Genomic DNA, 144,179 nt, shown 5'->3' on the forward strand with positions numbered 1-144,179 from the left:
AGCAGCAACGCGCAATGGAGTGAATACAAAGACTGGCGCAGTCATCTGAAATTGTATTCCGAGACATTCACACAAAATTGATCGGATAGGAAATATTGTGTCCGTGTCTTGTTAAAATTTAAACATCCTATCAATCATTGATGTTTGTTAATGTATGCAGAAAATCGATCAGTGTTAATGATTATTAATAGCTGAACTGAGCGCAACAGTGTGATTATTAAAGTCGTCGGGGATTAATGTGAAATGTAGGACTGAACGGGGTTCCTGAGATTGGAGACAAGTGGAAGAGAGTTACAGCAAGTCGCCACACTAGCCCCCTGCAATCTTAATCCGAGAATGATTATTAAATCGCGAAACTACTTTAATGGGAATGAAAACGTTATCTTGTGAAACTTTTGAATTGGTGCTTTTAGCATTTTACCAACAATTAATTCCAGCGGATTGTAGCGACCGGGTTTAAAACGATGTAAAAGACTATGCGGCTCTGATTGCATCAGAAAGATTCCGATCGTGCCAGTCCCAGCTGTTTGTACGTATATTTCCTTTAGTCTGTGTTCCCGACACTTTTTGTCCTTTTTCAAATAGTTATCTACTTCCCTTTTTAAACGCTACCATGGCTGTTGCTCACTCCACTCCTGCAGGCAGGGTACTGCATGTCCTAACAATCGCTCCTGTCGAGAAAAATATCCTAACGTCTCCCTCGTCATTGCGGCAAATGATTGTTAAATGTATGTCCTCTCTTTACCGACTGACTGATTAGTGACAATAGTTTTTTTTAATTCGCTGTAACGAAATGGCTCAAAATTCTGAACACTTCCTGCAGATCACACCATAAGCTTCGGTGAAAAGAGCTTCTCCCGTCTCCTCACCTAGCTAGAACCTCGCAGCAGAGGTAACATCTTTATCAATTACCCCTGTACCCTTTCCAAGTCTTTAACACCCGCCCTAGAGTCGGGTGCCCTTTGTGCCTGGCTCTTTCTTAAACACCATTGGATGCTGATTAACAAGTTCTGTATAAACAATCTTGACCTAAACTGATTTAGTATACCAAGAATAAGGTTTTACGGGCGTCCATAATGTTACAAATTTTAGGCGACCGCTTGATGAGTGCTTTGTAAACCAAATAAACAAATTAATTGCTATAATCATATACACTCGGACACTTATATATTTCTCCCGGGGATGTACGACCAAAATCGAAAAACTGGTATTTGACATATCCTAAGTTGCACGCTGCCAATAATTTACTTACTGCTCAGATTCAGCTTGGTTCCTTTCCCGAAAGTGAATCTATCGCCGGACCACACAGCGCAGTAATAATCGGCGGCGTCCTCGGACAACGGGTTAGTGATGGTTAAATGCATCTTGTTACTCGATGAGTCCACAGACGCGCTGAATCGATCTGGAATTCCAGAACCTCTAGTGGACCCTTCGTACCAAACAAACACAGGGGCACTGCCGGGTTTCTGCCAGTACCAGCTCGTGTACCAGCTACCTATGTTGCCTCCCGATAGGGTACAGGTTATCTTGACGGTTCTCCCCGGGGAGGTTGAGATGGATGCGATCTGAGTCAGGACAGGATCCGCGTTTGTACCTGGTGAAATAACAAGTAATTCAACAGTCGAACGTTCTGGAAATCTGAATATTGAGAGTCGTTCAACACAACCACAAAAAAATCAGATAAATATAAAAAGCAGCGATATTAATGGTAAAGTCCTGTACTTACTGTGGAGAAAGATCGTCAGTGCGGCGAGAAACCGAACCCATTCCATCATGATGAAGGTTGTGGCAACGGTCAGAAGTAAAATTATTTCTGAGGCTCTTTCTCAGCCTCTCCTTAAGACGTTTCAAACATCGCAACGTCATTGAATATGCAAATATTCGGTCACGTCACTTAGCCTATCGGATCATAGCTCCTGTGCTGACTGACAGTCGCACAATCCAATCATTTGAAAAAAATGAGAAATAACGAGTTAAAGCCATAGAATAGAACATGGGAATAATAGAATATTGCAAACTAAAAGATGTGGGAAAACAGGGAGGAGCGATTAAGTCACTTTAGGCTTGGGGTTTTGGAGCAAGACGATTGTAATAAAGCGGAAAGGCCGAGGGCAGTGAAGGGTTCGACTTCTCAGAAATAGAGCCAGATAGATAGAGCGATATACAGAGAGAGAGATTGGATAGAGAGTTAAACATTGTGAGAAAAACATGGATGATTTACCGGAGTTTTGTCAATTGTTCTGAGAGTTCTATTTATGCTCACATGAGAAAGTGAGGTGCAGAATGGCGGTGTATGGAAGGAGTAAAGCTGACTGAATCAAATGAAACATTTGTTTGTTTCCACTTGTGATAGATATACAAAACTGCTTTGCGTGTAAGGGTGCGCGATGTCATTGTTAAACCATTGAACTGAATTCCATTGCTTCCTACTTGAATGCAAGAGTTAATTCTTAAAAATGGCCATACTTTAAATGTCTTAGCTTTATTTCACAGCACGATTTCACTATATGTGTCTTTCAAGGATTGGGAGAAGTAACTTTCTCACTGTCGAGTTGAAAGGCACAGAATAGAGCAAGATGTAAAGATTTAATCATCACAATGGTAGAGCACTGAGGGTTGGGGGGGTCAGATAATGTCTCATAAGTACACTTCTGCGACTCTTTGAAAACTTAGGCCTAAATTATCCGATTTTAGGCTGTTCCCTATCCTCGCTAGTGAAGAAGAGACAATCATTTAAATTTCATAAGTCAATGGACAATACTTGATTAGAATATTCTGTAAAACTACTCAAGCATATAATCTTCCATATTTCCTATTTTTAGCACACATTTATTGGTGTAACATGGCTTCATGATGAGTTAATCCCTGTTATGCAATTGAAAATCATTGGCCCCACTGGTGGTCTGGAGAGCGGATGATAGTGTATAATATACTGGCTTAATAGATTAGCGTATTATGGAATGGTTAGCATAGAAGACTACAGGAAAGAAGGAAATGTAGAAACCTCAGGATTACATTGGGTGTGATTCAGCAGGAGGATTAGAACATCCGTCATGAAATGATGAAAATTACTTCAGAAGTCAGCACTAATATCTGTCTATTATAAATTGATTCTCTGAGATGGAGCCTAACACATGGTTTAGATTAGTTTGTTGGATTCTGTAGGCCAAGCTAATCAGCAGGACGTGTCATTGAAAGGCAATTGAGGAAGTACCAAATGGTTTATGTGAAGAATTATGGCTGGTTTGGAAACAAGTTGCCTGATTTAACTTATTATTATTCTGGTGATGATGTGATTTAAGAACCGCAAAATTGCATTTTCTGTGCTGCTCAGAAATGAAAAGAATTTCGCAGTCCAGTGAGTATTAGGTATATGTGGTGCAGCATTTTCACCTACTGGCGTAGCAGCAAATGGTATACAAGAGTTAAATGACAGTATACTTAGAATTAGTGGCACAGGCCGCCTGTTTTACACTTCTCTTGATAGCAAGTTCTATTAAAGGCCATGGAACTGAATCTCACGGCAGTTTGTTCATTTGAAATCAGTTAATTAAAATTAAACTATAATAAAAAGCTAGAACCAATAGTGGTGACCTTGATGCTATGTCACAAAATTTCAACTGGTTCACTAATATCCTTTACGAAAGGAAAACTGCCGTCTGGCCTATAAGTGACTGCAGACCAAAGGTCTGTGGTTGACCCTTAATTGAAATCTGAAATGGCTCAGCAATGCACTGAGTTGCATAACATCGCTACAAATGTGTAAAGAATAAAACCGGACTGGCCACCCAGCATCGGATTCGGACACGACTAAGCTACACGCAGCCCATTCGACACTGCTAAGTCCTCCTCACTAAAATCCCCAAATTGAGACCGATGTCCGACCGACTAGTCAAACAACAGTCTGATACAGTCATAATCACAGAATCGTAACTTTCAGCCAATTCGGCCCAACAAATCTATGCCTTGTGCATACTCCACACGAGCGTCATATCACTCTAATTACCGCTTCCCACCCTGCCTCCATACCTCCATACTCACTTCTTCCTCATGAATGCAACAAACCTCCCATTAAATGTATCAGTGCAATGTTATTCAACCATTCCACGTGGAAGCGAAACCCACATTCTTACTACGATCTGCTGAAATAAATTCCTCCCAATAGAAACATAACAACAAGAATAGGTCATTCAGCCGCTCCAGCCTGTTCCAGTATTTAATTAGATCAAAGCTGTTCTGTTCCTCAACTCCATTTACCCGCCTTTGTTCCATATCCCCTGATAACCTTACCTAATAATATCCTATCCAGCTCAGTCTTGAAAGTTTGTATTGACCCAGAATCCACAACATTTGCGGAGTGAGTTCCATCTTTCTACTCCTTTTTTGTAAATAAGTGCTTCCTGACTTCATTCTTAAATAACCTAGCTGTAATCTAAAGATTGTGCCCTCTTGTTTTCTATTCCTCGTGAGAGAAATTGTTTCTTTGTATCTATCTATCGAATCCATTAAACATTTTCAGTAACTACATTACATTACCTTCAACCTTCTAAAGTCAAGGGAATACAAGCCAAGTTTATGCAACCTGTCCTCGCAGTTTAATATTTTGAGGTCTGATAAGAGCATAAGAACATAAGAAATAGGAAAAGGAGTGGGCCATACAGCCCTTCGAGCCTGCTCCGCCATTCAATAAGATCATGGCTGATCTGATCATGGACTCAGCTCCACTTCCCCGCCCGCTCCCCATAACCCATTATCGTTTTAAGAAACTAACTTGAATAAAGACTCAGCCTTTGATTTGGGAGTAACATGCATTACCCGATTATAACTAACTGAACACAACAATTGATGCAATTATTGCACACGACAATATTCAGGACTGCCCTTTGTGATTTAAAAAAAATTGAGAAACTGAAACTATAAAATCACTGAATCATACAGCACAGGAGGAAATAACTATCCAATTAGTCCCACTCCTTTGCTCTTGCACTACAGCCCTGCGAATGTCTCCTTTTCAAGTATTCATCCACTTCCCCAAGTCACTATTGAATCCGCTTCCACCACCCTTTTAGGCAGTGCATTCCAGATCATAAAAAATTTCTCAGCACCGCCCCCCCCCCTCCACTGGATTCTTGTTAATTATCTTAAATCTGTCCCCTCTGAATAAGTGCAATCACAATCTTCCCATGTTAAAATTCCACACTTGACCACACAGATTTTATACCATAATTATTCACAACTTTTGCAAGTGAGTAGCAACATGTTAACTTCTTCCTTCCAAGAGGAAGACCTGACATACACAGGCTGGACAAATTCATCTTATTTCATCTGGCCGTGGCTAGTTATATGATGCTTGGCCAGTTATTTAAATTGGAAACATATAATCATATTAGTTTTATGATTTAAACAGTTTGTAAAATACAATTGTGTTCATAAAAACAGCCTAATTTTCTTTAAAATAGTGGGTATTCAAGTTATATGATTCAAGTTCATGCTTGCAATTCCCATTAAGTAATCATGCCTCTCACTGAGTTAGTACGAGGGGCTGTCAACAGAAAGCAAGGTGTTTTCTTGCAAACACAAAAACTCCTCACTTCCCACCCCAAGTCATTCTAGTGAATCTGGGCTGAACCCCTTCCAAGGACAGTAGAAATTTTCTGATATTCGGTGCACTGTACTCCAGATGGGGCCTGCCCAATGATTTGTAAAATTGATACATTTCTTTCTCAGTTTTGAATTCCAAAAAGGTAAAAAGGTGAACATTCAATTCGATTTTTTGGTTACTTTTTTGTCCGAGCTTTTAATGATTTGTGCACCTGGACACCTAAATCTATTGCTCCGCCACAGCTCCTAATCTCTCAGCATTAAGAAAATATTCTGATTGGTCTTTCTCAGGTCGAAAATGGAAACCCTAACACTTTCCGAAATTTCTGTCATAGTTTTAAAAATTCACTTCATCTAGCAATGTAATTTCTTTCTCCCCACCTCAAAACTTACTGTGCCTCCCAGCTTAGCGTTATCTGCAAACTTGTATATAGAACTCTACATTGCTCCAAGCAGTCATTAATTTACATGATGTAAAACTAAGACCCCATTACAGATCCCAGAGAAACGTCATTTTTCACAGGCCACCAATCGGAGAACAATCTCTTTAGCCATACTCGCTGTCTCTTACCTCAGAAATAATTGCCAACCCATTTATCCAAATAAATTATATTAATGCGTACAGAATTCCAAATTTAACACTACCTTTTCTATTTTTCCACTCTATTCTTCTAGAAATGAAACCGAGTACTATGTATGCAGTCTTTATGATCTTAACTACTTCCGTTACTTCCGTTACTACTCTAAGCGAATTATGTATCTGTATCCTCAAATCAAGCTGAACAAAGAAGATCGTGCACTAAATGGATACCGAGTTTGTGATTAGTGTGAAGGAGAATTTTAAAAATCCGACTGTTATCTGGCTGCTTTCAGTCAAAGACGTCGGCGAAGTTGTAGGTACATGGTTTGAGCTGCTGATAACACCTGCTTCAAAATAACGATTATTGCTCAATGATTAAAGTAATCGAATGGTTTTGGAAACAAATAATTGCCGGAAACTGTACCACGATATCCAAAAGGAAGAATCACCGAGTTGACCTGAGTTTGTGCAACCAGCTGATTTAGATTAACTTATTTATAAATCTACTCATGGGAACGTGGTTCAGCTCCTTCCCCATACAGACAAAATTCAGAGAGCTACATTAAAAAAATGTATTGCAAGATTTATTTCACGGAATGTCAAACTAGAGTCACCCATCGCGCCTGTATCCCACTGACATCACTGACTTTACATATAATGAATAGAATGTCACAAAGCATAAAAATTCACCAAATGCGAAAATTTAGAAACTGCTATGAATTGGCATAGAGTTATCGGACAGAAACAAATAACGGCACTGGAGCTAATATAAGTGTAATTTTATTACAACGCGGTATTTGCAAGGTTACACTGAAGCGTTGATCAGCTCAGTATGAATACGCTATAAGATTCAGCCAGCGGGTTCCAGCGGACAAACTGTACATCTGTTGTTTTAACTGGAAATGAATCACTTAAAATCAAACATGTAATGTCCAAACACGGAATTTATTTGAAAAAAAAACTTTACCAATAATGTAAATAAATCGATGCGTAAAGTTCTTGAATCAGGTACAACTGGATCTCGCGAAGCTTGCTTGAAGCGGGTTTGCTTGAGTCGCATGTTTAACCACACAGGAGTAAAGCTCGTGTGAGTTCCACACTGAGGCTGGCAGAGTCAGATAACTGTTCACACTGAACTGCTCACGTCTCCTGCTGGATCAGACTAGTCTCAAAACAATTCTCTCTCACACTGCCATCTAAAGTCCACTCAATCGCCATAGCGCCCGGCTTAAAGCCATTCACTAGACACAGCAGGGTCGCCGTGTTCTTTGCTGAGATTTGATCCGATGACGGCGAAAGACGGACACCGAGGGGCCCTGCAGACCTGCAAAGTAAAAACAAATGGAAAAAGATCCATTTTTCATTAACAGAAAATGTCTGAATCCATGTGTGACTATGTTCAATTTTTTTTTAAATTGGGCGTCACTTTACACATGTATAAGGATTAATGGAGAACTTCAACTATCCTAATATAGACTGGGACCGAATTAGTGTAAAAAGCAGAGAAGGGGACAATGTTTTGAAGTTAGTTCAGGAGAACTTTCTTGAACAGTTTGTTTCCCGCCCGACAAGGGAGGCGGCATTGCTGGATCTGGTTCTGGGGATTTAGGTAGGTCAAGTGGAGCAAGTGTCAGTAGGTGAATATAAGGACATAAGAACATAAGAACTAGGAGCAGGAGTAGGCCATACAGCCCTTCGAGCTTGCTCCGTCATTTCATACGATCATGGCTGATCCGATCATGGACTCAGGTCCACTCTCTGCCCGCTCCTCATAACCGCTTAATCACTTATTGGTTAAGAAACTGTCTATCTCTGTCTTAAAATTATTCAATGTCCCGGCTTCCACAGCTCTCTGAGGCAACGAATTCCACATGTTTAACACACCTCAGAGAGAAGAAATTCCTCTTCATCTCAGTTTTAAATGGGCGGCCCCTTATTCTAAGATTATACCCCCTCGTTCTAGTCTCCCCTATCAGTGGAAACATCCTCTCTGCATCCAACTTGTCAAGCCCCCTCATAATCTTATACATTTCAATAATATCACCTCTCATTCTTCTGAATTCCAATGAGTAGAGGCCGAAACTCCTCAATTTTTCCTCATAAGTCAAACCCTCATCTCCAGAATCAACCTAGTGAACCTTCTCTGAACTGCTTACAAAGCAGGTTTATCCATATATAAATATAGAAACTGTAAAGTCCTGTCCCTGCAGTACAGATTCACACGAGGCACATACTGAAGTCAAGGTCACTCAGGACCTGCACCTTTATTACATGGCTCTCGAATGCCACACTTGCCTGAGACCTATCCTTATATGCCTGTCTGGGACAGGTATCCAGTGTTTCCTGCAAGTGCACCCCTGGTGGTAAGGTAAGCTTGTGGTTACAGGTCATCTCCAGTTACATGTATAGCATGGTAAGATACAGTTATGTACAGTAGTGTGAGATACATGACAGAAACCAAAACTGCACGCAGTATTCCAGGTGTGGCCTCACCAATACCTTATAAAACGATAGCAAGACTTCACTGCTTTTATTCCATTGGCCTTCATGATCACTTGCTGTACCTGCATACTAACCCTTTGTGTTTCATGCACGCTGTACTGCAGTACTTTGCAATTTTTCTCCATTTAAATAATAACTTGCTCTTTGATTTTTTTTCTGTCTAAGTGCATGACCTCACACTTTCCATCATTATACTACATCTGCTAAATTTTTGCCCATTCACTTAGCCTGTCTATGGCCTTTTACTGCTGTTTTGTGTCCCCCTCACACATTGGTGTTCCTCCCATCTTTGTATCATCAGCAAACTTGGCTACGTTGCACTTAGTCCTTTCTTCCAAGTCATTAATATAGATTGGAAATAGTTGGGGTCCCAGCACTGATCCCTGCGGCACCACAATAGTTATTGATTGGCAAACCGAGAATGAAGCATTTATCCCGACTCTCTGTTTTCTGTTAGTTAGCCAATCCTCTATCCATGCTAATATATTACCCCAACCATGTGAACTTTTAACTTATGCTGTAACGTTTTATGTGGCACCTTGTCATATTCTTCTGGAAGTCCAAATAAACCACATCCACTGGTTCCCCTTTATCCACCCTGTTCGTTACATCCTCAAAGAATTCCAGTAAATTTGTCGAACATGCCTTCCCCTTCATAAATCCATGCTGACTGCCTGACCGAATTATGCTTTGACAAATGTCCTGCTACTGCTTCTTTATTAATGGACTCCAACATTTTCCCAACCACTGATGTTAGGCGAACTGGTCTATTGTTTGCTGCTTTTTGTCTGCCTCCTTTTTTGAATAGTGGCGTTACATTTGCAGTTTTACAATCTGCTGGGACCTCCCCAGAATCCAGGGAATTTTGGTAAATTACAACCAATGCAGCCACTATTCCTGCCGCTACTTCTCTAAGACGCTAGGATGCAAGCCATCAGATCCAGGGGATTTATCTTCCTTTAGCTCCATTATCTTACTGAGTACCACCTCCTTAGTGATTGTGATTGTGTTAAGTTCCTCCTCCAACCCCCCCCCCCCACCCCCCATAGCCCCTTGACTATCTACGGTTGGGATATTATTTGTGTCCTCTAGCCTAAAGAGCGATACAAAATATTTGTTCAGAATTTCTGCCATTTCCATGTTCCCCATTATTAATTCCCCGGTCTCGTCCTCTAAGGGAGCAATATTTACTTTAGCCACTCTTTTCCTTTTTGTATACCTATAGAAACGCTAGCTATCTGTTTTTATATTTTGTGTTAGTTTACTTTCATAGTCTATCTTCTCTTAGGGAACAGTGATCATAGTATCATAAGGTTTAAAATTAGCAATCTAAAATATATTTCTAACAAATAATTTAAATATCTTTAACCAATATTTCACAGCACGTTTGCTCTAGAGACTTGAGCGCAAATATATAGGCTGATAGTTCAGAGCAGTACTGAGGGTGTGCTCCACTGTCGGAGGTAGTTTCTTTTGGATGAGACGTTAAGCTGAAGCACTGTCTGCTTTCTTAAGTAGAAATAAACGATCCCATAACAGTTTTTCAAAGAAGAGCAGGGGAATTGTTCCTGGTGATCTAGCCAATATTTATTTCTCAATAAATTATCACAAAAACATATTATCTGGTTACTGTCATATTGCTGTTTGTGGAAGCTTGCTGTGCGCAATTTAGCTGCTGCATTTCCTACATTACAACAGCGAACATTTCAAAATGTTTCATTGGCTGTAAATCGCTTTGGGATGATGTGAGGTCGCGAAAGGTGCTATATAAATGCAAATCATTCTTTTTTGAAGCATTGAATGAAGTAACATTTTCATTGTCGAGTTGTAGGGCGCAGAAGACAAAAAGATATAAAGATTTAATCATCACAGTGGGAGAGCACTGAGAGTTGTAGGTTCAGATAACGTCTCATAAGTATATGTCTGCTACTCTTTGAATAAATAGGCCTAAATCATCCCGATTTTCGGGTATTCTGTACCCATCCCACTGAAGAAGAGGCAATAATTGAGAAATTTCATAAGTCAATTAACAGTATTTGATGCAAATATTCTATAAAACTACTCCAGGAAACAATTCTCTATATTTCCGGTTAAAAACGCACAATTTTGGCGTGAAGTGTCTTGGCGATGAGGTAATCCCTGCTATGCAAGTGAAAAACAAAGGAGGAAATGCACAACCAGTAGGGTTGCATTGGGCGTGATTCGGCAGAAGGCTTAGAACATTATAAAAATGTGAAAAACACTTCAGAAATCAGTACTAATGTCAATCTGTTATAAATTTATTCTCTGAGATGGAGCTGAACTCATCGTTTAGATTAGTTCGTTACGATTCTTTAGGCTAAGCTGATCAGCCGGAGGAGTCAGTTAAAGTCAATTGAGAAAGCATTTACGTAAAGAATTATAGCTAGTTTGGAAACAAGTTGCTTTGTTTAAATTGTTATTATTCTGGTAACGGTGTGACCTTGATAACCAACACATTGCTTTGTCTGAACTGATTAGAAATGTCTTTCACAGTCCAGTGAGTATGAGGCATATGTGGTGCAACATTGTCACCTACTGGCGTAGTAGCATACGGCACAGAAAAACAAAGTAACAGCAGATTTGAATAAATGCGCAAGCGCCTTTTATACGCATTGCTTGGTATTCAGTTCTACTGAAGACAATTGAGCTGAATATTAAGCAAGTTGACATTTAAATTCAGTTCATTAAAAACATTTGGAATAAAAGCTAATATCAGAAATGGTGACCATGAAGCTATTGGATCGTCATAAATAAACAACTGGTTCTCAAACGTCATTTACAGAGGGAAACCTGCCGTCCTTATCAGTTCTGGACTATGTATGACTCTAGACCCATAGCAATGCATTTTTATTTGTCCCTGAGATGTGAGCGTCGCTGGCAAGGCCAGCATTTATTGCCCATCCCTAATTGCCCTTGAGAAGGTAACGGTGAGCTGCCTTCTTGAACCTCTGCAGTCCGTGTGGTGAAGGTACTCCCATAGTGGTGTTAGAGAGGGAGTTCCAGGATTTTGACCCAGCATTTATGAAGGAAGGGTGATTTATTCCCAAATCAGGATGGTATGTGACTTGGAGGGGAACTTGGAGTTGATGTTGTTCCCAGGCGCCTTCTGCTCTTGTCCTTCTAGGTGGTAGAGGTCGTGGGTTTGGGAAGTGCCTTGGCGAGTTGCTGCAGTGTATCTTGTAAATGGTACACACTCTAGCCACGGTGCACTGATCATGGAGGGAATAAATGTTTACCATTGTGGATGGGGTGCCAATCAAGCGGGTTGCTTTGTGCTGTAGGGCATTGAGCTTCATGGGTGTTGTTGGAGCTGCACTCAGCCAGGCAAGTGGAGAATATTCCATCACACTTCTGACATGCGGCTTGTAGATGTTGAAAGGCTTTGTGGAGTCAAGGAGGCGATACACTCGCCGCAAAATCTGTCCAGCATCTGTCCTTCTATTGTAGAACACAGTATTTATGTGATTGTTCCAATTAAGTTACTGTTCAATTGTGACGCCCAGGATGTTGATGTTGGGAGATTCGGCGCTGCTAGTGACATTGAATGTCAATGGGCAGTAGTTAGAAGCTCTCTTATTGGAGAATGTAATTGCCTGGCATTTGTGTGGCACGAATGTTACTTGCCATGTATCAGCCCAAATCTGAATGTCATCTAAGTCTTGCTGCAGTCGGGCATAAATTGCTTCATTATCTGAGGAGTTGCGAATAGAACTGAACACTTTGTAATGATAAGTGAACATCCCACTTCTGACCTTACGATGCAAGAAAGTTCATTGATGAAGCAACTGAATGTGGTTGGGCTTAGGAATCTGCACTGATTAATTCCTGCCGTGATGTTATGGGGCTGAGTAGATTAGATTCCAACAACCATAATCATCTTCCTTTGTGCTAGGTATGACTCCAGCCAGGTGAAAGTATTTCCCCTGATTCTCATTCACTTCAATTTTACTCCGGGTTTTGTAAATCTTTCCACTCTTGTTCATGTTTAAAAGTTAAAGTTAAAGTAAAATGTTTACAGAGAAATTGAAGCAATAAACAATTCCACATAGATATTTTTTAGAACTGCAAAAGATGTTACATCTTCTATAAATGTATTTTATTTATCTTTAACAGTTAACGGTTTAAATTTCTTGTAATAAATAGCATTTGAATTTGAATTGATCAATGTCCGGGCATTGCAGCCTCAGGAGTCGACGAGTTGCGTGAAAGTCAGCTCCACAAGCGTTGTCTGACAGACCTGCCCTGCTGGGCAGTTGTCTCCTGTAGAGGTTCATCCCTCTGCTTGGGTCCCCATGGCAAAATATCTTATCTCTCCATCGGCTCGTCTACAAGGCTATTGAGATCGAGATCTTCTGCCAATGCAAAGTTCTGCAGACTGCAGAAAATCAGCACAATCCTATCAGCCTATCCTTCTATTCCTTTCTCGCTCATGTGCGTATCCAGCTTCCCTTTAATTGCATCTGTGCTTTTTATCTCAATTGCTCCTTGAGGGAGCGTGTTTCATATTCATACCACTCTGGAGAAAGGAATAGAAGGATAGGCTGATAGGGTTAAATGGCGCAGGGTGGGAGGAGGCTCAAGTGAAGTTATGTTTCAAGTTTCCGCTCAAATTCATTTGCATAATCAGAACCCATCATCATAGGCAGTTTCTTCTGAATTCCTTATTGGATATATTAGTGGCTCTTATATTTATAACCTCCAGTTTTGGACTCTCGCACAAACAGAAAAGATTTTATTTGTGTCTATCCTGTCAAACTCTTTCATTAACTTAAAGACATCCAGCAGCTCACCTATTAGTCTTATTTTATCCTAGAGAAAAGAGCCTCAGCCTATTCAGTCTTTCCTGATATGTATATTCTCTTAATTCTGATGTCATCAATATGAATATTTTTGTACCTTCGCCAATGCCATTCTATGCTTTTTATACTATGGGGATCATAAATGTCCACAGTACTCAAAGTGTGGTATAATCAAAGAGAATAAAAATACTGTGGATGCTGGAAATCTGAAATAATAATAGAAAATGCTGGAAATACTGAGCATGTCAGGCAGCATATGTGGAGTGGGAAACAGGGTTCTTATTTCAAGTCGATGAAACACTCATCAGAGCTGGAAAAAAGTTAGAGCACGTTTTAAGCAAGTGCAGAGGCAGGGAAAGGGGGAGGGGAGGAAAGAACAAAAAAGAAGGACTGTAATAAGATGGAATACGGATAATTAAATGACAAATGGAATGATGATTCAAGGCGAAAAGGAGTGGTTATGGGACAATAAAATAAACAAAAGATGGGTCTAGAGGAGCTGAAAATAAAAATAGCAAAATCATTACCAACAACTGCTGTCCGAAAAAGTGGGAGCAATGGTTATGACCTGAAATAGGTGAACTCAACATTGATGACGGAAAGCTGTAAATTACTTAATCATAAAACGAGGTCTAACCAAGATTCGATACAAGTTTAACAAAACTTCTCGTCTTTTCAATTCTATCCTTCTAGAAATGAAACCAAGTGCTTGTTTCCATTTATGCCTCATTAACCCGTGTCAATTATTTGAATGGTTTGTGTATATGTACCCCTAGATACCTTTGCTGCTCTACCACATTCAGACTATTATTATCCAAGCATTATGTAGCCATCTTTATTCTTCCTTCCAAAATACACCACCTCACAGTTATCTCTGATAAAATTCATTTGCAAATTACACACCCATTCTGTAAGTCTTCATGTATTTTGCAACATTCTTCCTTTGTATTAACTATATCTCCCAATTTGGTGTTTCAGCCACAAATTTTGAAATTGTCCTTCCGATTCCTCGGTCCAAATCGTTAATGTAAAATTGTGAACAACAATGGTCGGAGCAACAAACCCTTTGGACATCACTTCCCACCTTTTGCCAGACTGATTAACTACCCTAAACCCTCACTGTCTGTTTTCTGTTTTGTAGCCAGCTTGCTAACCATTCTGCGAAATATACCCTGACTTCACAGGCTCTGACCTTAAATATGAGTCCATTTTGCAGTACCTTATCGAGGACCTTTTGTAAATCCAAAATATTGGATCCACTGAATTTATATTGTTTACTCTTTCTGTTACTTCTTCAACGAATCCATTGGGCCATCAATTGCGGCATCTCAGGGAGAGTACAATTGGTGTACATACGATGTGTGTACGCACCCAAAGAGGGCTCAAAAGTGATGACTCTTGGCATGTGAAGTGCTAACACTGAGAATTGGAATTTGCAATCTGTGAGAATTTTGACCGATCGCCGCAACCCAGAAGACGGCCACTTGCGGGCCGAGATTTCAGCTATTTGCCCAACTCCTGCCCAGTAAATGTCCTTCAAACTCTTATGCCTGGAAAAAGCAGGTGTATAACGTACTTTTAACGTACTCCGAAAGTTGAAGTTCCAATTATTATGAATGAGAACCCCCACCAAACAACCAAAACACGAATAAAAAACAGCCTAACATCTGTAGTTAGGAAAATGTTGGAGTCCAATATTAAAGGAGCAGTAGCAGGACACTTGGAAAAGCAAAATTAGGTCAGGTAGATTCAGCATGGTGTTATGAAGGGCAAGTCATGTTTGACAAATTTTCTGGAATTCTTTGTGGATGTAACGAACAGGGTGGATTAAGGGAAACCAGCGGATGTGGTGTATTTGGACTTTTAGAAAGCATGTGACAAGGTGCCACATAAAAAGTTATGCAAAAGATAAAAGTTTACGGGGTTGGGGAAAATATATGAGCATGGATAGATGATTGGTTAACTAATAGAAAACAGAGAGTCGGGAAAAATGGTTCATTCTCGGGTTGGCAATCAATAACTAGTGGGGTGCCGCAGGGATCAGAGCTGGGAGCCCAACTATTTGCAATCTATATGAATGACCTGGAAGAAGGGACCGAGTGAAACGTAGCCAAGTTTTCTGACGATACAAAGATGGGAGGGAGCTCAATGTGCGAGGAGGACACAAAAAATCTGCAAAAGGACATAGACAGGCTAATTCAGTGGCAAAAATTTGGCAGATGGCTTATAATGTAGGAAAGTGTGAGGTCATGCACTTAGGCAGAAAAAAAAATCAAAGAGCAAGTTATATTTAAATGGAGAAAGATTGCAAAGTGCTGCAGTACAGCGGGACCTGGGGGTACTTGTGTATGAAACACAAAAGGATAGTATGCAGGTACAGCAAATGATCAGGAAAGCCAATGGAATCTTGGCATTTATTGCAAAGGGGATGGAGTCTAAAAGCAGGGAAGTCTTGCTACGGTTATACAGGGTATTGGTGAGGCCACACCTGGAATAATGCATACAGTTTTGATTTCCATATTTACAAAAGGATATACTTGCTTTGGAGACAGTTCAGAGAAGGTTCACTAGGTTGATTCCGGAGATGATCAGTTTGATTTATGAGAAAAGATTGAGTAGGTTGGGCCTCTACTCATTGGAATTCAGAAGAATGAGAGGTGATCTTATCAAAACGTATAAGCTTATGAGGGGGCTTGACAAGGTGGATGCAGAGAGGATGTTTCCACTGATGGGGAGACAGAACTAGCGGGCATAATCTTCGAATAAGGAGCCACCCATTTAAAACTGAGATGAGGAGAAATGTCTTCTCTCAGAGGGTTGTAAATCTGTGGAATTCGCAGCCTCAGAGAGCTGTGGAAGCTGGGTCATTGAATAAATTTAAGACAGAGATAGATAGATTCTCAAACGATAAGGGGATAAGGGGTTACGGGGAGCGGGCAGGGAAATGGAGCTCAATCAATGATCAGAACAGCCATGATCGTATTAAATGGCGGAGCAGGCTCTCGGGGCCATATGACCTACTCCTGCTCCTATTTCTTATGTTCTTATGTTCTTATGTACTTAACATATACACCACATATATAAGATTCATTTAAATTAAATATATTAATATCTTATAAAAAAATATATTTTCTCTATTTTTTAAAATGCTTTTAAAATTATGCCTTAAAATAAACTTACCATAGTTGGGAGGGTTTTTAACAATAAAATATGTTTTCATAACTTTTATTTTAATATGTTTTTGTGTGTTTTAAAGCACTCGCACCTGTGAAAGAAGGCTATGTACCTGCTTTTATCAGGTGCAAGATTTTGAGGACATCTGCTGGGCAAGATATGCGTACATAAGGCAACCTTGCCCTTGGAAATGTCCGTGCTCCTATTCTTGCTACGATCTGTGAAGCTCCAGCTTGACAGGTTGGAAAAGCTGATTTTCAGCACATATGCATTGGGCACAGAAAGCCAGCTTTTCCGATGCTTTCCCCGGTCCGTAAAAACTTCGTATGGTCCGGGATGTCAGAATTTCTGGCCCATTAATATGTGTTTTTTAAATGTTATTTATTATATTTCTGCATGTTTTTAAACTCATGCGTGTAAAAGGAGGCTATATGTCTGCTTTTTTCAGGCACAAGAATTTTGAGGGCCTTTGCTGTGCAATATTTGGGCAAATTCCGCAATCTCGCCCTTGCAAATGTCCTCACACCCGATATGCGGACAGAACGGAAAAGTCGCTTTTAACTGCATGCGCATTGTGCGCTGAAAACCAGCTTTTGTGGTGTCTTCCTGGGACTGTAGACACTCAGTACGGACCCGGGGGAGACCAGGATTAAAACCTGTCCATTAAGGTAACTTTGGTTATAACTCTATTATAACCTATTTAAAAAAAAATGAAAGAATCATTTATTTTCTAAAATATTTAATTATATTCAATTTAATTTAATTTTTATATGTGTGGTCTTTCTTTTATTTATTATGTTGTCTTTCTGTAATTTAGGGGGTATTCTCTTTGATAGTAATGGGAGCACGTACAAACGGAGCTCCCATTATTATGAATGAGATTAATCCACGTTCATTGGTGATCCAGTCCCACGTGATGTCAGGTTGCGCTTACGATCCTGGGATTTGGATGCTGGGATGCTGGACTACGAATCTCGGCCTGCCTCAGACTGTAAGCATACATTCCTCCCTGATCACCAGGTTCTTTCGGATTATTATTAAATCCGCTTCCACTACACTTGCAGGTGATGCCTTCCAGATCACGATAACTAGCAGGGTAAAAAAAATCACCTCACCTCCCCCCCACTCCCGCTATTGTTTACCAATTATCTTGAATCTGTGACAGTCTGCTTACCGGCCCTCAAGCCAGTGGAAGCAGGTTTTGATTCCTACTCTATCAAATCCCTCATAATTTTGAACAGCTCTAATAAATCTTCCCTTAACCTTCTTTGCTCTAAGGAGAAACATCCCAGCATCCCTATTCTCTCCGCATAACTATATTATCCAACGTCTGGTAGCATTCTCGTAAATCTCTTTTACAACGCCTTGATATCCTTTCGAAAGTGTGGTGCCCAGAATTCGATACAGTACACTAGCTGAGGTCCAACCAGTCTTTTATAAAGGCGTGCCATCGTTTCTTTGCTTTTGCATCCTAAGCCTATATGTATATACTTGTTCAACAGCTTTAGCAACTTTCCTTACCACCTTCACAGATTTTTGAATTCGAACCCCCTTGTCTCATTGTTCCTGCACCCTTTAAAATTGTACCATTTCGTTTATACTGTCTCTCCTCATTTTATTCCCAACATGTATCACTTCATACTTCTCTGCATTAAATTTCATCTGTCATGAGTCTGTCTATATCCTCCTAACATCTGCTACTATCCTCTGCATTTTTTATTACGTTTCCATGCTATGTGTGCTTCCACAAATGTAACTGGCCAAAAACTGCAGTTGGAGCATAATCATTTATACTGTACTTTGGAATCAGGCCCTGTGACTGTTTCCAAAAGACATCAACTTTCTTTACGTAATTGCTGGGCAGTTGGTGGGCAAACAGCCCAACTCTGCACCAGCAATTAAATGTCAGAGCGGATGGGCTCTCAACGCATGCAAGTGCATGTGCAAATCTTGAACTTACAGTGGATTTCAAAGGCAGTTTGAAGGTGTACTCTGAGAGGACGTCTTCATATCCAGGAAATTTCACATCAATCGACAAAGCTTAAATCGTCGTGGACGATAGCATCTAACCTATTTTTTTTTGTAGTACAATACCTTACCCTTTCGTTGGCTAAATAGAATATCGATACAACAGAACAATGTCCAACATTACAGCTTACACACTTGCATCCCATGTGAATGGAATCGATGAACGAAGGGAAGCTCTTTGAATTCTATTCTAAAAAGTACAACCGGTTCAATTGCGCGAGATACCTGGAAATGGAATTGAATAACTGCCTTCTTAGTGTAAAAACAGATGCTCTAAACAGAGCGAGATCTCAAAATACCGAAAGTAATAACGTGTAATAACATTATTAACGCTCTAGCACATAACAAACAACTGCTAATAGATAGAGGTCCAGCAATATATCTGTGACTAATTACATAGAATGTACAGCACAGAAACAGGCGATTCGGCCCAAGCAGTCCATGCCGGCGTTTCTGCTCACCTCGAGCCTCCTCCCATCCGTCTTCACCTTATTTTACAGCGTAACACTCTATTCCCTAATCCCTTATATGCTTATGTAGCTTCCCCTTAAATGCGTCTGTATTTTCGTTGGTCCTTAAAAAGGTATGAAAAATTATGAGATGGTGTTTTCGACAAGGGTATCGGGCATCAACGTGCTAGATTCTATACCTATGTTCACCATTTTCTTTCCTGAAGATATTGGTACTGCGGTAAGGAGTCTGCATGACCATGTGCTTGATACCACTAATGTTCTTCACACTGCAGATTCCAGGCAGTGAAGAAATGTGCACGGCACTTTTAATAGAGTTACCTCGTTTCCGTGCAAAAGATTTATAAATTAATTGTGCCAGCCAACCGAGTGGTTTGTATCTTGTATGGTGATATTGTGAGCTTCAAGTTGGGCAATTTTTCATATATCTCTTGTTGCTGCTTGAAATGACCCAGGAGTATAATAACGTATGGCGTACCTTTGATGTAACCGTCACTGTCCTGGGCCAGTTTCTACGAATAGTGTTGCAAAGTTCCTTTGTGGCCTCTTTAGGGAATAATAAACGTCACATGCAACATTCTTGTAACATACTCAGCAATGATTGTTTTGGCCTCTATACTGGACTAGGTATTTTTAGCTGGTCGTAGGGGAAAGTACAATATATTTTATGCCTCAATAGAGGATGGAATTTATCATAATTGCACTGTATAACATTACATCTCACAGCTGTATCAATGTTTCAATGTATTGACACGTTCGGGCTATGGTTGAAATGTATTCGTAATTAAAAATAGTTTAATGAGTTGTACAAGATAAAATAATAGAATAATGCTCCAGGACAGTGAATATTTGTGCATGTGTGTGTGGGGATGAGTGTGCGGGCACTGTGTGATGTAGTGTGTGTGTGCGGAGGCGGGGGGGGGGGGGGAGGGGTGCGCATCGTATGTGTGCGTGTATAAGATGGAAGTGGGCAATGGTGTGCATGGGGGGTGTATGTGTGTGAGGAGAGCGTGTCGGGGCGATGTGTGTGCACAGTGTTTGTGTGTGTGTGGTGTGTGTGGGAGTGGTGGTGTGTGTGAGTGTGGCGGGGGGGGGGGGGGTGCGGGGGGGAGTGGGGGAGTGGACAAAGTGTGTGGGTGACGGGATGTCGATTTAACCCATCTGTCCTAAGTATCGAACAGTATCTTGCCTGTACAGTGAAAAGGTGAGCAGATGAAATATACAACACTTGCTATATGAGTAAGAAATGTTATCGCGATCTGCTGTGGAAATGTTTGGCTAATGAAAGAGTTTTGGAGAACTTCTTGTTCTTTTTCCTACATTAGAGAAAGAGCAGTGGCGTAAAGGGTGCAATGAAATGCCGATCTCGGTTAACTGCCCTAAACAGCAATGACTTACTTTAGCATCATAGAAACATAGAAAACATAGAAAATAGGTGCAGGAGTAGGCCATTCGGCCCTTCGAACCTGCACCGCCATTCAATGAGTTCATGGCTGAACATGCAACTTCAGTACCCGATTCCTGCTTTCTCGCCATACCCCTTGATCCCCCTAGTAGTAAGGACTACATCTAACTCCTTTTTGAATATATTTAGTGAATTGGCCTCAACAACTTTCTGTGGTAGAGAATTCCACAGGTTCACCACTCTCTGGGTGAAAAAGTTTCTCCTCATCTCGGTCCTAAATGACTTGCCCCTTATCCTTAGACTGTGACCCCTGGTTCTGGACTTCCCCAACATTATGAACATTCTTCCTGCATCTAACCTGTCTAAACCCGTCAGAATTTTAAACATTTCTATGAGATCCCCTCTCATTCTTCTGATCTCGTGAATACAAGCCCAGTTGATCCAGTCTTTCTTGATAGGTCAGTCCTGCCATCCCGCAAATCAGTGTGGTGAACCTTCGCTGCTCTCCCTCAATAACAAGAATGTCTTTCCTCAAGTTAGGAGACCAGAACTGTACACAATACTTCAGGTGTGGCCTCACCAAGGCCCTGTACAACTGTAGTAACACCTCCCTGCCCCTGTACTCAAATCCCCTCTCTATGAAGGCTAACATGCCATTTGCTTTCTTAACCACCCGCTGTACCTGCATGCCAACCTTCAATGACTGATGTACCATGACACCCAGGTCTCGTTGCACCTCCCCTTTTCCTAATCTGTCACCATTCAGATAATAGCCTGTCTCTCTGTTTTTATCACCAAAGTGCATAACCTCACATTTATCCACATTATACTTTATCTGCCATGGATTTGCCCATTCACCTAACCTATCCAAGTCATTCTGCAGCCTCATAGCATCCTCCTCGCAGCTCACACTGCCACCCAACTTAGTGTCATCCACAAATTTGGAGATACTACATTTAATTCCCTCGTCTAAATCATTAATGTACAATGTAAGCAGCTGGGCCCCCAGCACAGAAACCTACGGTCCCCCACTAGTCACTGCCTGCCATTCTGAAAAGTACCCATTTACTCCTACTCTTTGCTTCCTGTCTGCCAGCCAGTTCTCAATCCACGTCAGCACACTACCCCCAATCCCATGTGCTTTAACTTTGCACATTAATCTCTTGGGTGGGACCTTGTCGAAAGCCTTCTGATAGTTCAAATACACCACATCAACTGGTTCTCCCTTGTCCACGCTACTGGAAACATCCTCAAAAAATTCCATAAGATCTGTCAAGCATGATTTCCCTTTCACAAATCCATGATGACTTGGACCTATCATGTCACCTCTTTCCAAATGCGCTGCTATGATATCCTTAATAATTGATTCCATCATTTTAGCCACTACCGATGTCAGGCTGGCCGGTCTATAATTTGCTATTTTCTCTCTCCCTCCTTTTTTAAAAAGTGGTGTTACATTGGCTACCCTCCACTCCATAGGAACTGATGCAGAATCTATGGAATGTTGGAAAATGACTCGCAATGCATCCGCTATTTCATAGGCCACCTCATTAAGTACTCTGGGATGCAGACCTTCAGGACCTGGGGATTTATCGGCCTTCAATCCCATCAATTTTCCCAACACAATTTCACAACTAATAAGGATTTCCCTCAGTTCCTCCTTCTTACTAGACCCTCTGATGCCTTTTATATCCGGAAGGTTGTTTGTGTCCTCCTTAGTGAATATCGAACCAAAGTACTTGTTCAATTGGCCTGCCATTTCTTTGTTCCCCGTTATGACTTCCCCTAATTCTGATTGCAGGGGACCTACGTTTGTCTTTACTAACGTTTTTCTCTTTAAATATCTATCGAAGCTTTTGCAGTCCGTTTTAATGTTCCCTGCAAGCTTCTTGTACTCTATTTTCCCTGCCCTAATCAAAATCTTTTTCCTCCTCTGCTGAGTTCTAAATTTCTCCCAGTCCCCGGGTTCGCTGCTATTTCTGACCAATTTGTATCCCACTTCCTTGGTTTTAATACTATCCCTGATTTCCCTTGATAGCCACGGTTGAGCCATCTTCCCTTTTTTATTTTTACGCCAGACAGGGATGTACAATTGTTGTAGTTCATCCATGCGGTCTCTAAATGCCTGCCATTCCACTGTCAACCCCTTAAGTATCATTCGCTAATCTATCCTAGCCAATTCACGTCTCATACCTTCAAAGTTACCATTCTTTAAATTCAGGACCATGGTCTCTGAATTAACTGTTTCATTCTCCATCCTAATGTAGAATTCCACCATATTATGGTCACTCTTCCCCAAGGGTCCTCGCACAACGAGATTGCTAATTAATCCTCTCTCATTGCACAATACCCAGTCTAAGATGGCCTCCCCCCTAGTTGGTTCCTCGACATATTGGTCTAGAAAACCATCCCTTATGCAGTCCAGGAAATCCTCCTCCACCGTATTGCTTCCAGTTTGGTTAGCCCAATCTATATACATATTAAAGTCACCCATGATAACTGCTGCACCTTTATTGCATGCACCCCTGATTTCCTGTTTGATGCCCTCCCCAACATCACTACTACTGTTTGTGCCCAATGTAAGCGAAATCTGTTGGCTCACCTAGTTCACGCTCTTCTGTGCAATGAAGCAAGTTAATCCTCAATGCACCTCCAGAATATGTATCAGTTCGTGTTCCCAGACCATCGCCTGCCAGGAGCGCGGCTACTACAATCTCCACTCTGGGCCATTCGATAGGTCTCTATAGTGAGCATTAATATTAATGCAATACTTTCGCTAAAAAAAACACTCACCTTTAAAACTTAAAAAAAGCTGCAGCGTTTAAAGCTGCTTTCGGAGAACTAGTTTACGGAATATTAACAACTATTATTTATTGACCTTTTTGGATTTTTAAAGATGAGTTCTTCCTGGTCGATGAATGTTAAAAATGGAATCGAAATCATTAAGACATGTTTTCATAGAAGAATACGGAGATATGGGATATGGCACACTTTGTTCGCAGCCTCCAGTTGTCTTAGTGCAGTGGGTGAATCACTGCAGCTTGATATATCTTTCGATTGAATAAAGACGCATTGGGTCAAATTGCACTGTGTACTTTTGCTATATCTACCTTTCAGGTTTGTCTGAAATTAATTTGGTCGTCATTTTAACAGGTTTTAAATAGTGTTATGTCTCTGTTAAATAGCAGCCAATGGAATTTCACATGAACTCATTCAATGTCCTCATGCTAAGATGGACAACGTAATTTTATCTCAACTGTTTCCGCATGTCGGGATGGGGTCGAGTATTTTTTTTAAATTGGCTGAAATTCACTTTATGCAAAGATTAATCAGATCAATTCCAAGGATCCAATAAACGGTTGGGACGTGACATAAAGTTGCATACATATTAAATTCGACGTAATATCCCCTTTGTAATGTGCTCTTAAGGAACTTTGCAAGGTGTCGGATCATTAGGTTCGTGCAGGGAAATATTTTGTTCTGACCTTGATTTTTAAAAAACTACAAAATGAATGAGTGGTTTCGTGTTCTCGACACCCTCATGCTCTGTTTGCATAAGTACAGGGCTGTAAAGATATTCAATATTCCCGCTCTTTGTATTACGCTGATCGGGGGCCGTACTTGAGATTCACCGGTCTGAATTACAATTATTTTCCGCGCTTTATTGAGGGTCATTGATCTGCAACTTTTTATTTCTCCAGGTACTCAGTCAGCGTCTCAACTTCACTGGGAAAAAACGTTAAAATCACTTTCACCCTGTCCGGAGACAGCATGTGTAGCTATTACACAAGTTGGTACAGGGAGAAACCCTGCAGTGCCCCTGCCTTTGTTTGGAGCGACTATGATTCGAGTAGAGGTGCGGGTATTCCTGATCGATTTACTGGATCCAGAGACATGTCGAGCAACGTCATGCATTTAACCATCAGCAATTTACAATCCGGGGATGACGCTGGTTATTACTCTGGTGCCTGGGATGGTAAATTCACTTCCGGGAAAGGAACTAAACTGAGTTTGGCCAATAAATAAATGTTTCGCTATGTACGTCTGGGATTCCTGAAGTGCGACTTTTCAATTGTTGGCTTAATCCGGTTGTGGGAAAACTGCTTTTGAACTTATATTTATAATTCTCCGAATCTCTCTTTGTGTTTAGAGGGAGAGGTATTTCTATTCTGATTGCCAAATTCTCATGAAACTGTCGCACAACAATTACAATGTTATGGAAGACGTTCCAAAATCCGAATCATTATTTTTGAGTGGGTAGAATTGAGCTTGCACCAGTTTAATTATAATTTATTGGTGATTTGAAACATATTTGTAAAGCATTGGTCAATCTGCATGAGAGGTTATTTAAAAATGTCTCGGTACTTTTGACTGACTTACAATGTCCTCGCGTGGTGATTAATGACTCGCTAGAGCTAAAAAATATATATATTGTGAAATATTTTCTACTTCCCCGACACGGTGCCATTAAAGATTCCGCACCAGAGAATTGGAGCCTGTGTCGTTAGTGCATTTCATCTTAAACATCAATTCACAATTTCATCAGTATGTAACGAAGAACTATAAATAATAGTGATGTTAGAAATGTTAATATAAATTACAAATTTGAAGACGTTGATGTTCTTTTTGACAGGCATATTAAGGTTATCAGAGATAAAATGAGATTGGAGATTTGTTGCCTTTGGAAAAACATTGTAAATGGAGGCAGCCATATCCTGTCTTGTATAATTCTACGTTTTAAGGAAACAGGGAAATATTAGCTGAAGAGAGATTAGCGTAATCAGGTCAAATGATGCGTTCTGGGTGACTATGATCTCCTGGATCTGGCTTGATCACTTTCAAGAGTTCCAGAGAATTTGCCCAATCATTTCCCGGAATTGGGCACGTATTTATCGCTGTTTTGGCTCCTCAGAACATGACAGTACGGGAAGGTGCATGAGTGGATATTCTCAGCCTGAAACTCCTTTTTGATCTATCCCTTTGTATATTTGTAGCTTTGTAAAACCATCAATGTTTCATCCCGCACCGATATTATAACAACTGACAGATTCATTACAGTCGAATTCGATTCATTTTGTATGAATAGAACCGCGGGATGGGCATTCGTAAAAAAGTATAACCGTGCAGTTAATCCGAGAGGCTCAAACCACATTGTTCTTGGAATATTTAGCTACATGCCGTAGAAAGTCGCTGCGCTGTGTTATAAATGGTTCCATTCAACTTGAATCTAGTGCAAGTTCAATTTCAAAAACAATTTTAAAAGAGCAGGATATTTTACTTTTAAGCTATTTAGACATCTGGTGGTTGGTTTGTCTCTGTTCGTTACTTTCTCATGTGTGGAGCAAAACGTTTTAGACTTAAACCCCCTTTCCCGCCCTCACATCAGAATATAGTAACCGGGTAACAGGTTATGCCTGTTCCACCATTCTATTGGATCATGGCTGATATGTACCTCAACTCCATTTATCCGCCTTTGCTCCATATACATTGATACCCTGAGCCCACAAAAATCTATCGATCTCAGTTTACCCAACAGCAACAACCTCTTTGTGGCAGGGAGTTTCAGACTTCCACCACCCTTTGTCTAAAAGACTGCTTCCTGACTTCACGACTTTATGCCACGGCCCAAGCTTTAAGACCTTGCCTTATTGTTCTGGATCCGCCCACCAGAGGAAATAGTGATATGGAGGGAGTGCGTCACTGAAGGAAATGCCTTCCTTTGGATGACGCCATAAAGAGGAGCTCCACATTCCTGTTCAAGTGGACGTTCACGATCCCATTCCATTATGCGAGGAAAAGCAGAAAATCACAGTCCATACCCCAGCTCTGCCTCAATCATTGCCTTAAAAGAAACGGTTTTGTGTTTGTAGCTTCTTGCTTTGTTTAAGTTTACTATCACCGCGCTGTAAAGTAATATATGTGAGAATTGATGTGCTGCTATATAATGCCCCTCGTTATTATTTTTATATTAACATAAACAAGTAGAAGCAGCTGAGCTTTCTTCAACAGGTGGTTTCACGTCTAACTCCGCAGCTAAAATCGACAAACTTGCTAGCGATTACATCAAATAGCTAGGCAAGTGTGACTCTGCCAGTGTGCAATAGTAGTCCCAGCATTCACATGATAACCGACTGAAAAGGCTGGACAGCTTGGGGCTCTGAATCATTGGAAATGCTGGGCGGTGACCTAATAGAGGTACTTAAATTGATGAAAGGGTTTGATAGTGTAGATGTAGGAAAGATGTTTCCACTTGAGGGGTAGTCCAAAACCAGGGATCGAAAATAGTAGATACTCAAAAATAAATGCAATAATGAATTCAGGAGAAACGTATTTGCCCGCAGAGTGGTTAGAATGTGGAAGTTGCTAGCAGAGGGAGCAGTTGAAGAGAAATTCTTATATGGCTTTAAGGGGAAACTAGCTAAGCACGTGCGTACGAAATGGATAGAATGATATGCAGCTAGGGATCGATGAAGTACGATGGGAGGCGGATCGTGTGGAGAATTAACACCGGCATAGACCAGTGGGGCGGAATGGCCTTTTTCTGTGCTGTAAATTCGATGTAGTTCCATGTAAAAATACGAGTTTGGCGCCGTTGAGCGTTATTAAATTTGCATCGTAACATTCTTAATAGGTTTGGCCTACACATTAAAAGACAATTAAAAGAAAGAAAAACTATAATCTTCAGAATTAATCCAAAAAAGCGTCTAGTACCTATAAGGTAAGAACAAGGGACACAAAGACACTAGTTGAAATGGAGTAACAACTACAACTCAGTTCAGCTATTCCTGTTTGCTAACCTGTATAAATATGAATGATCAGCAACAACGTTCAGTCTGAGCGCTGCAAACTGTCATGAACAACATCGTCTGTATGTCCCAAATATAAATTCTACTTCTGAGTTTATAGATGTATATTACTTACCTGCAGTCTTAGTCCGCACTGAAAAATCAATAAACATCTGTCAATGTATTACTTACTCATGCATCTTAGAATCTTTTAGAATATTGATAGAACAGTTTTGGCAACCTGTAACAAGACGCAAGCAGTGGATATTTGTCCAGTGATTCCGGGACTGATCACCCCTGAGCCAATCCCAACGTGTATTAGAGATAATTCTGGAAAACAAATTGAAGTTGGCATTAACAACAAAATATAGAGGTAATGGAGAACTTAGCAGAATATATACACAAATACAGCGCCAGCCACGCTGGTGGCCTTCTTCCACTAGCGTACGTGAAGTATAATGTGGATAAATGTGAGGTTATCCACTTTGGTGGTAAAAACAGAGAGACAGACTATTATCTGAATGGTGACAGATTAGGAAAAGGGGAGGTGCAAAGAGACCTGGGTGTCATGGTACATCAGTCATTGAAGGTTGGCATGCAGGTGCAGCAGGCGGTTAAGAAAGCAAATGGCATGTTGGCCTTCATAGCAAGGGGATTTGAGTACAGGGGCAGGGAGGTGTTGCTACAGTTGTACAGGGCATTGGTGAGGCCACACCTGGAGTATTGTGTACAGTTTTGGTCTCCTAACCTGAGGAAGGACATTCTTGCTATTGAGGGAGTGCAGCGAAGGTTCACCAGACTGATTCCCGGGATGGCGGGACTGACCTATCAAGAAAGACTGGATCAACTGGGCTTGTATTCACTGGAGTTCAGAAGAATGAGAGGGGACCTCATAGAAACATATAAAATTCTGACGGGGTTAGACAGGTTAGATGCAGGAAGAATGTTCCCAATGTTGGGGAAGTCCAGAACCAGGGGTCACAGTCTAAGGATAAGGGGTAAGCCATTTAGGACCGAGATGCGGAGGAACTTCTTCACCCAGAGAGTGGTGAACCTGTGGAATTCTCTACCACAGAAAGTTGTTGAGGCCAATTCACTAAATATATTCAAAAAGGAGTTAGATGAGGTCCTTACTGCTAGGGGGATCAAGGGGTATGGCGAGAAAGCAGGAATGGGGTACTGAAGTTGAATGTTCAGCCATGAACTCATTGAATGGCGGTGCAGGCTAGAAGGGCCGAATGGCCTACTCCTGCACCTATTTTCTATGTTTCTATGTTTCTATGTGATGGGGAACACCGACTCCCTGCGCGAATTTATTCATGTGGTAGAGAAATAGTGCCCGAAAGCAATATAAAAACAAAACCAAAGCAGCGATGGGCCAAGTTTTGATTGCCGTTACTAAGGAAGTTGAAATTTAGAATAAGAATCGAAGAACTAGTATAAAAGAATAAAGGGTGAGCAGCAAGGATTATGTGTAACCTGTCAAGAACTAATAACGCAACTAGAATAGTGTTCAAAACAATGTAGTAAATTAAAGGAAATTGTGCAGGAGGAGGATGAATATCACCAGGGGTTAAAGTGAGTCCGAGGCTGTGATGCAGTTAGATAAAGATGTATCGGCTCTGTACATCTAATGTAACAGAAGAATTGTGAGACAAAATAATTCAATTAAAATCCACAAACCTGTTACCCAGACCTCCACAAGGCCCAGGCTTGGTTGAAGATTCTGATTAATGGGTGATTACATTGACAATAATGTGGTGGTACATAAACCATATCCCTGAGCTAGCAAACAAGGTGGCATAACAGGAGCTCCAATGCAAGCCTGAGAATGGGCATCACTTACACCTAATTGAGAACGTAAATCAGTAGAAAACTGGGGTAAGTAGTCAATATCATAGATTAAATTTTGAGTTGAGTTAATAAGGATAATTAAAGGAGAAGAGGATATCCCTTTCCTACCGTTGACAGGGGCTACATCGGGATCTTTGCTTGTTTGCGTGTACTGCTTTGTTTTAAATTTCCCTGTGAAACTGCAGACTGTAGAACTATGCCCGTGATGGCACCGTCCACTTTTCACAGTGATTCTCTAAAATCTAAACTCTTCATCAAAATTGGTATAAATATTTAAAGCCTGCAAGAGCTGTTTTCTCCTTTATTGATAAATTGAATGGAAAGGCAGGGAAACAATCCAGTGGGGCGAATATAAATTATATTTTACAGCCAAGGTCATAACTACTGCTACCTGTAAGAGGAGTTATATTGAGCAGACTGACGAGCATCATATTAATTTAGATCGCAGTAATTTTAGAAGGGATTAAAGGAATTAAGTTAGTCTCAGAGCACAAAGGAAGAGATTAGCACAAAAGTGTGGAAAGATGCATTGTCTGGATTTAGGTTAGGTGTATAAAATAATCACAGGCTTTCTCTGTAATGAATATCTATAAGCGATAATGAAGTGAAGGGAATTAGGGCAGACTGTCAGAGAGCCAAAAAAACGGCAGCGATACGAGTAGGCATGTGGAACTTCTGAGGTACAAATTACACTGCATATTGCTATGATATTTTAACAGATTGTAACACAAACGCGGTTAAGTAATAACATTATGAGTAAAGCACAATGTTGGTCCTATAACCCTCCTATTTCTCATATACATGCTGCCCCTCCTCGACAGCATCAAAAAACACAATATCAAGTTCCACATGCATGCTGATGATACCCAATTGTACCTCACCACCTTTTCTCTCAATCACTCCACTGCCTCTGTGCTGTCAGACATCCAGTTTTATCTGACAGAAATATCGTCCAATTAACAAGCTTAGGCTATTAAACCTGTACCCATAAGTTAACCCATTTAGCTGCAGTATATATCTGGTGAATCCTCGCTGCACTCTGCAATGCACGAATATCATTCTTGATGTGCGGTGCCCAGAACTGACACAGTACTCTAGATTGGGGCTAAATAGATCTCTGTACAGCTGTAACGTAATTTCTACACATTACCATTCCAGCTCTCTTGCGACAAAGACCAACAATCCATTAGCCATTTAAATTATTTTTGTAGCTTGAAATAATTTCTGTACTTGCACCCCTAAATCTCTGTGCATCCACAATTCCTAGCTTCTTGCATTTAGAAAATACTCTTTCTTAGTTACAAAGTGGATGATCTCACGCTTTCCTGCATTGATCTGCATAGAGGCCCACATATTCCAGGGAAGCAAGGTTTGTGCGCGTCCCTGGGATGACGTGGGCCGGCCCAACAAATTGAAGTGGAGGTATTCTCATTCATACTTGTGGTGATTTCATATGTCTGCAATCATCATAAATATGAATGGGAATACTGCCCAAAACACACAACCACTTAAAATATTTTTTTTGAAAATCATCACATGTTTAAAATTAATCCAAATTGAATTCATTATTTAAAACAAAAATTAAATGTTTTGAATTTTTGTTAATATAATTTAAAGGGTCTAAAAATAAACTTACCCTGATTTAATAGCTTTTAAACATTTAACTTATTGACAAAAATGTGATTTAATGTCCATTAAAAGTCTTACGTAGATAAAGGCAGGCCTGCTTTTACCAGTTAAGAGAATTTGAAAGGCAGTCCCTGGGCAGGAGTTGGGCAAATAGCCCACCTATACATCCACGGAGGCCCTTTATTTTCGGATGCATAGAAACATAGAAACATAGAAAATAGGTGCAGGAGCAGGCCATTCAGCCCTTCTAGCCTGCACCGCCATTCAATGAGTTCATGGCTGAACATGAAACTTCAGTACCCGCTTCCTGCTTTCTCGCCATAACCCTTGATCCCCCGAGTAGTAAGGACTTCATCTAACTCCCTTTTGAATATATTTAGTGAATTGGCCTCAACTACTTTCTGTGGTAGAGAATTCCACAGGTTCACCACTCTCTGGGTGAAGAAGATTCTCCTCATCTCGGTCCTAAATGGCTTACCCCTTATCCTCAGACTGTGACACCTGGTTCTGGACTTCCCCAACATTGGGAACATTCTTCCTGCATCTAACCTGTCTAAACCCGTCAGAATTTTAAACGTTTCCATGAGGTCCCCTCTCATTCTTCTGAACTCCAGTAAATATAAGCCCAGTTGATCCAGTCTTTCTTGCTAGGTCAGTCCCGCCATCCCGGGAATCAGTTTGGTGAATCTTCGCTGCACTCCCTCAATAGCAAGAATGTCCTTCCTCAAGTTAGGAGACCAGAATTGTACACAATACTCCAGGTGTGGCCTCATCAAGGTCCTGTACAACTGTAGCAACACCTCCCTGCCCCTGTATTCAAATCCCCTCGCTATGAAGGCCAACATGCCATTTGCTTTCTTAACCGCCTGCTGTACCTGCATGCTAACCTTCAATGACTGATGTACCATGACACCCAGGTCTCGTTGCACCTTCCCTTTTCCTAATCTGTCACCATTCAGATAATAGTCTGTCTCTCTGTTTTTACCACCAAAGTGGATAACCTCACATTTATCCACATTATACTTCATCCGCCATGCATTTGCCCACTCACCTAACCTATCCAAGTCACTCTGCAGCCTAATAGCATCCTCCTCGCAGCTCACACTGCCACTCAACTTAGTGTCATCCGCAAATTTGGAGATACTGCATTTAATCCCCTCGTCTAAATCATTAATGTACAATGTAAACAGCTGGGGCCCCAGCACAGAACCTTGCGGCACTCCACTAGTCACTGCCTGCCATTCTGAAAAGTACCCGTTTACTCCTACTCTTTGCTTCCTGTCTGACAACCAGTTCTCAATCCACGTCAGCACACTACCACCAATCCCATGTGCTTTAACTTTGCACATTAATCTCTTGTGTGGGACCTTGTCGAAAGCCTTCTGAAAGTCCAAATATACCACATCAACTGGTTCTCCTTTGTCCACTTTACTGGAAGCATCCTCAAAAAATTCCAGAAGATTTGTCAAGCATGATTTCCCTTTCACAAATCCATGCTGACTTGGACCTATCATGTCACCATTTTCCAGATGCACTGCTATGACATCCTTAATAATTGATTCCATCATTTTACCCACTACTGAGGTCAGGCTGACCGGTCTATAATTCCCTGTTTTCTCTCTCCCTCCTTTTTTAAAAAGTGGGGTTACATTGGCTACCCTCCACTCCATAGGAACTGATCCAGAGTCAATGGAATGTTGGAAAATGACTGTCAATGCATCCGCTATTTCCAAGGCCACCTCTGTCATGAGGATTCTTGACAGAATGCAAGTTCCGGGTTGCTGCGCAAGCGCTTATCATGTGTACACCCTGAACTTGTGGGGGCCCCTATAGGGGTGCGTGCGCACCTCATGCATGCCTGTAGGGGCAGTGATTTCAGGGCCAATATCCTTTTGCAACTTTCTGCCATCATCTATATTGGCCTTGACTTTGTCGTCCATGTGAGGCCATGCTCTCAGAGTACGCCATGATAGCGCCTTTGAAATTGGCCAAAAGTTCGGAATTTCTGCTTGGGCATGTGCTAATTTACGAACTTGCGATCTGTCAAATTCCATCTCCACGTTGGTTTCGCTGTACATTGCACATCCGGGTTGAACTCAACGTCCTGACAAAAAGTAAGGTTAATTGCCCACCTAATTACCCTTGAAGATTTTATGGTTGGTGCAAACAGGTGCATGAGCCATTTAACACAGTGCAAGAGGAGAATGGATGCAAACATTGTATAGGTATTCATTACCTTGAAGGTAATTTAACAATGCCTTCTCAGTTTAGCGCGCCTGTTTGGTCAAAACCCATTAGAATAAGCATTAGGATGCAATGCTGACACTGAATGATCTTACCCCCGGCAAGTTCGCTTTTCATTCATTTAATCTTTTATCGATTTGTTAAAACGGAAATGTTTTCCACTGTCCAAATGCGGTACGTTATTTTACAAGTGAACACTACACAAAACACTGAGAGCATCAACAGCCAGAAACAATAGTAATCTCCTCTGTCTCCTGATAAGAGTTAGGAAGTGACAGAAACACCGCCCACGTGATTCCAGGTACGCCACGACGCTGCACACAACTGCAAAACAATGCAGGTTCGCGGAGGGCGTTTGCATCAGGTAAGTGCAGATTTCTTATGGATGCCAGCGGCATATTTTCTAGCTACTTTGCCAAACGCAAATCCAGGGCCATTATTTGAGTTACCACCAAGCTAAGTTTCGTCAACAGATTTACATATTGCTTCTATTGCATCCAAGTCATTTCCTCATATAGTGAAAAGCTGCAGCTGCAGCGTAGATACCTAGCAGATAAAACTCGCCTCATTCTGACAATTTAAGTACATACCATTTATCCCTACTCTCTTTCTCCTACCCCCTAACCAATTCCCTATCAAAGCCAATAGGTTGCTTCCAATTCAAGTCGCTTTCATTTTTGTTAACCTTCTCCTACGCGGAACATTGTCAAATCACTCCTCTACTCGCTGATCTAACTTAGCTGCTGGTTCACCAAGCCTCGATATTAAAAATCTCATCCCCATATTCAAATCCCTCCAATATCTCTCCTTTCCCTATCTATGTAAACGCCTCAAGCCAGATAAACCTCTGCTAATTCTGAACTCCTTCAACTCTGGGTTCTTGTGCATCTCCCACTTCCTTCACCCCACCAGTGGAGGTCGTGCCTTCAGACGTCTAGTCCTTAAACTCTGGAATTACCACCGCAAACCTCTTTGTGATTCCACCTCTCTCTTCTCCTTTAACACACTGCTTACAAAATACCTCTTTGACTAAGTGTTTGGCTACTTGTCCTAATGCCATTAGCTCAGTGTCAATTGTTGTCTGTTTGCACCCCTGTGAAGCTCCTCGGTCGATTACCTAGATTAAAGGTGCTAAATAAATGTTTGTTCTTGTTGTTGTTGTTGTTGATGTTATTATGTAGATAACAAGAACAAAAATAAAAGTAGCTGTGACCCCCTGAGCAAAAATTACTCAAAGCCGTATCCATTCGAAGCAACATTCACTTACCCTGACTCAATGTTATCTGTCCTAAAATAACTTTGTATCCATGCTGCTACATTATACCATAACCTTTGTGTCGAGGTGGAAGATGTTGGTAAGGTTCTTAATGAATACTTTGCTTCTGTTTTCAAAACGGGATGAGGCAATGCAGATACTGATAGCGAGGAGGGGTGTGATATTCTGGATGAAATAAACATAGTGAGAGAGGAATTATTAAGGGGCTTAGCAGCTTTGAAAGTAGATAATTCCCCTGGCATGGATGAAATGCATTCCAGGCTGCTGAGGAACTAGCAGAGGCCCTGACCATCATTTTCCAGTCCTCTTTGGATTTGAGCATGTTGCCGGATGATTTGAGGACTGCTAATGTAGTACCGTTGTTTAAGAGAGAAAGCGATAGGCTGAGTAATTACAGGCCTGTCAGCCTAACATTAGTGGTGGGAAAATTATTGGAAAAGATACTGAAAGACAGGATAAATCTATCTTTGGAAAGGAGCAAGAATTAATTAGGGACAGTCAGCACGGATTTGGTAAGGGATGATCGTGTTTGACTAATTGAATTTTTTTGAGGAGCTAACCAAGAGGGTCGATTAGGGCAGCACGTACGATGTAGTGTATATTTACTTTAGCAAAGCTTTCGATAAGGTCCCACATGGTAGACTGATCACGAAAGTTAAAGCCCATGGGATCCAGGGCAAAGTGGCAAGTTGGATCCAAAATTGGCTTAGAGGTAGGAAGCAAAGGGTAATGGTTGATGGATGTTTTTGTGACTGGAAGGATGTTTCCAGTGGGGTTCCGCAGAGCTCAGTGCTGGGTCCCTTGCTTTTTGTGATATATATAAATGATTTACATTTGAATAAAGGGAGTATGATTAAGAAGTTTGCAGACGACACTAAAATTGGCTGTGGTTGATAATGAAGAGGAAAGTCATGGGCTGCAAGAAGATATCAATCTACTGGTCAGGTGGGCAGAGCAGTGGCAAATTTAATTCAGAGAAGTGCGAGGTAATGCACTATGGGAGGGCTAATAATGAAAGGGTATACACATGAAACGATAGGCCAGTTAATAGTGTAGATGAACAAAGCGACCTTGGAGTGCTTGTCCATAGATCACTGAAAGTAGCAGGCTAGGTGAATAAAGTGGTTTAGAAGGCATACGGAATGCATGCCTTTATTGGCTGAGGCATTAAATATAATAGAAGGGAGATTATGCTTAAGTTGTATAATACTTTGCTAGACCACAGCTGGAGTACTGCTTGCAGTTCTCTTCGCCGTATTATCCGAAGGAGTTGATACTGGGATGCTGCCTGGAATGGAAAATCTTAGTTATGAGGATAGATTGGATAGGCTGGGTTTGTTCACATTAGAACAGAGAAGATTCAGAGGAGACCACATTGAGGTGTACAAAATATTGAGGGGATAGCAAGGGCCTATTTCCATTGGTGGAGGTGTCGATAACGAGGGGGCATAGTTTTAATGTGGTTGGTGGAAAGTTTAGAGGGAATTTGAAGGGGGGAGGTGATTCTTTATGCAGAGTGTTGTGGCACTCACTGCTTGGAAGAGTGGTGGATGCAGAAACCCTCACCACATTTAAGAGATGGTTGGATGGGCATTTAATGTGCCGTAACCTGCATGTTTACGGTCCTAGAGCTGGTAATTGGGATTAGACTGGATAACCTCTTGTTGGCCGGTGCAGATATGATGGTAAGTTCTGCAGGGAATCGAATATGGCCAGGATGATCTCCTGATCTAGTTTCAATCACCTGGATCGGTCGGAGAGGAATTTTTCCAGATCCTTTTCCCCAAATTGGCCTGAGTTTTCAGTTGTTTTTTTTCCTCTCCCATGGTATCACATGGCTCCTCTTGGGTGGAGTGTAGAATGTTTTCAATTTTAGGGGTGTTGCAGCTGTGTGGGGCGGACTGGTCGGGCTGGGTGCTCTTTACCTTTCCGCCACTGTTCATTGTTCATAGGTTTATATGTAACCTAAAGGGCTGCTGACCGAGGGCCGTGCAGCTCCTTTTCGGCAGGCATGGACACGATGGGCCGAAAGGGCCTCCTTCTGCACTGTAAATTTCTAAGCTTCTATGTTTCTATGTTTCAATGAATGATTGAATCAAGTAAGCTTGATAACTTAAATGGTCCTGGGTGAAATGGAACAGCACACAACAGGTAGAGCATGTTACTGTTACAATCCTTTGGTAAAGAGACTTTCACTATATCCACTGCTGCCAGGTGCAGAGGGGCCAGGTGTTTTCTACGTGTGGTGCTCGATTAATATGTCTGTAAATAAATCTAGTTAGTTAATCCAAGTTTCCGCTTTTGGTTGATATCTAATATAAGATCACCATGCGGAAAGTGTGGTGAGAAGATTGAAAAAGTGAACAACTCATTAAAATCCCCTAAAATTACACCATACTGCCGACAGCGAGCTGTGACAGGCATTCATTCTGCACAACGATAAATAAAAATATAAGCCAAAGACAGCTTTATCAAATATACTTCGACAACACTAGACTGAGATCTAAAGGCATTATGCTTCCAATCTTTTATAATATGTGTTATTAGTTAATTACAATAATGCAGACAGTATAAATGGGGTGTGAAATTTACGTTGTGAGTACAAGGGAGCCTCATTAATAGTTATCTTTACAGAACCTCAAATTTGAAACTGTACAGGGAAGACATATCAAGGAGAACCAGTCAATCATATTGAGCCGCTGATTTACATGAAAGTTGAAGTATTCTATTATAATTACACATGATTCAGGAACTTTAAGTTCTTATGCGAATAACATTCCATGATTCCTGTGAAAACCACAATGCAGCTTTCTAATTGTTCATATGATTCAACGGTCATCACCTATCTCCGCCCCTGCCTCAGCTCAGCTCATCTGCTGCTGAAACTCTCATCCATGTCTTTGTCACCTCAACTAGCGACTATCCCAAAACTCTCCTTGCACTCTGCATAAACCTGGGCACATTCAAAACTCTAATGCCCCTATGATAACTCCCGTTGAACCATCACCACCATGCTCACTGACCTACATTGGGTTTTGGTCCAGCAATGCCTCGATTTTAAAATTCTCAGCCTTGTTTTCAAATCCCTCCATGGCCGCACCCCTCCATATCTCGCTAAACGCCTCCAGCCCAGAACCTTTTGAGATCTCTGCACTCCTCGAAATATGGACTCTTGAGCATCCGCGATTTTAATCGCTCCATCTTTGGATACGTACCTTCAGCTGCCCTGAATTTCCCTCCCTGAAAATCTCCGCCTCTCTAACTCTCTCTCCTTCGTTAAGATACTCTTTAAAACTACCTCTTTCACCAAGTTTTTGGTCACCTGCCCTAATATCTCCTTAAGTGGCTGGGTATTATCTTTTTTTAAAAATGCTCCTATGAAGCACCTTGGGCCATTGTACTACTTTAAAAGTGTGATATATATACAAGCTTGGCCTAGCAATTCGGTGCTTTAGTGCTGGCCATTAAGACATTTGAAGGATAAATGGCAGAAGCCGCCATTTTGGACGGGTCGGCAGCGCTGCAGAAGCTTGTGCTCGGCTGCAGATATGTAGATTAGGCTGATCGTGACAAAACATAGAAACACAGAAAATAGATGCAGGAGTAGGCCATTCGGCCCTTCGAGCCTGCACCACCATTCAATAAGGTCATGGCTGATCATTTCCTCAGTACCCCCTTTCCTGCTTTCTCTGCATACTCCTATATCCATTTAGCCATAAGGGCCATATCTAACTCCCTCTTGAATATATCCAATAAACTGGCATCAACAACTCCCTGTGGTAGGGAATTCCACAGGTTAACAACTCTCTGAATGAAGAAGTTTCCCCTCATCTCAGTCCTAAATGGTCTACCCCTTATCCTAAGACTGTGTCCTCTGGCTCTGGACTTATGCAACATCGGGAACATTCTTCCCGCATCTAAGCTGTCCAGTCCCGTCAGAATCTTATAAGTTTCTATGAGATCCCCTCTCATCCTTCTAAACTCCAGTGTATAAAGGCCCAGTTGATCCAGTCTCTCCTCATATGTCAATCCCACCATCCCGGGAATCAGTCTGGTGAACCTGTGCTGCACTCCCTCAATAGCAAGAACGTCCTTCCTCAGATTAGAAGACCAAAACTGAACACAATATTGCAACTGCAGTAAGACCTCCCTGTTCCTTTACTCAAATTACCTAGCTATGAAGGCCAACATACAAATTGCCTTCTTCACCGCCTGCTGTACCTGAATGCCAACTTTCAATGCCAGATAAACCATGACACCCAGGTCTCGTTGCACCTCCCCTTTTCCTAATCTGCCGTCATTCAGATAATATTCTGCCTTCGTATTTTGGCCCCCAAAGTGGATAACCTCACATTTATCCACATTATACTGCATCTGCCATGCATTGGCCCACTCACGTAACCTCTCCAAATCATCCTGCAGCCTTTTAGCGTCCTCCTCACAGCTCTCACCGCCACCCAGTTTAGTGTCATCTGCAAACTTGGAGATATTGCACTCAATTCCTTCATCTAAATAATTAATGCATATTGTAAAGATCTGGGGTCCCAGCACTGAGCCATGCGGCACCCTACTCGTCACTGCCTGCCATTCTGAAAAGGACCCGTTTATCCCGACTCTCTGCTTCCTGTCTGCCAACCAGTTCTCTATCCACGTCAGTAAATCACCCCAAATACGATGTGCTTTGATTTTTCACACCAATCTCTTGTGTGAGACCTTGTTAAAAACCTTTTGAAAGTCCAAATATACCACATCCACTGGTTCTCCCTTGTCCATTCTACTAGTTACACCCTCAAAAAATTCCAGAAGATTTGTCAAGCATGATTTCCCTTTCATAAATCCATGCTGACTTGGACCAATCCTGTCACTGCTTTCCAAATGCGCTGCTATTTCATCTTTAATAATTGATGCCAACATATTCCCCACTACTGATGTCAGGCTAACCGATCTATAATTACCCGTTTTCCCTCTGCCTCCTTTTTAAACAGTGGCGTTACATTAGCTACCCTTCAGTCCATAGGAACTGATCCAGAGTCGATAGACTGTTGGAAAATGATCACCAATGCATCTACTATTTCTATGGCCTTAAGTACTCTGGATGCAGACTATCAGGCACCGGGATTTATTGGCCTGCAATCCCATCAATTTCCCCAATACAATTTCTTGCTTTATAAGGATATCCTTCAGTTCCTCCTTCTCACTAGACCCTCGGTCCCCTAGTATTTCCAGAAGGTTATTTTTTATTTTCCTTCGTGAAAACAGAACCAAAGTATTTGTTTAACTGGTCCGCCATTTCTTTGTTCCCCATTATAAATTCACCTGAATCTGACTGCAAGGGACCTACCATTCTTTTCACTAATCTTTTTCTCTTCACACATCTATAGAAGTTTTTGCAGTCAGTTTTTATGTTCCCAGAAAGCTTCCTCGCATACTCTATTTTCCTCCTCCTAATTAAGCCCTTTGTCCGCCTCTGCTGTATTACAAAATTCTCCTAGTCCTCAGGTTTGCAGCTTTTTCTGGCCAATTTATATGCCTCTTCCTTGGATTTAACACTATCCTTAATTTCCCTTGTTAGCCACGGTTGAGCCACCTTCCCCGTTTTATTTTTACTCCAGGCAGCGATGTACACTTGTTGACGTTCATCATGTGATCTTTAAATGCTTGCCATTGCCTATCCACCGTCAACCCTTTAAGTATCCCTCGCCCGTCTATTCCAGCCAATTCAGGTCTCATACCATCGAAGTTACCTTTCCCCAAGTTCAGGACCCTAGTCTCTGAATTTACTGTGCAACTCTCCATCTTAATAAAGAATTCTACCATTTTATGGTCACTCTTCCCCAAGGGGCCTCGCAAAACAAGATTGTTAATTAGTCCTTTCTCATTACACATCACCCAGTCTAGAATGGCCAGCCCCCTAGTTGGTTCCTCGACATATTGATCTCGACAACCATCCCTAATACAATGCAGGAAATCCTGCTCCACCACATTGCTACCAGTTTGATTAGCCCAGTCAATATGTACATTGAAATCGCCCATGATAACTGCTGTACCTTTATTGCACGGATCCCTAATTGCTTGTTTGATGCTATCCCCAGTGAGTGACGACAGTGAGTGTGCGACGCACACTTGTTGCCTGATCTGCGGTTTGTACGGTCACCACTCCACTTAGCGGCGTGTGCAAATCACAACCAAACGATCAAGCGTTCAGCAGCAGGAAGGAAGCTCAAGCAACGGTAGTTAAAAGGGTTATCATCAAGTTGCAGATGGCATGGTTTTTCAGTTTCACTGGCTCTGTGTAACTTTCTGCAAATCTTGTAGTTTTTTTTAACTTGTTTCAAGTTGCAGAGGTGAAAGGAAATGTTGGTGCTAGTGGAGAACGCCTTCATTCTTATTTAAAGGCTACTGCTCATGCCAACTTCTCACCAAGGAGATGGTCACAGAACTCTGCCAGCATCTGCAACAAGATCTGCTGATTTAGTGCACGGCAGCTACGCCGTCTTCCATTAGCTCTCAAGTCACCGTGGCCCTCAGTGTTTTCCCCAGCGGAACTTTCCATCTGCAGCAGGAGACATAGCTTACATCTCCCATTACACCATACATCACTGCATCCAGGCTGCCACAGAGGCTCTTTATACCAGGGGCAGGGATTACGTTGTCTTCTCTCTGAACAGGGAGAATGAGGAGTAACGGACAGGTGGCTTTGAACAGACAATAGGTTGCACAAGCAACAGTTCTGCTACCTCTGCTGCAGGAGGGGTCAAAAGTAAAAATCATGGTTTAAAAACTAGGATTAAAACACTCTACCTAAATGCACACAGCATTCGAAATAACGTAAATGAGTTGACGGCACAAATCATTACAAATGGGTATGATTTGGTGGCCATTACAGAAACATGGTTGCAGGGTGGCCAAGACTGGGAATTAAACATACAGGGGTATCTGACGATTCGGAAAGATAGACAAGAAGGGAAAGGAGGTGGGGTAGCTCTGTTAATAAAGGATGATATCAGGGCAGTTGTGAGGGACGATATTGGCTCTTATGAACAAAATGTTGAATCATTGTGGGTGGAGATTAGAGATAGTAAGGGGAAAAGGTCACTGGTGGGCGTAGTTTATAGGCCCCCAAATAATAACTTCATGGTGGGGCGGGCAATAATCAAGGGAATAATGGAGGCATGAGAAAAAGGAACGGCAGTAGTCATAGGGGATTTTAACCTACATATCGATTGGTCAACTCAAATCGCACGGGGTAGCCTGGAGGAGGAATTCATAGAATGCATACGGGATTGTTTCTTAGAACAGTATGTTACAGAACCTACAAGGGAGCAAGCTATCTTAGATCTGGTCCTGTGTAATGAGACAGGAAAAATAAACGATTTCCTCGTAAAAGATCCTCTCGGAATGAGTGATCACAGTATGGTTGAATTTGTAATACAGATTGAGGGTGAGGAAGTTGTGTCAGAAACGAGCATACTATGCTTAAACAAAGGGGACTACAGTGGGATGAGGGCAGAGTTGGCTGAAGTAGACTGGAAACACAGACTAAACGGTGGCACAATTGAGGAACAGTGGAGGACTTTTAAGGAGCTCTTTCATGGTGCGCAACAAAAATATATTCCAGTGAAAAAGAAAGGCCGTAAGAGAAGGGATAACCAGCCGTGGATAACCAAGGAAATAAAGGAGAGTATCAAATCAAAGACCAATGGTGGCCAAGGTTAGTGGGAAGCTCGCGGATTGGCAACATTTTCAACAACAGCAAAGAATGACTAAAAAAGCAATAAAGAAAGGAAAGATAGATTTCGAAGGTAAACTTGCGCAAAACATAAAAATAGATAGTAAAAACTTTTACAGATATGTAAAACGGAAAAGAGTGACTAAAGTAAATGTTGGTCCCTTAGAAGATGAGAAGGGGGATTTAATAATGGGAAATGTGGAAATGGCTGAGCCCTTAAACAATTATTTTGCTTCGGTCTTCACAGTGGAAGACACAAAAACCATGCCAAAAATTGCTGGTCACGGGAATGTGGGAATGGAGGACCTTGAGACAATCACTATCATTAGGGGGGGTAGTGCTGGACAGGCTAATGGGACTCAAGGTGGACAAGTCCCCTGGTCCTGATGAAATGCATCCCAGAGTATTAAAAGAGATGGCGGAAGTTATAGCAGATGCATTCGTTATAATCTACCAAACTTCTCTGGACTCTGGGGAGGTACCAGCGGATTGGAAAGCAGCTAATGTAACGCCTCTGTTTAAAAAAGGGGGCAGACAAAAGGCAGGTAACTATAGGCCGGTTAGTTTAACATCTGTAGTGGGGAAAATGCTTGAAACTATCATTAAGGAAGAAATAGCGGGACATCTAGATATGAATAGTGCAATCATGCAGACGCAGCATGGATTCATGAAGGGGAAATCATGTTTAACTAATTTACTAGAATTCTTTGAGGATATAACGAGCATGGTGGATAGAGCTGCATCGATGGATTTGCTTGGCAGATTGAGTAAGTTTATGTCAAGACTATTATCCTTAAAATATATTCATATAGAGCTTGTAAATCAGCAGCCAGTGATGGTTAAGTGATAGCTAGGCACAAATGGCGACCAACCTAATGTATTTGACGGGGTACAAACGCCATTTATAACGATGTTACCACTGCTGTGAGGTTTTAGCTATGAGAGGAGACGGGGTAAGCTCCATTCACCAAATGCTTACAAGGGACTGTGAGGATAGGGAGTGTCCTACCTGTAAGAGTGGAGCGAGCAGAATCCATGGTAGCGGCTAAAAAGGGAAGAAGATAAGCGTTTCAAAAAGGACAGAATATATCCGAGAAATAGCATACGTCGAATGCGCTTTCAAAGAGCTGGGGCGGGCGCGATCCGCTTCCTAGTCTTTCAGATTGGTTTATACACGACCCCTATTTCCACGCCGGCATTAATTGTTGGCAAAAGGCTAAATTCACAAATTCAAAAGTTTCATACGATACTTTTTAAATTCCCACTAAAGCAATTTCGTGATTAATAAGCATTCCTGGATTGAGACTGCAGATGGGTAGTTTGGAGACATGCTATGAGATCCCCTCTCATTCTTCTGAACTCCAGTGAATACAAGCCCAGTTTGATCCAGTCTTTCTTGATATGTCAGTCCTGCCATCCCGGGAATCAGTCTGGTGAACCTTCGCTGCACTCCCTCAATAGCAAGAATGTCCTTCCTCAAATTAGGAGACCAAAACTGTACACAATACTCCAGGTGTGGCCTCAGCAAAGCCCTGTACAACTGTAGTAACACCTCCCTGCCCCTGTTCTCAAATCCCCTCGCTATGAAGGCCAACATGCCATTTGCTTTCTTAACCGCCTGCTGTACCTGCATGCCAACCTTCAATGACTGATGTACCATGACACCCAGGTCTCGTTGCACCTCCCCTTTTCCTAATCTGTTACCATTCTGATAATAGTCTGTCTCTATGTTTTTAACCACCAAAGTGGATAACCTCACATTTATCCACATTATACTTCATCTGCCATGCATTTGCCAACTCACCTAACCTATCCAAGTCACTCTGCAGCCTCATAGCATCCTCCTCGCAGCTCACACTGCCACCCAACTTAGTGTCATCCGCAAATTTGGAGATACTACATTTAATCCCCTCGACTAAATCATTAATGTACAATGTAAACAGCTAGGGCCCCAGCAGAGAACCTTGCGGCACCCCACTAGTCACTGCCTGCCATTCCGAAAAGTCCCCATTTACTCCTACTCTTTGCTTCCTGTCTGACAACCGGTTCTCAATCCACGTCAGCACACTACCCCCAATCCCATGTGCTTTAACTTTGCACATTAATCTCTTGTGTGGGACCTTGTCAAAAGCCTTCTGAAAGTCCAAATACACCACATCAACTGGTTCTCCCTTGTCCACTCTACTGGAAACATCCTCAAAACATTTCAGAAGATTTGTCAAGCATGATTTCCCTTTCACAAATCCATACTGACTTGGACCTATCATGTCACCTCTTTCCAAATGCGCTGCTATGACATCCTTAATAATTGATTCCATCATTTTACCCACTACAGATGTCAGGCTGACCGGTCTATAATTCCCTGTTTTCTCTCTCCCTCCTTTTTTAAAAAAGTGGGGTTACATTGGCTACCCCTCCACTCGATAGGAACTGATCCAGAGTCTATGGAATGTTGGAAAATGACTGTCAATGCATCCGCTATTTCCAAGGCCACCTCCTTAAGTTCTCTGGGATGCAGTCCATCAGGCCCTGGGGATTTATCGGCCTTCAATCCCATCAATTTCCCCAACACAATTTCCCGACTAATAAGGATTTCCCTCAGTTCCTCCTTTCAACATCATTCTTTCTGCCCAATGTAAACGAAGCCTGTTGGCTCACCTAGTTCACGCTCTTTTGTCCAATGAAGCAAGTTAATCCTCAATGCGCCTTAACATTATGTCTCAGTTCGTGCTCCCAGACCATCGCCTGCGGGAGCGCGGCTAGTACAATCTATCCTTTGTGTGATTCTAAAATATCTATATTGAGCGATAATATTGATGCAATTCTATCTCTCTAAAATAACACTCTCGTTTAAAACAGGTAATAAAAAAACTACAGTGTTTAAAGCTATTTTGGGAGAACTAATTTATAGAATATTAACAAGTATTCTTTATTGATCTTATTTGAAAAAAAAATGAGTTCTTCGTGGGCAATGAATGTTAAAAATGAAATCCGATTCTCTAAGGCTTGTGTTCATAGAAGAATACGGAGCTATGCGATATGCCACACTCTCTCCATTCGCAGCCTCCAGTTGTCTTAGTGAATGGTTGAATCACTATAGGTTGATTCTCTTTCAATTGAACAATGATGCATTGGGACAAATTGCACTGTGTAGTTTTGCTACATCTACATTTCAGGTTTGCATGAAATTCATTGCGTCGTCATTTTAACAGATTTTAAATAGTGCAATGTCTCTGCTAAATAGCAGCCAATGAATATTTCACATGAACTCATTCAGGTCCCCTTCTCTTCTTAGGCATGCTGAGATTTCATCTCAACTATTTCTGCATGTCGCGATCGGGTCAAGTAATTGACAAAAATATATCAGCTAAAATTTACTTCATGCAAACATTAATCAGACTGATTCCAAGGATCCAATAAACGGTCGCGACGTGACAGAAATTTGCATAAATATTAAATGGGACGTGATATCCTCCTGTGTAAATGCACTTAAGGAGGTTTAGAAGGTGCAGGATCATTAGGTTCGTGCAGGGAAATATTTTGTTCTGACTTTGATTTTTAAAAATCTGCAAAATGAGTGTGGCTTCCAGTTCTCGCTGCCTTGATGCTCTGTATTCTTCTCTGTAATTCTTCAATATTCCTGCTCTTTGCATTACGCTGATCGGGTGCCGTACTTAAGCTTCACCGATCTGAATTGCAATTATTTTTCGCGATTTATTTCCGAGGCACTTAACCGTAACTTTTTATTTCACCAGGTACAAACGCCGGTACTGTGCTGACTCAGCCGCTGTCCATCCCAATTTCACTGGGAAAAACCGTCAAAGTCACTTGCACCCTGTCCGGATGCAGCATGGGCAACTATTACACAGAAACCCGGTAGTGCCCCTGCCTATGTTTGGAATGATTATTTCTCGAGCAGTGGTGCGGGGATTCCTCATCGATTCACTGGATCTAGGGACACCTCGAGCAACGTCATGCATTTAACCATCAGCAACTTACAATCCGGGGATGCCGTCGATTACTTCTGTGGTGCCTGGGATAACAATGGTGGTGGGCTCACTTTCGGGAAAGGAACTAAACTGAATCTGGGCAGAAAGTACAGTTTTTGATATGTACATCTGGCTTCTTGAAGTACAACTTTTCAATTGCTGGGTTAATCCGGTTGTAGTGAAAATGCTTTTCAACACAGATTTATAATTCACCGAATCTCTCTTGGTGTTTCTATTCTGTTTGCTGATGGAACTTTCGCACAACAATACAGTGTTATAGATGACATTCTAGCATCTTCCGAATAATTATTTTTGGGTCGGTGGAATTGAGCTTGCGTCAGTGTAATGAACATTTCTTGGTGATTTGAAACATATTCGTAAAGCATTGGTCAAGCTGCATAGGACGGCATTTAAAAATATCTGCACACTTGTGACTGAGTGTCATTATCCCAGCGCGGTGATTAATGACTCGACTCACGTAGAGCTAAAAAGAAAACTATAACGCTAAATATTTTCTAATTCCCCGACACGGTGCCATTAAAGATTCAGAATCAGAGAGTTGGAGCGTGTGTCGTCAGTGAGACATTCTCAGTATTTTATTTCTTGTTAAATATTAATTCACAATGTCACTCGTATGTAATGAATAACTATAAATCAAATTGATTGGGATCGAAATTTTAATATAAGTTGCAGATTTGAAGAAGTTGATATTATATTTTTACAGGCATATTGAGGTTACCAGAGATAAAATGGGATTAGAGGTTTGTTGCCTTTGGAAAGACATTATGAATGGAGACGGTCATGTCCTCTCTAGTTTAGTTCTATGTTCTCAAGGAAACTCGAAAATATTGGCTGAAGAGTGATAGCTTAATTAGGTCAAATGATGCATCATGGGTGACTATGATATCTTGGATCTTGCTTGATCACCTTCAAGCGTTCCAGAGAAATTTCGCAGAGCTTTCCCGGAACTGCGCACATGCTTTTCCCAGAAGACGACAGCACGGAAGGGTGCATGATTGGATGTCCTCGGCAACTAAGAGCCTGAAACACCTTCCCATGTTTCTATTCGTGTATTTGTAGCATTGTAATAAACTTTAGTGTTTGATCCCGTGCCAATATTATGCCCACTGATAGACTCATTACTTTCGAATCCAATTCATTTTGTATGAATAGAATCGCGGGCCAGGATTCGAGTTATTATTTCATTCTGTCGGTAAAATGGTATAACTCTGCAGTTAATCCGTGACACTCAATCGACATTTTGATTATAATATTTAGCTACATGCCGTAGAAAAGGTACTGCATTAAATCTGGTGTAAGTTAAATTTCAAAAATAATACAATAGGAAATGATACTGTCAAACTACTCTGGCGGTTGATTTGTCTGAGTTTGTAACTTTCTCACGTCTGGATCAGAACGTTTTAGATTTAAGCCTCTTTTTCAGGCGTCACATCAGAATATACGAACAGCAGAGCACTATGGAGCCCCTTGAGCTACCATTCTATTGGATCATGGCTGATATGTAGGCCCATTCAATTTAGCCGTCTTTGCTCCCAATCTCTTGATACCCTTAGCCTACAAAAAATCTATCATAGTCTTGAAAATCTCAATTCACCCAAGAGCCACAACCTTTTTGGAGCAGGAAATTTCAGATTGCCACCACCCTTTGTGTGAAAGAGTGTTTCCTGATTTCACTCCTTAATGCCCTAGCTCTAATTTTAAGACCTTGCCTTCTTGTTCTGGATTCGCCCAACCGAGGCAATAGTAGTATGGAAGGAATGCGGATTTGAAGGAAATGCTTTCCTTTAGATGACGCCACAAAGAGGAATCCCACATTCCTGTTCAAGTGGACGTCCATCATCCCACTTCATTATTCGAGCAGCAGCAGAAAATCACAACCCCAGCCCCCGCCTCAATCATTGCCTTAAAAGAGAGGGATTTCTGTCTGTAGCTTCTTGCTTTGTTTAAATTTACTATCACTGAGCTTCAAGTAATATATGTGAAAACGGATGCGGTGCTATATAATGGCCCTCGCTTTCTGCAGCAGATGGTTCCACGCCTGACTAGGCAGCTAAAAGCGGAAAAACTGCGTAGCGATGACGTCATACAGCTACTCAAGCGTAACTCTGCCAGGGGCAATAGTTATCCCAGCATTCTCATTATAACCGACTGAAAAGACTGAACAGACTGCGGCTCTGAATCATTGAAGATGCTGGGCGGTGACCTAATAGAGGTGTTTTAATTCTTGAAAGGGTTTGATAGTGTAGACTTAGGAAATATGTTTCCACTTGAGAGTTAATCCAAAACCTGGGATACTAGATAGTCACTAATAAATCCAAGAATGTATTCATGAGAAACTTCTTTGCCGTGAGAGTGGTTAGAATGTGCATCTTGCTACTACCGGGACCAGTTGAGTCGAAATACTGAAATGGCTTTAAGGAGAAACGAGATAAGTACATGCGTATCAAATGGATAGAAGGACATGCATCTCAGGTTAGATGATGTAGGGTGGGAGGAGGATCGTGTGGAGCATGAAAGGCATAGACCAGTTGGGCCGAGTGGAATGTGTTTGTGCTGTAAATTCTATGTAATTCCATGTAAAAGTACAAGGTTGGCCCCGTTCAGCGTTATTAAACTTGCACGGTAATATTCTTAATAAGATTGGGCTACAAATTAAAATAAAATTTAACGAAAGAAAAACTATAACCTTCAGGTTGAATCCAAATAAGAGCGAACAGTCTTCCAGTTTTATTTTCTTCTAGAGGCACGAGCCCTCGGTTTCTCTGCAATTCGTTATATAGTTTTCTAGATCAAGTAATTTGTTAAAGAACATTTTTAATCTCCCATTTTTACACTCTTAAGCTTGTACAGTGGTACCAAATTTAAAACTTTGAAAAATGAAACGTTGAATTTTGACTTTTTACATCCAATTCAGAGTGGTCTTCACGGGTTGTTTCTACTTTTCCGTTCAGATCCGCGCGCCCCCTTGGTGACCGTCCTTCCGCCTTCATCGGATCAAATCGCAGCAAAGAACACGGCGACCTTGGTATGTTTGGTGAACGGCTTTAACCCGGAAGCTGTGGAGATTGAGTGGACTGTAGATGGCAGTGTAAGAGGGAATGGTGTTGAGACCAGTCAGATGCAGCAGCAGACGGACAACACGTTCAGTGTGAGCAGTTATCTGACTCTGCCAGCCTCAGACTGGAACTCACACGAGCTTTACTCTTGTGTGGTTAAACACGAGACTCAGGCAAACCCGCTTGAAACAAGCATTGCGAGATCCAGCTGTATCTGATTCGATAATCTAATGCATTCGTCTAATATACCATCAGTAAACTTTCTTTGATCAAAGTTCGAATTTTAAGGATATGTTTGTTTTACTTCAATTGTTATATTTCAAGTTATAAAAATAAATATGCAGTTTGTTTGTTTAATTCCACCAGGTGTAACCCAAGAGTGTGCTGACTGTGCAGTCATCATAGCTTTATTGTCTCATTGCAGTGTAATAAAATTATTGTTCCACTGTTCAAATGAATTTATTCATTTCTTGCTTCAATTCTCTCCGAATTTATGACCGTTTTAAAACGTCCAAATTTCGAGGTTCCACTCTTTGAAAACTTTTTCAGATTAACATAAAACCTCCGGTAGAAATAAGGATTTTACAGAACGGATATGTGACGGTCGAAATATAATAACCTGTAAAATGCTAATTTGTGTTTGTATGTTGATTGACCTGCATTTCGTGTGTGTGTGTTTTTAATATTCTCCCAATTTCTGAATGACGTCACTGTAAAACTACATAAGTAGCAAATAACGTTGTATCATACCCGAAGGAAAATATCAATCTTAATCAGGCCCGAGTAGAATGGGAATATAACCTGAATTGAAAAGAGAACTTCGAGAATCATATAATGATGCCTCACAGAAGGAGACCATTCAACCCATCGCGTTTCTGCCGGCTCTTTGAAAGATCTTATCCAAATAGCGCCACTAACCTGCACTTGCCGCATAGCCCTGTAATTCTATCCGCTTCAAGTATTTACATGCCATCTCTGAATTCATGCTCCACGTAGTTAAAGCACGGATCTCTTGATAAAAACATCCACATGTTAAAGTTTAATTTGCATCGTATTGAACCTGACGCATAAGAACACGAACTGTATAAATAACCCTTTTGAAAAAAGGCTTCGTGATCCAAAGGTATCGCTGTGGAATGTTGGGAGGTGCTCATAGATAAATGCTAAATTAGGTAACCTGACATGATCAGAATAAAATACGGCAGGATGCCTTGAGAATTACTAATGTTATTATAGGACAAACTCGATAAGGGATAATGGAAAATTAGCTCATCGCAGCCATGTATGAAAGCAGGCTTATGAGATCTTGAGCTGAAAGAAACTGGAACCGTCTGGTACATATACGGTTAGAACAAGAGACACAAAAGACAATAGTTGAGATGGAGTTCCACGGGCGGAACTACTGCAACTCAGTTCAGCTATTCCTGTTTGATAATCTGTATAAATATGAATGATCAGCAATAACTCTCTGAGCGCTGCAAACTACCTTGAACAGCATCGTCTGTATGTCACAAGTATACTTGCTACTTCTGAGTATACAGACGTATATTACTTCCCTGTAGTCTTAGTCCGCACTGAAATATCAATAAACAGCTATCAATGTATCACTTACTCATGCGCCTTAGAATATGTTAATTACTATTGATAGAACAGTGTTGGCAACCTGTAACAGGACGCAAGCAGTGGATATTTGTCCAGCGATTCCGGGACTAATGACCCCTGAGCCAACCCAAATATGTATTGGAGAGAATTCGATAACAGCCATTGAAATTGGCGTTAATAGCGAAATGTAGACGTAATAGAGAACTTAGCTGAATATGCATACTAATACAGCTCCAGCCATGCTGTTGGTCATCTTACACTAGCGATCTTGATGGGGAACACCTGAGCGAGTTGGTTCATGTGCCAAAGAAATAGCTCTTTAGTACCCGATAGCCTTATCAGCATAACACCAAAGCACGTTTTATTTGCCTTTAATAAGGCCGTAGAAGTTTAGAATAAGAAATGAAGAACTAGTATGAAAAAATAAAGGGCGAACAGCAAGTAGCGTATGTAACCTGTCAAGAACTAACAGCGCAACTAGAATAATGTGCAAATCATTGTAATAAATTGAAGGAAATTGTGCAGGAGAAGGATGAATAAGAGCAGAGGTTAAAGTGAGCCATTAAATATTAGACCTAGGCAGTGATGCAGTTAGGTAAAGATGCCTCGGCTATTCACATTGAGTATAATGAAAGAATTGTGAGACAAAATGCCCTCAAGTCTGTTACCCAGATCTCCACAAGGCCCAGGCTTGCTTGAAGACTCTGACCAATGGGCGATTACGTTGATACATTGTGGAGGTACGTACATAACCCACATTCCTGAGCTAGTAAACAAGGTGGCAAAACATGAGCTCCAATGCAAGCCTGAGAAGAAGCATCGTTTACAGCCAAATGAGAATTTAAATCAGTAGAAAACTGTGGTATGTAGTCAATATCACAGATTGAAAGTTGAGACGAGAGAATAAGGATAATAAAGGAGAAGAGGATATCCCTTTCTACCGTTGACACCTAAATCTTTTCTTGTTTCACTGTACTATTTTGTTTTAAATTTCTCTGTGAAAGTGCCGTCTGTAGAATTATATCCGGGGTGGCTCCGTCAACGTTTCACAGTGCTTCAGTAAATTGCTAATCCTTTGTAGACCTTACCTTAGTTACCATTAAAATTAGTGCAAATATTTAAAGCCGACAAGAGCTATTTTTCTTCAATTAGTAAATTGAATGGGAAGGCAACGGAACAATCCACGTGGGGTGAACATAAAATATATTTTAATGCCAAAGTCATAACGACTGCTACATGTAAGAGGAGTTATAGTGAGCAGAATAGCCAGCATCATATTAATTTAGATCACAGCAGTTTTAGAAGGGTTTAATGGAATTGAATTAGTCTCCAAGCATAAAGGGACACCGTGATTAGCACCAAAATGTGGAAAGATGCATTGTCTGGGATTAGGTTGCATGTATAATGAATGATAGGCCTTCTCTGAAATAAATATCTTGAAGAGATAAGGAAGTGAAGGGGATTAGGGAAGAATGTCAGAGAGCAAAAAAAGGCAATGATAAGAGTATGCATGTGGAACATGTGAGTTGGAAATTACATTGCATATTGCATTGATGTATTAACAGATTATAACAGGAACGAGTTTAAGTAATAACATTATGCATAAAGCATTCAGTCCTATAACCCTCCTATTTCTCATGTGCATGCTGAGCCTCCTCGACGTCCAGAAGACACAACATCAAGTTCCACATGTATGCTGAAGAACCTAGTTGTAACTCACCACCACCTCTCTCAAACCCGCCACTGCCTCAGTGCTGTCAGGCATCCAGTCTTGACTGACAGAAATATCTTCCAATTAACAAGTATAGTCTGTTAAACGTATCCTCATAATTTAACCCTTTTAGCCCCAGTGTCATCCTGGTGAATCTTTGCTGCACTCTGTGCAAGGCCGATACATCATTCTTGAGGTGCGAGGCCCAGAACTGAACACATTAATCTAGATTGGGTCTAACCAGAGCTCTGTATAGCTGTAACCTAGCATCTACATATTTCCATTCCAGCCCTCTTGCGACAAAGACCAACAATCCATTGACCATTGAAATTATTTTTTGTAGCTTTAAGCAATTTCTGAACTTGGACCCCTAAATCTCTCTGCTCATCCACAGTTTCTAGCTTCTTGCCATTTAGAAAATACTCTTTCCTAGTTGCAAGGTGACTGACCTCGCACTTTCCTACATTGAACTCCACCTGCCACAGTGTTGCCCGCTCATTTAATCTTTCAATGTCCCAGAAATTGCGTTTGGTGGCTTACAGTGGACGGATGACTCAGACTTAAATAATTCATTTGAATCTATCTCCCGGTCTGGGAGATTCAGAGATTGTGGTCCTGGGCCTCTAAGTGAAAGCATGCGTAGAGGCCCATGTATTCCAGAGATGCAAATGCTTTGTACGCATCCCTGGGATGACGTCGGCTGGCCCAACCAATCTAAGTAGGGTTATTCCCATTCATACTTGTGGTGATTCCGTATGTCCAGAATCACCACAATTATGAATGGGAATACCACGCAAAACACACAATGCTTAAAATATATATTTTTTAAACTCGCATATTTAAAATCAATCTAAATGGAATTTAATATTTTAAAGCGTCTAAAAATAAACACCTTATTTAATAGCCTATAAATATTAGAATTATTGAAAAAAAATGTGTTTTGCTGTCCTTTGAAAGTTTTACGCCGATAAAAACAAGCCTTCCGTCCAGTTTTATCAGTCGTATGAATTGCAGCGGCAGTTGCTGTGCAGTAGTTGTGCAAATAGCCCAAATCTACGTCTGCGGAGGACATTTATATTTGGATGCGTGTGATCTGTCATGATGATTCTTGACAGATCGCAAGTTCCGAGTTGAGGTGCAAGCGCTTATCGTACCAAAACCCGGAACTTGCAGAACCTCAATGGGCGCATGCGCGACTCGTACGAAACCATAGGGTGCGTTAATTCAGGGCGATTGCATTTTTGCAACTTTCTGCCCTCATTTATATTGGCCGTGAGTTTGTGGTCCATATGAAGCCGTGCTCCCAGAGTACGCCATCATTGCGCCTTTGAAATTGATCGGAAGTTGGTGATTTCTGCTTGTGTATGCGCTAAATTACGAACTTGTGATCTGTCCAGTTCCAAATCCACAGCGGCTTTCCTGTATGTTTCACCCCATTTAAATCGACGTCCTGCCAAAAAGTAGGGCTAATTGCCCACCTACTACGCATTAATTACGCTGGAAGATTTTATGGTTGGTGCAAACAGCTACATGAGCCAATTAGCATAGCGCAAGAGGAAGGCGGATGCGAAAATAGCATAGGTATTCATTAACTTGAAATTATATTAACAATGACTTCTCAGTTTAGCTCGCCTGTTTGGTCAAAATCCGTTATAATAAGCAGTAAGATGCAATGCTGACACTGAACTCACCCACGGCAAGTTCGCTTATCATTCATTTAATCTTTTATCGATATTTTAAAACTGAACCGTTTTCCACTGTACTAATGCTATACGTATTTTACAAGTGAACGCTACACAAAAAACTGCGAACATCTACAACCTGAAACAATAGAGATCTCCACTGTGTCCTGATTGGCTAAGAGTCAGGAAGTGAAAGAATCGCCGCCCCACGTGATCCCAGATACACTTAAGCGATCAGTAGACCACCATGCTGCGAAACAATGCAGGTTCTCGGAGAGGATTCACATCAGGTAAGCGCATATTTCCTATGGATGTCAGTGGCATACTCTGTGACTACATCAATGGCCGCAAACTCATGGCCATTACTTGATTTGCCAACTCACTAATACTTACATATAAAGCTCTATTACTTCATCCAAGTCATTTATACATGTAGTGAAAAGCTGCCGCTGCAGTACAGATACCTGGAAGAAACAACTCGTCTCATTATGCCAAATTAAATACATACCATTTATCGGTATTCTCTGTGTCCTACCTCCTAACGAAATCCCTATCAAAGCCAATACGTTGCTTCCAATTCCATTCGCTCTCATTTTTATTAACTGTCTCTAACACGGAACCTTGTCAAATCACCGATGTACTCGCCAACGTAATTTAGCTGCTGGTCCACCAATGTATCGATATTTTAAATCTCATCCTCACGTTCAAATCCCTCCATGGTCTCGCCCTTTCTTATATATGTAACATCCTAAAACCAGATAAACCACTGTTAATGCTGTGCTCCTCCAACTTTGGGCTCTTGTGCATCTCCCATCCCTTCAGCCCACCAGTGGAGGTTGTGCCTTCAGACGTCTGGACCCTAAGCTATGGAATTATCTTCGCAAATTAATTTGTGTTTGCACCTCTGTCTCTTCCTTTAACACGTTGGTTACAAACTACCTCTTTGACTAAATGTTTGCCTACTTGCCCTAATGTCTCCTTCTTTGGCTCGGTGTCAATTATTTTCTGTTTGCGCTCCTGTGAAGCTGCTTGCGTCGTTTTCCTACATTATAGGTGCTAAGTAAATGTAAGTTCTTGTTATTGTTGATGTTATTATATAGATATCGAGAACAAAAATAAAAGTAGCAGTGACCCCATGATTAACAATCACTCAAAGCCGCCTCCATTCGAAGCAACATGCACTTACTGTGATTCTTTGTTTTCTGTCTTCAAATAAATTTCTCTTATACCATATGCCTAAATTGGCTAACACTCCTTCTGGAAATCTATGCCCGCTACATCCATTGAATTTCTTTTACTTCTATAATCTATTGAATGGATCCATATTTTAGATGTGGGAATATTGCATTTCAAGCCTGTGACATGCCCATTATTCATTGCAAAAGAGCAGTTAAGTATAATGCTGATAGGTTTTAGTATCACAGGTGAGTCCTGAAGTCGATTTGAGGGGACGAATCGACAGTGATGCAATAAAAATGTTTTGAAGAAGGGAGAACTAATGTAATGAATTACATCCTATTGCCATAGAGATAGATAGAGGCAGAATAAACCTTCTGCCTAAAAATATAGATAATTAATGATGTACCATATACATTTAGAGCTGGGTCTGGGTCCTCTGGGATATAACTAACTGCTACCTGGTTCTTGCATGTTAAGCTTCCAGAAAGTGGTATTTGTATTCGACTATCACGCAATATTAATATGGTAATTATGACACGAAGGTTTCATCTGGGATGTGTGAACAATACTGTACCATGTATCATTCAAGTTGCCGATCAGAGCAAACATTCAACCATTAATATGAAGTTCTCGTGTCTCACCAGAATTCATAGCATTCCAGGTAGTTCAAAGGCTACTGGACTATTTATGCTTTAGTCCAAGGAGACTATCGGAAGAGAATGACTGAACCAAGTAAGCATGATAACTTAAATGGTCCTGGGTGAAATGGAACTGCACACAACTGCTAGAGTATGTTACAGACTGTTGGTAAAGAGACTTCCACTATATCCACTGCTGCCAGGAGCAGAAGTGCCAAGGGTTCCCTATGTGTGGTACTTGCTTAAATCTGTAAATAAATCTAGTTAGTTAATCCAGGTTTCAGCTTCTGGTTTATATCTAATATAAGACATGGAAAATGTGGTGAGAAGGTTGAAAGAGTGAACAATTCATTAAAATCCCCTAAAATTACACCATACTTGGGGCAGCAAACTGTGACAAGCATTTGTTCCGCACAAAGGTAAATAAAAATATACTGGAAAGTCGGCTTCATAAAATATACTTCGACAACACTAAGCTGAGAGATCCAAAGGCATCATGCTTCCAATCTTTACTAATATCTTTTATTTGTTAATTATAATAACGCAGATAATATAAATGAGATGTGAAATTTATGTCGTGAGCACAAGGGAGTCTCATTAATATTTATCTTTACAGAACCTCAAGTTTCAAACTATACGGGGGAAGATATATCAAGTAGAGTCATTCAATCACATTGAGTCGCTGGTTTACGTGAAAGATTAAGTGAAATTCTATTATAATGCCATATGATTCAGGAACTTTAACCTGTTATGCGAAAAACTATTCAGCGATTCCTGTGAAAACTACAATACTGCTGTCCAGTTGTTCATATATTTAAACGTTCATTGCCTATCTCCGCAACTGCCTCAGCTCATCTGCTGCTGAAACTCTCATCCATATCTTTGTTACCTCAACATTCGATTGTCCCAAAGCTCTCCTTGCACTCTCCGTAAACATGGGTTCATTCAAAACTCTGCTGCCGTATCATAGCTTGCATTAGCCTGTTCAATCATCACCCCTGTGCTCGCTGATCTACATTGGGCCTTTGTCCAGCAATGCCTAGATTTTAAAATGTTCACCGTTGTTTTCAAATCCCCCTATGGCCTCACCCCTCCATATCTCTCTAAGCTCCTCCAGCCTTAAAGATCTCAGCACTTTTCGAAATCTGGCCTATTGAGCATCCCCGATTTTAATCGCTCCGTCTTTGGTTTCCTGACTTCAGCTGCCCAGGCGTACAGTCCTGAATTTTGCCGCCTGAAAATCTCCGCCTCTCTACCTCTCCTTCTTTAAGATACGCCATAAACCTACCTTTTTCACCAAGTTTTTATACACCTGTTCTAATATTTCCTTATGTGGCAGATTGTTACATTTTGTTTGACAACGCTCCTGTGAAGCACTTTTGGACATTTACTACATTAAAAGCGTGATATATATAGAAACTTGGCCGAGAAATTCGGGGATTAAGCGGTGGCCGTTAAGGCAGTTTGAAGGAACAATTTGGGCAGGTCGGCAGCGCTGCAGATGGGTGCACTCGGCTGCTGATGTATAGATTAGGCTGATCGTAGCGATGGTGAATGTGCAACGCTCAGTTGATGCCCGATCTGCCGTTTCCACTGTCACCACTCCACTTACCGGTGTGTGTAAATCACAACCAGATAACCAAGCATTCAGCAGCAGGAAGGGGGCTCCAGCAGCGGCATTGAAATGGATCTTCATCAACATCTTGCACATGACACATTTTTCAGTCTAACTGGCTCCGTGTAAATTTCTGCAATTATTGTAGCTTCCTCAACTTGCTTCAAGTTCCTCAAGTGACAGAAAATGTTGGTGCTCGTGTAGTACACCTTCATTCTCATTTAAAGGCTTCTGTTCATACCACTTGCTCGCCAAGGACATGGTCACAGAAATCTGACATCTTATGCAACCAGACGTGCTGACTTATTGCATGGCGGCCACGGCTCACCCAATGGCTCTGAAGGTCACAGTGGCACTCAGCTTTTTTTTGTAAGCGGAGCTTTTCAGTCTGCAACAGGAGACATAGCTAACATCTCCCATTACACCATACATCACTGCATCCGGGAGGTCACAGAGGTTCTCTGCACCAGGGGCAGGATTACTTTGTCTTCTCTCTGACTGGAGAGAATCAGGAGGAGCGGGCATGTGGCTTTGCGCACAGCATCGGGGTGCAGAAGCAACAGTCCTGCTGCCTTGACCGCTCAGGTGGAGCTTGCCATTGCTCGGCAGAGCGGCTGTCCCATTTCGTGGTGTTCTCATCATCATAGGCAGTCCCTCGAAATCGAGATGGATTTGCTTCTACTCTAAAAATGAGTTCTCAGGTGACTGTATAGTCCAATACAGGAATTACAGTCTCTGTCACAGGTGGGACAAACAACCTTTGAAGGAAAGGGTGGGTGGGGAGTATGATTTGCTGCACGCTCCTTCTGCTGTCCTAACTTGGTTCTGCATGATCTCGCCGACGAGACTCGAGTTGCTCAGCCCCTTCCCTGGGTGGTCCACTTAGGGCGGTCTTGGGCCAGGGATTCCCAGGTGCCAATGGAGATGTTGGACTTTATCAAGGAGGCTTTGACGGTGTCCTTGAAACGTTTCCGCTGCCCAGTTGAGGCTCGCTTGCCATGTAGGAGTTCCGAGTACAGCGCTTGCTTTGGGAGTCTCGTGTCAGGCATGCGGACGATATGGCCCAGCTGGTCGAGTGTGGTCTGTCCTTCGATGCTGGGGATGTTGGCCTGATCGAGAACACTGACGTTGGTGCGTCTATCCTCCCAGTGGATTTGTAACATCTTGCAGAGGCAGTGCTGGTGGTACTTCTCCAGCACTGTGAGGAGGTGTTCTAGTGCACGTTTCACAACATGCCCAGGTGAGTGCACAGCCCTTGCCATCATGGATAGCGGGACCACCTCAGGAAGGAGGGGAGGAAGAGGATGACGAGGTCGAGCTGGAAGTGAAGCGGCAGGCAGGCAGCAGTCTCAGTGGGGGGAGACTAAAGATGGCCTTGCCGGCCAACCTCAATCTCGGCATCGGCGTCAGCAGTCTCGGCTGGCTGGTTGACACGCAGTGGCAAGGGCAATGGCAGAGTGGCAGTGATAGGACTAGGAATGCTGTCATCCTGAAAGAGGTTGGAGCTTCTTGTTCCAGAGATCCATAGCCACTCCGCCGGGGTAGCGCCTCAGAGGGGTTTAAACAGCGTAGATATAGAGAATCTGTGCCTATTGGTCTTAATACTAGTCATCAAATGTTGTGCAAGTACTCGCCATTTAACTCTGTCAACTGTTTGCTGTGAACTAGAAGGCACCGACTCTCGCCCCTCGTGTTAGTTCTGGTCTAAGGATTTTCACGAATTGGAACTGAATGGAAACACATCAATTATTGAAGGTTTGGAAAATGAATGCCTGTGCTTACTGACACATACTTTATTAGACATAACCACGAAAATATTTAACATTTTTGTCACGCCAGGTTAGTATTAGTGCTGGAGTAATAAATCACTGGTTATGCCTCAGATGAAGTATTCTCTCCAATTCTAGACAACACATTTTAGGGCTGATGTCAAGGCATTGGAGAGCTTGTAGCGGAAATTGATCAGAAAGATACGAGAGATGAGGGACTTTAGATATATGGAAAGATAAGAGAAGGTGAGATAGATCTCCTTAGAGCAGAAATATTTATGGGGATAATTATCATCATATTAGGCAGTCCCTCGGAATCGAGGAAGACTTGCTTCCACTTTAAAAATGAGTTCTTAGGTGACTGAGCAGTCCAATACGAGAACCACAGTCCCTGTCACAGGTGGGACAGACAGTCGTTGAGGGAAAGTGTGGGTGGGACTGCTTTGCCGCTCTTTCCACTGCCTGCGCTTGCTTTCTGCATGCTCTCGGCAGGTATTCTCGAGCGGATACTTACTCCAGGTGTTCAAAACTTTGAAGGCTTTTGATAGAATAAATAAAGAGAAAACGTTTCCAGTTTACATAGGAAACTATTATGAACTGGAATTCACTACCTGAAAGGAAGATCGAAGCAGATTCAATAATAACTTTCAAAAGTGAACTGGAAAAATACATGAAAAGGAAAAATGTATCGGACTGTGGGGAAGGAGCAAGTGAGTGGAACAGGTTGAATATTTCTTTCAAAGATCAATCATTGAATCATTCAGCTCGAAGGGACGAAGGGCCTCGTTCTGTGCTGTATGATTCTACGATTCTACGATCCTATGACTCCATGGAAAAAGACATATTGTATCAAAGAACGTGAGCAAATCTAATATACATATCCTGGAATCAGGAACCCGTAAGATTAACACAGGATATCCAAGAGCCGACATTTTTTCGTCTTTAAACTGATGTGTATTGCCATTTGTTCCCGGGATAAGGACAACAATGATTGGGCCAAATTTGTTGCTCATCAGTACATGGTCCGAAAAATTGCTGGAGAGCCTTCAGCTTGAAGCTCTGCAATTGTAATAATGGTGTTCCCCTGCTGGTATTCGTTAGCACATGTCAGACGATTGACCCAGTGACAACGAAAGAGCTGCGATATATTTAAAGTTCTATGGTGTATGGTTTGGAGGTCTATGGTGTATGGTTTGGAGGTACCTGGACGTGATGGTGTTTGCACAACATTGTTGTTTTGTTCCTCTCGGAGTACAAGTGGCAGATATGGAATGTGCTATCAAATTAGTTGTGGTAACTTGCTGCAGTTCATTCGGAAGCTCTTACATATTGCTGTTACAGTGCATCAATGATGAGGCATGTATTCGGTTCAATGGCAGGAGCCCAGATTGAGCGAACTGTTTACTTTTAATTGATGTTGAAGTATTCGAGTGTTGTTGGGCCTTCACCCATCCAGACGAGTAATGAAGATTTATCCCGTTGTTCATTTTGCTCCAGAAATAGTCCATAGGGTTTCTGGAGCAATGAGGTTTGCCACTCGTCACAGAAAACCGAGCCTTTATCCTTCTCTTGTAGCTTCGGACTTACTGAGCTCTGTGATTGCACTCTCTGATGTTCCAATTGAAGCTTGTTACGGTTGTGTATTATACACATTTTGTAACGCTTGGGCTCAGTATGAATGACACGCTCGTCTGTGAACCATTCTCCTCTTGGAAACAGAGTGCGTCTGTATCTGCCTAATATTAAATCTGCTCCCGGATTGGACAGAAAACACGATTACTATGGTTGACTTCTTTTATAGCCTTGTTCCATTGCTCAGTTATTTGTAAACACCATTTGCAGTTGAACTAAATTTGCACCTCAGTGAGACTGCTGGTCAGAGAAGGTATATCTCCTTCGATGTGATTCCGTCGGCAACAATTCGAAACCATATTATTCACTGTTCCAGTTCAGATGGAGAATGCAGCTAATTCAATTAAAATAACATCTAATGCAAGCATTATCCAGTTATCATAGGTGGAGAGTGAATAAATGTCTTCAACCAGTAATTCGGACTGGGGCAAAGTCTCAAGATTCGTGTTTCAACACTTGCGTTTATTATTTATTCGTTCCAAGGATGTGGGCATCACTGGCAAGGTCAGCATTTATTGCTCGTCACTAATTGCAATAAGAAGGTGGCAGTTAGCGGCATTTTTTGAACTGCTACAATCCGTGTGGTGAAGTTACTCCCACAGTGCTGTTAAACAGGGATTTCCATGATATTGGCACAGCGATGATGAAGGAATGGCAATATATTTCCAACTCAGAATGGTGTGTTGTTTGGAGGGGAATGGTAGGCGATGGTGTTCCAATTTGGCTGCTGCCCTTCTCCTTCTAGGTGGGTTTGGGAGGTGTTGCCGAAGAATCATTGGTGAGTTGCTGCAGTGCAAATTAAATATGATACACACTGCAGCCACGATGCACCGCGGGTGGAGTGATCGCATGTTTAATGTGGTGAATGGGGTGCCAGTCAAGCGGGTTGCATTATCCTGCAAGTTGTCGAGTTTCTTCAGTGTTGTTGGAGCTGCACTCTACCAGGCAAGTGGAAAGTATTCCATCACACTTCTGACTTGTGGCTTGTAGATGGTTCAAAGGCTTTGGGGAGTCAGGAGGTGAGACACTCGCCAATGAATGCCCAGTTTATGACCCGCTGTTTTTGCCACTCTATTTATGTGGCTGGTCCAGTTAGTCTTCTGATCAATGGTAAAACCTAGGATGTTGATGGTGGGGTTGCAACGATGGTAATTCCGTTGAATGTGTTGGGCTTTTGGAGATAGTCTTTGCCTGGCACTTGTGCTGCGTGAATGTTTCTTGCCACATATCAGCCCAAAGCCTGGATGGCATCCAGGTATTGCTGCACACTGGTATTGACTGATATATTAACTAAGGAGGAGTGAATGGAACTATACACTGCAATCATCAGCGAACATCGCCGCTTCTGACCTTAGGATGGAGACAAGGTCATTGATGAAACAGCTGAAATGGTTGAGCCTAGGAAACGGCCCTGAAAAACGACTGCAGCGATGTCCTGGGGCTGAGATAATTGACCTTAGACCTTTGGTTTAAGATGGTTGCAAACGCTTCAGCCTTGTCTTTTGCACACACATTGAGAATGTGGATATTCATGAATCCTCCTCCTCTCGTTATTTTTTTTAACAGTGCAACACCGTGGGACCAGCAGACAATCGGAGCAGAGATAAAGCAGCACCATCTGACCTGAAGACAAGAAGTAAAAAGAACCAAAATCAAAGTATCATGTCACAGCAAAGAAGGTAAGTGATCGGTTGGTGAGTTCTCTCTTTTCTGGGGCATTGGTTTGAATTAAGAGCTGGGACTAAAAACAAAACTTGAAACTTAATGTAGTAAATACATTAGGATGGCAGGGCGGATGAGTTTCTGCTGTTGCATGTGGAAGCTGGTTGAACCCATTGAGGTCCACAGCGACCACATCTGCAGCAAGTGTCTGCAGCACGATGAACTTCGGATCCATGATGATGAGCTGGCATCTGAGCTGCGGACACTGCGACACATCAGGGAGGGAGGAGAGTTACCTGGATGCTCTGCTCCAGGAGGTAGTAACACCCCTTAGATTAATTAATTAAAATTTGGTCCGTGGTCAGGGATAGGAGGGTGTGACTACATGTGAGGTACGTATGGGTATCCAGGAGGTATTGATGGAGGAGCCCCACCTCCTGGTATGGAGATCCAGGAGGTATTGATGGAAGAGTCAACAGGTTCGAGGCTCTTACTCCATGTGTGGACGAAAGCTGCAGGGAGGATGAGCAAACTGACCACAGCACCGTGGTACAGGGGGCAAATCAAGTGGGGGAGTGAAAAGAAATGTTGTAGTGGTAGGGGACAGCATCATTAGGGGTATACATAAAGTTCTCTGCAGCCGATAGCATTTGTCCCGAAGGCTGTGTTGCCTGCACGGTACCAGAGTTAAGGATATCTCGTCTGGGCTGCAGAAGAACTTGGAGTGGGAGCGGGTAGATCCGGTTGTAGTGGTCCACGTGGGCACCAACGAAATAGAGAGGGCAAACAAAGAAGTTCTGCTGAAGGATTTTGAGCAGCTAGGAGCCAAATTAAAAAACAGAACCACAAAGATAATAATCTCTGGAATACTACCTGTGCTACGAGCAAATTTGCATGGATATAAAATATCGGAGAATTAAACACGTGGCTCAAAGAATGATGTGGGAGAAATGGGTTTTGGTTCATGGGACACTGGCAGCAGTATTTGGATAAGAGCGAGTTGTTGCGTTGGGATGGGCTACACTTAGATCATGCCGGGACTCGGGTCCTGACGAATCAAATAGCTAGGGCTGTAGAGAGGGCTTTAAACTAAATAATGGAGGTGGGGGGCGGGGGGAGGGGGGGGGGGGGGTTCGGCTGAACAGAATTTTAAGAAGTGAAAGAACAAGGAGAAGGCAATAGAGCAGGGTATCACTGGGGGAAATGAAAACCAGAATGTGACAGGAAGGGACACCATGTATAAACATGAAAGTGCATCAGAAAGTGGGGTCAAAGCAGGAAAAAGTGCTGACAAAAACAAATTTAAAAGCTCTTTATCTAAATGCATACAGCATTCGTAACAATAGAGATGAGTTGACGACACAAAAACTTGTAAATGTGTATGATCTGAAAGCCATTACAGAGTCGTGGCTGCAAGGTGACCAAATGGGAACGAAATATTCAGGGGGATTTGTCAATTTGGAAGGACAGACAGTAAGTAAAAGGAGGTGGAGTAGCTCTGTTAGTAAAGGATGAGATCAGTGTGATAGTGTGAAAACAACATATAGGCTCAAAAGAGCAAGATGTTGAATCAGTTTGGGTGGAGATAAGGAATAGTAAGGGGAAAACGTCATTGGTGGGCATAGTCTATAGGCCCCCTAAAAGTAGCTACACTTTTGGACGTAGTATAAATCAAGAAATAATGGAGGCTTGTAAAAAAACAACGGCAATAATCATTGACGATTTTACCCTTCATATTGATTGGACAAACCAAATTGGCCAGGATAGCCTAGAGGAAGAGTTCATAGAGTGCATCTGGGATAATTACCTTGAATAATATGTTGCAGAACCAACCAGGGAGCAGGCTACCTTAGATCAAGTCCTGTGTAATGAGACAGGATTAATAAACGACCTCCTAGTAAACGGCCCTCTGGGAATGAGTGAGGGTGAAAAAGTTGGATCTCAAACTGTCCTACGCTTAAATAATGGAGACGACAAATGTATGAAGGCAGAGTTGACAAAGTGGACTAGGAAAATAGAATAAAGTGTGGGACAGTTGATGAGCAGTGGTGGATATTTAAGGAGATGTTTCATAACTCTCGTCAAAAATATATTTCAATAAGAAGGAAGGACTGTAAGAGAAGAGATAACCATCGGTGGCTAACGAAGGAAATAAGGGGTGGTATCAAATTGAAAACAATGCCATACAAAGTAGGCAAAACTAGTGGGAGACCAGAAGATTGGGAAACTTTTAAAAGCCAAAAAAGAACGACCAAAGATATAATGAAGAAAGGAAGATAGATTATGAAAGTAAACTAGCACGAAATATAAAATCAGATAGTTAGAGGGTTTCTACAGGTATTAAAAAAGGAAAAGAGTGGCTAAAGTAAATGTCATCCCTTAGAGGTTGAGACTGGGAAATTAATAATCGTGAACAGGGAAATGTTAGAGACTTTGAATAAATAATTTGTATTCATGGTACAAGACACTAAAACATCCCAATAGTGGATAATCAAGGAGCTATAGGGAGGGAGAAACTTAAAACAATCACGGTCACTAACGAAGTAGTACTTGGCAAAATAATGGGACGAAAGGAGAAGTCCTCTGGACCTGATGGCTTGCATCCTAGGTCCGTATAAGAAGTGACTGCAGAGATAGTGGATGCGTTAGTTGTAATTTATCAAAATGCCTTGGATTCTGGGGAAATCCCAGTGGATTGGAAAACAGCAAATGTAGCACCCCTGTTTTAAAAAGAGGCAGACAGAAAACAGGAAACTACAGACTAGTTAGCCTAACATCTGTAGATGTGGAAAATGCTGGAGTCCATTATTAAGGAAGCAGTAGCAGGGCATTTGGAAAAGCATGTTTCAATCATGCAGAGTCAGCGGGGTTTTATGAAAGGGAAATCATATTTGACAAATTTGCTGGAATTCTTTGAGGATGTAATGTGCAGGGACTTGTACAAGCTGGACAGGTTGCACTTCATCAGAGCCAGGACCAATATCCTTGCAGGGACGGGGAGGGGGTTGGTGGCGGGGGTGGGGGGGGGGGGCGGTTGCTAGTGCTGTTGGGGAGGGTTTAAACTAGCTTGGCAGGGGGATGGGAACCTGATAATAGATTTAGTAGCGACGGGAGTACAGCTGGAATGAGAATGCAAAAATGAAGAAAGTGAGTTTGAAGGTCAGGAAAAATGGGTGAAAAAAACAAATTTAAAAGCTCTTTGTCGAAATGCACGCAGCATTCGTAACAAAATAGATGTGTTGACGACACAAATAGTTACAAATTGGTATGATCTGATAGTCATTACAGAGATGTGGTTGCAAGGTGACTAGAACTGGGAACTAAATATTCAGGGGTATTTGACAATCCGGAATGACAGACAAAGGCAAAGGAGGTAGGGTAGCTCTGCTGATAAATTATGGAATCACTGCAATAGTGAGAAACGATATTGGCTCAAATGATCAGGATGTAGAACCAGTTCGGGTGGCGATAAGGAATAATAAGTTACTGGTAGGCTTAAAATATAGCCCCCCCCCCCCCAACAGTAGCTACTCTGTTGATCGGACTATAAACCAATAAATAGTGGGGGCTTGTAAAAAGGGAACAGCAATAATCATGGACGATTTTAATCTCCATATTCATTGGACAATTCAAATTGGTACGGGTAGCCTTGAGGAAGCGTTCATAGAGTCCATAAGGGAAGGCTTCCTTGAGCAATATGTAACGGAGCCAACCAGGAGGCAGGCTATCTTAGATCTTGTCCTGTGTAAAGAGACACAGTTAATAAACAATCTCCTGGTAAAGGATCCCCTTGCAATGATTGATCATAGCATGGTTGAAATTCAAATTCAGATGGAGGGCGAGAAAGTTAGATCTCAAAACAGCGTACTAAGTTTAAATAAAGGAGAGTATAAAGGTTTGAGGACAGAGTTGGTTAAAGTGGACTGGGAAAATACATTAAATTTTAGGACGATTGATCAACAGTGGTGTACATTTAAAGAGATATTTCATAACTCTCAAGAAAAATATAGCCCAGTGAGGAGGAAAGAGTGTAAAAGAAAAGGTAGCCATCCGTGGCTGACTAAAGAAATAAAGGATTGTATCCAATTAAAAACAAGGGCATACAATGTGGTCAAAACTAGTGGGAGGACAGAAGATTGGGAAGCTTTTAAAAACCAGCAAAGAATGACTAAAACATGATTAAGCAAGGAACGATAGACTATGAAAGTAAACTAGCATGAAATATAAAAAGAGATAGCCAGTGTTTCTGCACATATATAAAAAGGAAAACAGTGGCTAAAGCAAATTTTGGTCCATTAGAGGATGAGATCGGGGAATTAGTGATGGGGAACATGGAGATGGCAGAAACTCTGAACAAATATTTTGTGTCAGTCTTTACGATAGAGGACACTAACAATACCTCAACAGTGAATAGTCAAGCGGTTTTAGGAGGTGAGCAACTTAACACAATCACAATTACTAAGTACTCAGTAAGATAATGGGACTAAGGGCGGATAAATCCCCTGGACCTGATGGCTTACATTTTAGAGTCTTAAGAGAAGTAGCAGCAGGGATAGTGGATGCATTGATTATAATTTACCAAAATTCTCTGGATTTTGGGGAGGTCCAGTAGATTAGAAAACTGCAAATGTGATGCGCCTATCTAAAAAGGGAACCAGACAAAAAGCAGGAAACTATAGACCAGTTAACTTAACATCGGTGGTTGGGAAAATGTTCGAGTCCATTATTAAAGAAACAGTAGCAGGACAGTTGGAAAAGCATAATTCAGTCAGGCAAAGCCAACATGTATTTATGAAGGGGAAGTCATGTTTGACAAATTTGCAGGAATTCTTTGAGGATGTAACGAACAGGGTGGATAAAGGGGAACTAGTGGATGTGGTGTATATGGACTTCCAGAAGGCATTTGACAAAGTTTACTGCACAAGATAAAAGTCACAGGGCTGGTGGTAATATATTAGCATGGATAGAGGATTGGCTAATTAACAGAAAATAGAGAGTCAGGATAAATGGTTCATTCTCGGGTTGGCAATCAGTAACTAGTGGGATGCTGCAGGGATCAGGGCTGGAACCCCAACTATTTACAATCTATATTAACGACTTGGAAGAAGGACCAAGTGTAATGCAACCATGTTTTCTGACTATACACAGATGGGAGGAAAAGCAATATGTCAGGAGGACACAAAAAACCTGCAAAAGGACATAGACATGTTAAGTGAGTGGGCAAAAGTTTCGTAGATGGAGTATAATGTTGGAACGTGTGAGGTTATGCACTTTGGCAGAAAAAGAATCGAAGACCAAGTTATTATTTAAATGGAGAAAAATTGCCAAGTGCTGCAGTATAATGGGACCTGGGGGTCCTGGTGCATGAAACGCAAAAGGTTAAAATGCAGGTACAGCAATCTTGGCCTTTATTGCAAAGGGGATAGAGTATAAAAGCAGGGAAGTCTTGCTACATGTATACAGGGTATTGGTGAGGCCACACCTGGAATACTGCGTACAGTTTTGGTTTCCATATTTAAGAAAAGATATACTTGCTTTGGAGGCAGTTCAGAGAAGGTTGACTGGGTTGATTCCGGAGATGAGGGGCTTGACTTATGAGCAAAGGTTGAGTAGGTTCGGCCTCGACTCATTGGAATTCAGAAGAATGAGGTGATCCTATCGAAACGTATAAGATTATGAGGGGACTTGACAAGGTGGATGCAGAGAGGATGTTTCCACTGATAGGGCAGACTAAAACAAGGGGGCATAATCTTAGAATACGTGGACGCCCATTTAAAACTGAGATGAGGAGGAATTTCTTCCCTCAAAGGGTTGTAAATCTGTGCAATTCGCTGCCTCAGAGAGCTGGTGAAACTGGGTCATTGAATAAATTTAAGACAGAGATGGACCGTTTCTTTACTGATAAGGGAATAAGACATTATGGGGAGCGGGCAAGGAAGTCGACCTGATTCCATGATCGGATGAGCCATGATCGTATAAATGGTGGAGCAGGCTCGAGGGGCCGTATGGCCTATTCATGCTCCTATTTCTTTTATTCGTATCCTCTTACGTTATAGATAGATAAACAGACAGACAGGCAGATTGTACAGAGATTTAAGCAGTGTGAGAGAAACATGGAAGGAGTAAGGCAGAATGAATCGAATGTAATCGTTGTTTGTTTCGTCTGTTAATAGGTATGCAAAATTGCTTTTATTGTACGGATGTTTGATGTCATTGTATGAACCTTAGACCGAAATTCCAGAGCTTCCTATTTGATTGGGCGAGTTAATTATTTAAAATTAGCAAGCCAAAATGTATTTCTTACAAACACTTTAAATGTCTTTGACTAATATTTCACAGCGCAATTTTACTAGAGACTTGAACACAGAAATCTAGCCTGACACTTCACTGAGGGAGTGCTCCACTTTTGGAGATGCCGTCTTTTGGATGAGGCTTTAAACCGAGCCCCATCTGCCCTTCCACGTGGATGTAAACGATTCCATGGTATCATTTCGTAGAAGAGAAGGTGAGTTTTTCCGTGTCGTGGCCAAAATTTATTTCCAAACAACATCACAAAAACAGAGTACCTGATCATTATCACATTGCTGTTTGTGGGTGCTTGATGAGTGTAAATTGGCTGCTGCGTTTCCTACAATACAACAGTGACTACACTTCCAATAACATAATTGGCTGTAAAGTGACAGGCGCCATATAAATGCAAGTCATTCTTTTCTTTTGAAGCATTGAGTGAAGTAACATTTTCATTGTCGAGTTGAAGGCTGTAGAAGACAGCAAGATGTAAAGATTTAATCAATGCAATGGGAGAGCAGTGAGAGTTGCGGGTTCACATAACGTCTCATAAGTACATGCTTGCTCTTTGAATATATAGGCCTAAATCATCATGATTTTCGGCTATTCTGTATCCTCACCACTGAAGAGGAAGGAATAATTGAAATTTCACAAGTCAAATGACAATAATTGATCAGAATATTCTGTAAAACTACTCTAGTGAAGTTTTCTATATTTCAAGTTTTAAGCACATTTGTGGCGTAAAATACCTTGGTGATGAGTTAATTCCTGCTATGCAATTGAAAAATATTGGCCCTGCTGGTGGTCTGGAGAGCGTACAATGGTGTATAATACAATAAGTTAACAGATTAGCATGCTAAAGGGTATTATGGAATGGTTATCATAGAGGGTTACAGTTAAGGAGGAAATGTAGAAACCGCAGGGTTAAATTGGGTGTGATTCGGCAGAAGGCTTAGAATATCCATCCCGAAATTATGAAAAATAGTTCCGAAGTCAGCACTAATATCTATCTGTTATCAATTGATCCTCTGAGATGGAGCATAACAGATGGTTTAGATTAATATGTTGGATTCTATAGTCCAAGCTAATCACCCGGAGGTGTCAGTTAAAGGCAATTCAGGAAGCACAAACGTGCTTATGTAGAGAATTATGGTTAGTTTGGTGAAAAGTTGCCTCGTTTAAGGTTTTATTATTCAGGTAATGGTGTGCCCTTTATAACCATAAAATTGTTTCGTACTGATTAGAAATGTCTTCCACAATCCAGTGAGTATGAGGTATATGTGGTGCAACATTGTCACCTACTGGCGTAGGTCGGGGCCATAACAGGAATGGAGGTGTGCTGGCCCAGGAGCAGCGTGGAGGTCCCGAACTGCGAGAAGCCACCAGCTGCAGGTCGGGGCCATAGAAGGAGTGGAGTTGCGGTGGCCGAGAGCAGTGCGGAGACATGCCACTTCAGAGAGCAGCGTGAGCTGGTGCAGAAGGACGATTGGGTCGGACATCACCAAAATCCAGGTCGCTGATTGGAGCATGGGCAGGAGAGGTTGTAAACAGCAGAGGAGCGGTGAGTTCGGCGCGAAGGAGCGGCGAGAGATTGTAGAGCGACGTGACCGGGGGGGGGGGGGGCAGGAGACGCATGAGTTCGGGGCTGAGAAAAGTCGAGGGCCCAGGGGCTGCACAGGCCAGCCCACACTGCTATATGTGTGTGCACTAGATCCACGCAGCAGTGCTGGTCTCCATTCACCTTGGTTAATCCTTGCCACTGGAACAAGACCTAGCTCTGTCAAGCCCGTGCGGTGGCTGGTGTGCAACGGCCACCACACATTAAAAAATTCACGCACAGGCATCTTCCACCCTTCAATATGTAGTTCGTGACCTGAATGTCAGGTCCTTCCTGGAAGCACGTGTGAACTCATCCCTTTTTGGTGTGGAAGCATGTCATCCTCGATGTGAGGTACCGCCGAAGAAGAAGAGCGTATGGCACAAACAATCAAGTAACAGTATACTTTGCATTAATCACATAGGACGCCTGTTATACATTTCGCTTGATATTCAGTTCTACTGAAGAAAATGGAACGGAACATCAAGGCACTTTGTGATTTCGAATTCAGTTACTTAAAAAAAAATCTGGAATAAAAGGCTACAATCAGTAATGGTGACCATGAAGCTACTGGATTGTCAGAATTACTCAAATGGTTCACTAACGTCCTTTAGGGAACAAAATCTGCGATCCTTACATGGTCTGGCCTGTATTTGTCTCCAGACCTACATCAATGTTTTTATTATTAGTTCATGGGATCTGTGCGTCGCTGGCAAGGCCAGAATTTATTGCTCATCCTTAATTGCTGTTGAGAGTTTGCTGGTGAGTCACCATCTTGAACCGCTGCAGTCTGCATGGTGATGGTATCCCATAGTGCTTTTAGGGATTTTGATCCCGCGTCTATGAAGGAACGGCGATATATTTCCAAATCAGGATTGTGTGTGACTTGGAGGGAAACGTGGAGGTGATATTGTAACCCTGTCATGCTGCCCTTGTCCTTCTAGGTGCTAGAGGTCGTGGGTTTGGGAAGTGCTGTCGTGAAAGCCTTTACGGGTTGCTCCAGTGCATCTTGTAAATGGTACACACTGTAGCCATGGGACAACAGTGCAGGAGGGAGTGTATGTTTAAGGTGGTGGATGGGATGCCAAACAAGTGGCCTGCTTTGTCTTGCATGGTGTCGAGGGATCAAAGGGTGTGGAGAGAAAGCAGGAACGGGGTACTGAAGGAATGATCAGCCATGATCTTATTGAATGGTGGTGCAGGCTCGAAGGGCCGGATGGCCTAATCCTGCACCTATTTCCTATGTTTCTATATTTCTATGTTTCTTGAGTGTTGCTGCAGCTGCACTCATCCGGGCAAGTGGAGAGTGTTCCAGCACTCTCCTGACATGTGCATTGTAGATTGTGGAAATCAGGAGGTGAGACACTCGCTGCAGAATATCCAACCTTTGCCCTGCTCTTGTAGATACAGTACTTATGATGCTGGTCAATGCTAACCCCAGGATGTTGATGTTGGGGGTTCAGCAATGCTAATCCTGTTGAATGTAATTGAGCAGTGGTTAGACGCTCTCTTGTTGCCTATATCGTTGCCTGGCACTTGTGTGCGCTAGTATCATCTAGGTCTTCTAGACTGCAGGCATAGACTGCTTTATTATCTGAGGAGTTGTGCATGAAACTGAACACTGTGCAATCATCGGTGAAAATCCCCACTTCTGACTATATGATGGAGGGAAGGTCATTGATATAGCAGCTGAAGATGCTTAGGCCTAGGATACTGCCCTGAAAAACTCCTGCACTAATGTCCTGTGGCTGAGACGATTGGCCTTGAACAACCACAACCATCTTCCTTTGTGCTAGTATGTCTCCAGCTAGTGCAGAGTTTTTTCCATGACTCCCATTTACTTAAATTTTAGTCGGGCTTTTGTACATCTTTGCGTGTTGATTCATGTTTAAATGTTAAAGTTTAATACAGAATTTGTAAAACGTTTACTTAGTAATTGAAGCAATAAACAATTACGCATAGCTAAGCTTCTATAAATGTATTCTACCTATCGTTAACTTTAGAGATTTAAATTTCTGTAAGAAATATCTTTTGAATATGAATTGACCAATGGCCGGGCATTACAGCCTCCGACTTCACTGAATTGGAGAGCGACACAATGTGTGAAAGGCTGCTCCACAAGCCGTCGTCTGACAGAACTGCCCTACCAGGCAGTTGTCCCCTATCAGGGTTCATCCCTCTGCTCGGGTTCCCATGATACTCTATATTCTCTCTCTGTCGGCTCCTCTGCAAGGATGGCAAAATCGAAATCGCCTGCTAATGCAAAGTTCTGCAGAACGCATAAAATAACCACATTCCTAGTCACTCTATATGAGGAACTATACTGCAGTGCACCCCAGACCTTTCTAGCCACCTGAAGTGGCACTTCAGCACCTCAGTCGCTCCCTTGACAACAGTTGGTGGGAGGTGGCCTCAATGAATGCACATAGCACATAGCCCATAGCAGTTACAAGCGTAACTAATATCCGCCCAAATTTCCGCAATATTCTCTGCTTGAGTTTGCACCCAGATTAACAATTTCTCTGTGCGTAAATCAGGAGGACTCTCCTGTGCATGCTAATGACATTGACAGGACATTTCGTCCTATATTGCCATTGACAAAATAAACTAGTATTTTACTTTTTATATCCAATTGAGAGCCATATTCTATTGGTTATTCATACTTCTCTTTCCAGATGCAGATGGTCAATCGGTGTTCGTTCGTCCGACTTCATCTGATGAAATCGCAGCCAGAATCATGGCAAATTCGATATGTAGTGAATGATTTTATCCCAGATGCCGTGAACGTTGAGCGGACTGTAGGTAGCAATGGCCCAGAAATTGCGGTCGAAGGCTTCCGGCCACATACATTTCTATGAAGGTACCTGGAGGTACCGGAGGTTCGGCAACTTGCAGTCCTGGACTCTATTCGAAGGACAGAATCGAGGCTCACATATTCCAGGATCGTAAGAACTTCATGCGCATCTTTGGGATCACGTGGGCTGGCTCAACCTATCAGAGTATGTATCGAGCAGCCATTAGTATGAATGGGAACACCTGCAAAAACGCAGAAATACTGAAAATAAATTTAAAAATCATCGTACATATTTAAAATTAATTAAAATGCAATTTAATTAAATATTTTATATAAAAATCTATATTTTTGATTCTTTGAAATGTTTTAACGAGGCTAAAAATAAACTTATCTTAACGGACAGGGTTTTTAAAATACAAATGAGTGATAACATTTTATTTTTCTATTTTTTCAAACTCTTACGCTGGTAATAGCAGGCCTTATGCTGGCTTTTACCCACGTAAGCATTTCAACGACATTCACTGCGCAGGGGTGGGGCAAATAGCTCAACTCTCCACTCGCAGAATTCCTTTTACTTCGGACGTGGTGTATCTATGAAATGATTTCTTGACAGATGGTAAATTCCGGGTTTAGCCGCATGTGCAGTACATGCCCAAACCCGGAACTTGCATGCGCACCTCGTATACGCCTGTCGGTACCCAAATTCAGGCCCATTGTATACGCAGCATGGCGAGTTACCGCTAATTCAAACTGATCGCGGCGGTTCGATGATAGTTTAAAATTAACCTGCTTTTAAGTGCAATGGCAATAATAGGCACCTTTTTAAATTTTTTAAATATTATGAATTGTTTCATTTACTAAGAAACTGGCTACTGTACCCCAATTAAATTAATAAATGGTTCCGTATGTGTTTTTAGAAATATCATATCAGATATTTAAAGTCAGGTCACTCACGAGTGGTGGAGTAGATACTCAAGAACAATGCTTGATTTTTGATAAACCCATTTTGAGCTGGTTTAATAAAACTGCACCAGAGTACCACTCTTAAATATATAATGGAATATTTTAATGCAATGGGGAAAAGGAGGAGAATTAAACAATTACCTTCTAACATACTGTCGGATTGCAATGGTTCCTGGAAGATTTTATGATTGAGATTGTGCAAATGTGTTTGAGCAGAAACTTGAAACATAAATTCACTTTGGACAATCAAATGCAAATTCTAGTACAAATTGCGGATTGTGCTCGAGGACGAAACTCAACCCTCTTATTATCCTTGTTTTGAATCACTTCATACTTGTCAATTTAAGTAACATTGATGCCGACATCCTACTGCTCCAGCCTTGTGATATGGTTGGAGCTCCAGAAGCTCATAAGATGTAATTAGAATTGAGCAATGAGCGTAAATGAATCACGAACAATGACTGTATTTTACTATATCTACCGAACTACAATTTGCTCCATCATTCAGTTCAGCACGGGTTTAGAGTAATAACGAGTTGCATTGAATATCCAGCAAAGAAACAGGCATCCAAGCTATTTTTCTCAATTACTCCTTGTGGTAGCGGGTTCCAGATTCTTACCTTGTTTTAGGTAAAGACGTTGTTCCTGAATTCCCTATTGGATTAATTCATGATTCTCTTATATTTATGACCACTAGTTTTGGAATCCCCCCCCCCCACAAGGGAAAACATTTTATTTATGTCTACCCTCTCAAAATCTTTGATTATCTTAAAGATCTCTATTAGGTCACCCCTTAGCCTTAGCTTTTCGAGAGAAAAGAGCCTCAGCCTCTTCAGCCTCTCGTGATAAGTATATACTCTCAGTTCTGGCAACATCCCTGTGAAAATGTTTTTGTTTTTTTCACTAATGCCTCTCTCCTATTTTTCTAATATGCAGACCAGAAATGTTAATCCAAGTATGGTCTAACCAAACAAAAGCAATATGCTGCGGATGCTGGTAATATGAAATAAAAATAGCAAATTCTGGAAATACTCAGCAGGTCAGGCAGCATCTGAGGAGAGATAAACAGGGTTAATATTTCAGGGCGATGACCTTTCATCAGAACTGGAAAAAGTTAGAGATGTGACAGGCTTTAAGCAAGTACAGAGAGAGGGAAAGGGGGAGGGGAGGAGAGAAATAAAAGGAAGTTCTGTGTCAGGGTAAAAAGCTAAAATAATTAAATCAGAAAAGGGATGATGGTAAAAGGCAAAAGGGAGTGGTTATGGGGCAATAATGAAACAAAAGACGTGTCTAGAGGAGCTAAAAATGTCTAAAGCAAAATCATTACCAGCAACTGCTGTCCGAAAAAATGGGAGCAATGGTTATGGTCGGAAATGGTTGAACTCAATCTACAGAAGGCTGTAAAGTGCTTAATCGTCGGATATCAAAATTTCTAAGCTTCTCAATATAGAAATATAGAAATATAGAAATTTAGAAATGGAACCTAGTGCTTGATTTGCTTTATATGGCCTTATTAACCTGCATCACTACTTTGAGTGATTTGTGTACCTGTAACCAGAGATCCATTTCCTCGTCTACCCCATTCAGTCTCTTATTATCCAAGCATTATGTGGCCTCCATTTTCTTCCAACAAAAATACGCTGACTCGCAATTATCTGTATAAAATTAATTTGCCAATTACACACCCATTCTGCTAGTTTACAAATGTCTTCCTTTATGTCGTCGTATTCTTCCTTTGTGTTAATTACACCTTACAATTTGGTGTCATCCACAAAGGTTGAAATGGAAGTTCCGATTCCTGCATCCAAATCTTTAATGTAAATTGAACAACAATGGTCCCAACGCCAATACCTGTTGAACCCCACTTCCCAAGTGTTGCCAGACTGAGTAGCTATCATTAAGCATCACTCTCTGTTTTATGTTTTGTAGCCAACTTGCAATCCATTCTACGAAATGTCTCCTGCCTCCACATGTTCTAACCTGAGTTATAAGCATGTTAAGTGGCATCTCATCAAAGGCCTTTTGAAAATCCAAATATATTACATCTACTGAATTATACTTTCTTTTACTTCTTCAATTAATTCAATGAAGTTGATGAAGCACGACCATCCCTTTTAAAATCCATGCTGTCTATTCTTCATTATATTTTCGATTTCCAGATGTTTAGCTATTACATCTTTGACTCAGGATCCCAGTATCTTTCCTACCACTGATGTTAAGCTAACTGGACTATCGTTCCACGGACGTGTTCTGTCTCCATTTTAAATATAGAAATTGTATCAGTTGTCTGCTAGTCCTCTGGCACTATTATCTTCTCTAATAAATTGTTATACGTATATATTGGCACTTCTGCTTTCTCTTGCCTAACCTCTTTTCATAATGTATAGAATAATAGAATCATACAGCACACAAGAATGTTATTCGGCCCATCGCGCCTCTTTGAAATAGCCATCCAATTAGTCCCTCTCCCTCATTCTTTCACCAAGCTCTGCAATGTTTTTACTTTTCAAGAATATACAAATACACTTTGGAAATGTATTATTAAATCTGCTTCCATTACACTTGCAGGTAATGCCTTTAAGATTACGATGACTGGCAGTATAGAATAAATCTCCTCATCTTCCCCACTGGAATGTTTGCCAATTATTTTAATTCTGTGACATTCTGGTTGCCGACCATCTAGCCAATGGAAACAGTTTCTCCCTATATAAAAACTGCATGTAATTTTGAACACCTCTATTAAATCTTCCATTAAACTTCTTTGTTCTGAGGAAAAAAATCCCAGCTTCCCTAGTCTCTGTGCATAACTGAATTCTCCCATCCTTGATAGCATTCTGGTAAATTTCCTTTGCACTCTCTCCGAGGCCTTGATACCATTTCTAAAGTATGGTTTCCAGAATTGCATACAATATTTTAGCTAAAGTGTAACCAATGTTTCACCATTATTTCCTTGCGTTTGTATTCTATGCCTTTATTTATATGGTTTTTTAACAGCGTTATCAACTTATCCGGCCAACTTCAAACATTTGTGTATGTGATCCCCCAGGTCTCATTCTTTCTGCACCCCTTTAAAATTGTACCAATTAGTACTCATTTTATTTGCAACATTCATCACTTCACACTTCTCTGCATATGTCTGATCACTTCACCAGTCTACCTATTTCCTACTGACGTCTACTACTATCCTTCGCATTGTTTACTATATTTCAACCTTTTTGTACTTCCATTAATACACTCCTACCTGATGGCAGCCCTCCTGCTTAAACTTGCATTCGGAAGCAGCGAGTAGGAGCGCAGCTTAATGGCCCACGGATCCGAAGGTAACATCCTGTGTGGAAGCGGTCCTGTCGTCATTTAGGCTTGGCCTTCCAATCAGGAAACAGATTGCCTTTCATTGATTTAAATCCCTACATGACTTAATTACTACAGCCTTTAAAATACCAACAGATTTAGCGTTTTATCGTGGAATCCAATTCATTACTTATACATCCCACTTCTCAACAAATAATGCACACCGTGCAAAAAGTTATGAAATGTAAGCGTTGTTTTTTTTAAAAACGTGCAGCTTCAACATACACTAGGATTGTTTAGCATTGTTGCTGGATGTCATTGAATTAAAAGAAAATCTTTTTTTTTTTCATTTCGGGTATCCTTTTACATCGTGGCAATAGGCCCTGTGCCTATTTCCACCAGCTGTAAAATTTCCATAAGTAACAGCTGGGCAGTTGGTAGAGAAATAGCCGAACTCTGAGCTTTCAATAAGATTTTCAGTGGCGGTGTGGATGGCCTCCACAGGTCGAAATCCCGAACCTGCGGTGAATTTCAAATGCAGTATGACGGTGTACTCTGCGTGTACGCTCTCATACCCATCTCAAAATCCGGGCCATTTCCTATCAATCTCCAAAGCCTAAATCTTCATGGAGGATATCATCTAACCTATTTTTTGTATTACAATACCAGACCCTCTGGTTGGTTAAATAGAGTATCGATACAACAGAACAATACCCAACATTACAGGTTGCATCCCCCATGTGAATGGAATTGAAAGGGGAAAGGAAGCGCTTTGAGTGCATCCTGAAAAGTACAACTGATGCAATTGCGCGAGGTACCAGGATTTGGAATTTGATAACTGCCTTCTTAGTATAATAACATCTGCCCTAGACAAACTGAGATCTCAAATTGCCGAACGCAGTAACGTGGAATAACGTTATTAACATCGTAGCGCATTAAAAAAACAACTGCTAATACATAACGACAGCGTCCTAATATTTAATATCCAGAAATTTGCAATTTCAATGAAAGAAGAAGAAAGAAAGACTTGGATTTAGATAGCGCCTTTCTCGAACTCCGGACGTCTCAAAGCACTTTACAACCAATGAAGTACTTTTGTAGTATAGTCACCGTTGTAATGTAGGAAATGCGACAGCCAATTTGCGCACAAGCAAGCTCCCACAAACAGCAATGTGATAATGACCAGATAATTTGTTTTTGTTATATTGATTCACGGATAAATATTAGCCAAGGCATCAGGGATAGCACCCCTGCTCTAACTCGAAATACTGCAATGGGATTTTTTACGTCCACATGAGAAAGCAAGTTTAACGTCTCAGCTGAAAGTTAGCACCTCCGACAGTGAACCGCTTGCTCAGTATTGCATTGGAGTGTCAGCCTAGATTGTTCCTGTTCAGGTCTCTGGAGGAAGATTTGAAACCACAATCTTCTCACTCAGAGGCGAATTGCTACCCACTGAGTCGCAGCTGACACTGCAACTGGCACAACAATATATCTGCTGAGTAATTACATAGCACAGAACAGGCCATTCAGCACAACCAGCCTGTGCCGGCGTTTCTGCTCCCCTCAACCATCGTCCCACCTTTCCTCATCTAACCTTAGGAGCGTAACCCTCTATTCCCTAGTCCTTCATATGCATATCTAGTTTCCTAGGTACTTATTGAATATATTTCACAAAAAAGAGAGGCGATGCAGACATTACAATCTGAGAGGAGGAGTGTGAAATATTAGACCGAATAAAGATAGTGACAGAGGAAATATCAAGGCGTTTAGAAGCGTTGCAAGTGGATGAATCGACAGGCCCGATTGAAATGTATCTCGCGCTATTAAGAGAAGCAAAAGAGGAAATAACAGAGACTCTGACCATTATTTTCCATTCGTCTCTGGCTACTGGTGTGGTGCCGCAGGACTGGAGTATTGTTAATGTTGTACCTTTGTTTAAGAAGGGAGAAAGGGATAAACCGAGTAACTACCTAACGTCAGCCTAACATCGGAGGTGTGGAAATTATTGGATAAAATTCTGAGGATAAATATTAATTTAGAATGACACGGATAATCAAGGACAGTCATTTGTCATGGAAGGCCATGTCTGAATAACTTGATTGGAATTTTTGAGGAGGTCACAACGAGGGTCGATGAGGGCAGTACGTTTGATGTTGTGTATATGGATTTTAGCAAGCTTTTGATAAGGTCCCACGTGGCAACCTGGTCACGAAAGTAAAAGCCCATGCAAGGCAAAGTGGTAAGTTGGCTCCAGAATTATCTCAGAGGCAATAAACAAAGGGTAATGGTTGATGGGTGTTTCTGTGACAGGAACGCTATTTCCAGTGGGGTTCCACAGCTCTCAATACTAGATCCCTTGCTTTTGTGGTATATATCATTGACTTAGACTTGAATGTAGTGGGTATGATTAAGAAGTTTGCACATGATACAACAATTGGTCGTGTGGTTGGTAATGAAGAAGAATGCTGTAGACTGCAGGAAGATATCAATGAACTGGTCAGGTGGGCAGAGCAGTGGCAAATAGAATTCAATCCGAAGAAGTGTGAGGTAATGCATTTGTGGGGGGCTAACAAAGAAAGGCAATATGCATTAAATTATAGAACACTGAGAAGTGCAGAGAAACAAAGGGACCTTGAAGTGCATGTCGACAGATCCCTGAAGGTAGCAGGCCAGGTAGATAAGATGGTTAAGCAGCCATACATAGTACGTGCCTTTATTAGCCAACACATAGAATACAAAAGCAGGGTGGTTATGCTTAAACTGAATAAAACACTGGTTAGGCCACAGCTAGAGTACTGCGTGCAGTTCTGATCACCACATTACAAGAAATATGTGATTGCACTAGAGAGGGTACAGAGGAGCTTTAAAAGGATGTTATCTGGATTGGAGAATTTTAGCGATGAGGAAGAATTGGATAGGCTGGGTTTGTTTTCTTTGGATCAGCGGAAACTGAGGGGGACCATATTGAGGCGTATAATATTAGGAGAGACCTAGATAGAGTGGAAAGGGAACACCTATTTCCTTTAGCAGAGGGGTCAAAAACAAGGGGGCATAGATTTAAATTAATTGGTAGGAGGTTTAGAGAGGATTTGAGGGCACATTTTTTCACCCAGCAGGTGGTGGGGGCCTGGAACTTTCTGACTGAAAGTGTGGTAGAGGCACAAACATTCACCACACTTAAAAAGTACTTGGATGTGCACTTGAAGTACCTTAACTACAATGCTACGGATCATGTAAGGTGGGTGGTTGGGGTGGTCTCTATGAGGGGGTCAGATTCCCTTCTGACCAAATTGAGCGGTTTGAATCGCTCCCACTCCCTTGGGTTCTGTACTCTGGATTTATTTGGGCGGTGTGACAAAAGTGCAAAGGACACTAGTTTGATGCAAAGAAAGTTGTTTTTATTACAGTCAAGGTAATACAGGCTTATTAGTCAAGTAAGAAAATACAAGGCCAAACTTACAATCATTCTAATACAGGACAGTACAGGGAAAGGTACAAGGTCAAACTTATAACCACTCTAATAAAGAAACATACACTGCATATTCAAAGGGGGTTACAGTAAATTATACCTCCCACCTCCCAATACCTAATTCTAGCTCGGTTAGACTCCAGTGCAGGCAGGGACTTATGCTTACCAATCCTTTTGATAGTTAATGGTAGATCGTGGTTGGTTTTCCTTTGATACCACGTTGACTGTAGTCAGAGGCTGCTGCGATGGGGATGTTCTTCCTTCCTTCAGGACTTCAGGACTCCGAGGCTGGAGAAGTTAGTTTATAACTGTCGCGTTGGTTTCTCTCCTTGGCTTGATGAGGTAGTAGCAGCCTTGCAGTTAACTAGAAACCACCTCCAACCTCTGTTGAAAACAGTGGCCAGTTATACGATTTCAGTGGCTCTAATCTTAGCGCCAGATCTCTTCAAAATCCTTTGTATAATTTTGGTGAGCTTGGTTCTTCTTTGTAATATTTTTGTCGGGCTCGTTAGCAGTTGACATGTCTTGGGTGGGTTGATATTCGAAAAGTGTTTCCCGATGGAAAAATTAGTTTGGTAATTGCAATGTCCTTTTGTGCTTAGTCTTTGGCATGCAGGCTGGATTGGGCCTCTTTGTGATGTACATGCTGAAATGGTTGTCCAGACCCATGTTAATGAGTAGCTATTTTGTAATGTTAATGTTCCTTGTGGAGAAAGATTCTTGACTACTCAATTCGCCAGACAAAGTTACTTCAGTTCCAACACCTAGGCAGACCCATTAATCAGGGTGTCTCCTGTGGGTTCTTTAGGTCCGCCCACAGCCTTGAATTTGTCTTGTAAAATCCAAAATTCTATTAAAGTTCGTACCTTCTTCCATAAGCACTTTAGGGTTCTAAACGTTTTGGTAGATAGTCCCAAATTAAATTTCCTTTCGAATGAGCCCAAACACAGGGGAGTTTCTTTTGAATTTTGAATTCTTTCATTCCCCCCTGTTGACACTCCACACTACTAAGTGTTAATCAAGTTAAGCAAAATTCCTGCTCCAGAGAATCAACCTTCCCTGCATTTATACTAGCTAAAGATTACCTCCGTTGATGCAGGGTAATCTTTAGGCGAACACAGTCATTACAATTCGGTTATAGCATAGAGGGTGTATGATGTCCCTATTTTACTCAGTTTTCACAGTAAAATGACGGTATACAGTCATACACAACTTTAAGTAAATAAAATAAAAAGACATAGTAACACATTCTCAAATAGCATAAAGGTCCATAGTCAAACACGTTTTAAGTTCAGTAAAATAAATGTACATGATCAAATTTTTAAGTAACACTCTTACAGCACTCGCGATGTTGCGGTTTACAGCAAGTAAAATCAAACACTAATTAAACATGGTATTATGATGTCACCCCCTCCCTGCGCGATTCCCAAGTTCGGCCAAGGAGCGTATAGCACCCTCTGGTGCCTGACCTGATGGCCTCTGTGTTTCACTCGGCAAGTGAGACACCATAAGTAATGTATAATCTTGAGTTGAAAAATAACTAAAGTGTGGGAAGCGATTCGGATCCAAACTTTGAAGGGTAACTTTGAAGGTATGAGGCGTGAATTGGCTAAGATAGATTGGCGAATGATACTTAAGGGGTTGACTGTGGATGGGCAATGGCAGACATTTAGAGACCGCATGGATGAATTACAACAATTGTACATTCCTGTCTGGCGTAAAAATAAAAAAGGGAAGGTGGCTCAACCGTGGCTACCTAGGGAAATCAGGGATAGTATTAAAGCCAAGGAAATGGCATACAAATTGGCCAGAAATAGCAGCGAACCTGGCGACTGGGAGAAATTTAGAACTCAGCAGAGGAGGACAAAGGGTTTGATTAGGGCAGGGAAAATGGAGTACGAGAAGAAGCTTGCAGGGAACATTAAGGCGGATTGCAAAAGTTTCTATAGGTATGTAAAGAGAAAAAGGTTAGTAAAGACAAACGTAGGTCCCCTGCAGTCAGAATCAGGGGAAGTCATAACGGGGAACAAAGAAATGGCAGACCAATTGAACAAGTACTTTGGTTCAGTATTCACCAAGGAGGACACAAACAACCTTCCGGATATAAAAGGGGTCAGAGGATCTAGTAAGGAGGAGGAACTGAGGGAAATCTTTATTAATCGGGAAATTGTGTTGGGGAAATTGATGGGATTGAAGGCCGATAAATCCCCAGGGCCTGATGGACTGCATCCCAGAGTACTTAAGGAGATGGCCTTGGAAATAGCGGATGCATTGACAGTCATTTTCCAACATTCCATTGACTCAGGATCAGTTCCTATCGAGTGGAGGGTAGCCAATGTAACCCCACTTTTTAAAAAAGGAGGGTGAGAGAAAGCAGGGAATTATAGACCTGTCAGCCTGACCTCAGTAGTGGGTAAAATGATGGAATCAATTATTAAGGATGTCATAGCAGCGCATTTGGAAAATGGTGACATGATAGGTCCAAGTCAGCATGGATTGGTGAAAGGGAGATCATGCTTGACAAATCTTCTGGAATTTTTTGAGGAAGTTTCCAGTAAAGTGGACAAAGGAGAACCAGTTGATGTGGTATATTTGGACTTTCAGAAGGCTTTCGACAAGGTCCCGTACAGGAGATTAATGTGCAAAGTTAAAGCACATGGGATTGGGGGTAGTGTGCTGACGTGGATTGAGAACTGGTTGTCAGACAGGAAGCAAAGAGTATGAGTAAATGGGTACTTTTCAGAATGGCAGGCAGTGACTAGTGGGGTACCACAAGGTTCTGTGCTGGGGCCCCAGCTGTTTACATTGTACATTAATGATTTAGACGAGGGGATTAAATGTAGTATCTCCAAATTTGCGGATGACACTAAGTTGGGTGGCAGTGTGAGCTGCGAGGAGGATGCTATGAGGCTGCAGAGTGACTTGGATAGGTTAGGTGAGTGGGCAAATGCGTGGCAGATGAATTATAATGTGGATAAATGTGAGGTTATCCACTTTGGTGGTAAAAATAGAGAGACAGACTATTATCTGAATGGTGACAGATTAGGAAGGGGGAAGTTGCAGCGAGACCTGGGTGTCATGGTACATCAGTCATTGAAGGTTGACATGCAGGTACAGCAGGCGGTTAAGAAAGCAAATGGCATGTTGGCCTTCATAGCGAGGGGATTTGAGTACAGGGGCAGGGAGGTGTTGCTACAGTTGTATAGGGCCTTGGTGAGGCCACACCTGGAGTATTGTGTACAGTTTTGGTCTCCTAACTTGAGGAAGGACGTTCTTGCTATTGAGGGAGTGCAGCGAAGATTCACCAGACTGATTCCCGGGATGGTGGGACTGACCTATCAAGAAAGACTGGATCAACTGGGCTTGTATTCACTGGAGTTCAGAAGAGTGAGAGGGGATCTCATAGAAACGTTTAAAATTCTGACGGGTTTGGACAGGTTGGATGCAGGAAGAATGTTCCCACTGTTGGGGAAGTCCAGAACCAGGAGTCACAGTCTAACGATAAGGGGTAAGCCATTTAGGACCGAGATGAGGAGAAACTTCTTCACCCAGAGAGTGGTGAACCTGTGGAATTCTCTACCACAGAAAGTGGTTGAGGCCACTTCACTAAATAATTCAAAAGGGAGTTAGATGAAGTCTTTACTACTCGGGGGATCAAGGGGTATGGCGAGAAAGCAGGAAGTGGGTACTGAAGTTTCATGTTCAGCCATGAACTCATTGAATGGCGGTGCAGGCTAGAAGGGCTGAATGGCCTGCTCCTGCACCTATTTTCTATGTTTCTATGTTTCTAAACTGGGACTTCTATATTTCTGAAAAGGTCCCACCAAAGTGGAATGGTGATCTCAAGAATCTTTTTCCCTATCGCAATGGTTTTCTGTTGTAGAGTATAGAAGTGTTTTTGTGAGATAATTGCAGCTTTTAGCAGAACGGTGAGATGTTCGGGTAGAGGGGGAATTGTATAGCCAAATTGTACAACATAATCCTGCAGGTTTGTAATGTTTTCCTTCACAGTGAGGTGGACAGTGGAAGGTTCAGGAATGGGGACAATCCGTTCCTGGGCCACTTGAACTGATGCCTCAGGTTTGAAGCAAAAATTGCTGTCACTTACCGGACACCAGAAGTGTCCATGGTGGTAGTGGGGCACACTGCTGGTGACACAATATGTGCTACCCCCTATGTATGCTACCTGTGGAGGGACATGGTCTTGTGATTACTTCCATGGTGCAGTTAATAGGCTGTGCGCCAGCAGCTTTAAACCCAAACTGTGACTTTGAATGGGCACTTAAGTACTGGGTACACAATATTATGTGTGCACCCCGGCTCCGGCACCTGGAGAGGTCAGTACCCGTTACGGCATGCTCCCACTTTATGACATAGGGTGGGACCGCTGCGAAACGAATGTGTGCACCTCCCTGAAAAACTCCACCTGGTATACCGGTACGGGTCGGGCAGTCCCACCCATGACTGGCATCCTTAATACTATCCCCATAATAGCGTGCTTAGATTTCTCACAGTCTACTGGGACAGGGTAGGCCTCAGAGGCTAGGCGGAACTGGCAAGGGCTTAGTGAATTGCTGTAAGGGTGGAGGGCTACAAGGTGCTTGTTCCTGATCCAAGAGGGGACTACACCTTGTTTTAAATCCTGCAGGTTGTTGCGGCTATCGCTCAACAACCATGCCCCATATATTATGCACACCTCGTTCTGTGCAGCCTCGTCAGAAGCGTTTTTATCCTCCCGTATGAGTGCATTCACTGTCTGTGCATGTTTTTCCAGCTGAGCCACTCTTTCTTTTAAATGGACAATCATAACCTGGTCCTCGTGTAGTTCTGATCCTACTACGGTGGTCTCCTGTTTCAGGATTTTTCTCAATTGGGTCTTCAAACTGTTTATCTTTGTTTGCAGTTCTATGTCTTCTACAATATTTATTACAGAGGATGCTGTATTGTAGTCGTTTATGATTCCCCTTCTAGGTCTCCCTGAGCCCATGGTGTTCCGAGTGTTTAGGGTGTATAGGTCTGCTTTGTCTACATTTCCAAAGTCTAACTCATAAAATTTCTTGAACATGTCTCTAAGTAGGGCCTGGTATAGCAGCTCTGTTTCCTTCGGACACCATGCAGGTAGGTGTACCTCGATAAGGTTTAAAATTACTGAAGCTACTGCATAATGTACCACCTGGTATAACACCTTTTCAGTCGTTACCAATACTAATCCATTTCCAGGTCGCTTTGTGGTGGTAGGACACCTTTCTATTACTGTGCGTATTGGCGGGGTTGTGGGCAGGGGTTTCTTAATGTGTGTTCTTTGTTCGGTGGCATTAATTAGGAGTGGGGAGTGTGGGACCGCACACCCGTGTAGGCGAGAATCCCACCCTATCCTTTCCCGTTCATCTTTCCATTGCCTGGCGAAGGCGATTGATATGCCTGCGGGACAAATACTATCGGATCCCCACATGCAAACATAAATTCCTTTTCGGATCCCCACAATTTCTCCCAACATACTTTTACTCCTCCCCGTGTTCCCGTGATGGTGCAGTACGTATCATTACTGAGTCTTTCCCAGTCCGATTCCTGGTCCCATGTGTCCTTGCTGAGTTTTCTGAGCCCCCACCATCTTCCCAGGGGAATGTTTCCTTTGCAAGTCAAACATACACGTTTTCCCTCTGTAACACTGACTCGGGAAGCGATGATCCGTATCCGGGGGTATGGAACTGAGGCCTTCCCGTAGGTAACGCCTTCTTGGTTGGAGTAGCGGGTAGAATTAGATCCAGCCACCCTGGCCATCTTCCCTCGTGGGTGTAAACGGTGAGTTCTTCCACATCTTGGGGGCCACCCCCGGCGGTTACAATTGGTGCTCTTCCTCCTGAACATCCGTAGATGAGGGATTCTTCCACGTCTCCTCGGTCGCTGCTGCTCATCCCTATCAGGGCAAGCAGGACCAGGATCCTTCTCATGCTGCTCTCGTTCCTGTAGGGGCACATAAAACAGATTGTCTAGCCCTGAGAAAGTTCTCTCGCTTGACAAAGGTAACCGAGTTCCAAATTGGGCTCATAGTCTTTAATTGACTTGCTGTCTTATTCAGTTCCTTGTGGATTGATATCTGCTTTTAACTTTTATCTCACAGCCGTATTGCCTGTTATCCTACTGGTGCTTCCTTAATAGCCATCCATACCAGTAGATTCTTCTTATTCCTGGGTATTACCCGGCCTGTGCCTCTTTTAATAGCTGCACAGATAGATTCCTTTTCCTTACCCCAGTTAACTAATACATATACATATTTATCATTACACAGATAACCTTACACTAATCTAACTTATTCACTAAACATACTTAAATTCATATTGCTATATATGTACATCTGCCACCCGTCTCCGGGTGGCCAGGTTAATTCCCTTTCTTTTTCTCCCGCTGCGTGTCCAGTGAGGTAGGTGATAGGTCAGTCTCCACCGCCTAACCCTAAGTACCCTGACCGGATGTGGTTTTGAGTCCCACACTATCGGGGGAATGTCCCCTCCAGTGCTGCAGCACACCACTCCTTTGGGGGTGGCTGCCTGGTTCCTTTCTTCCTCTGGGGGTTGTCCTGCCTGGTCGAATGCTAAGAGCTGGGGACTCCCACTTGGTGGCTGGTCCACCGCTATCTCTTCCGGGGGTCCCTTGTTTCCCGAGGCTACAGGCTCGGTGTCCCTGCCCGCGGGCTGGTCTCTGACCTTAGGTGCCCTTTTGCAGCTGGACCCTCTCCCGGGGCTGAAGCATTTAAATTGGAGTGCTGGTGACCATGGTGTCTTTGGACGTGGCGTGCAGGGAGTCGTTCTTAAGGCTCCGGCTGCTGGAGGTGCGTCTGAGTCCCAAATGATTGGAGGGACATCTCCTCCAGTAACACAGACCACCGCTCCTCTAGGTGCAGTCTGTGGGTCTGTCACATCCCCTGTGGGATCTCCACAGTCGGGGGTTGTTGGCTGGGGGTCCCTGTCTTTAGCACGGTTTACAGGTTTTGGCTGTCCCTTACGTTTAGCTGCTGCCCCTGAGTTGAAATGTTTGCACTGATTTATGTGGAACCACTTTGTTTGGCGGGGCTATTTTATGGCATAGACCATGGGCTTCCCTTGTCGACATTGTGTTAAGGTCCCATGTACAGTGCCTCAAAGACCTCTACTCTAACGTAGTTCCTTACCATGACCTGGTCCCCTATCTCCCACTCGTGGTGCTTGCAGGTCTCTAGCAGCAGTCGGTTGCTCCAATGCTGTTTTCCCATGTTGTTAGCAGCCTGCCAGTGAATCTGTTTAAGGTGTTCAAACAGATTCCTAACAAAGCTGTCCCGGTTCACTTCCCTAAGCTGACCTTCCGTGAGTACCGGGGCTAACATATGGGTGGGGGTTCGCATGGCTCTGCCGGTTATGAGCTCGTACGTGGAGTACCCCGTACTCTTTGACTGGCTGGCCCGAATCCCCATGAGGATCGGACAGGTGATGCAGGAGACCCTTAAGGTACTCGGCATCAAAGGGAAATGGCATGTCGCCCACAACCCGCAGTCATCCCTTTGGGTGAGTCCCCTGTTTCTTTGCGCAGCCTCTCTTTCATGGTGTGGTTTAAATGCTCCACAGGCCCAGATGACTGCGGGTTGTGGGCGACATGCCATTTCCCTTTGATGCCGAGTACCTTAAGGTTCTCCTGCATCACCTGCCGGTGAAGTGACTCCCTTGGTCGGACTCCACGTATTGTGGTAGTCCCGATTGAGGGAACACTTCTCTGACCAGGATGCTCGCTGTTCCCAGGACAGTGGCTGTTCGGCATGCGAAGGCTTCCACCCATTTTGTGAATACATCCACTAATACAAGGCAGTACTTGTAACCTCTCTGGGCAGTGGGTAGGGGCCCGATGTAATCGATTTGGATCGACTGCCAGGGTCCCTCTACCCTCCTGATATGTCCCATAGACACCTTTCTTTTCTGGGGGTCGGGGTTGTTAGCCGCACACACCAGACAGCTGATGCAGAACTCGCGGACATCTTCCCTGAGTCCTGGCCACCACCTTGCCTGTTCCACTTGTTGCCAAGTGGTTTCAGGTCCGGATGTCCTGTTCCTGGACCCTCGTGGGCCAGCTGGAGGATTTCTCTCTGGAGCTGTTGCCGTACTACCCATTGCTCCCTCCTGAACAGCATGCCTTCTTTAATGGCAATTGCTGCGGTGCCATACAGACCGTCAATCCTTTCCTCTTTAGCTAGCTGTTCAGGACAGTTTTGCGGACGGGGTCTTGGACCTGAACCGTTTTTAGGTCCGGGGTCAAAGCTATCCCTGCCTTCCCTGCCGTCCCCATCCTGGCCCTGACTGCTACTATGGGTCCTGGGTTGTATGGATCCCAGAGCTTGTCCGTGCAAGCACCTTGCTTGGCTAACATGTCAGCCTGCTCGTTTTCCCTTGCTACAGGGTATCGTGGTGGAATGTACCTTCACCTTATGTATGTAGATATTCCTTTCTTTCCATGTGGCTTTCATGATCTTTTCCAGTAGGGGCTTAATTGCCAGTGGTGTGGATGTATCCGCGGCGGGACCAAATAGCCAGCTACTCCGTACATGAATTGCATGTGAAAATACTGTCCGAGCAAATCGTGAATGGGATAGGGAATTCTTCGGAGTATGTGACTACGCACACCACCACAGGCAGTTCAGCATGCTAGGCAGTCATGGTGCTGGGGAGTTTAATCGCCAGGGCAATGCCTGCATCAGGGTCATTATCTCCACAGCCTGTGAGTCGTTCACCTGCGGATACTGTGCTTGAACCGTCCCACATGGATCTCTTGGCCTGTGGGGTGTAACCCAGCCCGAAAGCCTATGTTAATTTCCCATACCCCATCTATGGAACACCGGTGGGCTGTCTCTGGATAAATCATGTTAGCTGCGAGTCTTGGCTCGCAGAGACCCTTCAGCCGTAGATCCATTTGAGAGAGGAGCAGGGTCCAGCGAGCAATGCGGGCACTGCTCACTGTCCCGTCCTTGATTCTCCCGTCCAGGAGCATTTGGGTTGGCGTATGGTGGGTAAGAAGTGTGATAGGGGACCTCCCTGTGAAGATCAGTGATCTTTTCACAGCCCAGTGAGTGGCTAGGAGGTGCCGCTCACAGTTGGAGTATCCCTTTTCCACGTCCGTGAGTATCCTGGAGGAGTAGACCACTGGTCTCAGCTGGCCATGCCGCTCTTGGAGCAATACTGCACTCCGGCTGTCCCCACTGGCTGCTACCTCCAGGAAAAAACTCTTTACTCCCATCTATGGCCCCTAGTGCCGTCGCTGTCTGCAGGTCTTTCTTGAGTTGGATAAATGCTGCCTCGCAACCTTTGTCCCATTCTCACTCCACTCCCTTATGTCGGAGTCGAAGCAGAGGGGCTACTGTGGCTGCATAATCCTCAATGAAATCTCTGTAGTACCTGGTTAGCACTAGAAAAGATCTTGCTCCTGATACTATGTTGGGGGCGGGTAACTTCTGCACTGCTTCCCTTCTAGCTTTGTCTATTGCTCTTTCCACTGCGTGCACAGCCAGTCCCAGGAATTTTACTTCCTTCAGGCCGAACTGTGCCTTTTCAGGGTTTACTTTAAATCCCTCTTCTTTCAGTAGCTCCAGCAGCTCAGCCAGCAGTGGGCCATACTCCTCCCCCACTTCGGTGAACAGGAGCAGGTCATCTACATACTGGACTAATTGCTGCGGTCTGCTGAAACTCTTTAAACAGTTGGCCATACGCTGATAGAAAATACTGGGGCTGTTGTGGAAGCTCTGAGGGAGACAATTCCAAGTATATTGCTCTCCTTTAAATGTAAAAGCAAACTTGTACTGATCTTCCCTTCTTAAAGGTATGGACCAGAACCCGTTGGAAATATCCAGCACCGTGAAGGTGGTCGCGGAGGTTGTGATACTTCAATGAAGTCGGCGACAGCAGCAAAAGTGGGTGCATAGGTGGGGATGTTACGGTTGAATACTCGATAGTCCACCGTGGCTCTCCAGGAGTTGTCCGGTTTCTTAACCGGCCACAATGGAGAGTTCACATGGGTCGCTATTGGTCTCAATACCCCCTGTTTAACTAAAGAACCCAAGGCTGTTTCCATGTCTGCCTCCGCCTCCCTGGGGAAGTTGTATTGTTTCATGGGGTCCCCATCTGTACTAACCTCGACCCCATTTATTCTCCCACAGTCGTGTTTATGAATGGCAAAAGCTGCAAGGTTTTTCCTCACATATTCTTGATATTCTACAGGGGTGTTAAGGTCGTAACTCTCCTTTGGTTTCATGGTGCACACGGTTCCTTTTCCCTGTTTTCCCGAGATAAACATCACCTCACTCTCCTGTCCAGTACAGACTGACCCCCAAAGACAGTGGTTTCTTAAATCCACTAAGATCCCGTGGCCTAGGATGAAGTCAGTCCCCAGGATTCCTCTCCCTTCCTGCTCGCACTTCATCAGGACACAAGTCCACTTCGTGTGGAGTGTACCTAAATGAATGGAGAGCGGAACGGAGAATGAGCCAGTTTGTTCAGTGCCTGTGAAACCCACCAAACTGTAGGGGACCCCGTTAGACAGAGGTGAGGCGGCGGCATTAGCTGCATAGACAAGGGTGCTTGAGGCACCGGTGTCCCTTTCACCTTTTCCACTTCTTTCGTGTGCTATTCTTCCAAGGATTTTTACAATCCCTTCTCCAGTGCCCAATCGTTCCGCACCCAAAGCAGGTAAGTTTTGTATCGGAGGGGTTACCCCCCTCATGGCGCCATTCCTCTTATCTTGGTTAGGTCGGATTTCGTGAAGCCTTCCCTTTTGTGGGTGCTTTTCTGCCCCTCTGCCGTTTATGTAAGCTAAGGTCAGTTGCCTAAGCACTCTCTGGGGATCTCTTGGGTCGAACCAGGCCTCAGCCTTGGTTCTTATTCTGGGTAAACTGTTAGCTACTAGGTTTCGGAGCCAGTTTGCTAATTCGTCCGGGTTTAAGTGATCCCTGTCTATGTCCCCACTATAGGCGCTTTTGTACACCGGCCACAGTCGGTCTGCTAAAGCCTGTGGGGTTTCTCCTGTGAGCTGCAGCGTTTTCCCTACTCTAGAGAAGGGACTCCCGTCATTGCAGCCCATAGCTTCTAAAATGTCTTTCTGGACGGACGCAACTGTTTTCTGTCCTTTTTTGCTTTCAGTAGAGAGGGACTGATACAGTTTGCTGTCTAGAGATAGGAGAAGCATCTTTGCCATTTCTGCATCATCGCACCCATTAATATCCCCTGCCTGTTCCACTTCCACAAAGTGAACCGAGGGGTGTCCCTTTGGAGTTAGCTTTCCCAGGGGGCTTATCATAGCCCTAAGCTGGTGGTGAGTGTGGGGGACCAGAAACTGACTTTACAGGGGCCGTGGACCCCCGTTAATGGTGTGCAGGCCAATCTTCTGTTGCCAGACCGGGCCCATTGGCCCCAGTTCTGGCTCTCCCTGTTCTGGCTCTCCTCCCTGCAGACAAGCCGAGTTGAAACTCGGTGCTACAGGTGGTGGTAGTTCACTATCCCTGTCCACCCCGCAACTGATTTGCCCCTCCTACTGCTGAACCAGTGTAGTTACTGGTGCCACAGGTAGTGACCAGGTAGTTTCTTCCTTCTCTTCCAGGATTACCTGGGGCGTACCCGGGCTTATTAGGCATACCATGCCTTTTGCCTTGGACAGAGCAAGGTTTAAACTTTTAATTTGTTGCTGGCAGGAATCCTGATCTCCCGATTCAAACCCTAGATTCAAATGTTAGTTACTTTATACGCTGCTTGCGCATCTTTTAATCTTTCCTGGAGCTCTTTTAGTTGTAGGTGAAGCTTTCCTCCCTCAGTGATTTTTCATTACTTTTGGCCTCGGTAACCTGACATTGAAAATAGTCCTGACTGCTTTTAAACCTTTCCATTATTTGGGTCCTTTCCTGTTTTAGCTTACAGAGTTCTCCTGATAATCTTTCTTCTGACATAACCCTTTCCTGATAGTTCTCTGCGCATTCCCATAACTCTGCCTGTAATGTTTCATTCATTCTATCTAGGAGTTGGACCTGTCGCTGTAGACAGACCAACCAAATTGCCTTCTCTACTGCTTCTTTGTGATCTTTGCTTGCTGTCCACTGGGCTGCAGCGTCAGCTGGACGCTCAGCGTGCAATAGACTAAGCACCCATTCTTTAGTTACATTGACCTTCTTATACACATAGGAGGAAATCCACTCCTCCATTTCGGTTCTTTGCCCAAACCAGCACTCTCCACATGACACCCCTTGTACCACAGTCCTGCCGCGCTCGCCACTTTGTAAGGGGTGTGGTTGGGGTGGCCTCTATGAGGGGGTCAGGTTCCTTTCTGACCAAGTTGAGCGGTTCGAATCGCTCCCACTCCCTTGGGTTCTGTACTCTGGATTTATTTGGGGTGTGTGACAAAAGTGCAAAGGTCACTGGTTTGATGCAAAGAAAGTTGTTTTTATTACAGTCAAGGTAATATAGACTTAATAGTCAAGTAAGAAAATACAAGGCCAAACTTACAATCACTCTACTAAAGGAGAGTACAAGGAAAGTTACAAGGTCAAACTTATAACCACTCTAATAAAGAAACATATACTACATATTCAAAGGGGGTTACAGCAAATTATACCTCCCACCTCCCAATACCTAATTCTAGCTAGGTTAGACTCCAGGGCAGACAGGGACTTATGCTTACCAATCCTTTTGATAGTTAATGGTAGATTGCGGTTGGTTTTCCCTGGATACCACGTTGACTGTAGTCGGTCGCTACTGCGATGGGGATGTTCTTCCTTCCTTCAGGACTTCAGGACTTCGAGGCTGGAGAAGTTAGTTTACAACTGTCGCGTTGGTTTCTCTCCTTGCCTTGATGAGGTAGTAGCAGTCTTGTAGCTATCTAGCAACCACCTCTAACCTCTGTTGAAAACAGTGGCCAGTTATACGATTTCAGTGGTTCTAATCTGAGCGCCAAATCTCTTTAAAATCCTTTGTATAATTTTGGTGGGCTGGGTTCTTCTTTGTAATATTTTTGTTGGGCTCGTTAAAAGTTGATATGTCTTGGGTGGGTTGATGTTCGAAAACTGTTTCCCGATGGTAATATTAGTTTGGTAATTGCAATGTCCTTTTGTGCTTAGTCTTTTGCATGCAGGCTGGATTGGGCCTCTTTGTGATGTAATGCTGAAGTGGTTGTCCAGACCCATGTTGATGAGTAGCTATTTTGTAATGTTAATGTTCCTTGTGGAGAAAGATTCTTGACTACTCAATTCTCCAGAAAAAATAACTTTAGTTCCAACACCTAGACAGACCCATTAATCAGGGTGTCTCCTGTGGGTTCTTTAGGTCTGCCCACAGCCTTCAATTTGTCTTGTAAAATCCAAAATTCTATTAAAATTCGTGGCTTCTTCCATAAGCACTTTAGTGTTCTAAACTTTTCGGTAGATAGTCCCAAATTAAATATCCTTTCGAATGAGCCCAAACACGGGGTGCGGGTGCGTGTGTGTGTGTGTGTGGGGGGGGGGGGGCGGGGTACTTGTGAATTTTGCATTTCTTTAACCAAGAGCTGGAAAGTAGGTTTAGACTGGAAAGCTCTTTGTCGGCAGGCACGTATATGATGCATCGACATGGTCTCCTTCCATGCTGTAAATTTCTATGATTCAATGATTCCCCTTAAATGCATCTATACTCTTCGTGGGTCATCATAAAAAGTTGTGAAAAATAATGGGATGGTGTTTTCGACAAGAGTATTAGGTATGGACGTGCTAGATTCTGTACCTATTTCCGTTCCTGAAGGTTTTGATACTGGAGTTAGTGGCCTGCATCACCATATGCTGGACACCAATACTGTTCAGCAGATTGCAGAATTAACGCAGTTAGGAAAAGTTCACGACACTTTTCATCCAACTACCTCGTTTCCATACCTGTATTTGGCAAATGATTTGGGCCAGACAACCGAGTGGTTTGTATCTTGCATGTTGCTGTTGTGAGCTGCAATATGGGAGATTTTTCATATATCTCTTGTTGATGCTATGAAGGATCCAGGGGTATAATAAACTATGGCGCAATGTACGTTTGATTTAACCGTCACTGTCCTGCACCAGTTTGGCTTCAGGGTGTGGCAAGTTTCCCTTGTGGCCTATTTAGGGAATAATATACTTCATTTACAACATTCTTGTAACATACTCAGCAATAATTGTCTTGGCCTCTACACTGGACTCGTTCCTATGAGAATATCGTAGGGGATAGTACACTATATTGCATGCCTCAGTAGAAGATGGAAGTTATCATAATTACATTGTATAACATTACAGCTCACGGCTCTCTGAATATTTCAGAATATCTACACTTTCGTGCTACTCTTGAAATGTATTCAGAGGTAATAATATTTTAATGAGTTTTACAAAATAAAGTAACAGAATAAAGCGCCAAGGCAATGAATGTGTGTGCATGTGTGGGGGTGGGGGTCAGGGTAGGTGCACTATGTGAGGTGGTGTGCCTGTGTGGGTGTGGCATATGTCTGCGTGTGTGAGTGGGGGGGGGGGTGGAATGGTGGGTATGGGCAGTAGTGTTTAGGGGTGGAGTGTGTGAGGAATATGTGAGTGTATATGGGGTGGTGTGTGTGTGTGAGGGGTGGTGTGTGTGGTGTGTGTGTGAGGAGAGTGTGTGGGGTGGGGTGTGTGGAGTGTGTGTGTGAGTGTATGTGTGGTGGTGTGTGTGTGAGGGGAGTGTGTGGAGTGGTGTGTTGGAGTGTGTGTGTGTGTATGTTTGGTGGTGTGTGTGTGAGGGGTGGTGTGTGTTGGGTCGTGAGTGTGTGAGGATTGCGCGGGCATGTCAGTGTGTAGATGACAGGATGTCCAGTTAACTCAGCTGTCCTGGGTATCGAACAGTGGAACCTCTTGCCCGGAAAGTGGAAGGGTGAGGATGGGAATATTCAGCGCAAGCTACATGAATCAGAAATGTTATCGTGAACGGTTGTGCAGTTGACTGATGAAATAATTTAATGTTTGGACAATGAAAGAGTCGCTGCCATTTGGAGATTTCCCCATTCTGTCTCCTACATTATCGAAAGAGCAACATCGTAAAGGGTGCAATGAAATTCCCATCTCTGGTTAACTGCCTTAAATAGCAATGACTTATTTGAACATCATTCTTTGTACACAATGTAAGCGAAGTCTGTTGGCTCACCCAGGTCACGTTCTGCTGTCCACTGACGCAAGTTAATACTCAATGCGTCTCTACAGTATTTACCAATTCGCGCTCCCAGACCATCGCCTGCCGGGAGCGCGGGTAGTACAATCTCCCTTTTGTGTGATTCAAAGGTCTCTATAGTGAGCGATAATATTGATGCAATTCTTTCTCTAAAAAACACTCGCCTTTAAAACATAAAATAAAAAGCTGCAGTGTTCAAATCTACTTTAGGAGAAATAGTTTTGCTGAATATTAACAAGTATTCTTTACTGAACTTGTTTGAATTTTAAAAATGAGTTCTTCGTGGTCGAATAATGTTAAAAATGGATTCGAAATCACTAATGCTTATGTTCATAGAAGAATACGGAGATGTGCGATATGCCACATCTCTGTTCGCAGCCTCCAGTTGTCTTAGTGCAGTGGGTAGCTTGATATCTCTTTCGATTGAACAATTCTTCCAGGACGCATTGGATCAAATTACACTGTGTAGTTTTGCTATATCTACTTTTCAGGTTTGCATGAAATTATTTTAACAGTCATGAAGTCATTTTAACAGGTTTTAAATAGTGTAATGTCTCTGTTAAATAGCAACCAATGGATATGTCACATGAACTCATTCAGCATCCCCACGCAAAGTTGGACACCGTAATTTCATGTCAACGGTTTCTGCACGTCACGATCGGGTCGAATATTATAAAAAAATATTGGCTAAAATTCACTTCATGCAAACATTAATCAGACAGATTCCAAGGATCCAATAAACGGTCGCGATGTGAGAGCAATTTGCATAAATATTAAATGCGACATGATATCCCCCTGTGTAAATGCACTTAAGGAGGTTTAGAAGGTGCCGGATGAGTAGGCTCGTGCAGGGAAATATTTTGTTCTGACCTTGATTTTTAAAAATCTGCAAAATGAGTCACTGGTTTCGTGTTCTCGCTGCCGTGATGCTCTGCTTGCAACGTAAGTACAGCGCTGCAAACATCTTCAATATTCCTGCTCTTTGTATTACGCTGATCGGGTGCCTTACTTAAACTTCACCGATCTAAATTGCAATTATTTTCCGCAGTTTTTTTCAGGGTCACTTATTAATAACTTTTTAATTCACCAGGTACCAAAGCGGGTACTGAGCTGACTCAGACACCGTTTATCTCAGCTTCATTGGGAAAAACCATCAAAATCACTTGCACCCTATCCGGCGGCAGCATGGGCAGCTACTACACGAACTGGTGCTGGCAGAAACCTGGCAGTGTCCCTGCCTTTGTTTGGAAGGACGCTAGTTCGAGCAGAGGTGCGGGGATCCCTGATCGATTCACTGGATCCAGGGACAGGTCCAGCAACGTCATGCATTTAACCACCAACAATTTACAATCCGGGGATGCCGCCGATTGTTTACTGTGGTGCCTGGCATAGCAGTGCTGGTGGATACATTTTTGGGAAATGAACTAAACTGAATCTGGGCAGTAAGTACATTTTTCGCTTTGTACGCCTGGGATTCTTGAAGTGTGAGTTTTCAATTGTTGGCTTAATCCGGTTGTGGTGATAAGCTTTCCAACATACATTTATAATTCTCGGAATCTCTCTTCCTGTTTAGAGAGAGATGTGTTCATACTCTGTTTGCCAAGTGCTCATGAAACTGTCGCACAATCACAATTTTATGGAAGAATTCCAAACTCTTTCGAATAATTATTCCTGGGTGGGTAGAATTGAACCCACGCCAGTTTAGTTATACTGTCATTGCGATTTGAAACATATTCGGAAAGCAATGACCAATCTTCATGAAACGGCACTTAAAATTAACTGAATACTTGTGGCTGACTTACATCGTCCTCGCGTTGTGATTAATGTCTCGCGTAGAGCTTAAAAAATATATAGCGAGAAATATTTTCTAATTCCCCGACACTGTAAAACATTAATTCATAATTTCACTAGTCATCATCATAGACAGTCCCTCGAAATCGAGGAAGACTTGCTTCCACTCCAAAAGTGAGTTCACAGGTGACTGAAAAGTCCAATATGGGAATACAGTCTCTGTCACAGGTGGGACAGGCAGTCGTTGGAGGAAAGGATGGGTGGGGAGTCTGGTTTGCCGCATGCTCCTTGCGGTGCCTTGTTTTCTGCATGCATTCGACGACAAGACTCGAGGTGCTCAGCGCCTTCCCGGAAGCTCTTCCTCCACTTAGGGCTGTCTTTGGCGAGGGACTCCCTGGTGTCAATGGGGATGTTGCACTTTTCACTAGTATGTAACGAGTAGTTATAAATCATAGTGATTGGGTTAGAAATGTTAATATAAATTACAGATTTTAAGAAGTTCTTTTTTGCATTCAGGAATATTAATGTTTTCAGAGATAAAATGGGATTTGAGGTTTGTTGTCTTTGGGAAGATATTATGGATGGGAAAGTTCATATCCTATCTGGTATAGTTATATGTTTTCAAGGGTACTGGGAAATATTGTTTGAAGAGAGATTATCTTATTTAAGTCAAATGATGCGTCCTTGGTAACTATGATCTCCTGAATCCGATTAATTTTGTATGGATCAGCGTTCGAGTTCTTATTTAAGTCTGTCAGTAAAAACATATAATCCTACACGTAATACAAGAGACTCAAACGATAGTTGTATTGGAATACTTAGCTATATGCTGTAGAAGAGGGGCTGCTTTGTATTATAAATTGCCCCCATTCAATTTGCATCTGATGCAAGTTAAATTTCAAATACAATTTTGACAGAGTAGAAGATTATACTTTCAAATTATTTGCACATCTGGCGGTTGGCTTGTCTCAGTTGTAACTTTCTCACATCTGCAGCAGAACATTTTAGATTTAAGCCCCTTCGCCATGCTTCACATCGGAACACAGGAACAGGACAAGACTATGGAGCCCCTTGTGCCTGTTCCACATTCCATTGGATAATGGCTGATATGTAGCTTCACTCCATGTATCCGGCTTTGCTCCCCATCCCTTGATATCCTTATCCTACACAAATGTATTGATCTCAGTCTTAAAAATCTCAATTTACCCAACAGCCACAATTGTTTTGGGGCAGGAAGTTTCAGATTTCCACCACCCTTTGTATGAAAGAGTGTTTCCTGATTTCACTCCTTTATGCCATGGCTCTAGCTTAAAGACCTTGCCTTCCTGTTCTGGATTCGCCCACCCGAGGTAATAGTATATGGACGGAGTGCGGATTTGAAGGAAATTCCTTCCTTTCGATGATGCCATAAAGAGGAACTCCACATTCGTTTTCAATCGATTTGCATTATTCGAAGAAAAGCAGAAGATCACAGCCCATATCCCAAGCCCCATCAATTATTGCCTTAGAAGGAATGGATTTGTGGCTGCAGCTTCTTGCCCTGTTTAGGTTTACTATCACTGCGCTGCAGACTAATACATTTCAAAACGGATGTAGTGCTATATAAAGCTACATGTTATCCCTTTTTAAATTAAGGTAAGCAGTAGAAGCAGCTGAACTTCCTGCAGCAGATGGTTCCACCTCTGACTAGGCAGCTAAAAATGGAAAAACTGGGTAGCGATGACATCAAATAGCTACTCAAGCGTGACTCTGCCAGCGTGCAATAATAGTCCCAGCATTCACATTAAAACCGACTGAAAAGACTGAACAGACTGGGGCTCTGAATCGTTAAAGATGCTGGGAGGTGACCTAATACAGGTCTTTTAATTTATGAAATGGTTTGATAGTAGACGTAGGAAAGATGTTTCCAATTGAGGGGTAGTCCAAAACCAGAATCATTAATAGTATATTGCCACGAATAAATGCAAGAATGAATTCAGGAGAAACGTCTTTGCCCGCAGAGTGGTTAGAATATGGAACTTGCTAGCAGATAGAGCATTTGAGGAGAAATATTTAAATTCCTTTAAGTGGAAGCTAGGTAAATACATGAGGGAGAAAGGGATAGAAGGATGTGAAGATAGGGTTGGGTGAAGCAGGGTGGGAGGAGGCCCGTATGGATCAGAAATACCGGCATAGACCAGTGGGGCGGAATGCCCTGTTCCTGTGCTGTAAATTCTATGTAATTCCATGCAAAAATACAAGGATGGCACTGTTGAGCGTTATTAATCTTGCATTGTAATATTCTTAATAGGTTTGGGCTACACATTAAAAGAAACTTTAAAGAAAGTAAAACTGTGATCTTCAGATTTATTCGAAATAAAAGCAAATCGTCTTCCAGTTTTATTATTTTCTGAATGCACGGAGCACTCGATTTCTCTGCAATTCATTATGCAGTTTTCTAGATCAACTGATCCTATGCGATTAGTTGAAGAACATTATTAATCTCCCATTGTAACATTCTTAAGATCGTACAGTTGTACGAAATTTAAATCTTTGAAATGGTAAAACGTAGAATTTCGACTTTTTACATCCAATTCTGAGTGGCTTTTCACGGACTGTTTCTAATTTGTTTCTCAGATCCGCGGGCCCCCTAGGTGTCCTTCCATCCGCCTTCATCGGATCAGATCGCAGCAAAGAACACGGCGATCCTGGTGTGTTTGGTGAACGGCTTTAACCCGGGGCGTTGTGGAGATTGAATGGTTGAATGGACTGTAGATGGCAGTGTGAGAGGAAATGGTGTTGAGACGAGTCAGATCCAGCAGGAGACGGACAAAACGTTCAGTGTGTGCAGTTATCTGACTCTGCCAGCCTCAGAGTGGAACTCACACGAGCTTTAATCCTGTGTGGTTAAACACGACACTCAGGCAAATCTGCTTCAAACAAGCATCACGAGATCCAGCTGTATCTGATTCAATAATCTTATGTATTCTTCTAATATACCATTAGTAAACTTTCTTTGAACAAAGTTCGAATTTAAAGGTTAAGTTTTTTTTTAGTTTAATTGCAAGGTATAACGATAAATATACAGTTAGTTTAGCTTGATTCAACTGGGTGTAACTCAAGAGTATGCTGAGTCTGCAGTCATCATACCTTTACTGTCTCATCGCAGAGTAATAAAATGATTATTCCGCTTTTCAGATCATGTTATTCTTTTCTTGCTTTAAATTTTTCCGAATGTATAACCATTTTTAAACCGTCCAAATCTCTAGGTTCCACACTTTGTAAACGCTTGTAAGTTAACATAAAACCGCCAAATTCTCGGCAGAAATAACGATAGTACAGAACGGATGTGTGATGGGGTCGAAATCTAACAACCTACAAAATCCTAATTTCGGTTTATATACTGATTGAACTGCATTGAGTCCGTGATTGCATTTAATATTCTCCCTTTTTCTGAATGATCTCAGTGAGAAACTATATAAGTACCAAATAACGTTGTATCATGCCCGATGGAAAAGATGAATCTTAATTAGATTCCCAGTAGAATGGGAATACAACCTGAATTGAAAAGGGAATGCAGAGAATCATAGAATGATTTCGCACAGAAGGGGGCCATTCGCCCCATCCGATTTGTGCAGGCTCTTTAAAACACCTTGTCCAATTGGGGCCACGCCCTTGAAATTTCCACATAGCCCTGCAATTTCTAACCTTCAAGTATTAAATTGCCATCTCTGAATTCATTCTGCACGTAGTTAAAGCACGGATCCCTTGCTCATAAACATCCACATGTTAGAGTTTATTTTGAATCGATTTTAATTGCATTTACCAGACGCATAAGAACACGGACAGTACACATGATTTTTGTGGTATATATCAATAATTTGGACCTGAATATTGGGGTTATGATTAAGAAGTTTGCAGGTGGTACAAAAATTGGCCTTCTGGTTAATAATGAAGAAGAAAGCTATAGACTGCAGGGAGATATCAATGGACTGATTTGGTTGGCAAAAGTAATTCAATCCGGAGCAATGTGGGAAGGGAATGCACAATAAATAGTAGGACACTGAGAAGTGTAAAGGAACAGAGGGACATTGGAGTGCATGGTAAGAGATCCCTGAAGGTAGCAGGACAAATAGATAAGCTGGTTAACAAGACATATGGGATACTTGCATTTATTAGCCGAGGCACAGAATATAAGAGTAGGGAGGTTATGTTTGAACTGTACAAAACAATAGTTAGGCCACAGCTAGAGTACTGCGTGCAGTTCTGGTCACCACATTACAGGAAAGACGTCATCACACTAGAGAGGGTACAGAGGAAGTTTACGAGGTGTTGCCTGGACTAGAGAATTCTAGCTATGAGGAAAGATTGGATAGGCTGGGTTTGTTTTCTTTGGAACAAGGGAGGCTGAGGGGACATCTTATAGAGATGTATACAATTACAAGAGGCCTAGATAGCCTGGATAGGAAGGACCTGTTTTCCTTAGCAGAGATGTCAATAACCGGGGGCATAGCTTCAAATAATTGGTAGGAGGTTTAGACTGGATTTGAAGGGAAACATTTTCACCTAAATGGTGGTGGGGTCTGGATCTCACTTCCTGAAAGGGTTGTAGATGCAGAAACCCTCACCACATTTAAAAAGTACTTTGATATGCGCTTGAAGTGCCGTAACCTACAGGGCTACGGACCAAGAGCTGGAAAGTAGAATTAGGCTCGATAGCTCTTTGTTGGCTGGCATGGAAACGATGGGTAGAATGGCCTCCTTCTCTGCTGTCATTTTCTATACGTAACACCCCATTGACCATTACCATTCGCTTCCTGCCTCTGAGCCAATTTTTGATCCAATTTTCCACTTTGCATTGGATTCCATTGGCTTTTAATTTCGTGAGCTGTCTGCCATGTGGGACGTTATCAAAAGCCTTGCTAAAATCCATAAAGACTACATCAAATGCACTATCCTCATCGACTATTCTCATTAACCCCTCGAAAAATTCAATCAATTTAGTCAGACACGACATTCCCTTAAGATGTCCATGGTGACTGTCCTTGATTAATCCGTGTCTTTCTAAATGAAGATATATCATGACCCTTAGAATATTTTCCAATAATCTAGCCTGAGAAGGAGCAGCTTGTACATTTAAATGAGGTTTTAAATCAGGAGAAAACTTGGATAAGTAGTCAATATCAGAGACGAAATGTTCAGATGAGAGAATAAGGATAAATAAAGGAGAAGATAATGTCCCTTTCCGACCGTTGACACAGGCTAAACGAGGATCTTTTTTTGTTTCAGTGTACTGTTTTGTTTTAAGTTTCTCTGCGAAGCTGCAGTCTGCAGAACTATGCCCGATGTGGCTCCGTCCATTTGTCACAGTCGTTTTCTAAAGTGTTAACCCTTTGTAGACCTTACCATAGTTAACATTAACATTGGTACAAATATTTAAATCCTGCAAAAGCTAATTTGTTTCTCCATGTTAAACTGAATGGATCGGCAATGAAGCAATCCACTTGGCATGAACATAAATTATATTTTAAAGCCGAAGACATAACTAATGTTACCTGTAGGAGTAGTTATTTTGAGCAGAATAGCCAGCATCATATCAATTCATATCACAACAGCTTTAGAAGGGGTTAATGGAAACAAATTTGTCTCAAAGCCCAAAGGAACATAGAGATTAGAACGAAAGTGTGAAATGATGTATTGTCTGGAATTAGGTTGGCAATATGAAAAAATAATAGGCTTTCTCTGTAAGAGATCAGGAAGTGAAAGCCATGAGTGAAGAATGGGCACCGAATGAGTGAAAAAAAGGCAGCGATACGAGTATGCATGTGAACCTGCGAGGTGGAAATTACATTGCATATTGAAATGATATATTAACAGATTGAAACAGGAATGGATTTAAGTAATAACAGTATGCGTAAACTGCGTAGTCCATCCTATAACCCTCCTAATTCTCATCTGCATGATGCCCCTCCTCGACATCATCAGAAGACACAACATCAAGTTCCACATATATGCTGACCATGCACAGCTGTAACTCACCACCACTTCTCTCAAACTCCCAATACCTCTGTACTGTCAGAAATCCAGTCATGGCTCACAGAAATATCCTCCAATTTACAAGCGTAGTTATTACACCTGTCCTCATAATTTAACCATTATAGCCCCAGTATCATCCTGGTTAATCTTCACTGCACTGTCTGCAAGACCGATATTTAATTCGTGAGGGTCAGTGGCCAGCTCTGAACACTGTACTTCAGAATAGGTCAAACCAGAGCGTTGTACAGCTGTAATATAACTTCTATCGATTTGTATTCCAGTCCTCTTACGATAAAGACCAACATTTCATTAGCCATGTTCATTATTTTTTGTAGATTTAAGTGATTCCTGTACTTGGAGACGTGAATTTATCTGTGCATCCATAGTTCCTAGCTCCATGCCATTTAGAAAATTAGCTTTCTTCGTTCCAACGTGGATGACGTCACAGTTTCCTGCATTGAACTGCACCTGCCACCGTTTTGCCCATTCACTTAATCTATCAATATCCGTTTGCAACTTTCTGCTCTCGGGTATATTGGCGTGGCCCTGAATTTACGGTCAGTATGAGACAATACTTTCATAGTATGCCATCATATTGCCTTTGAAATTGACCGTTCAATTCCAAACTTGCAATCTGTCGACTTCCGACTCCGCATCGGCTTTGCTGCACGTTTCTCCTACCCATTGAAATCAACATCCTGGCAAACAGTTGGGCTAATTGCCCAGGTGCATGAGCCTGTTTTCACAGCGTAGGAGGAGGGTGGTGAGAAAATTGTATAGGTATTAATTACCTTCAAATTAAATTAACAACGCCTTTTCAGATTACAGCGCCCCTCTTGTCAAAACCCACTAGAATAAGCATTAAGATGCAATGCTGACACTGAATGACATTACCTCCGCAAGTGCGCTTATTATTCATTTAGTCTTTTATCGATTTTTTTAAATGAAAACGTTTTCCATTATACTAATGCTCTACGTTATATGAAATATTCATCGGGATATAAAATTATGAATCCCACATAGTATAAATCTGTTCCTGTTTACATAGCTTTATTTGAACAATCCTTTCATTGCTTTCATTTCGTTTCGCTTTTGTAAATGAACTATTTAAATACATATAATGGGTCGTAAATTGCGGCCTCTCCGGGTGCGTGCAATGTTCACACGTGCCCGAAGAGGGCTCTGAAGTGCCGATTTATTTTGACAGATCGCATGCATCCCTGGGAGAAGAGATTTGGGCTAATTGCCCAACTCCTGCGCAGTGCATGTCCTTCAAACTCCTATACCTGGTACCAGCTTAAGAGTTTTAAACAATAGAAAAACAAAATATTATCAATAATTTTTACATTAAAAATACTGTACATTAAGGTAAGTTTGTTTTTACACCTATTAAAACATATTAAAAAAGTCAAAAATGTAAATATTTGTCTAAAACATATAATTAAATTCAATTTCCATTAATTTTAAGTATGTGAGGAGCTTTTTTTAATTTATTTTGTTGTGGTTCTGTGTTTTTGAAGGTATTCTCACATAATATTGGGAGCTCGGAAATTCAGAACTCGCCATTATTGTCAATGAAAATACTCCATGTTCATTGGTGGTCCAGGCCCACGTGATCCCAGGTTGCGCTTACGTTCCTGGGTTCCTGGGCCCATACGCTGGACTGCAAATGGAGGCCTCGGACAGCAAGTCGACATTCCTCCAGGACCACTAGGTACAATCGTAAAAAAGGATTTCGGTCATAGGCGTACGCCGGCAGGAAGCCACCGACCGCAATTTCTGGGCCTATAATCAGCTTTATAGTGAGTCTTTATAACTGAACGCTGCACTAATAAACTGGGAACATCCACAACCATAAACGATAGTAATCTCTCTTTCCTGATTGGGTAAGAGTCGTGAAGTGAATTAAGCACCGCCCCCACGTGGTCCCGGGTATGCTAGCGCAACTGGGATCAGTGGGCCACTACGCTGGGCACAACTCTGCAATGAAGCAAGGCAGCTTCTCGAAGCGGGGTTCATATCAGATAAATGTGCGTTTCCTACGGATGCCAGTGGCATGGTTACATCACTGACGGCGAATTCAGAGCCTTTATTTGACGTGCCACCTTCCTAAATCTCGTCAGCAAACTTACATATACAGCTCTCTATTCCTTCAACCAAGTTAGTTATACATATGTAGGACTGAGAATTATAGTAAGTGTCCACATTATCATCCTGCAGTCTCAGTCCGAGAATGGTTATTAATCGCCAAAGTGCTTTAGTGGGAATTAAAACGGTATCATGTGAAACATTTGACTTTGCGCCTTTATCTTTTGCCTACAATTACTGGCAGCCTGGCCATTTGAAAGACTAGGAGGCCGATCGTGCCCTCCCCATTTCTTTAAAAGAGCGTTCGACGTAAGCCGTTTTCCAGACATATTTTGTCCATTTTCGAATGTTTATCTACGTCCCTTTTAAAACGCTACCATGGATTCTGCTTGCTGCACACTTACAGGTAGGACACTGCATGTTCTCACAGACCCTTGTAAGCTTCAGGTGAATACAGCTTCTCCAATCTCCTTTCATAGCTAAAACCTCACAGTAGTGGTGACATCTTTTTAAATGGCTTTTGTATTGCCTCAAATGCATTAGGACCACCCCAACCACTCCCCCCTCCCCCCTCCCCCCGCCCCCCGCTTCACCCCAAAGTTGTGCGCCCGTTGTGCCTGGCTATCACTTAAATATCATTGACGAAAGGTCATCGACCTGAAACGTTAACTTTGTTTCTCTCGACAGATGCCGCCTGACCCGCTGAGATTTCCAGCATTTTCTGTTTTTATTTCAGATTCCAGCATCCGCAGTGTTTTGCTTTTGTATAAATGCCACTAGCCGGTGATGTACAAGCTAATTATAAATATATTTTCAGGTCAATGGTTTTGACTTAAACTTACTCAATCTGCCAAGCAAATGTTTTTTTTCGTCCATCAGGTTGCAAATATTAGGGGACAGTTTAATGGGCGCTTTTGGAAACCGATTTAAATTATTTGCTGTAATCATCTTACAAGACAGTTATATTTTTGTACCCGGGAACTATGACCTAAAAACTAAAGAAAAATCGAAAATTGGTAGTTGACAAATCCGAAGCTGCACACTGCGATTAATGTACTTAGTGCTCAGATTCAGCTTGGTTCCTCTCCAGAAAGTGAATCTATCAACACTCCACACAGCACAATAATAATCGGCGGCATCCTCTGATAGCACGTTGGTGATGGCTAAAAATCTTGTTACTCGATGAGTTCCCAGACCCTGTAAATCGATCTGGAATACCCGAGCTTCTGGAGCTTTCAACCAAACCAACGCACGGGCACTGCCAGGTTTCTGCCAGTACCAGCTCGTGCCGCAGTTGCGGATTTTGCCTGCGGACAGGTTGATCATGACGGTTCTCCCAGGGAGGTTGAGATGGACGTGGGCTGAGAAAACAGAGAATCGTAGCCAGAGAATCACCTGCAATGGCTTCTCTTCCTGCCTAAGCATCCTTACCTCTGGTGTCCCCAATGATCTATCCTTGGCCCCCTCCTATTTCTCATCCACATGTTGCCCTTTGGCCATATCATTCGAAAACACCGCGTCAGTTTCCACATGTACACTGATGACACCCAGCTCTAACTCACTTCCACTTCTCTCGACCCCTCTTCAATATTAATTTGTCAGCAGACATTTTCTCCAATTGAATATTGGGAAGACCAAAGCCATTGTTCTCCACAAACTCAGTTCCCTAGCCACTGATTCCATCTCTCTCTCCAACTTGTGTCTGAGGCTGAACCAGACTATCATAATCTTGGTGTCATATTTGATCCTGAAATGAGCTTTCGACCACATATTTGCTGCATAACTAAGTTCGCCTATTTCCATAAAATCGCCCATCTCCGCCCTTGCCTCAGCTCATCCGCTGCTGAATCCTTCATACATGCCTTTGTATCTCTAGACTTGACTATTCCAAAGCACTACTACATTCTACCCTATGTAAATTAGAGATGTTCCAAAACTCGGCTGCCCGTGTGCTAAGTCAGACCAAGTTCAACTTACCTATCACACCTGTGTATCTGACCTACATTGGCTCCTGGTTATGCAATGCCTCGATTTCAAAATTCTCATCCTTGTATTCAAATCCCTCCGTGGCCTCGCCCCTCCCTAGCTCTGTAATCTCCTCCAGCCCCACAACCCCCGACATGTCTGCATTCCTCTAATTCTGCCTTCTTGAGCATCCCTGATTATAATCGCTCAATCATTGGTGGCCGTGCCTTCTGTTACCTTGGACGTAAGCACCGAAATTCCCTGCCTAAACCTCTCCGCCTCTCTACCACACTTTCCTCTTTCAAGACGCTCCATAAACCTACCTCTTTGACCAACCTGCCCTAATTTCTCCTTCTGCGGCTTAGTGTCAATTTTTTAAAGCTCATAATACTCTGGTGAAGCGCCTTGAGATGTTTCACTACATTAAAGGCGCTATATAGATACAAGCTGTTGTTGAGTCAGGACAAGATCCCTGTTCGAACCTGGTGATATAACAAGTGATTGATGAGTCGCAAATCTGTGGATTTCTGAATATTCAGATCCGTTCAAAACAACCACAACCAAAAAATCAGGGCAATGTAAAAATCAGCGATTTTAAAGGTTAAGTCCTGTACTAACTTAAGAAAGAGCATTAGTGCGGCGACAAGCCGAACCCATTGAGTCATGGTGAAGGCTTTGGTGATGGTCAGAAGCAAAAGGTTTTCTGAGACGAATTTTGTTTAGGGCTTTTACGAAAGCGCCTTAAGAAGTTTCAAAATTCGCAATGTCACTTGGTTTTCATTATTCATGCAAATCACCGTCCACGTGACATCATAGGTCTTGTTCTGACTGATACTTCCACTATTCTATCTATTTGAAATAAATGAGCAATAAAGAGTCAACGTCATAGAATTGAACACGAGAATGGTAGAATACTGCATACTAAATGGAGCAGTAAAACGATGGCGAGCGACTAAGTTACAGTAGGCTTGGTGTTTAGAAGCCTAAAGGTTGTAATAGAGAGAAAAGCCTGAGTTTAGTGAAGGGTTCAATATCTCAGCAATATAGATGCAGATAGATGGATTCATGGAGAGAGAGATAGATAAATTGTATAGAGAGTTAAGCAGTGTGAGAAAAACATGGAAGATTTAACGGCGCTTTTTGAAAGGTATGTTATCAATGATTTTGAGAGATCTATTTGAGCTTACATGAGAAAGTGAAGTTCAGAATGTCGATGTATGGAAACAGTAAGGTAAATGAATCAAATGTAACAGTTGTTTGTGTCGTCTTGTGAGAGATACACAAAATTGCTTTGTGTTGTCCGGATGTGTGATCTCATTAAATGAACCTTTGTACGAAATTCCAGAACTTCCTATTTGAATGGGAGCGTTAATCATTTAAAAATAGCAATCCAAAACGCATTTCTTACAGACACTTTAAATGCCTTTAACTAATATTTCACAGTGCGATTTCACTACAGACTTGAACACAAAAATCTAGCCTGACACTTTGTGCAGTACTGAGGGAATGCTTCACTATCGGAGGTGCCATCTTTTGGATGAAGCATTAAACAGAGCCCCATCGCATGTAAACGATCCCATGGCATTAATTCGAAGAAGAACAGAGGAGCTCTCCCCTGTGCCTTGGCCAAAATTGGTCTCTCAAACAACATCACAAAAACAGTGTATCTGTTCATTATCGCATTGCTCTTTGTGGGAGCTTGATGTGCGCAAATTGACTGCCGCGTTTCCTACATTACAACATTGACTAAACTTCCAAAGTACTTAATTTGCTGTACAGTGCTTTGGGACGTCCTGAGATCGTGAAAGGGGTTGTATAACTGCAAGTTTTTATTGTTTTAGAAGCATTGGATGAATTAACATTGCCATTGTCGAGTTGAAGGGCGTAGACAGCAAGATGCAAAGGTTTAATTGTTGCAATGGGAGAGCACTGAGGGTTGCGGTTTCAGATAACGTCATAAGTACATGCTTGCTAATCTTTGCATGCATAGCCCTAAATCATCCCGATTTTGGGCTATTCCGTATCCTCACCACTGAAGAGGATCGAATAATTGAAATTTAACAAGTCAAATGACAATAGTTTATGAGAACATTATATAAGTTTTTGTATATTTCCTGTTTTAAGCACACATTTTTGGCGTAAAATGTCTTGCGATGAGTTAATCCCTACTATGGAATTGAAAATATTGGCCCCGCTGATGGTTTGGAGAGTGTACAATAGGTTAACGGATTATCATGTTAAAGGGTAGTATGGAATGGTTAGCATAGAGGCATAAAGGAAAGGAGGAAATGTAGAAACCATGGGGTTACATTGGGCGTGAGTCATAAGAATTAGGAACAGGAGTAGGCCATCTAGCCCCTTGACCCTGCTCCGCCACTCAACAAGATCATGGCTGATCTGGCCGTGGACTCAGCTCCACTTACCCGCCCGCTCCCCATAACCCTTAATTCGCTTATTGGTTAAAAACTTATCGATCTGTGATTTGAATACATTCAATGAGCTAGCCTCAACTGCTTCCCAGGGCAGAGAATTCCACAGATTCACAACCCTCTGGGAGAAGACAGTCCTTCTCAACTCGGTTTTAAATTGTCTCCCCCGTATTTTGAGGCTGTGCCCCCTAGTTATAGTCTCCCCGACCAGTGGAAACAACCTCTCTGCCTCTATCTTGTCTATCCCTTTCATTATTTTAAATGTTTCTATAAGATCACCCCTCATCCTTCTGAACTCCAACGAGTAAAGGCCCAGTCTACTCAATCTATCATCATAAGGTGGTAACCCCCTCATCTCCGGAATCAGCTTGGTGAATCGTCTCTGTACCTCCTCCAAAACTAGTATATGCTTCCTTAAGCAAGGTGACCAAAACTGCATGCAGAACTCCAGGTGCGGCCTCACCAATACCCTGTACAGTTGCAGCAGGACTTCCCTGCTTTTGTACTCCATCCCTCTCGCAATTAAGGCCAACATTCCATTCGCCTTCCTGATTACCTGTTGCACCTGCAAACTAACTTTTTGGGATTCATGCACAAGGACCCCCAGGTTCCTCTGCACCGCAGCATGTTGTAACTTCTCCCCATTCAAATAATATTCCCTTTTACTGTTTTTTTTTCCCAAGGTGGATGACCTCACATTTTCCGACATTGTATTCCATCTGCCAAACCTTAGCCCATTCGCTTAACCTATCTAAATCTCTTTGCAGCCTCTCTGTGTCCTCTACACAACCCGCTTTCCCACTAATCTTTGTGTCATCTGCAAATTTTGTTACACTACACTCTGTCCCCTCTTCCAGGTCATCTATGTGTATTGTAAACAGTTGTGATCCCAGCACCGATCCCTGTGGCACAATATTTATCATAATGTTACGACGGATGTTTTAAGCCTTCGGCAGAATGCTTAGAACATCCGTCGTAACATTATGATAAATACTTCAGAAGTTAGCACTAATATCTGTCTATTATAAATGTATTCTGAAGATGCAGCGTAACACATGGTTAAGATTGGGTTGTTGGATTCTGTAGGCCAAGCTAATCAGCCGGAGATGTCAGTTAAAGGCAATTCAGGAAACATCAAAGTGATTATGTAAATAATTATGGCCAGTTTGGGTTCAGGTAGCATTGTTTAAGTTGTTATTATTCTGGTAAAGTTGTGAGCTTCATAACCGCAAAATTGCTTACTACTGATTAGAAATGTCTTCCACAGTCCAGTGAGTATGAGCTATATGTGGTACAACATTGTCACCTACTAGCGTAATAGCATATGGCACAAAAAAAAAATCAAATAACTCTCGACTTAGAATCAATGGCACAGGCCGTTTGTTATATACATCGCTTGATACTCAGTTCTATTGAAGACAATGGAACGTAATATCATGGCACTTTGTCATTTTGAATTCAGTTAATTCAAGAAAAATCTGGAATGAAAAGCTATAAAAAGCAAACTACGTAGGTATGAGGAGGCAGTTAGCTAAGGTAGATTGAGTAAATACATTAAAAGATATGATGGTAGAAAAGCAAAGGATAGAACTTAAAGAATGAATACATAATTTACAACAAATGTCCATTCCTTTAAGGCATAAAAACCCCGTAGGAAAAGTGGTCCAACTGTGGCTAACAAATGAAGTTAAACATAGTACTAGGTCAAAGGAAGAGGTGTATAAAAATGCAAAAAAGAACAATAAACCTGACGATGGGGAGGATTTTAACATTCAGTAAAGGAGGACGAAGAAATTGACAACGAACGGGCGAATAGAATATGAGAGTAAACTAGTGAGAGACTAAACTCAGGCTGCAAAAACTTCTATCATTAAATAAAAAGGGAAAGATTAACAGAAGTAAATGTCGTTCCCTTACAGGCTGAGGCAGGATAAATTACAATGGAGAATATGTAAATGGCAGGGAAGTTAAACAAATACTTTGCATCTCCCTTCAGAGAAGAAGATGCAGAAAATCTCCCAGAAATAGTGCAGAATCAAGGATCTAGCAAGAATGAGGATCTGAAATAAATTAGTATTCGTAAAAAAAATAGAACTGGAGACATAAATGCGAGTGAAAGCAAATAAATTCCTTGGACCTGATGGCCTACATCCTAGGGTTTTGAAAGAGATGACTGTAGAGATAGTGGCTGCATTGGTTTTCATCTTCCAAAATTCGTTAGAATCAAGAACGATTCCCATGGATTGGAAGGCAGCAAAAGCAACCCATGTGTTTAAGAAATGAGGGACAGAGAAAATGGGGAACGACAGACCAGTTAGACTGATATCAATAGTAGGGAAATTGCTAGAATCTATTATTAAGGACATGGAAACAGGGCACATAAAATAAGAGGATTGGGCAGAACTAACACCGATTTATGAGAGAGAAATCATGTTTGACGAATCTGTTAGAGTTCTTTGAGATTGTAATGAACAGAATACTTATGGCATACAGGGAGAACCGATGGATGTGGTGTACTTGGATTTTCAGAAGGCATTCGATCAGGTGCCACACAAGAGGTTATTAAACAAGATTAGTGTGCATGGAATTGGGGGTAATATCCTAGCATGGTTCGAGGATTAGTTAATGGACAGAAAATAGAGAATAGTAATAAATAGGTCATTTTCGGGGTGCAGACTGTAACTAATGGGGTGCCACAAAGATCAGTGTTTGTGCCCCAGCTATTCACAATCTGTATCAATGATTTAGATGAGGGGCCCAAATGTATTATACGCAAGTTTGATGATGATACAAAGCTGGGTGGGAATGTAAGTTGTGAGGAGGATGCAAAGAGGCGTCAAGGGGATATAGACAGGCGAGGTGAGTAGGCAAGAACAAGGCAAATGGAAAATAATGTGGAGAAATGTGAAGTTATCCACTTTGGTAGGAAAAATGTAAAAGCATAGTATTTTAAAGTGATGAGTGGTTGGGAAATGTTGGTGTTCAGACGGACCGGTGTGTCCTTGTACATGAATAACTGAAAAATAACATGCAGGTATTGCAAGCAATTAAGAAAGCAATTAAGAAAGAAGGTTTGAGTCTGTCTTACTGCAATTATATAGGGCCCTGGTGAGACCACACCAAGAGTATTGTCACAGATTTGGTCTCTTTACCTCAGGAAGGATATACTTGCCATGGAGGATGTGCAACAAAAGTTCATATGACTGATTCTTGGGATGGGGGATTGCCCTATGAGGGGAAATTGAGTAGCCTGGGCCTATATTCTCTAGAGTTTAGAAGAATGCGAGATGATCTCTTCACACATACAAAAATCCTAAGCGCCTTGGCAGGGTAGATGCAGGGAAGATGTTTCGCCTGGCTGGGGAATATAGAACCAGGGGTCACAGTCTCAGAATAAAGGATCGGCCACTTAGGAGTGAGATGATGAGAAATTCCTTCACTCAATGTGTGGTGAATCTTTGGAATTCTCTACCCCAGAGAGCTGTGGAGATTCAGTCATTGACTATATTCAAGACAGAGATCGACAGATTGTTAGAGATTAAGGGCATGAAGGGAAAGGGGGATAGTGCAGGAAAATTGAGTTGATATAAAAGATCCTATTGAATAGCAAAGCAGGCTCGAGGGGCCGAATAGCCTACTCCTGCTCCCATTTCTTATGCTCTTATGTTCTTATGTTCTTATGAAGTGATTTTATGTTTGGTTAATGAAAGAGTTGCTTCTATTTGGAGACCTTCCCGTTCTGTTTCCTACGTCCTATAAAGAACAGCAGCGTAAAGGACGCAATTAAATGCCCATCTCTGGTTAACTGCCCTAAATAGCAACGACTTACTTCAACATCATTCTTTGTGCACAATGTAAACGAAACCTGTTAGCTAACTTTAATTCACGCTCCTCTGAGCAATAAAGCAAGATAATTCTCGATACGCCTCTAAAGTATGAAACAGTTCGGGCTCACAGACCATCGCCTGCTGGTAGCTCGGGCCGTACATCTACCCTTTGGGCGATTCCAAGGTCTTTATAATGAGCGTCAATATTGATGCCATTCTCGCTCTAAAAAAACACTCCACTGTAAAACAAGAAATTAAAAGCTGCAGTTTTTAAGTTACTTTGGAAAAACTAGTTTGCAGCACATAATTAGGAAGTATTGTCTATTGACCTTTTTGGATTTTAAAACATGAGTTTTTCGTGGGCGATGTATATTAAAAATGGAATCGAAATCACTCAGGCTTGTTGTTCATAAGAATAATGAGATATGCGATATGCCACACTCTCTACACTCGCAGCTTTCAGTTGTCTTAGTGCAGTGGGCGAATCAGTATAGCTTGATATCTCTTTCAATTGAATAATGGTCAGCTCTTACAAGACACATTGGGTCAAATTGCACTGTGTTGTTTTGCTATATCTATCTTTCAGATTTGCAGGAAATTCAATTGGTCGTCATTTTAACAGACTTTAAATAGTGTAATGTTTCTGTTGAACAGTAGCCAATGGAATTTCACATGAACTCATTCAGTGTCCCAATGCTAAGAGGGACAACGTAATTTCACCTTAATTGTTTCTGCATGTCGCGATCGAGTGGAGTATTTCAAAAATATGGTGGCTAAAATTTACTTTATGCAATCGTCAATCAGACCAGTTTCGAGGATCCAATAAACAGCCATGATCTGACAGAAATTTGCATAAATAATAAACGTGACGAGATATCCCCCTGAGTAAATGCTCTTAAGGAGAGCTTTAGAAGGTGATGCATCATTAGGTGTGTGCAGGGAAACATTTTGTTCTGACCTTGATTTTTTTAAATCTGCGAAATGAGTGAGTGGCTTCATGTTCTCGCTGCCGTGATGTTCTGTTTGCAATGTAAGTAGAGGGCTGTTAAAGTATACCTGCTTATTGTATTATACTGATCGGGTACAATATTTGAGCTTGACCGGTCTGAATTACAATTCTTTCCGCAGTTTTACTGAGGGACACTTATCAATAACCTTTTATGTTACCAGGTACCAACGCGGATACTAGGCTGACACAACCACCGTCCATCTCAACTTTACGGGGAGAAACCGTCAAAATCACTTGCACCCTATCCGGAGGCAGCATGGGCAGCTACTACACGAGCTGGTACTGGCAGAAACCCGGCAGTGCCCCTGCCTTTGTTTGGAATGACTGTGATTCGAGTAGAGGTGCGGGGATTCCTGATCGATTCACTGGAGCCAGGGACACCTCGAGCAACGTTATGCATTTAACCATCAGCAATTTACAATCTGGGGATGCCGCCGATTATTACTGTGGTGCCTCGGATAGCAATGCTGGTGGATACATTTTCGGGAAAGGAACTAAACTGAATTTGGGCAGTAAGTGAATTTTCGTTATGTACGTCTGGCATTCTTGAATTCCCAATTTTCAATTGTTCGATTAATCCGGTTGTGGTGAAAATGCTTTTGAAAATACGTTTATAATTCTCAGACTATCTCTTGGTGTATATTCTGTTTGCCAAATGCTCGTGAAAATGTCGCACAACAATTACAATGCTCCAAAAGCTTCCGAATAATTATTTTTGAGTGAGTAGAATTGAGCTGCACCAGTTTAATTGTAATTTCTTGGTGATTTGTAATATATTCGTAAATCATTGGTCAATCTGCATGATACGGCATTAAATAAGATGGATGCTTGTGGCTAACTTGTATTTTCCAGGCGCGGTTTTTAATGACTCGCGTGGAGCTCAAACAAAACTATAACGTGAAATATTTTCTAATTCCCTGACACGGTGTCATTAAAAACTCCCAATCAACAGTTGGTGCGTGTGTCGTTAGTGCGATATTTTCACTATTGTATTTCATGTTAAACATTAATGCATAATTTCTCTAGTGTGTAAAAAAACACGTAAACCTTAGTGATTGGGTTAGAAATTTTAAGATACATTATAGCTTTGATGAAGTTGATGTTCTTTTCTGACAGGGATGTTGAAGTTATCAGAAATAAAATGAGATTAGTGGTTTGTTGCCTTTGGGAAAATATTGTGGATGGAGACGGTCATATCCTGTCTTTTATGTTTTAAGGAAACTGGGAAATATTAGCTGTAGAGAGATTAGCATAATCAGGTCAAATTATGTGTCCTGGTTAACTATTATCTCTTAACTCTTGCAGGAAAATGTGATTGCACTAGAGAGGGTACAGTGAAGATTAACCAGAATGCTGCCTGGACTGGAGATTTTTAGCTATTAGGAAAGATTTGATAGGCTGCGTTTGTTTTCTTCGGGAAAGAGGAGGCTGAGGGGAGACCGTATTGATGTGTATAAAATTATGTGCGGCCTCGATAGAGTGGATAGAAAGCATCTATTTTCCTTAGCAGAGATGTCAATAAGCAGAGGGCATATGTTTAAAGTAATTGGTAGGCGGTTTAGAGGGGATATGAGTAGATTTTTTTTCACTCAGAGGGTGATGGTGGTAGAGAACTCACTGCATGATAGGGTGGTGGAAGCAGCAACCCTCACCACTTAAAAAAAAAGTACTTCGATATGCACTTGAAGTGCCGTAACCTACAAGGCTGCGGACCAGGACCTGTAAAGTGGGATTCGGCTTGATAGCTCTTTTCTGGCTGGCGGGGATATCATGGGCCGAAATTACTTACTTTTCTGCCGCAAAATTCTATGCTTCCATGATTCTATGATAAATTTCCCAGAGTTTTCCCGGAATTGGTCAAATATGTTTCGCTGTTTTGGCTGTCCTGAAGATGACAGTACCGGCGGGTGCATGAGTGGATATCCTCAGCAACTAAGGGCATGAAACTCCTCTGCCATCTTTGTGTTCGAATATTTGTAGCATTGTAATAAACATCAGTGTTTGATCCCGTGTCGATATTTTAACAACTGACAGACTCATTACATTGGAATCCGATTCATTTTGTATTAAAAGAACCGTGGGGTCAGCATTAGAGTTTTTGGTTAAATCTGTCGTAAAAAAAAGTATAACGATGCAGGCAATCCAAAATACTCAAACGACATTTTGATTGGAATATTTCGCTACATGCTGTAGAAAAGGCGTTGGACTACATTATAAATTGTTCCATTGAACTTACATCTGGTGCAAGTTAAATTTCAAAAATAATTTTGAGAGTGTACGAGATTATACTTTCAAACTATTTACAGGTCTTGCAGTTGGTGTATCTCAGTTTGTAACTTTCTCACGTCTGGAGCGGAACGTTTTAGATTTAAGCCGCTTTTACAGGCGTCAAGTCGGAACATAGTAACAGGAGACCATTATGGAGTCCCTGTAGCTAGTTTCACCATTCTATTGGATAGTGGCTGATATGTACCTCAACTCCATTCAGCCGCTTTTTCTCCCTATCCCTTGATAGGCTTAGCCTACAAAAAAAACAGATCTCAGTCTTGAAAATCTCAATTTACCCAACAACCACAAACTTTTTGCCGGCAGGAAGTTTCAGATTTCCACCACCATTGGTGTGAAATAGTGTTTCCTGATTTCACTGCTTCACACTTTAGCTCTAATTTTAAGACTGTGCCTTCTTGTTCTGGATTCCCCCAGCAAAGAAAATAGTGATATGGATGGAGTGCAGCATTGAAGGAAATGTCTTCCTTTGGCTGACGCCACAAAGAAGAATTCCACATTCCTATTCAAGTGGACGTTCACGATCCCGTTGCATTGTTCAAGGAACAGCAGAAAATCACAGCCCATTTCCCCACCCCCACAGCAATCATTCCAATTTAAAAAAAGGGATTTGTGTCCGTAGCATCTTTCTTTTTTAAGTTTATTATCACTGCTCTTCAAAGTAATATATGTGAAAACGGATGCGGTGCTTTAACATGCTGCACGCTATTCGTTTTATATTAACATAAAAAAGTAGAAGCAGCTGAGCTTTCTGCAGCAGATTCCACAACCGACCATGTAGCTAAACGCCGAAAATTGGATAGCTACTCAAGCGTGACTCTGCCAGGGTGCAATCGTAGCCCCCAGCATTCACGTTATAAACGACTGAAAATACTGAGCAATCTAGGGCTCTGAATCATTGAACATGCTGGGCGGTGAGCTAATAGCAGTCTTTAAATTTATGAAAGGGTTTGTTAGTGTCGACGTAGGAAAGTTATTTCCACTTGAGTGGTAGTCCAAAACCAGGGGTCATAAATAGTAGATAGTCACAAATATGTCCAAGAATGAATTCAGGAGAAAGTTATTTGCCCACAAAGTGGTTAGAATGTGGAACTTGTTACCACCAGGACAAGTTGAGGCGAAATACTGAAATGGATTTAAGGGGAAACTAGTTAAGTACATGCGTGCGAAAGAGATAGAGGAAATGCAGCCAGGGTTAGATGAAGTAGGGTGGTAGTAGGCTGCTGGGGAGCATGAACACCGGAATAGACCAGTTGGGCGGAATGGCCTGTTTCTGTGCTGTAAAGTCTATCTCATTCAATGTAACAATATAAGCCTGGCGCCGTTCAGCGTTATTAAAATTGCATCGCAATATCTTAATAAGTTTGGGATACACTTTATAAGAAGATTTAAAGAAAGACAAACTTGAACCTTCAGGTTTAATCCAAATAAGAAAGATTAATCTTCCAGTTTTATTTTCTTCTAGATGCACGGACCCTCGGTTTTTCTTCAATTCGTTATATAATTTTCTAGTTCAATGGACCCTATGAGATTAGTTAAAGAATATTTTTAATCTCCCGTTGTTACATTCTTAAGCTTGTAAAGTGGTACCCAATTTTAAATTTTGAAAAATAAAATTTCGACTTTTTACATCCAATTCAGAGTGGTCTTCACGGGTTGTTTCTACTTTTCCCTTCAGATCCGCGGGCGCCCTCGGTGACCGTCTTTCCGCCTTCATCGGATCAAATAGCAGCAAAGAACACGGCGACCCTGGTGTGTTTGGTGAATGGCTTTAACCCGGGTGCTGCGGAGATTGAGTGGACTGTAGATGGCCGTGTGAGAGGGAATGGTGTTGAGAGGAGTCGGATCCAACAGGAGACGGACAACACGTTCAGTGTGAGCAGTTATCTGACTCTGCCAGCCTCAGAGTGGAACTCACACGAGCTTTACTCCTGTGTGGTTAAACACGAGACTCAGGCAAACCCGCTTAAAAAAAGTATTGCCAGATCCAGCTATATCTGATTCAATAATCTGATGTATTCTTCTAATCAGTAAACTTTCTTTGAACAAAGTTCGAATTAAAGCTTAGGTTTTTCTAAAGGTTAATTGCTGTATTTCAAGCTATAAAAATAAAGATGCAGTTTGTTTGCTTGATTCCTCCAGGTGTAACCCAAGAGTGTGCTGACTGTGCATTCATCATACCTTTACCGTCTCATTGCAATATAATAAAATTATTGTTCCACTGTTCAGAATTTCTTGCTTCAATTCTCTCCGAATTCATGACCGTTTTTAAAATGTCCAAATCTCGAGGTTCCACTCTTGGGAAACTTTTGAAAATTAACCTAAAACCGCTAGTTGAAATTACGCTTCTGTCACAGGTCGAAACATAACAACGTATAAAATGCTAAATTCTGTTTGTGCATTGATTGAACTGCTTTGGGTCAATGCTTGTTTTTAATATTCTCCCTTTTCTGAATGACCTCAATGAGAAACTATATAAATACGAAATAACGTTGTATGAAACCCGATGCAAAAGTTACATCTTAATGAAAGTCCCAGTAGAATGGGAATGTAACGTGAATTGAAATGAGAACGCATAGAATCGTAGAATGATGCCGCACAGAAGTAGGCCATTCGGCCCATCGGATTTGTGCGGGCTCTTTGAAAGAGCTTGTCCAAATAGCGCCACTCCCCTACACATTCATGCTGAATTCATGCTCCTCGAAGTTAAAGCACGGATCCCTTGATCAGGATCATATGTTAGAGCTTATTTTGCATCCAATTATTTGCATAAGAACACGAACAGTATCAATAGCCCTTTTTATGCAAACAGCTTAGTGAACCAAAGGTTTCACTGTGGAGTTTCAGGAGGTGCGCATAGATAATGGCTAAATTAGGATAACCTGACATGGTCACAATGCAAGATGGCTTAATGCCTTGAGAATTACTAATATTTCAAAGGACAAACTAGATTATGGATAATGGAAAATGAGCTCATCGAAGCCATGTAAAACAACAACCTTAAGAGATCTTGAGCTAAAAGAAACTGGAACCGTCTGGTACATGTAAAGGTAGAACAAGGGTCACAAAGAAGTTAGTTGAAATGGAGTTCCAGGGGCGGAACGACGGCAACTCAGTTCAGCTATTCCAGTTTGCTGATCTCTATAAATATAAATGATCAGCAACAACGTTCTGTCTTAATGCTGCAAATTGCCACGAACAGCATCGTCTGTATATCCCAAATAGAAATTCTACTTCTGAGTTTATAGACGTATATTACTTACTTGTAGTCTTATCCGCACTGAAATATCAATAAACATCGACTCATGGATATTTGTCCAGTGAATCCGTGTCTGATTATCCTTGAGCCAGCCCCAACGTGTATTAGAGGAAATTCGGGAATATGAATTGAATTTGGCGTTAACAACAAAATGTAGAAGTAATGGAGAACTTAGCAGAATATGTACACGAATACAGCGCCAGCCACACTGGTAGCCCTCTTACACTAGCGGATTTGATGGGGAACACCCTGAGCGTGTTGATCCATGTGCTAGAGAAATAGCTCTTTAGCGCCAGATAACATTATAAAAACCACACCAAAGCACGGGTGTGGCAAGTTTTGATTGCCATTACTAAGGAAGTTGAAGTTTAGAATAAGAAACGAAGAACTAGTATAAAAGAATAAAGGGTGAGCAGTAAGGAGTGTCTGTAACATGTCAAGAACTAATAACGCAATGAGAATCGTGCTCAAAATTTTTTTAATAAATTAAATAAAATTGTGCAGGAGGAGGATGAACAGTTCCAGCGATTAAAGTAAGCCATCAAAAATTAGACCGAGGTTGTGCTGCAGTTCGATAAAGATGCCTCTGCTATTCACATCAGTTGTAACAAAAGAATTGTGAGACAAAATAATTAAATTAACGGCCCACAACGTTGTTAACCAGAACTCCACAAGGCCCAGGCTTGGTTGAAGATTCTGACCAATGGGTGATTACATAGATAAATTGTGCTGGTACATCAACCACATCCCTGAATTAGTAAATAAGGCGGCACAACAGGAGCACCAATGCAAGCCTGAGAACGAGCATCGCTTATACCTATATGAGGATTGAATCCCGTAGAAAACTCGGGTAAGTAATCAATATCACAGTTGAGATGAGAGAATAAGGATAAATAAAGGAGAAGATGATATTCCTTTCTTACCATTGACCAAGGCTGTGTCAGGTTCTTTTTTTTGTTTCAGTGTATTGTTTTGTTTTAATTTCACCGTGAAACTGCAATCTATGGAACTATGCCCGGGGTGGCTCCGTCCCCTATTGACAGTGACTCTTAAAAGTGTTGCCCCTTTGTAGACATTACTTTAGTTACCAATTAAGACCTGCAAGAGCAATTTTTTCCTCAATTTTAAATTGAATGGAAAGGCAACGAAACAATCCATTTTGGAGGAAGATAAATTATATTTTAAAAACAAGGTCATAACTACTGCTTCCTGTAAGAGGAGTAATAGCGAGCCGAATTGCCAGCATCATATTAATTTGGGTCACAGAAGTTTTAGAAGGGTTGAATGGAATGTAATTACTTTTCGAGGACAATGGGCCACAGAGATTAGCACTAAAGTATGGGAGGATGTATTGTCTGGAGTTAGATTAGATGTGTGAAAGAATAATAGACTTTCTCAGCAATAAATATCTATAAGAGATAGGCAAGTGAAGGGAAGAAAGTCGAATATCAAAAAAGACAGCAATACGATTATGCACGTGGAACATGTGAGGTGGAAATTGCACTGCATGTTGCAAAGATGTATTAACAGGTTGTAATAGGAACGGGTTTAAGTAATAACATTATGCGTAAAGCAAGTAGTCGGTCCAAAACCCCCCTATTTCTCAAGTGAATGCTGCCCCTCCTCGACGTTAGCAGAAGACACATCAATTTCCACATGTATACTGATGATACCCAGTTGTACCTCACCACCACCTCTCTCAATCCCTCCACTGCTTCTGTGCCTCAGACATCCAGTCTTGACTGACAGAATTATCATCCACTTAACAAGCGTAGTCTATTAAACCTGGCCTTTTAATTTTTAGCCTCAGTATCATCCTGGTGAATCTTTGCTCCACTCTGTGCAAGGCCGATATATTATTCTTGAGGTGTGGTGCCCAGTACTGAACACAGTACTCTAGATTGGGTCTACCCAGAGCTCTGACCAGCTGTAATGGGGTTGGGGTAAAAGATTAGCATGGATAGAAGATTGGCTAACAAACTGAAAACAGACAGTCTGGATAAATTGTACATTCTCTGGTTGGCAACCAGTAAAGAGTGGGGTGCCACAGGGATCAGTGCTGGGACCTCAACTATTTACAATCTATATTAACGACTTGGAAGAAGGGACGGAGTGTAATGCAGCCAAGTTTGCTCACGATACAAAGATGGGAGGGAAAGCACTTTGTGAGGAGGACATAAAAAAGCTGCAAATGGACATAGACAGGCTAAGTGAGTGAGCAAAAATATGGCAGATGGAATATAATGTTGGAAAGTGTGAGGTCATGCACTTTGGCAGAAAAAATCAACAGCAAGTTATTTTTCAAATGGAGAAAGATTGCAAAGTGCTGCGATACAGCGGGACCTAGGGGTACTTGTGCATGAAACACAGAACGATTGTATGTAGGTACAGCAAGTGATCTGGAAGGCCAATGGAATATTGGACTTTATTGCAAAGGGGATGGAGTATAAAAGCAGGGAACTCTTGTTACAGCTGTACAGGGTATTGTGAGGCCACACCTGGAATACTGCGTGCAGTTTTGGTTTCCATATCTACGAAAGGATATGCTTCCTTTGGAGGCAGTTCAGCGAAGGTACAATAGGTTGATTCCGGGGATGAGGGGGTTGACTTATGAGGAAAGGTTGAGTAGTTTGGGCCTCTACTTATTGGAATTCAGAAGAATGAGAGGTGATCTTATCGAAACGTATAAAATTATGAGAGGGCTTGACGAGGTGGATGCAGAGAGGATGTTTCCACTGCTAGGAGAGAATAGAACTAGAGGGCATGATCTTAGAATAAAGGGCCGCCCATTTAGAACTGAGATGAGGGGAAATTTAATCTCTCAGAGGGTTGTGAATCCGTGCAATTCACTGCCTCAGAGAGCTGTGAAAGCTGGGACATTAAATATATTTAACACAGAAATAGACAGTTTCTTATTCGATAAAGGGATAAGGGGTTATGGGGAGTGGGCAGGGAAGTGGAGCTGAATCCATGATAGGATCAGCCATGATTTTGTTGAATGGCGGAGCAGGCTCAATAGGACGTATGGCCTGCTCCTGCTCCTATTTCTTATGTTCTTATGTTCTTAAGCGGAACGTTGTCAAATCACCCCTGTACTTGTGGATAAGTAAAATGGATATATGAAAATGTATAAGCCATGGAAAAATAACTAAGAGAATGTCAGATGGCAAATAATACAACATCAGCACAATTAACAGACTGTCTCAAGGTTTTAAGCTACTAATCATGCCAGTAAAAATTGTAACATTTAGAAAAAATGCATAAGCTTTAGTAAAAACAGCTACTATAGATGTTGGCTCATGAGTGGACAATGGAAAGGAGGGAGCAAAAGGGGATAGGATGAACTAGGGTGTCACTTTAATTGTATCTTGTTATCTTGTACCAAAAATTGTATAACTGTGTGTTTTCGCAATGTAAACTTACTTGTCCGTAGGAAGGGTGTACGCTCTATCAAGAGGGTACTCCTTCTGTCTGATAAGTCTTGGCCGGCCGCTGAGAAATAAAGACTGCTTTGTTTAAAGCACAATCGGTGTTCGCGTCAGTGTATTCGGTGAAACAGATTGAAGGAAAAAATGTGGATAAGTAAAATGGATATATGAAAATGTATAAGCCATGGAAAAATAACTAAGAGACTGTCAGATGGCAAATAATACAACATCAGCATAATTAACAGACTGTCTCAAGGTTTTAAGCTACTAATCATGCCAGTAAAGATTGTAACATTTAGAAACAATGCATAAGCTTTAGTAAAAACAGCTACTATAGATGTTGGCTCATGAGTGGACAATGGAAAGGAGGGATCAAAAGGGGATAGGATGAACTAGGATGTCACTTTAATTGTATCTTGTTATCTTGTACCAAAAATTGTATAACTGTGTACTTTCACAATGTAAACTTACTTGTCCGTAGGAAGGGCGTACGCTCTATCAAGAGGGTACTCCTTCTGTCTGATAAATCTCGGCCGGCTGGTGAGAAATAAAGACTGCTTTGTTTCAAGCACAATCGGTGTTCGTGTCAGTGTATTCACTGAAACAGATTGAAGGAAAAAGAATCCGAATCAACATTTGGTGTCAGAAGTGGGATCTCAACGGACAACTGCCGAAAACTTGCGAATTAAGAGCCAGACTAGCCTTGGATGAGATGAGGGGAAAGTGGCCACTGGAGTAAGTATACCTTCAATACTGCTCCAGTTTCCCCCAGTTTCAAAAGTCTGAGGAAAGTTTGGCCACTCGCTGGTTCTCAGGTAGAGTCTGAACGAGATCCAGGTCAATCAGGTGAATACCCTCTAAAACTTAGGATAAGTGTCCAAGTCAGGTGTGACGTCGATCTTGTATATCACTTGGCCCGTCTAGGCACTGATTGGATTTAAACTGCGCAGTGACGCGAAAGGATAGGGAAATCTGGAGACTAGAAGAAATTAGGTTCAGAAGAAATTAAATTAGGCTCACAGGGAGTTAAGTAAGGCGTATTAGGCTCACAGGGAATTAAGTAAGGCTTATGTGGAATTAAGTAAGGTTCATAGGGGAAAAGTGTCCAAGTCAGGTATGACATCGACCTTGTATATCACTTGGCCCGTCTAGGCACTGATTGGATTCAAATCGCACGGCAACACAGAAAGTCGGACTAGATAGGGCTAGATCGCGCTGACGCGAGATTGCGAGGTAACGCGAACCGCGGGCCGACCGACGCGATCTGCAGGACGACCGACGCGAACCGCGGGCCGACACAAGATTGAGAGGTAACGCGAACCGCGGGCCGACCAACGTGAACCGCGGGCCGACCGACGTGAACCGCGGGCCGACGCGTGATTGCGAGGTAACGCGAACCACGGGCCGACCGACGCGAACCGCGGGCCGATGCGTGATTGTGAGGTAACGCGAACCGCGGGCCGACCGACGCGAACTGCGGCCCGACCGACGCTAACCGCAGGCCGACCGACGCGAACCGCGGGCCGACACGAGATTGCGAGGTAACGCGAACCACGGGCGCAGCGACATGAACCGCGGGGTGATGCAATCGCGCAGCGACATGAACCGCGGGGTGATGCAATCGCGCAGCGACGCGAACCGCGGGCCGACGCGTGATTACGAGGTAACGCGAACCGCAGGCCAACCGACGCGAACTGCGGGCCGACCGACGCTAACCGTGGGCCGACCGACGCGAACCGTGGGCCGACACGAGATTGCGAGGTAACGCGAACCACGGGCGCAGCGACATGAACCGCAGGGTGACGCAATCGCGCAGCGACGCGAACTGCGGGGTGACGCAATCGCGCAGCGACGCGAACCGCGGGGTGACGCAATCGCACAGCGACGCGAACCGCGGGGCGATGTGGGAAATAGAGTTAGTTTAGAGAGGATTAGATAGAATCGCATGGTGATGCAAACCGCGGGGCGACGCAGGAGATAGAGTTAGTTTAGATAGGATTAGTTCAGATTAGATAGAATCGCGCAGCGACGCGAACCGCGGGGCGATGCGAGAGATAGAGTTAGTTTAGAGAGGATTAGATAGAATCGCGCGGCGACGCGAACCGCGGGGCGATGCGGGCGATAGAGTTAGTTTAGATAGGATTAGTTCAGATTAAAATGGATAATTAGTTAGATAAAACCACGGATGCGGGTAGTCCGCTACAAAAGTTACGTGAGGAATTCCCTGAAAGAGCTGAACAATTTAGAAAATTATCTGGAGCCCTGAACAAATTATTAGGAGATGACCAATGGCCCCTAGAAGCGTGGAGGTAGCAAAAAGGGCACAGGGATTGATTTGGAGAAGGGGACGAGGGAAAAGGGACAAGAATTTAATTGCCACGTGGCGACATTATTGTCAAAAATTGAAAGATGCATCACTTCTGTCAAGTTGGCAGGAAAACGCCATTAAATTAGGATTACCATTGACAGAAGGAGGACATGTTAAAACCATAGACGTCTTAAAAAAAGAATGCGCGCATGAAAAACTTACTAAGAGATCCACTGGGACCTCTGAGAAAGGTATTGACTGACTACGTAGTCAAATGGCTGGCTTTGCGTTGACCAAGGCTGATGATGAAATTGATGAATGGTCACTGACTCGGCGCCCAACGGCGCCTCCCGCATCCCTTAGCCCCTTGCCCCAGTCCTCTTCCCATCCCCCCCCCACCTTACACTCCGGCGAGAGGAGTTAAAGATAAATGTAACCCCACATCAACGAAACAACAAGCCCAAACTGACTCCTCCTCCTCTGATAGCGATTCGGATTCCCAGTTCACAGACAATATAGCTGGGAGGACCAGATCTCACACCCAGAAGGGCAGAACTATATCTCGACATCACAGACAGTCCCATAAATCTTCTAGTCAATCTACCAGTCCCGGTTGTGAAAGGCATAGCAAACACTCCCGCCGATCGAGACGCGGAATTGTCGAGCAGTCAGACAGCTCTGAAACATCCTCCAACCTAGAAATCCCAAAGTCCCGACACCAATTCCCAGTCCGACCAATGCCAAACCCTGATGCACAAGAAGCCGCAAACCACCCCACAATAGATGTCTATGTGCCCTGGAAACCGAATGAAATTATGGCCCTTATGGTCAGTATACCAGATCGAAAAAAAGAACCGATAAAATTTATAGATTATCTTCGAACTACTATTTCAGTTTATAATGCAGAATCAAGGGACCTGTGGGCCTTGGTAAAGCAAATCCTGAGCCCAACTGAGCATACCCGATTTCTAACTCACCTAAGACGTGCTACTCATGATGCATTGGTGGTTGCTCACCCTAACGATGTCCATGATCGCCTAAATGCTATCTTTAATGCTCTCACCACGACCCTTCAGAAGCCCATCAGTATGGCCGCAGTATTAGAAACTAAACCCAAACGAGAAGAAACTGCCGATGAATTCATGGAAAGATTTATTGAAATATACGGCAGTCAATCAGGAGATAATGCCTTCAGGGAAGAAGAGGATTCTCCTCAATTCTGCGCTATCCTACTTCAGTGCCTGCCCCTATTCAATTGCTCACGCTATCCGGACAAATAATATGAATTGGGCAGATAACAGTAAAGCCCAAATGGAAAGGGCAGGTAAATATTACTGGCAGGAAAAGAAAGGAGAGGGGGGAGGGGCAGGTGCGCCCACAACCCGGGTCAAGGCTAAATACGTGACTAAGAAAGAAGAACCGTCTCAGGTGGAAGAACCAAAACCCGACCCAAGGGGATACCAGATGGAACCGCAGTATTGTGTGCAGGGTTGGGTGGATAAACAAGGATACGGTTATATCAAACACCAAAATGGCCCGGACCCTGCTAGTTACGGACCGTCCTATTGTCCCCGGCCTAGTATGGGAGGAGGTCGGGGTTGGGTGAGAGGAAATGAATGCTTTAATTGTGGGCTAGAAGGACATTGGAATAAAAATTGTCCCTACCGTCAGCACGAAAAAGGAAGAGGAGGAAGAGGAGGGGGGCAAGGGGGGAGAGGACGAGGATCTTACACTAACTTCTCCCAGAACAATCCCTTTGGCCAATCGTCCACCGATTATTCGTATTGACTATGTAGCTTGATTTTGCAGGGACCCTCCCCAGACGACGAACCGATGATATTGTTAAAAGTTCTGAATAAGTGGCAACCCTTCTTGATAGATACGGGAGCCTTCATGTCCTCTGTACAATCAAAACTTAAACTCCCTGCCTCCACGAAAACACAGGGACTGTCAGGATTCCTGGGACAAGTCTCTACATTCCCGGTGTCAGGACCGGTTGAAGTGGGTTACCAGGAAGAATCGATGGAACATCAATTTGTTATTGCTACCAATCTGGACTGTAACTTGATGGCTAGAGACCTCCTCTGCAAATTCCAATTACATTTAGAGTGTGGAGATGATGGAATTATTGTAAAACAAGGAATCCTTAAGCGGCAGTATAATACCACTAGAACCCCTCAGCGGTGGTCTCTGGACCTGCCGCAGGCACCCTATCACGTGACCCTAGCATACGATCCCAGTGGAAAGAATCAGGACCTACAGAACTTTTATCAGGATCACGAAGGGGAAGTGAAGGAAATTCTATTAAGGGCTAGACTGACTAGACCGGAAGGGAAGGCAGATTTGTGGAAATGGATAAGAATCTGTGGAGATGATCCCCAGTGGTGGCACCACATATCATTCGTGAAGTATTAGCCTCTCACCACGCTAATGATATGGGAGTTATGGTGCGCCAGGCTATAGACGAGGCTGACCCTACCAGTCGGGATGTGCAAATTGTGAAACATGCTCGAAAAGTCCAATTCCACGGGAACCCCGAGAAGGTCTTAACGACTCTGCAGCATCACACTGGCTCGGACATACTTGACTATGTGGATCCCCATGTGTGGGCAGAGGACCCATCCCAAGTGGATTATACTCCTATTGATCCGATTGAAATCTCAGTACAGGGCAATGTGGACTGGCCTTCCATCCGACAGTACCCACTGAAGTCACAGGCAATACCAAGTATCCACCGATTGATTAAGGGTCTAGTAGAACAGGGGATTTTGGTCCAATGCCAGTCCCCGTGTAATACTCCTATACTGGCAGTCCCTAAGCCAGGCAGACCAAACGAATACCGTTTGGTTCAAGACCTTCGAGCTATCAATGCTATCGTCCAGCCCCTGCACGCTCTGATTCCCAACCCAGCGCAGATACTGTCAATAATCCCAGCAAACGCCAAGATCTTCGCAAAAATAGATCTTCAGCATGCTTTCTTTGCTTTGCCGCTAGCCCAGACAAGTCAGTACCTATTCGCCTTCACTTGCCAGGGACAGCAATATACCTGGACTAGACTACTCCAAGGGTTCATCCACTCCCCGACCTTATTCTCAAGGTGCCTGCAGAAACAGTTACAATCCCTCACGCTGACTAAGGGATCCACTTTAATTCAGTATGTGGACGATTTACTGATAGCCAGCGCAGATGAACCAAGTAATAGGGAGGATGCTAATCAGTTATTGAATTACTTGTCCTCCCTGGGATACATAGTTTCCCCGTCAAAGGTCAAAATTGGCCAGTCTCAAGTCAAATTTCTTGGGATCATTTTATCAGGCACCCACCGAACCTTGGAGGCTAGTCGAATCGAACCCAACTGCCAGTTTCCAGTCCCTAGCACAGCTAGACAAATGCGGCAGTGACTGGGTATGATAAATTACTGTAGATCCTGGATCCCTAATGCTGCCCTGATGACCAAGCAACTCACACCATACACTACCAAGGAAGGCAGCTTTGAAATAGAAACCACAGACGTCCGAGCCTTTAAGCAACTAAAAACAGCCCTGCTGCAAGCTCCGGCTTTGGGCCGGCCCCTCTATGACCGGCCCTTTCAACTGTATTGTACGATCTTGAAAGATTGTGCTACCGCTGTCTTAACTCAGAAACATGGGGATAAGCATAGGCCTGTTGCCTACTATTCTTCTAAAATAGACCCTGTTGCCTTGGGACACCCAGTATGTACTCAAATATTAACTGCCATCTACAATAGCCTTCAATCTGCCGCCAACCTCACCCTCCAGCAGGATATTGTTGTATATACCTCTCACTCCGTAGCTGCCCTCTTGGGTCAACTGCAGACTCAACATCTTACCATGGCCAGGCAGAGTAGATATGAAATCTACCTGCTAAATAATCCAAGGCTAACCTTTCGGCACTGTACTGCCACTAATCCGGCCTGTTTTCTGACCAAGCCACCCCAAGATGAGGAAGAAACGAGTCATGACTGTTTATCTTTAATTAAAGAAGCTAACTCGGTCAGGGAAGATTTAGTTGATGTACCAATGGAGGACGCTGACTGTACTATGTATGTTGACGGAAGTTCTTCCATTGACCCAGAAGGCACACGAAATTCAGGATACGCTATAGTAGACCAGGAGAATCAGGTCCTGGAATCTGCCGCTTTTGAGACCGCCTATTCTGCTCAACAAGCTGAACTATTTGCCCTCACCCGAGCCTGTATCTTGGCTAAAAACCTCAAGGTCAATATCTATACTTACTCTGGGTATGCCTTTGGAGTAGCCCATGATTTCGGACAATTACGGAAGAATAGGGGATTCCTAACTTCACAGGGGAATAAGATATCCCATAAGCAGCTAGTATCTGACTTGTTGCAAGCCTTCATGCTCCCCAAGTGCATTGCCATTGTCAAATGTACCGCCCACACTACCGGAAAATCTCCACTTGATATAGGAAACCGCTGTGCTGACCAAGAGGCCAAACAGGCCTCTCGTGAACAACAAATGGTAGTGCCCAGAATGATGAGTCAAACTAAAAATCCTGCAAAGGATAAGTTAGCCTCGGAAAAACCAATGCCAACCATCCAAGATGTCATTAAAGCACAGGAGGACGCTCCTGAAAGAGATAAACTGTTGTGGAAAGATTATGGATGTACTTATGACAATGCCTCTAAACTCTGGACCACTCCCGCGGAACAGACTTGCATGTCTGACGAGTTGGCTCTATGGGTTATTGAATGTATACATTTTGCTACTCATTGTGGAGCAAGGACAACAAGTGATACGCTTTTGGCTACTTGGTGGCACCCTAGACTCCAGGCTTTGGCCCAGAACATCAGTAGTCGTTGCCTTGTTTGCCAACAACATAATCCAGGGAAAGGAGTCCCCTGTGATTCGGGTAAGACGCCACTACCACAAGATCCTTTTGAGACCTTGCAGTTGGACTACATTGAGTTGCAAAAGGTTCAGTGTTACAAATATGTATTAGTAATAGTGGATGTGTTCAGCAAATGGATCGAAGCTTACCCTACCCTGGACAATAAGGCTCAAACTGTTGTTAAAGTGTTAATGAGGGAAATTGTTCCTATATATGGTATCCCTGCTCGACTGAGTTCCGATAATGGCCCTCACTTTATTGGCCAAGTTAACAAAGAATTCTGTTCCCAGATGCGCATTAACCAGCAGCTGCATTGCGCCTACCGACCCCAAGCTGCGGGATTAGTTGAACGTGCTAATCAAACTCTTAAAACCAAGCTTGCAAAACTGGTAGCATCAACCGGACTCAATTGGCTTAAACTCCTTCCCATAGCCCTATTCCAGATTCGCACTACTCCTACCGGTAAGGCTAGGCTGACCCCCGCTGAGATCATTTATGGTAGACCCCTTAGGACCCCCTGGAATCCGAATGTACCCTCCACTGTCAAGTTCCACCACATGACTGAGGAGATGACCACCTATATTCTTTCCTTGACTCAGGCCCTGCGAATAGCCCATAACCAGGTTCGAGATGCTCACCTCGACCTCCCAGTTTTACCCAAATCATCCCTCGTGGTCCCAGGGAAGTATGTCCTGATTAAGAAATGGATTCGAAAGCGATTAGAGCCACGATGGGAAGGGCCTTTTCAGGTGTTACTCACTACCCCTACAGCAGCCAAGGTTGAGGCGAAAAATGCCTGGGTTCACCTGCACCACTGCAAGCTCACCACCCTCTAACAAACCTATTTTACTGGTTATTCTAATTCCTGTCTCTGTTCCAGATTTCCTCTTCTTCATAGCTGAACAAGGCCATCGACATCCTAATAGACAGCCAGCTACAGCGACAGCTACACCACAAGCTACACCACAGTGACCTGAGAAGAAGGACGAGAAAACTGAACTCTATTTAATTGAATTCTGAGCCTTAAGATGAAACCATGTCTGTTTTCCACAGTCTTTATAATGGTATGGATATATGACAGTTTCGGCGCATGGGAAGGGAGACAGAGACGAGAGCTCCATGTAAACACCTTTTTGTATATGTCTTACGTTTATGCGCAAAATGGGAACGTTTCTGGATGCTGGGTGTGTTCACATATCCCTATACATTCCAAAGGGGGAATTCCTTTGTGCACCGTTCCACTGACCCTAACTGAGACTGTCAGATGGATTCAAAGCCAAACTATCATGAGAGGAGGGGGGCCAATACAAGTACGAGTGATGAAAGGCGGATCAAAAGAGGGATCACGGAGACCAGGAGGAATATCATACCGTTACCGCATGAACATCCACGGGGAGGTCACCGACTGGGAGAGTGCTGGAGATCCCATTAGTCAGACATTTCAGGGATGGAACCAACCAACCTACAACCGTGAAAAGGAACCCCCATTCATAGCCCTGACCAATATCTCAGGGATTGGGAGGCCAACCGGGGACATATGTCTAACCCGAAATGACACCAGTAACAGGGGACATATTTTAGGGTACAGCAATTGCCCACACAGTCTCGACCTCACCACAGGTGCACGAGTCACCATCCACTCTCACGATCCAAATAACGCAAGTGGAAGTGTGTGGGCCCAGTCCTGGGACCCAGAGACAATATATCAGAAAGCAGCTTTTAACAGCACGTATTTCATGTGCGGTCATAAGGCATATCCTTGGTTGCCTAGGCGATGGACAGGGTCCTGCTATCTGGGATATGTGGTGCCATTTGTGCGGCAAGTACATACCCTGGCGGAAGCACATGCCTCCAGCCGATACAAGCGAGCCATCACCCCCATCGACAAGTTCTTTGGGGTCATGATGTTCCCTTTCGGGATAAGATGTCTCATGGATGAAGTACAGAACCTAGAGACGATATTGGAACAGATAGCTAACTATACTGCTGAAGCTCTGGAGGGCATCACAGCTGAAATGGTTGCAATAAGGACCGTAGCATTACAAAATCGAATGTCCCTCGATTACCTTTTAGCTGAGAAAGGTGGAACGTGTGCCCTGATAGGATCTGAATGTTGCACTTACATCCCCGATAATTCAGAAAACATAGCCAATCTCGTTGATCACATAAGAAGGGAGGTAAAGAAGTTATCCACCCCTGCAAGAGGAGTAGGCTGGTTTGATTAGCTGTTAGGTGGATCTTGGGGATCGTATCTAATGCATGGAGCAGTTATTCTCATCGGAATAATAATTACCTGTTGCTTGATTATTGGTTGCTTTAACCTTTGTGGTAAAGTCATGATGGCAAGGTTAGCAAACCCTCTGGTGGTCAAGGGGTCCCGGGTTATGATCCAACGAACTAAAGAACTATTCGACAATAACAACAATATAATTCAAGAAATAGAGTGTGAACGGATTAATGCAATACTCCTAGAATGATCCTAAATGTTATCATGGAATGATAAAAGGGAGGAATGTGGATAAGTAAAATGGATATATGAAAATGTATAAGCCATGGAAAAATAACTAAGAGAATGTCAGATGGCAAATAATACAACATCACCACAATTAACAGACTCTCTCAAGGTTTTAAGCTACTAATCATGCCAGTAAAAATTGTAACATTTAGAAACAATGCATAAGCTTTAGTAAAAACAGCTACTATAGATGTTGGCTCATGAGTGGACAATGGAAAGGAGGGACCAAAAGGGAATAGGATGAACTAGGATGTCACTCTAATTGTATCTTGTTATCTTGTACCAAAAATTGTATAACTGTGTGCTTTCGCAATGTAAACTTACTTGTCCGTAGGAAGGGTGTACGCTCTATCAAGAGGGTACTCCTTCTGTCTGATAAGTCTCGGCCGGCCGGTGAGAAATAAAGACTGCTTTGTTTAAAGCACAATCGGTGTTCACGTCAGTGTATTACTGAAACAGATTGAAGGAAAAAGAATCCGAATCAACATACTCACCAACCTAATTTAGCTGCTGGTCCACCAATGCCTCGAAGTTCAAAATCTCATCCTCATGTTCAACTCCCTCCATTGTCTCGCCCTTTCCTATCTGTGTAACCTTCTCAAGACAGATAAACTTTTGCCAAACCAACTGCTACCCGGTTCCTGCATGTTAAGCTTCCATTACGTGGTATTTGTATTAGACTAACACGTAATGTTAATATAGTAATTATGCCATGAAGGCATCATCTGGGAAGTGTGGATAATATTGCACCATGTATCATTAATGTTAGCGATCAGAGCAAGCATTAAACCTTTAATATGCATTTTTCCTGGCTAACCTGAATCCACAGCAGGCCAGGTAGTCATGCCAGGATGTAACTAGCAGACTGGGCAAAGGAGAACCAGTGGATGTGGTGTATTTGTACTTTTAAAAGGCTTTTGACGATGTCCCACACAAGAGATTAGTGTGCAAAATTAAAGCACATGGTATTGGGGGTAATGTACTGACGTGGATAGAGAACTGCTTGCAGACAGGAAGCAGAGATTGGGAATAAACGGATCCTTCTCAGAATGGCAGGCAGTGACCAGTGGGGTGCTGCAGGATTCAGTGCTGGGACCCCAGCTATTTACATTATATTACAATGATTTAGATGAAGGAATTGAATGTAATATCTCCAAGTTTGCAGATGACACTAAGCTGGGTGGGAATTGAGCTGTGAGGAGGAGGCTAAGAGGCTGCAGGGTGACTTGGACAAGTTAGGTAAGTTGGCAAATGCATGGCAGATCCAATATAATGTGGAGAAATGTGAGGTTATCCACTTTGGTGGCAAAAACATGAAGACAAAATATTATCTAAATAGTGCCAAATTAGTAAAAAGGGAGGTGCAACGAGATCTGGGTGTCATGGTACATTAGTCATTATAGTTTGGCATGCAGGTACAGCAGGTGGTGAAGAAGGCAAATGGCATGTTGGCCTTCATAGCTAGAGGATTTGAGTATAGGAGCAGGAAGATCTTATTGCAGTTGTACAGAGCCTTGGTGAGGCCACACCTGGAATATTGTATTCAGTTTTGGTCTCCTAATCTGAGGAGGGACGTTCTTGCTATTGAGAGAGTTCAGCGAAGGTTCACCAGTCTGATTCGTGGAATGGCAGGATTGACATATGAGGAGAGACTGGATCAACTGGGCTTGTATCCACTGGAGTTTAGAAGAATGAGAGGGGATCTCATAGAAACATATAAAATTCTGACGGGATTGGACAGGTTAGAGGCAGAAAGAATGTTCTCGTTGCTGGGGAGTTCCAGAACCAGGAGTCACAGTCTAAGAATAAGTGGTAAGCCATTTAGGACCAAGATGAGGAGAAATTTCCTGTGCAATTCTCTACCACAGAAAGTTGTTGAGGCCAGTTCGTTAGATATATTCAAAAGGGAGTTCGTTATGGCTCTTATGGCCAAAGGCATTAAGGGATATGGAGAGAAAGCAGGAAAGGGTTACTGAGGTTGAATGATCAGCCATGATCTTATTGAATGGCGGTGCAGGCTTGACGGGCCGAATGGCCTGTTCCTGCACCTAATTTTTATGTTTCTATGTTTCTATGCTTCTAAGCTATTTAAGCTTTTTTCCCAGGAGACTATCGTAAGGGAACGACTGAACCAAGTAAGCGTGGTAAATTAAATGGTGCTGGGTGAAATGGAACTGTTAGAGTATGTTACAGGCTGTTGGTATAGAGACTTTCACTATATCCACTGCTTCCAGCAGCACAGTTGCCACATGTTCTCTATATGTGATGCTTGCTTAATTTCTGTAAATAAATTTAGTTAGTTCATCCCGGTTTCCGCTTCTGGTTCATAACTAGTATAAGATCCCCTCGTGGAAAGTGTGGTGAGAAGGTTGAAAGAGTGAACAACTCATTACAATGCCTCAAAATTACACCATACTGGTGGCAGCAAACTGTGACAGGCATTTGTTCCACACCATGCTGAATAAAAATATATGGGAGTGACAGCTTTATCAAATATACTTCGACAACAATAGGCTAAGAGATCTAACGGCATTATGCTTCCAATCTGTAATCGTATGTTTTATCAATCAATTATTATAACGCAGACAATATAACTACGGTGTGAAACGCATGTCGTGAGCACAAGGAGGCCTCGTTAAAATTTATCTTTACAGAACCTCAAGTCTGAAACTGTACGTGGGGAGATACGTCAAGGAGATTCATTCAATAATATTGAGCCGCTGGTTTACGTGAAAGAGTAAGCGAAATTCTATTATAATTACACAGGATTCAGGAACTTTAAGCTGTTATGCGAATAACATTCAGCGATTCATGTGAAAACCACAAAACAGCTTTCCAGTTGTTCATATAATTCAACATTCATCTCCTATCTCGGCCCCTGTCACAGCTCATTTTCTCTTAAAACTTTCATCCATGTCTTTGTTAGCTCAACACTCAACTGTCCCAAAGCTCTCCTTGCACTCGGCATAAACTTGGGCTTATTGAAACTCTGCTCCCCGTATCATAACTCCCGTAAGTCCCCAACCATCATCACGATGCTTGCTGAAATACAGTGGGTCTTGGTCCAGCAATGCCTCGATTTAAAAATTCTCACCCTTTTATTCAAATCCATCCACGATCTCGCCCCTCCATGTCTCTCGAACCTTCTCCAGCCCTACAATGCTCTGAGATCTCTGTAATCCTCCACATCTGGCCTTTTGAGCATCCCTATTTTAATCGCTCCAGCACTGGCTTCATGCCTTCAGCTGTCCATAGCTCTGAATTTCCCTCCCTGAAAATCTCCGCCTCTCTTCTAGTCTCTCTTTCTTTGAGATACTTCTTAAACGTACCGCTTTCACCAACGTTTTGGTCACCTGGCCTAATATCTCCTTATGCGGCTGTGTGTCAAATTGTGTTTTATATCTCTCCTGCGATCTTGGGACATTGTACTACGCTACAGGCGTGATTCAATACAAACTTGGCCTAGAAATTCGGGGGTCCAGCGCTGGCCGTTAAGGCGGTTTGAAGGGAAAATGACGGCATCCGCCATTTTGGGCAGGTCGGCAGTGCCGCAATTCCTTGCGCTGGGCTGCAGAGATGTCGATTAGGCTGATCGTGACGACACTGAGTGTGCAAAGCTCACTTGATGCCAGATCTGCGGTTTTCACGGTCGCCAATCCACTTCTCAGTCTGCGTAAGTCACAACCAACGCGTTCATCAGCAGGAAGGAGGCTCCAGCAGTGGTACTTGAAGGGATCATCATCAACAACTTGCAACTGACATGTTTTTTCAGTTTGACTGGCTCTATGTCACTGTCTGCAATTTCTGTAGCTTTCTCAACTTGTTTCAAGTTCCTGAGGTGATAGGAAGTGTTGGTTCAAGTTACGAATGCCTTCATTCTCATTTAAAGGCTTCGGCTCATACAAATTTCTCACCAAAGGGATGATCACAGCACTGTGCCACCGTCTGCAACCAGACATGCTGAATTAGTGCAGGCAGCCACAGCTCTCCCAATGGCTCTTAAGGTCACCGTAGCCCTCAGCTTTTTCGCCCGCAGATCCTTCCCGTCTGCAAGAGGAGACATAGCTAAAATCGCCCATTGCACCATACATCACTGCATCCGGGAGGTCACAGAGGCGTTCTACCACAGGAGAATGGATTATATTGTCTTCACTCTAAATAGAGAGCAGCAGGAGGAGCCGGCATGTGGCTTGAAGCAGATCATTGGGGAGTTCAAGTAACAGTTCCACTGCCTTAACCACTCGACAGGAGCCTACCAGTGCTCGGCGAAGCAGGTGTCCCATTTCCTGGTGGTCTACTACATGCTTCACAACATGGCTAAGATGAGTGTGAAGCCTTTGCGTGAGGGATTGCAGGACCACCTCAGGAGGAGGAGGAGGAGAGGAAGCAGACATCACTCTCAATGGGGGAGGCTGCAGAAGGCCTTGTCAGCCGACCTCAATCAGCTGTGGGCCAAGAAGGCCCAGTTGTATATGGCACCCATCGTGACATCGGCGTCAGCAATTTGGGCCGGCTGGTTGACAGGCAGTGAGAAGGGCAATGGCAGAGTGGCGGTGGTGGGAGTAGGAATGCTGTCAGCCTGGGAGAAAACATGAGGTACTTGCTCCACAGACCCACTGCCACTCCACCAGTGTGGCACCTCAACATTCCAAGTAATCTGTTGTACGACGGATTTCTGGACTGCTGTGTTATGCTGCAAGCCACATTTGGAACTCGTGAACCCAGTGATGGTGAAAGCAGTCTGAGCTCGTGTGGCAGCAAGCTGAGACTGAATGAGAGCAGTCCGAGCTTCCACTACAGCACTGAGACATTGATTCACTACCGCCTGTGCTGCAATGGAAGCAGTGACATCGCCCATCGCAAACAGCATCCTGGTTGCGTCGACATAGTCTCTCCTGGAGTTGTCCACCATTTCCACCCTGCAAATCATGGGCTCCAAGCTCTGCACAAAGTCCTGTGTAATATTTGAGCCAGAACCTGCCACGCTTCTTGACATTGATAAGAGACTTTCTGGTAGGCTTGCCATTGCACCTAGCTTTTCGGTGTGCATGGCCATCGCCCTTCTGAAGGTCATGAGCTGAGTCCTGTGCGGTAGATCCCGTGCCCGAACTTGCCTACATTGAGCTGGCCCCCGAGCTACCCTATACCCCAATTTGCTACAGCCCACTCACGACCGGTGCCTTACCATGTACAGATGCTGCCTCTATACTACCTTCTACATTCGACGCAGTGCCATTTTCTGAGCTGGTGTCTGCGAGTGTCAGATGCAGTGCCAGTGTGTCTTCTATCTCTTTCAGTCTCCTCCACAACTTGTCGGAAAGGCTAGCCTAGTGGCATTTCTTAGGTATCTGAAAGCAGAAAGGCAACAGAGTCGGGTTGTGGTGAGGCATGGGGTTGGGAAGCAATATATGCACGCATACACCATCAGCAGCTTGTAAGAGAGAAGACATTGTGTAATGAGGGGAAGTAGGATGTAAGAAGAAGGATTAGGAATGGCAATGCCATCTTTATCAGTAAGGGCTTCAAATTCTCCCATTGCCTCGGCCTCATTCACTGCCCCTCCAATGATGTCGAGTATGTCTTCCTCCAGGTGGCTGAGGGTATGTTTAGCAGCATGGCCGCCTCCCATCTGCCTCTGCTCTTTCCTATTGTGTGCCACCTTGGCCTGCAAGAGAAAGGGAAATATGTCAGTGAATTTCGTGCAATGGGTTCGTGTGCTATGCTTGCCATAGTTGAAAAGCATTCAGTGTGTGCAAAGTGCAAGATATGGGTTTGAGTGTTACGGCAGCGGCAAGGTTAAGAGTGAACTAAAGCCATGATTGTGAGATATGATGGTGATAGGCAGAGATTGTTGGTATGTGAGTAATGGGGTTGTGGTGCATGTTGAGCAGTGTGTGATGCTTGTGGTGCAGATAGTGGGATTTGACGGTTGCTGCAGCCTTCACTCACCTTGACCTGCTGTATGAAGTCATTAACCTTCTTTCGGCATATGACGCAAGTCCTTGGAACCAAAATGTTGACTGCGGTAGAGTTGGATATATCCTCCCATAGCCTTCTTGCAGCTTCCCAGCAGATTGGAAGACAGCAAATGTAACACCCCTATTTAAGAAAGGAGGCAGACAGAAAGCAGGAAACTATAGACCAGTTGGGAAAATTCTGGAGACCATTATTAAGGAAGTAGTAGCAGAACATTTAGAAAATACAGTCAAGCAGAGTCAACATGATTTTATGAAAGGGAAATCATGTTTTACAAATGTGCTGCAATTCTTCGAGGATGTAACCAGCAAGGTGGATAAAGGGGAAGTAGTAGATGTAGTGTATTTCGATTTCCAGAAGGCATTCTACAAACTGCCACATAAAAGGTTACTGCACAAGATAAGGACCCCTGGGTTGGGGGTAACACATTAGCATGGGTAGCGGATTGGCTAACGAACAGAAAACAGAGAGTCAAGATAAATGAGTAATTTTCAGGTTGCCAAATTCTAACTAGTGAGGTGCCACAGGGATCAGTGCTGTGGCTTCAACAATTTACAATCTATGTTAATGACTGAAATGAAGCAATATAACTAAATTTGCTGATGATACAAAGATAGGTGGGAATGCAAGTTGTGAGGAGTAGACAAAGCTTCTGGAAAGAGATATAGATAGGCTAAGAGAGTGGGCAAAAAATTTGCAGATGGACTATAATGTGGGAAACTGTGAGGTTATCGACATTGGTAGGAAAAATAAAAAAGCTAATTCTTATTTAAATAGTAGAGATTACTAAATGCTGCGGTACAGAGGGATCTGGGGTCCTTGTACATTATCAGAAAATGTTAGCATGCAGGTACAGCAAGCAATTAGGAAGGCTAATGGAATGTTGGCCTTTATTGCAAGGGGGATGGAGTATAAAAGTAGGAAAGTACTGCTACAACTGTACAGGGCGTTGGTGAGACCACAACTTGAGTACTGTGCACAATTTTGGTCTCCTTATTTAAGAACAGATAGACTTGCATTGGAGCCTGTTCAGAGAAGGTTCACGAAGTTGAAGGGGTTGACTTATGAAGAAAGGTTGAGCAGATTGGGCCTATACTCTATGAATTGGCACAGAGATAACGAACAGAAAGGAATAACTGCACCAGAGATATTCGAAGAGTAATTTTATTACACTACGGTATTTGTAAGGCGACATTGAAGCTTTAATCAGTACAGTGTGAACACATTGTAAGATAAAGCCTGCGGGTGCCAGCGGACAAACTGAACATCTGTAGGTGTGACTGGAAATTAATCACTTAAAATCAAACATGTAATGTCCGAATACGGAATTTATTCGAAATAAACGTTACTAATGACATAACAAATCAAAAAATGAGCTTCTTGAATCAGATGCAGCTGGATCTGGCGATGCTTATTTGAAGGCTTTGCCCGAGTTTCGTGTTTAACGACACAGGAGTAAAGTTCGTGTGAGTTCCATTCTGAGGCTGGCAGAGTCAGATAACTGCTCACACTGAACGTGTTGTCCGTCTCCTGCTGGATCCGACTGGTCTCAACACCATTGCCTCTCACACTGCCGTCTACAGTCCACTCAATCTCCACAGCACCAGGGTTAACATAGAAACATAGATACATAGAAAATAGGTGCAGGAGTAGGCCATTCGGCCCTTCGAACTTGCACCACCATTCAATATGATCATGGCTGATCATGCACTTCAATGCCCCATTCCTGCTTTCTCTCCATACCCTTTGATGCCTTTCGCCGTAAGGGCCACATCTAACTCCCTTTTGAATACAGCTAACTAACTGGCCTTAACAACTTTTTGCGGTAGAGAATTCCACATGCTCACAACTCTCTGAGTGAAGAAGTTTCTCCTCATCTCGGTCGAAAATGGCTTACCCCTTATCCTTCGACTGTGACCCCTGGTCTGGACATCCCCAACATCGGGTTAAAGCTGTTCACCAAACACACCAGGGTCACTGTGTCCTTTGCCACGATTTGATCCAATGAAGGCATAAGAAGGGAAACCGAGGGGCCCCGCGGATCTGCAAAAGTAAAAACAAATGAAAGAGGATCCATTATTCATGGTCATAAAAAGTCTGAATCAAGGTATTATTTCATCAATTATTTTACAATTCGGCGTTACTGTATAAATGTATGCGGAATTTCACACAACGGAACCTCAGCACTGTCAATTCCACAAAGACAGACGCCCGCAATTCTACAAATTATACAACTTGAGAATAATTTCATATTTTAGCTACACGCAAAGGGACTGATAAAAATCATTTGATGGAAATACAATCGAGGCTAATCGAATATTAACATTTGTTACGATTTTCTCCCATTTCTTTTCCCCATTGAAGTTTAGCTTATTGTTAGGAATATTTCCACATTTGAGACAGTTGCGTGTCAGAAAAATAAAATATAAAAATGAAACTGGGACCCAATATTACTTTAAAAGTTACTGTTCGGACTCAATCTGTCCTAGATATTGCGTCACAGGAGCGGCGGATTTAACGAGAAAGTAAAAAGCAAAAGACCCGAATATTCCAATATTCCAACCATTGCTGACTGCAAAGCTACAGTAATATTCAGTTCAACACATTCGATTCTAAGCAATGTCCTGCGAATCTCGCTTCTTTAAAACTGTCTGCAATTTTGTACTAATATTGACGGAAGTGATAAATATTGTATTGGACTAAGGTTAAAAAATTTCCCCAAATGCTTCCAATTTGTTTTAAAAGTTTAAGAATTTAAAAGCATTGACAAATTATTTTTTTAAGTTACACAGGTTGATTGAAGGTTTAATAAATAGATTAAGAGTTGAATAAAATTTATTGCAAAAAAGTTATCAGAGTTGATTAAAAATGTAAAAGGTTTCCAGAATTGATGGAAGAAACTTTCCAAAACATTCTTCAGAACCCCAGCTGGCAGCTGACCTTCCCAATGCCTGCCCCCCAACCGAGCCTCGGGCCATCTACCATCAATGGCGCTACTCGGCGCCGAGCCTGCGGCCAACATCTTGCCGTAGGCAATTAGGCTTATACAGCAGTGCCTGGTCTCCAGTCGTCTTGGACCCCCTTGCCGCTGGATCTCTACCTTGATCAGCTAAGCCCGTGTGCTTTCCAGTGTGCAGCGACCATCCCACGTTAAAAGAATCAATGCACAGGCATCTTCCACTTTGCAAATCTGAAGTTCTGGAGCTGGAACGTCAGGAACCTCATGGACAATTCCAACAGCAACAGGCCAGAACGCCGCACTGCCATAGTTGCCCGGGAGCTTAGACATGTTGACATTGACATCACCACGCTAAGCGAGACCCAGCGTGCAGGGGAAGGCCAGCTGAAGGAACATGATGGAGGTTACACCTTTTTCTGGAAAGGAAAAGCAGAGGAAGAATGCCGCCTTCACGGAGTCGGCTTCACCGTCAAAAATGAACTGCTCGACCACCTCAAAGACTACCCCTGTGGGGTTAACGAACTGTCCCATAACTCTTCTTGTTACCCTATCCCGGAATCAATGTGCCACAGTCATCAGTGCATACGCCCCAACACTCGATGCAACAGATGAGGCTAAAGAAGGTTTTTATTCCAACCTCGAGACATTCCTGTCCCGCATCACCACGGGCGACAAGTTGATCCTCCTAGTTGACTTTAATGACAGGTTTGGCAAAGACACAGCCCTCTGGGGAAGCGTGATTGGTGGAGAGGAGGTAGGGAAAGCCAACTCCAGTGGTACACTACTCCTGACAAAATGTCTAGTACAAAAACTCCTCATCACAAACACCCTGTTCCGCAAGAGGGTCAAATATCTTGGCAAAACCCTCGCTCCACACACTGGCACCTGCTCGACTACATCATCGGCTGAGTCAGGGATCGCCAAGATGTGCACATTACCTATGCCATGACAGGAGCTGACGACTGCTGGATGGACCATCGCCGAATGCGATCCATGATCAATATCAACATAGCCCCAAAGCAGAGCGCACAGCAGAAACAGTGCTGCAGAAAATTTAATGGTGAGGCACTTAAACACCCAGCCAAGAGACCCCTATACAGCGAGCGCCTCACAGCTAAAAAAACATAAGAGCATAAGAAATAGGAACAGGAGTAGGCCCTATGGTCCCTCGAGCCTGCTCGACCATTCAATAAGATAATGGCTGACCTG

At 42.6% G+C, this 144,179-nt stretch overlaps 2 protein-coding genes and 4 pseudogenes across 2 annotated transcripts in view; 3 read left to right on the forward strand and 3 right to left on the reverse strand.

Moving 5' to 3' along the window:
* LOC139268245 (immunoglobulin lambda-1 light chain-like) overlaps window positions 1-1,775 on the reverse strand; it is a 4,030-nt gene extending 2,255 nt beyond the window's left edge. Inside the window, exons 1-2 of the mRNA XM_070886293.1 lie at window positions 1,727-1,775; window positions 1,253-1,594 (exon numbers count right to left, since the gene is read on the reverse strand). Of these exons, the coding sequence (XP_070742394.1) occupies window positions 1,253-1,594; window positions 1,727-1,775 (391 nt within the window). The remainder of the gene's footprint in view (window positions 1-1,252; window positions 1,595-1,726) is intronic.
* A 5,410-nt stretch (window positions 1,776-7,185) lies between these two features.
* On the reverse strand, window positions 7,186-107,952 carry LOC139269228 (immunoglobulin lambda-1 light chain-like; annotated as a pseudogene).
* LOC139268352 (immunoglobulin lambda-1 light chain-like) lies at window positions 42,822-49,381 on the forward strand (annotated as a pseudogene).
* LOC139268246 (immunoglobulin lambda-1 light chain-like) lies at window positions 97,137-100,982 on the forward strand (annotated as a pseudogene).
* Window positions 107,953-115,339: 7,387 nt separating the features above from the next.
* LOC139268247 (immunoglobulin lambda-1 light chain-like) lies at window positions 115,340-119,654 on the forward strand. Its single transcript, XM_070886294.1, has 3 exons — window positions 115,340-115,388; window positions 115,529-115,879; window positions 119,332-119,654. Exons 1-3 carry the CDS (start codon window positions 115,340-115,342, stop codon window positions 119,652-119,654), a joined length of 723 nt encoding a protein of 240 aa, XP_070742395.1.
* A 21,742-nt stretch (window positions 119,655-141,396) lies between these two features.
* The window catches only part of LOC139268248 (immunoglobulin lambda-1 light chain-like), a 16,191-nt pseudogene continuing 13,408 nt past the window's right edge, over window positions 141,397-144,179 (reverse strand).

The sequence above is a fragment of the Pristiophorus japonicus genome, chromosome 8 (genome assembly GCF_044704955.1).
Source record: "Pristiophorus japonicus isolate sPriJap1 chromosome 8, sPriJap1.hap1, whole genome shotgun sequence".
Taxonomy (NCBI): domain Eukaryota; kingdom Metazoa; phylum Chordata; class Chondrichthyes; family Pristiophoridae; genus Pristiophorus; species Pristiophorus japonicus.

Bases quoted from the DNA above. Each gene is read 5' to 3' on its own strand.
- LOC139268247 (XM_070886294.1), top strand. From the start codon at position 115,340: ATGAGTGAGTGGCTTCATGTTCTCGCTGCCGTGATGTTCTGTTTGCAA. The intron at 115,389-115,528 runs GTAAGTAGAGGG...TTATGTTACCAG, and splicing joins CGTGATGTTCTGTTTGCAAT to GTACCAACGCGGATACTAGG. The intron at 115,880-119,331 runs GTAAGTGAATTT...TTTTCCCTTCAG, and splicing joins AACTAAACTGAATTTGGGCA to ATCCGCGGGCGCCCTCGGTG.